The sequence below is a fragment of the Cibotium barometz genome, chromosome 17 (assembly GCF_041138505.1).
Source record: "Cibotium barometz isolate CiBa-2024 chromosome 17, ASM4113850v1, whole genome shotgun sequence".
NCBI lineage: Eukaryota > Viridiplantae > Streptophyta > Polypodiopsida > Cyatheales > Cibotiaceae > Cibotium > Cibotium barometz.
In genome coordinates this window covers 27,281,593-27,425,771 of record NC_141062.1, presented here as the reverse complement: position 1 = coordinate 27,425,771, position 144,179 = coordinate 27,281,593, and the positions used below count along the sequence as shown (strand labels likewise).

The window sequence follows — 144,179 nt, the reverse complement described above, 5'->3', positions numbered from 1 at the left end:
AAAAGATAAGATGAAGAAAGCGCTATACTTTTGTAAGGTAAGATGAAGAAAACACCTTATTTTTTAAGGACAAAATCATAGTGGTTATTAACACCTCCCATAAGGGTCCCAAATCACTTGCACTTGCTCATACCAAATGCCTTTAGTATTTCTCATGTTATATACTTCTATTGAGAAATGATGATGCAATCTGTAAAACCTCTATCATCCTGAAATAAAAATGCCTAAGGTTTGCCACTTGGTCTTGAATGACTCTATGCGTAATCACATACAAATTTTTTTGAAATATGACACCAAGTGCTTCTTTCCAAAATATGCTTATTTCTTTGACCAAAAAGGTATTTAACAATCATTTTCCCTTTAGCATACTCCTAGCCATTTCCACAATGGTGCACTTCTTTCATTCCACCACCACTCCATTTTGATGGGGAGTATAAGCACTGATCAATTGTCTTTTTGATCCTATGATCCTTACACAGGCATTGAATTCACACGATCTAAACTTTCCACCCTAGTCTACTTGAAATTTTTTAGCTTTATTCCTATCTTATTCTTGACCAACTTATGTCATACTTTAAACTCTCCAAATGCATCACCCTTATCCTGACCCACCACGTCTTCCTAGTGAATTAGGTGTCTAAACCTCCTTCAAGACCACATGGCTTAGGTGTCTAAAGATCTTGTTGTATTAATCCTTGCTAGTGCCCACATTGACCTAGCCTAACTTAGGTCGAAACTTCTCGTTGTGTTATAGCTTACTAGTGCCCACATTGACCACATAACATAGGTTTCTAAACCTCTTTCAAGAACATATAACTTAGGTGTCTAAACCTCCTTCAAGAACACATAACTTAGGTGTCTAAACCTCCTTCAAGAACACATAACTTAGGTGTCTAAACCTCCTTTAAGACCACATAACTTAGGTGCTAAACCTCTTGTCGTGTCATAGCCTCTATTAGTGCCCACATTGACCTAGGCACAGTAAAGGATGATAATTCATATAGATAATTGCACTAGTTTCTCTTCCCACCCATGACATTGCTTTTGGCATCCAAGGTGACTACACAACCTTAGGTAAAGCTTGATATGGTCGTACAATGGAGAGCAGATTCATCTTGAATAGAGGATATCTTAAAAACTTTGATTATCATTACTTGACATAAAAGAAATAATACTTATGCCTTTAGTTGGGCATTTTTTGATGGACTCCCCTATTGGCCATAGAGAGGTATACTAGTCCTTGTGACTTGTGTACTACTGGTGGATGCCCCCAATAGCTGTATGGAGGTATAGTCTTTTTGATTCATTATGCAGCGGATGATCCATAACCATCGAGGCTTGTAAAATTCTACGCCTTTTTCACATATCACCTTAATCACTATAAATTAATAAAGACCTCTATTTCCACTTCAACATTGTTACTTGAATCCTTTTTTAACGGCTTCAAAGTGCTCCTTTTCTCATTTGCTTACCCCATTGTATGCATTTTCTTGCATCTAATCAGGCTTGTCTCATAATAGAAGCATTATAATGTCTTTTTCTTCTTCCTTTGAAAAAGGGTTTATCAAAGTCCTTGCCTTACCTTTATTTGTGTTTCACCATTCTCGACTATGCAGTTTAAGGATGGACTCCCCTACTAGCTATAGAGAGGTGTACTAGTCATTCTGGCTTGTGCACTATTGGACTGCCCTATTGGCCGTCTCGTAGTAGGGAGGTATAGTCCTTATGAATAATATGTTAGGATGCTCCACTCTAAATGATCCATAAACCATCAAATCTTGTAGAATTCTCTATCTTTTGCACATATCACCTTAATCACTAAAAACTAATAAAGAGATCTAGTTTCACTTCTTCATTGTTACTTTAATCCTTCTTTGATAAATTCAAAGTGCCATTTTGCTCATCTACTTCCTGCTATCTACATTTTTTTTGCATGTGGTAGCATTGTAATGACCTTTTCTTCTTCTTCCTCCAGAAGAGGGTTTATCAAAGTCCTTGCCTTATCTTTATTTGTCCTTAGTGAGAAAACATAATCACCACCATTTCATTTTTCTACTGCAATAGTGGAGATTTCTACCTCGCATGTTTTATGATGTAGATTGGGTAGTAGGAGATTCTCAACCAAGGAAGAGAACAAGTGGCATGTGCTATATACTTGGAAATGGTTTTGTTTCTTGGTTTTCAAAGAAACAATCCAGTGTTGCTTTAAGCACCATATATAGAATAGCTATCCAAGCAACTTGTGAAGTCATTTGGATTAACAATTTACTTGGAGATATGGGATTGGATGCCAAAGCTAATTTCACTTTTATGTGATAACTTGAGTTCCATCATGCTAGCAAATAATCAATGTTCATCATGCACATGTAGAGAAACACTCTATTAACGAGAGAAAATGCAAATGATTATGATGATTTGGCTATCCATGTATATATATGCACCAATGTTAATGGTCAATTTGCTTTACTGTTGTCAGCCACATGGCACCTATGCCTGCCCAACAGGCCTATCTTTTGTGTACCATAGGTGAGGTGTGTCCCTTTTACCATTTTGTTTTTGCATGTGGTGCGGGTATTCTAAACAACCTAAAAGTTCTATTGCTATCATGCCCATTTTCGGGCATTTTGACCACCATCAAATACACATAACAACTTGTATGGCCTGTGTCTAGGGCATCTGTCATGGTTAACCTCCAGGAAGAGAGGATTAGTGATTTAGAAATCTTTGTTCCGAACCAAGAAAACCTAAGGTGTTTACAAGAACCTCCTAGAACCTTGGTTCTATTATCAATGCAAGATGTCCAACACAAGGGACAAGTGAGCAAAAGGAGATGATATTCAGTTTAATAATAGTTTTGCGGCACTAGGAGATGCAGAGGGAGATATGTATTTAGAATCCATTGAATACATAATAAATAGAGAAATTCTTGCCCTGTATGAGATAGCCTTCTCCTCATACAGTGGCTAGCTGAAGGAGAAGCATCTCTTTCCCCTCTTTTGATTACTCCCACCCTGTACATGAGGTGAGTTTGTATCTACCCCTTCGTGGGGCTATTTTTTTAGTAACTAATAGAAGGATATTTTTCCTAAAATTTTTAAAGAGAAATTCTTGATTTCAAAGAGCTACAAGAAGTGGATAAATGTAATCAAATCATGGACCTAGAGATAGAGGATGAATATATATCTTTGTGTGTGAGGAAGGTAAAGATATTGTATTCAATCCATAAACAAGTACTCCCATTGGGAAGATAATTAGAAAATTAAAATGAAGTGGGTGACATGGTACGTGAGAGGTTTAACAGACAAAGGTAAAGCTTGGATGCTCAAAGATTATTGATTGCATGTGTTAGCAAGAAATCAAAGCTTTGGGACCTAGACTTTTGCTCATCTCACAATACAAAAGAAATATAGAAGAGCTGAAAAGGAAATGAGAAACACCCATGTTTTTATGCTGTTAAATATTAATAGTGATGAATGTGGGAATTAACACATGCTAGGTGGTTGTGTAAACTGGCACCTAATAACTTAGTATGCTAGGATGTGTGTGAACAACCGCTAATGTTTGGGTTCTTTTGTGTGGGGAACCTCCTCTTAAGAGGATCTTATGTAAGAAATGATGTATGTAGGCGACACCTCTAAGGGACACTTGGCATCATGGTTTGACATGTGGCATATGTGGTGGCAGCATATGTATACACCTTGTAAAGGGGGGTCTCTCCTACAAAAGGACCATTATTGTAATGTTATGTGTATGCTGAAACTTTCAAGATTATCTCATGCCCTCTTGCTTAATCACTCTTGTTAAACCCTTATGATTAACCTGTAATCCCAACATCTGGTATCAGAGCTATCCTGCTAGTTCTCCTTCTCTAGGGATAAAGGCAAATGTTGCAAGTGTGGAAGCCTTATTGTACTGATCCACAGTCCTAAGGATGATTAAGAACATTAATGTTAATTAAACATGATTTAAGATAGAGGAGAGAGAAGAGAGAGAGATTGGGTGTTAGGGTTTTCTGTATTTTGATATGGTACAAAAAAGGTTATTGATGAATGTACATGGTTTGGGCCCTTGGTCAGCCCCCCCAAAGGGGTTCTGGCCCTATATATGTTTCTTCTGACTTATCAGCTTGATGAATGACAAGACTGTTGAATTGGTTGTTGGACTGAATTATGACTCTTTTGCTTGTATATATGCTAGGGATATAGGTCAACCAGTTGTGGCTTATGCTGTCGGCATGTTGTGTGGATAATAAGTCATATAACATGTTGTAAATGCTACACTTTTGCCTTGTTGCCTTGCCACACCTGCTACCCATGGTCTAAGCACCTAACCGCCTGTGCTGCTGTGTACAAGGATCTACTACCAATAGCCAATAGGCCCCCTATACCTTCCCATGATGCTACTGATGGTGATGCTACTAATGTGATGATAAAGATGATGCTGATTATACTAAGGATGTGCTAATAATTCTACTAATGATGGTAATGTTGCTAATGCCTGATGTTGACTTTAATTTATGATTAGTCAAGGATTAAGACTGTTCCTATAGAGGATTAGCCATGGTAATGCTGTTAATTCTTGATGCTGACTTTAATTGATGATTAGTCAAGGATTAAGATTGTTCCTACAGAGGCGGGCATGCACGTGACAATAAAGTGGACTTGTCTCAAGGTGACACTAAGAAGAAAGGAAAATTTCATTACCTCCACAAGCTTGGGTACTACATCAACAAGTGTTGTAAATGACTTGCCAAAAGATGAAGACTGAAAATGAATCGGCAAACTCTACTATGCCTACCTCTGACACGAGAAGAAGCGGCAAGAAGATGCAGGAAACCTAGTCTAGGATAACTTGGCTTTCTATCCACATTATCACTATATGGGGGGAAATGTTAAATATATCCAAGGGGGGGAGGGGGGATGTTAAATATTTATAGTGATAAATGTGGGTATAAACACATGCTAGGTGGTTGTGTAAACTCGCATCTAATTGTTAAGGCTCACCCTAACCCTCCTTGAAATACATCCAAAAAGAGATTACCTGGTGAACCGCAAAAACTATCTCGTGAGGATCTTTCCAATGGCCGAGCTCGTAACCCTTGAGGTCTCCAAGCTCTACAACTCCTTGAGAAGCAATTCCACCGCGTCTCCCCCATGAGCATTGTCACACCGCCGCGTTGCACTATGGGTCCTCGTCCCTTCTCTCACCTCACTTCACTCACACACACTCACTAGCATGCATTAGGGAGAGAGATTAGCAAGAGGATTAGCAAGAGCAAGCCTCAATTACACAATGGGAGAGTCCGTTGTATTATGAAAGAAATTCACTTATATACATGGCCACATAAGTGTTCACACTCAGGCACTTTAGGCTCATAAGAGGCCTATTGCTATTACAATGACTACTCTCATAATATATCCATGAAGTACATCACTTAGGACTTCATCCTAACTTGATACCACACGCTCTTGAAGCGAGAATTGCCATAAATACTTCGTCAAACCATTACTACAGGCTCCAAGTTGTAGCTTTGGACACTATTGCTTCATATCATGAATGTATGACCCTTTGGTGTATCTACCGTGACTCCTTGATGTAAGATAATGGAGGTAGCTCTTGTTAATCCTAGAATTGGATTAACATTCCCCCCCTTACTGAGATGACGATTGCATCCTCGTGATCGTATTGAAGACCTTTGTGTGGGAGAATGAACAAGCTTTGTCAATGGCTTTGATGTTGAATGACGTTCAATGGTCTTTGTTCCTCCGGAAGGAATAAGAAAAGATAGTTAATGAATGAAGAGGTTAGTGGTGTATTGGGAATTCCTAATGGGGTGGGGGGTTTTTGCGAATGATTGCATTTTATATTTGTGTGAGCTGTTTTTTTTCTTTTTTTGGCTCACTTTGTTTTTGGCAATCATCAGCAAGATTGTATGTGATTTTTGTTAGTGGGGACACTAAGAGATGTTAATAATGGGAGAGAAGAGAGAGAAGGATCCGGAGGAAGGTAGACTTAATGATCAGAACGAGATGGTGATTCTTAGTTCCTCATTTGATTCATTGAAGCGACATTCATCATTTGAAGTAATTGGCTTGTGATGATGTCCCTTTGTGTGGCAGGATTCTGGTCAAATGTTATTGAGCAGGATCTGATCCTGTCTTCTTCTACCCATGTGCTTTTTATGTTTTTATGTATATTTAAGTGCTCTTAGGAGCAGATTTTCATGAAGTACAAGAATTGAGTCATATAAACTCTTATTGAACTGCTCTGTGTGTGTTGAAGTAGCGACTTGTTGGGTGAGGATTAAAAGAATTACGTCGACTTGCGAGGCTAATATAGATATCTTCACTAGGGATTAAAGATCATTGATTTGTGAAGATGGTGACATCGTTTGGAGAGGTTTGTAATTTGAAGGAAAATTCCACGTGATGGGTTGTACCATTGACTAGGCTTTCGCCCACCATAGCCCCCCCATCCAGAGATGTACCTGGAAGTTGTTGATAGTAGTGAGGCATTGGTGCAAATGTTCTCCACTGCAGCATGAGTATGGATTCGTACTCATGGAGCAGCTGCTACATTAATTTAGCCAAAAGAATAGTAAGCAATAAGCTTAAGAAATATATAGTGGCTATTGTGTGATATGGCTTAATCCCTCCATGATGATGAGACTTAAATCATGAAAGTGCAAGTTCTTAAGCCTTGAGATGGAACTCCTTGAATTTGTAAATTTTGACCTCGATTTTTTTTTTCACGTGAACTGCTAAGACCTGAAACACTGAGGTGTGAAAGACCAGACGTGAAAGTTAGGATGTGAAGATCCAAGATGTGAAAGTCATGACATGAATCTGCAGACATGAAAGTCATGACGTGAAGATCCAAGTCGTGAAAGTCATGACGTGAATCTGCAGACATGAAAGTGCAGACGTGAAAGTCCCAGACGTGAATCTGCAGACATGAAAGTCCAAGACGTGAATCTGCAGGCAGGCAGCAGGGACTGCCATGGGCCATGACTTTACAACTGTGTTTGCACATGCTTAGGATGGATCATTTATCATTGCCAGAGGGGTGACAAGAGCATTGTTATTTTGTTCTTGATGTGCTCTTAAGTCTCCGTATTTGATCTTGAATTTGTTGTTGAAATGATAGAGGCAGTAGGGAAGATTGCTGATTGTTTGCTTGACAAGCTCTTGTGTTGGTGCTGGATGCACGAGAGTAGTTGAGGGATTTTCTTGCTATTTCTTGGGCCTCCATTCTTGTCGAACTATAGGTGAAGTTGTTGGGGTTGAAGTCGGTGGGGTTTTCTTCACATTTTTTGATTTTGGCAACCATATGATGGAATTACCATCATAGTATCCTTGTTGTTGAAGGACATGCACAGGTACCCATCTTTGAGACAAACACTGTAATTTATTTGCCAATGTGCTTAGTGTTGAGGCTTTCTTTATGCAAGCTTAGGGGACTTTGTGATGTGCTTGGGGACCCAAGCTTTGGTATTTCTTTGGTAGTACCCTTGTGCTTGCAGTTTGGTATCCACACTTGTTGCATTGGTGGAGTTCTTTAAGGAACTCGCATATGCTTTTGTGGATGTAGTCTGCCACCTTGTGAGGTCCATGATAATAGAAACACTGAAGTGTTCGATTAATTGCTTCCTGAGCAGTTTCTACTCTTTGGACAATTTTTCTTTGGTGCACGGAAGATGGAGGTTTTGAATCCATTATGGATGAAGTAAGACACTTTTTAGAATCATGGTCAAAGGTTTTACAATATATGCAGTATAGAAAAACAAGTGCCTTGTTTGCACAATGAGGATTGGGATGGTCGTAGTGATTGCATTCAACACAAGGCATTTCACTTGTCATTTTTAGAGACATTAAGTATGTTCGGTTTTAAAGGTTTACATCCTCTCTTATAGATGTTGGGTGTAAAGTTTTAAACAAGGCTGCATAAAATTTTGGGAATGTCAATTCCGAGATCGATCTTTCTTTTGCCATTGCTTCACTTGGTTTAGATTGAGGAACATCTCGTAGCATGATCATCTTCTAGCATGTTGTCATCTAAACGTATTGCTTCTTTACAACATTGATCGTCGAATGTTTTTGGATTGGTTACAACGATCAAGTTGTGTAAGCTGTTATTTTTTAAGCCCATCATGAAACATCTCCTCAGTTGAACATCGTTTAATTTTTCCCATGACTCACAACGCGAGTCCAAGAGTTTTATCTGAAGAAGGATAAAATCTCTAATGGATTCATTGGGTTGACGTTCAATTGAATAGAGTTCTATTGTTGCACTCCACCGATCACCTTGTCTGGAAAAGCCATGTATAAAGGTTGATTTCAAGGTTTTGAAGTTGGTCATAATCGCCGGCATCAATGCGATGAACCATCGACTAGCTTTTCTGACAACTCATGAGCATCTTCTCATTGAATGCTCATTAGCCTTAATGAGTTATGTACAAAAGTGATTAAGAATTAATCCAAGATTAATCCTTTCACTAATCTTTTCCTCTTTTACACTAATCAAAGACTCTAATTAACCACTAATCTCTAATTAATTAACACAATTGAGCACACCATTGGATAGAGCAAGGACAAACTAACCTTTGTGCATCAACAATTGTGTAAATTAATCTAAATTAGAAGATTAATTAGACTCCTAATTATAGTCTCCTCTTTAAGGTAAAATTAAGCAAAGAGAGTCAAATTTCTCCAATTGATCAAACAATTGATGTGATTAGGTGTTTTGATGCATCTAGATCCTTTCCAAACACTCAAAAACTCCAATTTCGACTACTCAAATGATCAATTTAGATCCCAATTAACACATTTTCTAAAATTTTAGCCTCTTGATCAAGATTAATCACCCTTAATGAGAAAAACCAGTCCATTAACAGAAATTAGTCAAATTCAAGGATTTTTTTGATGGTTTTAATTTTTTTTGAAAGATTCAACTACTCCTAATGCTTGCTAACACTCTAATCCAAACAATTTTAACAAAAAACACACAATTAAACTAAAATTAATGATCTTAAATCTATGTTTAAACTAAAGAGAGCTAACATTCACTAAAAAATGCATTCTCTTGCATTGTTTGATGCAATGGATGCAAATGAAGCCTAATACAAACTATGTGCAAGCCCTAAAAAGATGAAAAACCACAAAAACAACAACAAAAACAAATATCTAAAAATTAAGCAAAAAGCATTCTTTTCGAAAACAAAAAAGAGAGCTATTCTACATCAAATCTCACACAAATCACCATCAAATCCACATATTTTTCATGGTAAACCACTAATCAAGATAATAGGCAATGGGTTATGCATAGATTAGAGACAAAACAATAGAAAAATCCAAGGAATGGCTCCTCGTGTAGTAGAAGTGCCAAAAATGTTAAGGCTCACCCCCCTAATCCTCCCAAAAAGAGATTACCAGGTGAACCGCAACTGTCGTGAGAGGATCTTTCCAATTGCCGAGCTCGTAACCCTTGAGGTCTCCAAGCTCTACAACTCCTTATTGCGAAGCAATTCCACTGCGTCTCCCGTGAGCGTTGTCACACCACCGTGTTGCACTACGGGTCCTCGTCCCTCCTCTCACCTCACTTCACTCACACACACTCACTATGCATTAGGGAGAGATTAGCAAGAGCAAGACTCAATTGCACAGTGGGAGAGTCCGTTGTATTATGAGAGAAATTCACTCATATACATGGCCATAAGTGTTCACACTCACTTAAACTGTGGTTGGTCGGGCACTTTAGGCTCATAAGAGGCCTAATGCTATTACAATGACTACTCTCATAATATATCCATGAAGTACATCACTTAGGACTTCATTCTAACTTGCTACCACATGCTCTTGAAGCGGTAATTGCCATAAATACTCTGTCACACCATTACGGGCGCCCGTCCAAGTTGTAGCTTTGGACAATATTGCTTCATATCATGAATGTATGACCCTTTGGTGTATCTACCGTGACTCCTTGATGTAAGATAATGGCAGTAGCTCTTGTTAATCCTAGAATTGGATTAATACTAATAACTTAGTATGCTAGGCGGTTTTAGTGTGTGGATTCTTTTGTGTGTGGGAACAACCTCTTAAGAGGATCTTAATGTAAGCAATGTCTGAAGGTGACACCTCTTACATCATGGTTTGACATGTGGCATATATGGTGTATACACCTTGTAAAGTGGATATTATGTGTATGTGTAAACTTTCAAGATTATCTGATACCCTCTTACTTAATCACTCTTATTTAACCCTCGTGATTAACTCCTAATCCCAACATATGATATCAAAGCTATCCCGCTAGCTCATCTATGCCTCACTGCCCCACTCCGCCCAACCACAGGGGCGGCTATGCCCATCTTGCAAGCGGCACTAGTACCGAGGCAACCACTAGTTGTTTTGGCCGAAACCGTTGATGCTCACAGGAGTTAGAATCAACGGTCGGACTTTTGCCCTTTTGCCCTATCGGTCATTGGTATTAATAATTCTTCTGTGTGCACTATGTGGTTCGTACTCCTCGGGCAGCTCCACTTCGCAATTATCATAGTTACTAGGATCTTGTTCATCACTGGCAAAACTTTGAGGCATTGGGGATTTTGGTTTAGTTAGAGATATTTTTGGATTAGGCGAGCATGATAAGCAAGTTAGTTTTACCTGACTACATTGAAAAGCAAGCCATTTTCCTCTCCTGCAAACTCTAGGAGGGAGTGGACTTCGAGAAATCGTCGCTCGCGAAGCGCATTTCTCGGGTCATAGGCACTCTAGAATTCAATGCAAATCTAGGCACTCTTGCATCATTGCAAATAACTATTGGGCACATTGTTTAAGTGTACATCTTGTTTTTGGTATACCTTGGTGGCGATAGCATCTTCCATCCCGATGTGCCTTGTGTGCACAATCTAGTTCTTTTCCTATACTTTCTCACAAGCCTGTTAGTACACAAAAAGTTCCCAATCAAGAGGGCACTTTCTTGTTTTTTGAACATAATTCTGCTTTGGGAAATCTCTAATTGTGAGGATGGCACAAAGAGGATTAGATATCTTTAGGTAGATGGGTGTAATTACTTTTTGTGGAGCTCTATGTTGAAAAGTTTGTTAATAGCCATAGGCTTCTGGGGGATTCTCACTAGGGAGGAACCTCGTCCTCCTCTGGCAACAACAACTACACAAGATCAAACAATTTCTCAGGTGGTAGCTAGAGTCTCAGAGGTTACTACTCCTTTTGAAGAACAACCTAGGTGGGACTCCAAGGATGCCCAAGCCATGTCCATGATCGCTCTTTCTGTGAAGCCATATGTCATACCTCACATTCGATCTTCCAGCTTTGCTAGGGCTGCATGGCAGATTCTTAAGGCATGTTCCAAACCCACAATGAAGCTAGAGTCATGTACCCGTGTAAAAGCTGTACAACCTTGATATGCAAGAAGGAGATTCTGGTAGACCATTTAACCAAGCTAAAGGACCTCAAAGAATAGCGGTTGAACATCAACGAGATAGTAGGAGACAAAAAGTTGGGCATCACCACCCTCAATTTCTTACCTCCTTCCTATCAAAGCTTTCACACTTCTTTAAACCTTTCCATGAGAGGTGGAGGCAACCCTATTTCTTTTGAAGAAGAGCTAGTTGGGTTACTCCTTCAGAAAGAGCAGACAAGGAAGAACAGATCATGAGGAGATGCTAGTAGAGAAGATCAAGCCTACTTCTCCAAGGGTAAAGGCCAAGTGGACTCGTCTCAAGGTGACACCAAGAAGAAAGGAAAATGTCATTATTGCCACAAACCTGGGCACTACATCACCGAGTGTTGTAAACGACTTGCCAAGTTGTGCCAAGTTGAACACTAAAGATGAATCAGCAAACTCGGGCACCTCTACCTCTGATGAGAAGCAGCACCAAGAAGATGAATCAAACCTAGTCCCACGACGACAAGGCTGTCTAGCCACATTATCACTATGAGGGGAATGCTAAATATAGTAATAGTGATGCCTATGGGAATAAACAGGTGCTAGGTGGTTTTGTAAAATCGTGCATAATAACTTAGTTTTCTCAGTTTAAATAAAGCAGTTCTAGTGTGTGAACAGCCTGCTAGTGCATGAGTTCTTTTGTGCGTCGAAACCATCTCGTAAATGTAAGCAATGATATATGTAGGTGACACCTCATAGGGACACTTGGAATCATGTTTTGACATGTGGCATATGCAGTGGCAACACACCTTGTAAAGGGGGTCTCTTCTATAAAAGGACCATTATTGAAATGTTATGTGTATGCCTAATCTTTTAAGATTATCTCATGCCCCCTTGCTTATCACTCTTGTTAAACCCTTATTGATTAACCCCTAATCTAAACAGCAGATGATTATCCTGTGATCCCTCCTCAACTAGTACCAATCTTAGGGTAGAAAGAGGGTCTTTGTGATGGGAGCATGTCATGTAGCGAACGAACCTCCCGGATCTTTCTCTATGTGATGGAGGACCTTGTGCTCTGGGGTCAGGAGCGCCTAGCTCATAGACTTGTAGAGTGGATGAGATCTCTCACTAAGAACTCCTCTATGGTGCAACAGAGCTAGAGCGTAGTTACGGGTGGTGGGCTCTAAAGTCAAAGCAGCAGAGGCACTAGAATAGGAATGTGGATGCATGTATCACAATGAAAAGCGTGATGACTCTGTGGGAGAGGTGTCCTATCGAGGCTAGGCTTGTCTCTCAACATGCTGCCTCACCACTACATCCTCGTGTCATTAGAGCTCCATCAAGTACATGCCCATGCATCTCTAATCCTTATATTGTATCACCCACACAAGTGGTCCAAATCCCTCTGAGAAAAGGAAGTGGAATCTCCCCCGTATCTCAATAAAGACAACTAAACATATAATGAGCCTCATCCTCATCCTCTACTGCTCCCATGGTGCAATCTTTCGGCATATCCTCCCCTCCTGTGGGATATTCGGCCAGGGGAGGATACCCTAAACTGGGCCAATTGCAACACATAGCATGTGACGTGTGTATTTGTATACATACCGAGAGAGAGAGAGAGAGAGAGAGAGAGAGAGAGAGAGAGAGAGAGAGAGAGAGAGAGAGAGAGAGAGAGAGAGAGAGAGAGAGAGAGAGAGAGAGAGAGATTTCTATTAATGTCTACAAAAGACCAAAGGGTCTATTAGACCAAATGTGTTATAATATCCAAGTGACTAAATTATAGAAAAAAACATAAAAAGACCCTGAAGCTTTTGAGTGAAGCATCTCCCTGGACTAGTGGGTCTCAGGCATTTAGCTCGTTGCACCTTCTAGTTCATTCTGTCTAAAGAGACACCTAGGAGGAGGGGTGACACATGGGCTGCTAATGCATGCTACCTAGCCCGTCGGTAGGGGACATCTGGGTCGTCAGAGCTCACATCAACTCGTGATAGAGGGTTGTGAGGTATCTAGGGGTCTGCATTTGTGCCTTTGCATAGTTGATTTAATTGAGAGAGAGAGAGAGAGAGAGAGAGAGAGAGAGAGAGAGAGAGAGAGAGAGAGAGAGAGAGAGAGAGAGAGAGAGAGAGAGAGAGAGAGAGAGAGAGAGAGAGATGCTGTTTTCTGAGAGATTTGTTTCATTTTGATGTTTTTTGTTGAATTAGGGTTTTGTTTTGTTGTTTTCTATTGAATTAGGGTTTTGTTTTGTTTTGTTTTTTTCTCTATTTTAGGGTTTTGTTTTATCGATGTGTGTTTATTGTCCAAGAATTATCACATGTGTGGCATACTGTGTTTCAAGGTCAATGGGATATGTTTTGTGCTGTGGAGCATAAACAACATTCCATGGCTGGACAAGTGTATGATTACAAGGAATTTTGTGTGTTTTATAGTGGGCACCCCATGACACAATCAAGGGTCATGATTGCAGTGAAATCTCAGTTTAAGCCATCATTGGTTATGCAGGATTCATTGTTGTGTGGAAGTGGAGTTTATAGATGAAACATTATGTTGGGGGGCTGTATGCACCTAGTGGTGTTGCACAACGTCGTCAGTTATGTGACGATTTATTGAGTTTGTGCAACGGTAAGCTTGGCTTTAGTTGGAGTTGGGCGATTTTAATGTATGTGAATTGCCAGATCATGCTTCTACGCCTCACTCTATTATGGATGGCCCAGAGAGGCTCCGCTGGAATGTGTTTGCCAAATCAAGTACAAGATATGTGGTCATGGCTACACTTGCATGAGAGAGGATTTACATATGCCTCTCAACAGATCATTTTATCAGATCGTTTCCCTTTGGTATTGGAGATGCATAGCCATTTTGTGGATGCTTATAGGCCATTATCGGGAAAGGCTCCTCTTAAGGTGGTTAACCAGACTTTCTTGGAGCATACTGTTTTCCATCAGTTTATGTTGCAGGTGTTACAAAAATTTCGAGGCCATGTAATCTCTATTGGGGTGTCAGCTTGGGAGTGTTGTATGTTCAATATTCAAAAGCTTGCTCGCCAGTATGTGATTAATGCGTCATGTTTTAGGGAGAAGTTGCAGAACCTAGAATCATTGTTGGTTTATTTTGAACGAGGTGGTTCAAGAGGGTTCTTGCGCTGATATTGAGATAGCTATTGACTGGTTGTCCCATTAGGTTGAAACATTGCATAAGAATAAATATGTGAGATATAAGCTTATGGCTCGAATGGATACCCTAATGGATTCTAATTGTTTGTCACATACGTTCTTTGCTCGTTTGCAGCAAAAACATGCACATGAGAATATTTTCAGGATGCAAGAAAGGCAAGGAGTATTGGTTACTGATCCTACTTGTGTTCCAGATGTGTGTATGGACTTTTATCGTCATTTTTTGGGTCCGCACAGGAGGTCATATCTCCTGGTGTCATTGCAGCTAGAGAGTCTTTATTTCACTTGGTTCGTCTCACTAGGTATCAGATGTTTCTGCAAATGAATTGGAAAGAGATATTTCTGCGGATGAGGTGGAAGATGTGTTGAAGCATTTGCCTAAAGGGAAAAGTCAAGGGCTCCCAATGAGCTTTTCACGAAGTATGTTGATGAGTTGAAGGTCCCTCTTGCTTCTATTTTTCAGGAGGCGTGGAATACAAATATCATACCTGCAAGTTGGAAGATTGGGCTTGTACATTTATTCCCTAAATTTCCACCATCCCCAGTTAATCTACGTTAATGGAGACCAATCACATTGATGGGGGCCATGTATAAGATATTTGCAAAGGTCTTGGCCAATAGATTGCAATGATTTTTTCCTACTTTAATTCATCCAAGGCAAAATGGATTTATTAAAGGTCGGAATATTTAATATACTAAATGTATAAATTGGAATTGAATATGTAAGGGCTTCGAGGCAAGAGGTGATTATGATTCAACTGGATATTAAAAAGGCTTATGATCACGTTAATGGTATTTTCTAGCTTATGTAGGCCATGGGATTTGGCCCTTGCATGTCTTCTTTGATTTATACTATTAGCCAACATGCAGTGGGTGGCTAGGCTTATGATTAATGGTGGGGTGACTGAGCCCATTCATTTGATGAGATTAGTTAGGTAGGGATGCCCACTTAGCCCTCTCTTGTTTGCAATTGTTATGCATCCAATCTTATCTCGACTGGATAAGCTAGTGGAGGACGATGAAGTTGTAGGGCTTACTCTTCCAAGCGGAGAGAAGATGGTCGGCCAGGCATTGGCAGATGATTCTTTCATGTTCCTTAAGGCTCAAAGAGATAATGTTCATCACAGAAGGCTATGGTTGTTTGGGATACTTTTGGTCTTGCTTCAGGGTTATACATTAACATGCAAAAATCTACTCTAATAAGCTGTATCGAGAGCGATTTGCTTGGTTTGGGATGAAATGGATATGTTATACAAAGGGGATGCATCACACACCACTTGGGTTATCTGATTGGAGTTGATGTTGATTCACAGGCTTTGTTGACATGGATTTGATGTTATCCAAATGGGATGCATCACACACCACTTGGGTTATCTGATTGGAGTTGATGTTGTTTGGCATGGATTTCTACAAGGATAAATGATAAGTTTGTGTATTGGAAATCTCAAGGTTGGCCTATGCATGTTTGGCTCAAAGTGGCATAATCCATTATGATTAGCATGATATCTTTTTTCTTGCCTTTATTGTCATGGAAGGGCAAAGATTTGCATCATATACAATAGCCAATTAGATTTATGCTATGGAAAAGAGTAGAAAATAAGCCAGGGAAGACGTGGATTTCTTGGGAACATGTTACTACTCCGAAGAGGAGTGGAAGGGCATCCCTATTAGATGTCAAATTACATATGATCGCTAGGAGATGGCCTTTATTGCAAGATATGTGTGTATCTCAAGAGCCATGGGTGGTAATGGCTAAGGTCCTCATAGAGGAGGTCGCAGTTGTGCATGGAAATACTAGGATTGATGGTACATGGTGGGATGTAGTGAATCGTAGTGGCTTCACCTCTCCTTTCTCATTTGATGATCTCATGGAAGGAGGTGTTGGCACACACTAAATGGACCTTCAGATTAGCGGTTGCAGTTGAATTCTACGGTAGGTGAGGTGTTGGCTACTTCATGACTTTTGGAGTGGCTTGACAAACTTGTTGAGCGGCCAAAATTCAATAGAATGGCTCGATTGGGACTAGTGAGAATTATGGATACTTTGTTGCCACGTAGAGGCCGCTTATGTCTTTAAAAAAAATCCATCAATATTTTTGGGTTCCACGTGGATATGTACAGTTGTGGGAGAAGGTGAGGACATGAATTGCACCGTTTGGTGATGTTTCTCAGTTGGAGGATCAGTAACCTTGGCTAGATTGGGAATTTCAAAAGCCTCAAGAAATTTTGCAGCATACAACAAATCAAGTGTACCATATGATGGTGGAAGATAAGTGTTGGATCACTGAGAAAGCTAATAGGGTATAGAACATTAGGAAAAGTAGGACTTGGTGGAAGGAAGTAATCTTACAGGGCTAGTAGTCTAAGATTCCATATCAAGGGACGGTGTTCCTATGGCACATGCTAGTTGGCAGGCTACCATTGGGGGACCAGTTGTTGTTGCGAAAGCAATGGATTGCTTCTGGTAATTGTGTGTTTTGTACTACATGCTTGGAAACATGCCCACGTCTGTTTTTTTCATATTTGGTGGGAAAGAAGGTGTGGAATTTCCTTTCTCACATATGGATGTCGTTGATAGATAGGCCCGTAAAAGGTTAAAGACTGGATTTTTGGCAAGATTCTAGATGGGCTGGATAACCTAGAACATTCAGATTTCTTTCATTTTTTCAGGTGGACAGGTTTGTGGCATGTGTGGTTAACTAGGAATGCCTTCATATTTGATGCAAAAGTTGGTATTACAAGTCACATAGGTCATATAAAAGGGTCACTATTGTGGCAAGTCTCTTCCTTGTGGTCAACTCATTTGGTGGAGAATGATACGGCTATATATTGGATGAGGGTACTTTGAGCTACACCTGTGGTTCAAAGTACTTAGTGAGGGAAAGTTGGTACATCACCTGGCAGCAGCCATGGGGCCATTTGTAAAGTAATTTTGGTAATATATCTTCTATTATGAGAGAGAGAGAGAGAGAGAGAGAGAGAGAGAGAGAGAGAGAGAGAGAGAGAGAGAGAGAGATGGCTGGGGAGGCTGGTCTTGATATGGAGTTTTTAGAGAAAGAATTAGTGGCATCGGCTACTGTTGAGAAGGAGGTTTCTTCAAATTCTAAAAGTGCTGAAAGCTAGAAGTGTCAGCGCGAGAGTGGGTGAGGAAGAAGTAGATATGGGGGGTCTCTGATACTCCACGTCGCTCGTTCGTGAGACCATGCAAAATGATGTACAACATGAAGCCATGGAGCATATGCTTGTTGCTATTGGCAATTCACTCTTGCATGACTGCAATGGCAAGTAAGTTAGTTCAAGTGCCTCTGGAGGACATAGTGGAACTCAATTGGACACTTCTGATGTGTTGAAACAGCTTGTTGCCTTTCTAACATAGTAGTTGTGCTCTTCTTTACAAGGAAAATACCTATGATCAATCGTATACATGCTTAGCTAAACCACAGCTTGCAGGGAGATGTAGTTGAGGATATCTACGATGGACCCATGGGTTTCTATGAGAATTTGTTTCGCACTTCTCAAGCTCGGGCAATGCTTTTGTAACATGTTCCTTTGTTCTTGGATGGGCATTTGGTGCATGTGGTACCATTACATGAATACAAAGATGTTCTTAGACAAGCATGTCCCATCTGGGTTGAAGTGATTGATTTTCCTCCTATGTTCTGGCATATGCTTCCCTCCTTGTTGAGATCTATTGGAGAGGTGCTAGTTGAGCCTCGTTTGGGTTCTCGTAAATTGTAATTGAGTATGTATGTTGTGGGATACAACAAAACCTAGACCTCGACATGTGAGGTGTGTTGTGAAAGGGTTGGAATCCTTGGTTTTTGAGCTGAAATGGGGTGCATTTGCTAGCCATTGCTTTAAATGTGGGGAAATGGGTCACTTCATTTTTGGTTGTCCTTAGAATGTTTCAATGTTGTGAGATACTAAGGATCCCATTGTTCATGTTCAACATGAGGTTGTAGAGATGCAAAAGGATTTACATGAGAGCAACACAAGGAAACTCAAAATGTCTTGGTTGATAATGTTGTTACTCAGGTGGCTTCTAAGCCTGTAGAGGGTGGGAGCTTGGGTATAGGTGGTTAAAAAGGGATCTCGTTAGGGGAAAGGTCACCACCCAGTAGGATATACATCCTCGTGGTGTGGTTTTGAGAGGTAATTATTCATCAGCTCTTTGTACACACAATCAAAGACCAATGGAGTCGGTTGGTCAGTAGGGTAGGGCAGATGCTTCAAAGGGTAAGATTGTTTAGGGCCAAATGGCACATTCTGTTCAATCTCGTTGTCCTTTGAGATCTTAGGTGACGAGGGCTACACAACCCTTTCCTCTTGTGTTTAACTCTAAGGGAGGAATGGTGTCTCCTTGGGATGGGAAGTATCCTCTTCCTCGAGATCATCAGATTTTGGATCCCCCTTCCTCTCATTTGGGAAGAGGTACAAGATCATCTCCTTGGGAGGTTATTTTGAATGCTGTCTAGGATGACATGGATAGGAAAAACGGAGGGTCTCTTGTTGACCCATTGAAAGTTTGAGTTTTGTTGTTATGAAGGTAGTACAATGGAATGTTAAGGGGATTTTCTCCTATCAAAAGCAACACTTGATGTGGAGAAATGTATTTGTGGAGAAACGGGATGTGTTTTGTGTAGTGGAAAATAAACAACATAAGTTGGGGGCAGTCTTATGTTTATAAGGACTTTCATATCTTCTATAATGGTAACTTGTCTACTCAGTATGGTGTGATGTTTGCTGCTCGATCCAAATTTAAGCTTTCCTTGGTATGTAATGATGTGTGGAGATGCTTTGTTATTGTCGAGATCGTTTTTTAAGAAGAGCCATTGTGGCTCTTGGGTTTATATGCTCCAAAAGATGTAAGGGATAGACGCACTCCTTGGGAAGATCTCTCTCCTATGCGTTTCACTAAGCCTAGACTTGTTATGGGAGACTTCAATGTTTGCGTGCTTTCTTCTCATGCCACTACTCCTAAGTGAGTTATAGTCTCACCTAAGAAAGTAGTTTCAGATTACAAACATGATGCTCAAGCAGGATTTGTGGTCTTGGCTTCATCTAGTTGAAATTAGATTTATTTACAGGTCTCAACAATATGAAGGCACATGGGCTCAATTGGATCGTATGTATGTTTCGCAACATGACTTGTTCTTGCTTGAGATCGTTTCTATGTTTGTGGAGAGGCATCATGTGCTCTCTGATCATTTTCCTCTAGTTTTAGAGTTGTTGCATCACACTGTGGATGTGTACAAACAATTGCTACTTAAAGCTCCTCTTTGCTTTAATCAATCTTTTTTGGACCATCATGTGTTTAACCAGTATATGCTTCAAGTGGTACATCATTTTTGTAAGATTCCTCCCCCAACCCTTTTTTGATGTCTAGTATCTTCCCCTATAATCAATCTCTCTTCAGAAATATAAAGACCTTGTTTCTAACTGTTTTAGCCTAGAGAGAGAAAATTATTCTAGAGAGAGAATATTCAGATTATGAATATTTTTGGATAGAAAAATAACTCATCTTATTAAAATAAGTTCCCCTGAAACAGAAATTCAAAAAGGATTTTCCAATGTGCAATTGGAATTAATTGGAAATAGGTATAAAGAACCTTAGTCTAAGGGTCTAGATTTTCAGAAATTTTTGGATTATGGTCCAATTAAGGTTCCTATGGGCCAATAGCATCAATCCATGTGTAGGGAGGAGATAAATCCAAATTGTAAAAGAAGATACCCAAAAATGAGTAAATGCTCACATAAGATGAAGAGTTGAAAATGTACAAGGTTTATTAGTAAAAAACTATGAACAATAAAATTTTGACACATATGTAAGGAAGGAGAGTTCTTTAAAGAAGGTGCATATTTCACATAAGATGAAGAGTTGAAAATGTACAAGGTTTATTAGAAAAAAACTATGAGCAATAAAATTTTGACACATATGTAAGGAAGGAGAGTTCTTTAAAGAAGGTGCATATTTCACATAAGATGAAGAGTTGAAAATGTACAAGGTTTATTAGTAAAAAAACTATGAGCAATAAAATTTTGACACTTATGTAAGGAAGGAGAGTAATGTGATATTTTTATCTCTCATCGCTCTTGAACCAAACCAAATCAAAATGAAACCAAATCGAATCAAAAAGTAACCAAACTAGGTCCAAATCTAGTCCAAATTCAACCAAACTGACTTGGAAAACTCTAGAATCGATTTGTTTGGTTAGGAGCTCAATTTTTCCTATAAATAGAAGCCTTTCCTTGTTGAAAAAAATATAGTGTCTTATGCATTGTTACTCTACTCTACCTAAGCCAAGAACTGTGAATTCTTTAATAATTCACTAGTTTTTGATACTTCTCTCTTTCTTCAATCCCCATTGGTGGCTCCATCAACATACTAAACCAATTGATTGGTTGGGGGCCTCTACCGTGATCAAAGAATCAAGCAAATTATAAGATAAGTATAGTGAATTTTGATCTTTTCTATAATTTCTCAATGATTCTCTCTTCTCAACCCCTCTCAAGCTTGAGAAGCTTAATTGATATGGTTTTTGAAATGCTATTGAAGTTAATTAATTAATGATAGTAAAGAATTACATAAGATTCTATTTATATTTAATTCTAATGGTTTTTCTCTCTCTCACTTAAGAAATGGTCATACTCATGACCCTTTTCAATCCAAATGAAGCTTTTCATAAGGTTTTTCCTTAATCCAAGATTAAGCTATGCTTGAGGCCAAATTAATAGCTTTTTTCTATACTTTTAGTTTATGTTTATCGATGATTCAATCCATTATGGATTGATGATCCAATTAGAGACCATTTTAATTATTTCCTTAATGATAAACCTTATCCCTTAGAAAAAATTGAGACTTATCAGTCATAGTAGCGAAGCTATGGCAAAATTTTTATAGAAATTACGCATAAAATAATTTCATTCAAAGCATAAAAAGAGGACTTCCTACCATATTCTAGGAACTATCATCCTAGATTAATTAAAAGAATATTATTATGCATGGAGATATGGATGTTTGCATGTAGATGTAGAGGTATGGATGTGAGTGTGAATGTGGAGGTGGATGTATGCATGGAGATGTGGATGTATGCATGTAGAAATAGATGTGTAGATGAGGATGTAAATGGAGATGTGGATGGATGTATGTAGATGTAGATGTATAGATGTAGATGTGAATGGAGATGTGGATGTATACATGTAGATGTAGATGTATAGATGTAGATGTGGATGTGGAGGTGGATGGATGCATGTAGATGTAGATGTATAGATGTAGATGAGAATGGAGATATGGATGTATGCATGTAGATGTAGATGTATAGATGTAGATGTGAATGGAGATGTGGATGTATACATGTAGATGTAGATGTATAGATGCAGATGTGGATGTGGAGGTGGATGGATGCATGTAGATGTAGATGTATAGATGTAGATGGGAATGGAGATATGGATGTATGCATGTAGATGTAGATGTATAGATGTAGATGTGGATGTGGAGGTGAATGGATGCATGTAGATGTAGATGTATAGATATAGATGTGAATGGAGATGTGGATGTATGCATGTAGATGTAGGTGTATAGATGTAGATGTGGATGTAGAGGTGGATGTATGCATGTAGATGTAGATGTATAGATGTGGATGTGAATGTGGAGGTGGATGTATGCATATAGATGTAGATGTATGGAGGTGAATGTGAATGTGGATGTGGATGTATGCATAGAGATGTAGATGTATGCATGTAGATGTGAATGTACGCATATAGATGTGGATGTATGGATGTGAATATACGATATGTGATGTGAGGGAATCTGAAGTGATGAGATGGAAATGATGTGATGGGATGAGTATACATATAAATGGAATATGGAATAAGTAATGTAGATTGATGAGGGATAATGTGGAAAAATGAAAGTTAAAATAGAAATTGTATTGTAAACTGTTTGTAAATGCTGTTTGTAAATGATTGTTTTATGTCAAGAATGCTGGGGGGAGCATTTTGACCGTCTTGTGATTAAGGTCGTGATGGTAAAGTTGCAACTGCTGACGGGGAGTCAATGAAGGACGTCTCGCATAGCAAGGTCGGCTGAGGTCTTGACCAGCCTCGGTGCGATTAAAATGGTGAGCTTCCGGTACGGTGGATGAGGGGCCACGGAAGCGGCCTATGAGTGAAGCGCTAGGTCACCTGCGAAGGATCCTAGAGAGTGCTGACCATACGGTGCTCGGGCTCTGGGTCGCCTAGGATACCCACGCGTGCGTCAAGGAAGATATTGGAACAGAGTTGGAGTTGTTTTCTGAAATCGGGCATGGATCTGGTTGATTGACCTTGCTGGTCTTCAATGGATGAGTCCATCGCTCTTTATATGGATCTGTTGGTTGATCTTGCTGATCTTCAACGAGAGTCCATCTTGATAAGTGATTATATTGCCAAGTATTAAGGGCTAGGAACTATCGAAACGGCCCCTGAGCATTCTAGTTGCCAATGATGCCATAGATACTCTGATGAAGGAATGATAGGAAATTAAGAATCAATTGGATAAATTGGAAGATTGTGATCAGTGATACTATGGTTTTATTAAAGGATTGTTTTAAACTGGTTGAATCTGTGAAAAAGGCAATTTCATATTGGGTGTGTGAGTGGTGTGACTAGTTTTATTTTGCATGAACATCCGGCTAGGGGACCTTGGAACTCTTTTCCTTGGTACCCGGGACAAAACCTAACCAAATTCTTAATTGGATCCCATCACTACAGTGGTTGGGCGGTTGGCTAACCCATGGGATTGGATGGGGTTAGGCTGGACTGATGGATCCGTAAATCGAGACTCAAACTTTTGTTTTTACGATAGATAAAATAAATCCTAGACAGTAACTATTCTATGGATAGGAATCAACGGCTGTGCCTCTTGAATGGGAAAAAAAGCGTTGATCCCAATGATCCAAGTGCAAGTTTCTTCCTTAATCTGACCATGTATCTTATAGATGCAATTGGATCAGCTCGATCAGAAATGTTCTTGACTACGTTAGAGTAAAAAGTTATCCAGGTGGAATCGCCCGTGCTTTCCGGTAAAGGAAGTTTTTCCGAGTTCGGCTTTGGAACAACCGACGGATTAGTCTCTTATCCGGATATCCGTGGGTGAGGCCCCGAATGTGGGACCCCTGTCCCGCGCGAGAAGTGCTACTTCCGCTGCCAGTATCCTGAATCCGTTGCTCGGTGGGAACAGGGATCTTACAATTTTGGCAAGTGCACAGTGAGAGGGAGTGATGGCTTGGTTCATGTTTTGTAGCACTTCGCAAAAGTTGGCTCGCTAATATGGTGATCACAATGCTTCTCTTAAGACAAGGCAACTGCAACATTTGGAGTGTTTGTTGGGAAGCCTCCAGGATATTGTTCAAGAAGCTGGTGAGTCTACTCTTGATATTGACATAGCCATTGTTTGGTTGATTGAGCAGGTGTCTTTGATTTAGGATCATCAGTATGTTAAGTGTAAGGTTCTTATCCGCAATGCGACTTTCTTAGATAGTAATTGCCAGACACATGATTTCTATGCATGCTTACAACAAAAGCATGCTAGAGAGAATATTGTGCATCTCATGGATGAGCAAGGATCACTTGTGTTGGAGCTTGCCAGAGTAATAGGTTTATGTATGGATTTCTATAAAGCTTTTCTTGGTCTTGCTCAAGATCTTTCTTCTGAGGTTATGTTAGATAGTCTTTCTCTTTTTGACAAGGTTGGTCAAGTTTCTTAAGAGTGGGCTGCTTCTCTTGAAAATAACATTACGGAACAAGAGGTGGAGCATGTTCTCTGTAGTTGCCTCATGGGAAAAGCCTTGGATGGGATGGTTTAACGAATGAATTGTTCATTAAGTATGTTGAGGATTTGTAGGCACCATCAACTACAATTTGTCATGATGTATGGGAAACTCTGCATATGCCAGATGATTCGAAGATGGTTTGGTGAGGCTTTTGCCTAAGGTTCCTTCTCTTGTGGAATTGTGTCAATGGAGACCTATTTCCCTCATGCGGAGCAATGTATAAGATTTTTTCGAAGGTTTTCGCTAATCGTCCAGATTGGGATAGACCATGCTAAGGCTTCTCATCTCAGGAAGTTGATGGTTCAATTGGATATGGAAAAGGCTTATGACCATGTTAGTTGGTCCTTTTTATCACAACTTATGCAAGCGATGGGTTTTGGTACTCACATGTCTAAGCTTATATATACTATCAGCAATCAGAATTGGCAAGGATTATGCTTAATGGGGGAGTGACGGAAGCCATTGAGCTGACTATTATGGCTCACCCTAACCCTCCTTGAAACATATCCAAAAAGAGATTACTTGGTGAGAACCGTAACTGTTAAGGATCTTTCTAATGGCCGAGCTCGTAACCCTTGAGGTCTCCAAGCCCTACAACTCCTTGAGAAGCAATTCCACCACGCCTCCCGCGACTGTTGTCACACTGTCGCGTTGCACTATGGGTCCTCGTCTCCCCTCTCACCTCACTTCACTCACACACACTCACTAGCATGCATTGGGGAGAGAGATTAGCAAGAGGATTAGCAAGAGGATTAGCAAGAGCAAGACTCAATTGCACAATGGGAGAGTATATTGTATTATGAGAGAAATTCACTTATATACATGGCCATAAGTGTTCACTTATATACATGGCCATAAGTGTCCACACTCACTTAAACTGTGGCCAGCTGGGCACTTTAGGCTCATAAGAGACCTAATGCTATTACAATGACTACTCTCATAATATATCCATGAAGTATATCACTTAGGACTTCATCCTATCTTGCTGCCACATGCTCTTGAAGCAGGAATCGTCATAAATACTCTGTGACACCATTATGGGCGCCCGTCCAAGTTGTAGCTTTGGACACTATTGCTTCATATCTTGAATGTATGACCCTTTGGTGTATCTACCGTGACTCCTTGATGTAAGATAATGGTGCTAGCTCTTCTTAATCCTAGAATTGGATTAACATCCCCCCTTCCTGATTGCGATCGTGCGTCCGCGTGATCGTGTTGAAGACCTTTGTGTGGGGAGAATGAACAAGTGTGTCGATGGCTTTGATGTTGAGTGACGTTCAATGGTCTTTGTTCCTTTGGAAGAAATAAGAAAAGCTAGTTAATAAATGAAGAGGTTAGTGGTTTATTGGGAAGTCCTAACGGGGTGGGAGGTGGGGCTTTTTGCGAATGATTGCATTTTTATGTGTGTGAGCATGTTTTTTTGGGATATTTGCTCACTTTGTTTTTGGCAATCATAAGCAATGTTACATTTGATTTGTGTTTGTGGGGACACTAAGAGATGTTAATAATAGGAGAGAAGAGAGAGAAGGATCTGGAGGAACATAGACGTAGTCATCAGAACGAGATGATGATTCTCAGTTTCTCATTTGATTCATTGAAGCGACATTCATCATTTGAAAAAATCGGCCTTCGATGATGACCTTTTGTGTGGCAGGATTCTTGTCAAATATTGTTGAGTAGGACCTCTTTGTCTTTTTTGCCCATGTGCCTTTTATGTCTTTATGTATATTTAAGTGCTCTTATGAAGCAGATTTACATGAAGTACAAGAATTGAGTCATATAGACTCTTATATTGAACTTCTCTGTGTGTTGAAGTAGCCATTTGTTTGGTGAGGATTGAAAGAATTACGTCGACTTGCGAGGCTAATATATATATCTTCACTAAGGATTGAAGATCATTGATTTGTGAAAATGGTGGCGTTGTCTGGAGAGATTTGTAATTTGAAGAAAAATTCCAGGCGATGGGTTGTACCATTGACCATGATTTCGCCCACCATGGCTCCCCCATCTAGAGCAGTACTACCTAGAAGTTGTCGATGGAGGTGAGTCTTGGTGCAAATGTTCTCCAGTGTATGAGTATGGATATGTACTCACATGGAGCAGCTGCTACATTAATTTAGCCAAAAGAATAGTAAAGCAATAAGCTTAACAGATATATGATGGCTATTGAAGATTGTTGGGAAGGTGTTAATGCGTGACCAACATTCCTGTAGGTCATCTTAGAGACACAGAGAAAAATCCAAGCCAATAGAGAAAGGAGCCTTGTCTTCCTTGCATATGGCATATCAAAAACAACACACAAAGGGAAACTTGAGTTAGTGTTAATGAGGTTTTGCAAAGCAATCAAACCAAATTTTTATAAAGCCACAAAATTTTCTCCCTAAATGAAGCGGTGTCAATGCTACCTCCTTTCATGAGAGATCTTGCCTTCATGGAGTTTGCCATGCTATCATGTGCCTTCCAACCAGCCATGGCATCTCTACAAGCCAAGCCACAGATGGGGATATGCCTAGTAGCCTTGCCAATGAAGAAGAATTCTAGGAAGGGGTTCCGTGGGCAAGTGGTTACCCAGGCAGAGTACCAATCTCCAAGCACTTATAATATAATCATGATAATTGTTTAGGGTATGAAAGCATGTAGATGAGCATCAAGGCATCACTAGCATGATGATGGGCATCGAATTCATGAAGGTGAGGAAGAGAGGTGAGGAAGAGAGCATGCAAACCATGAAGATAAGGGGCATCAAGGAAAATTGTTTAAAAAGCCCTAGGAGATTTTTTTCAACTCATTAAGGACAATATAGGTAACAAGGCATGTATATGGGTTTAAATAAAATATCGGTATCAAGGCATGTATCTTCTTCACATACATCCCCAATAAATTTTAAAATGGCTTGAAAATAGGCCACGTTGATGCAACCTACTTTTCAGGCACTTGGGGGTATTCTCTAGGGAGTATGTGAAGCTCCTTATATACCCCCAAAAGCACTAAAGTGCCTTATAAATACGTTGAAATACACACATACACACAAACACACATACTACATATATATACACACACATACATACATACGTATACACACATACATACATACATATATATACATATACATATACATATACATATAAATATAAATATACATATACATATATATACATACATACATACACACACACACGCACACACACACACACACATACATATACATATATAGCAGCCTTGGGTGGGGGGAGGGGAAGGGTATGTGAAGCTTCCAAAAATCCCCAAGTGCCTTGAAAGAAGGCCACATCAACAACACGGTCTCTTTTCAGGCCATTTTTTTTGGCAAAATTTCAAAATGTTATAACTTTCTCATACTGTATCAGAATGTGGTAAAATTTGTACAAATAAAACAAAACAATCATTCCAAGCCCATTGGCATCATTACTTTTTTTAAAATATTTTTTATATTAAAATTAATATTTTTAATATATATTATTATTTTTACAACATAGTTGCAAGTTTCAAAACATACTATTTGAAGCTCTTTATATACCTCTCCCTTGCCTCTTCCTCTTCCCCCCCACACCCCCACAACATGTTTCCAAGTTTCAAGGAATTTAGGTATTTTTGGGAGTAATATTTAAAGCTCTTCACATACCTCTCCCTTGCCCCTTCCTCGGCCCCCACAAAAAAAAAAAACAAAGTACCATCCTTACTGATGCGCATGTTTACATTAGCATTAATTATTATTTTGAAACTCCCATAGGCTTTTATGTGTGCTTAATAAAGGATGAACATAGTACTTGGATTTGTTATGTTGATGGTATATCTCATCATTTTATTTTTTCATGAATTATTAGAAGTATGTCCTAATATAATGGTCATTAGATCCTCTACATTAGACTCACAAATAAACGCATTAATACTTGCTCCAGCCATGCTATTCAGTCTTCCATGGATAGTCATTAGACAATACCTTTATACATTGTATCTCCATTGAATTTAAGATAATGCCTTTAGACATTGTATCTCCATTGAATTTAAGATAATGCCTTTAGACATTGTATCTCCATTTAATTTCAAATCCATTTTTAAGCCGCGCACAAAGATCTAATATACATGAGTGGGATATGTAAATTACATTAATAAAGTTAAATTTTAATTATCTTAGAATGTCTCTTGTGGTGGCTTGGTTTTTTTTCTCGCTCAATGTTTTAACTGTAGGAGTTACAAGAGTAGTAGTGTGGTGGCAACATTTGGAGCCTTGCTTTGGAGGCTCCATAAGGGGGTGGCTAGGGGGGGAGGGCATTCGAATTTTCATCATCAACAATAGGAGTCCAAAGAGGAGGGGGAAAGAATGGCAAATAGATAGCTTTTGTGAGGGTTACATGCCAAGGTAATGCTAGAGCGTACACTCACGTAATGGTGGAGAAAGCATTTAGTGGCATCGCAGAGGCTGTCCCTAGGGAGTTCTTGACAAGAGCATCCACCTACTTCTCCACCACTACCTACACATCATGGGCGAGTTACCTTGGTAGGTCCAACATTGCCTCCCCTCGCCAATCCTCGGCATAGCTCCATTGAGTCATTGGCCACCTGTAAGCCCTCCCATACTGCTAGTACACATGCTATGATAGGATTCTCTCTAAATCCTTCTAGCTTGTAGAGAAGACACCACCTTTGTAGCCCACCAACTCGCTTCTAGCACTTCTTGCAAAGACACGACAAATCATTGCCTCAACCATGTCTTTGGTCCTCACACATGGCATCCAATATAAACTAAGACAACCTGTGAAATATCACACTCGCTTCCTTTAGCTTGCTAGCACAAGAGATAAGAGTAGCCATCTATTGTGGCATCTAGGACAAATCCAAGATAACTCCCAAAACATCACTCGCACTTTCTTCAGCTCACTAGAGAATGATTGAAGAGGTCATCCTTGCTAAAGAAGCCAAATAAAATCAGATTGCCAAGCAAGCTTAATATTTCTTTAACCTTTATTTATCTAAGTTCACAAGTATAATATATCTTTCTTAAGATGTTATTCATATGATTCTAATTTTCAAGTAATGTTCTCTTTGGAGGTATGGCGGCTTTCTTGAATCATTTCTCATCCTAATGATTATTAATTAGGTTAGAGTTTTAAGTGTATCCTCTTATCTTTCAAGTCGTTTATAACTTTTGCGATGATTATTTCATCGCGATGATTATTTCATCACCTTAAATTTTTTATTTCAATTAGAGTTTTATTTTTAATTGCATTTTAACAAGGCTAGTTAGCCTCTCACTAATTTTTTACTTTTCAGCTTAAGACATAATTTTGAGTGGTTAGTAAGCCCTAATCAAGGCTCAGTAAGCTTTTTTTATAAAAGGCTTATGTAAACCTTAATAACTAAGGTTTGTATGCCTTTTTAAGTGGTTAGTAAGCCTTAATCAAGGCTTATTAAGCCTTTTTTAAGGCTTATTTAACCTTTAACAACTAAGATTTATAAGCCTCAATAGTTTCAAAGTTTATAAAATACTTAGTTCCTAAGCCTAATAGACCTAAATGCTTTAAGGGCTATCACATGGCCTTTTGCCACCTAGGCACAACAAGGCCCCCTTCTAATAACTTCAAAAAGGTTCATTAAGCCTTTTTAAGTGGTTAGTAAGCCTTAATCAAGGGTCATTAAGCCTTTTTTAGGCTTACTTAAATCTTAACAACTAAGGTTTATAAGTCTTAGTAGTTTCAAAGTCTATAAATACTTAGTTCCTAAGCCTAATAGACCTAAATCTTAACAACTTAGATTTATAAGTCTTAGTAGCTTCAAAGTCTATAAATACTTAGTTCATAAGACTAATAGACCCAAAAGATTTAAGGGCTAGCACATGGCCTTTTACCACTTGGGCACAACAAGGGCCCCTTCTACTAAGGTTTATAAGCCTTAGTAGTTTCAAAGTATATTTAGTTCCTAAGCCTAATAGACATAAAAGCTTTTAGGGCTACAACACAGCCCTTCCAATAACTTCTTTTAACAAACTATGAATCTAAAGTAGGACAAGTCAAGTCATTGCTTAGTTTCCATTGCTTGCTCAGTGTTTCGACTACCTCCAAAAATTTCCTTCTTTTAACATACTATGAATCTACAGTAGAATAAGTTAAGTCATTGCTTAGTTTCCATCACTTGGTTTTAGGTTGCACTCAATTTTGATCGCTCGATGTTTTAACTACCTCCCTTAAATGAGAAATGAGTACCCACAATAAGTGAGTAGGATCCTAGGACACATAAAATCATTTCAAAAGATGGAAAACAAAATATTTTTTGACATGAAAAACCAATACATACTCACGGTAGCTGTGAGTATCTCGAGTTTCTCATGCCCAAAATAGTTGGACCAAAGGCAAAAGGAATTAGGTAGTAGGCGTGAGTATCTCAAGTTTTCTCATGCTCTAAAAAGTTGGACAAAAGGTAAATGAAATCAAGTAGGTGTTTCAAATTGACCTTAGAATTCAAGCTAATCTCATAATTAAAAAATCAAAATAGTTTTCAACATGAAAACTCACGATCGTTGATGAGTAGCTTGAGTTTTTCATGCCCAAAAAAGTGTATCAAAACGCTGATATGAGGTAACAAGATGATTCTAGAGGGTGTAGGAAAGCCCTACATTTGCTTAAAAGAAAAATAAAATGAAAATTTTAGGGCATAAAATCTCTTTTTTACGACCATGAAAAAACTAGATTTTCATGGTTGTGAAAAATGTTTTTTTGCATGTAAAAATGGCTAACCACTAACCAAATGACACCCCCATTTATGAGTTAGTCATCGGCCCATACTTATCACTCATTGCTAGTAATATAAAACTGCATCTCCTTTTTTAGTCCATCTTTTTCAAAATCTCTCTTCGCTTTCTTGTAGCTCACGCTTCACCATCTCTTGATGATTTCTACTAATTCTATAATCTCAAACTAACATGATTTCTACTAATTCTATAATGTCAAACACTGATTCATCTTAATGCATTTTCAATGACACACACTAACATCTTTAAGGCATGAATATCTTTGATATTCATCACGGCTATGACAAGCTAGACTAGTTTTTCACGTCACCAATAGTTTTCACAAATGGTTATCATGCATTCAATCCTTACCCTGCATTTACCTTTGAAAATTATTCTAATAAGATTTTACTAATAATGGCTACCATTTATTGGTGTGAATATCTCTAGATATTTACGAACGTGTGAAAAACCAGACTAGTTTTTCATGCCTAACCAAATCTAGTCTAGAGCAGCTCAAGGATTCGAGAAAGCTACACTAACATCTAGAAGCAACACTAATATAATAACATTCTAGAAAGTTATACTAACATCTATAGATAGCACTAACAGAATAACTTTCCCCCCCAAAAAAAAAACATGGCATACAAGGTAAGGAGGAGCCTCTACCAAGTAGTGGAGGCCTACCTCACATAATTGGTTTCCAATGTTATACGAGGATTATGACTATACATCCTAGGATCTAGAGGTTTCAGTAGGCACCAATGCTACACCAACAAAAAATAAAGGTTAGAAGAAGTTCTCTCTCAGGGCCTAGAAACTGACCCATCTTGGGCCGTACTTCTAGAATGTGGTCGTGACCATCATCAGCAAGGAGGTGCCCATGCCAAGGGAACAATTATAGGCTATTAGGCTAGACCAATATGCAAGATAGTTACTGCCAAGGATCATCAATGCCCCATTATGGGCAAAATTCATCAAATCTTATTGACCATTTAACACCATGCTGAAGGAGAAAGTATTCAATAACAATGGGGTAGAGTATGCAAACGTTAAGGAAAAAGTAGATGAACTAACTGGACGGGCAATGTCCATGATCATGTAGATCAAATGAGTAGACCAGTATAAACGAAGTGACCTCCAAAAACTCTTAAAGATTCATATGAATTTAAAAGATGATTGGGAATATTACTTACAAGGAGCTTTACACTTATCGACCCTAGCATCAGAACAAAGTGGTCAACCCACACCTCTTCACTAGGGTGTTAAGCCACATCATAGGTTCACAACTCCCAACAGAAGAGGAAGTCCTAGCGGAGCCAATCCAAGCTACCCAAGAAGATGTCTTGGGGGATCTAGAGGAGGCTCACATAGTCATTGCAACCACAAAAGTGGAAGTCCTAGAAGCTACCCAAGAAGATGTCTTGGGGGATCTGGAGGAGGCTCACATACTCAGTAGAAGAGGTGTCAGAACAAAGCAATACCCTAGCATTGGAACAAAATGGTCAACCCAGACCTCTTGACTAGGGTGTTAAGCCACGTCATAGGTTCACCACTCCTAGCAGAAGAGGAAGTCCTAGCGGAGCCAATCCAAGCTACCCAAGAATATGTCTTGGGGGATATGGAGGAGGCTCACATACTCATTGCAACCACAAAAGAGATTTTGGCAAGTATGGAGTAAGAGAAGAAGAAGAGGACCATAATGAAGAAGACCCCACTTAAGCCAGGCCCTCAAGAAACCAAGTCCAACCAAGAGGATGTAGGGGAAGACCCCACTTTAGCCAAGCCCTCAAGAAACCAAGTCAAGAGGATGTAGGGGAAGAACAAATGGATTTGCCTCCCTCCCCAATCACGGTCCCTAGAATAGAGCACATAATAGAAATTGAGTTGGTTACATTCACCGAGCCACAAGCCACACAATCTGAGCCATCACAATCTGTGCAGAAACAAGAACTACTCTTGTTTCATGCCGAATATGTGCATGTCGGTAGATGTGCTAGAGGATATTTAAGAGGAGTCGACAAGGGAGATTCAAGAGGAGTCGATAGGGGAGAGGAACAAATAGAATAGATTCAAGAGGAGTCAATAGGGGAGAGGAGCCGATAGAGGAGATTCAAGAGGTGCCAACGACGATAGAGGAGATTCAAGAGGTGCCAGAGGAGATTCAAGAGGTGTAAAGGAGATTTAAGAGGAGTCGACAGAGCCGAGGGAGCAAGTAGAGGAATAAGTACCTTCCCCACCACAAGAGCCATTTGTGGAAGTACAAGCACCAAAGAAAGAGAAGAAGAAAGCTGAAGCCCCATGGCCCCAACTATGTACAGATGAATTTGGCCCTTCTAGGAAGTATGACAGAACTAAAGATGAAGAGAAAATAAGACTGAGCAAGATGCAAAGATGGTTCCAGCTAAAGGATCCCACCTTGTAAATTCCTATCCCAGAGAGTTTAATAGGTGTACAGATGTTATCTCCACATCAAACAGAGACAAGCCTACTAAGATACATGTTTGCCTTAGAGCACTACTTGGGGAAAGGGTACAAGGATGTAGACTCATACAAAAGTAAGATATAGGAAGATAAAGACAGTAAGATATGTAGAATTTTACGTGCTAACCAATTACATCCTCACCTGCACACCCAGACGCACACCCAGACGCTACACAGACAAAGGTTAGTAGAATGTGAAAGGGAGATCCATAAAGCTAAAGAGGAATTTCATGAGGAAGTAACAAGGAGAGGAATGGAAAAACAAGAGCTTCGAGTGCAGAAATAGGTATATCAGACAACTTTAGAGGAGATCAATAGCCACCTCAATGCTATGAAGGTAGACTTTGATAAAAAGTTTTCAAAGTTTATGGCTCATGGAAAGGAAACTAAAAGGTTGCAAGTCCATGTTAGCAAGCACACATCAAAGAGCTACATGGCTAGAAGGAAGAATGTGAACAAAGACTGTAACAAGAGGTGGCAAGAGCACAATAATTTCAAGGCAAACTACAACAAGTACAAAGAGCCTATGAGGCAAGCAAGAAATTAGCAGAGGAAGAGTTCATTGAATCACACAAGGATAAGGAGGATACCTTGAGAAGGAAAGAGAAGAATTGAACAAGAAGCATGCACAAGCAATTAGAGTACACAATGCAGAGGTCAACGCAAGCAAAGAGCAACTAGAAATGGCCATTAAGACTCTCACTAAATACTTTAACATTGCTTGGTAAACTCGGGGGTGGATAGATGCCTATGATACCTACAAGTACCTAAGTCTTAAAATGAGAGAACCCTATACCACCCTTAGAGTATCTTAATGCTTTATCGTAAAACCTATAAGCATCTGGAACAAATTTTAATATCTGTGGTAATCTTGAACATATTGGATATCTTGCTATTTCACTCATGATGAAGAGCAATTAGAACTTAATACCTTCATAAATACAACTAAACCTCCTCAACCCCTAACTCATGTGATGATGATAAGGAGGAGGAAAATGCTTATGCTTATACATATCCACTCAATAGGCCTCTAAGCTCCAAGCTACTTTCTTATCATAGCAACCCCCTTAACCCACTAATAATGAGGCACCTACTAACTTAGAATCTTCTTCTTTACATAATGATTTTTACATTGACACACTAGCCCTCGAGGAGCCATCGGCCAACCGCAGCAAGCTACACAGAGGTAATCCCATAAACTGTACAAATACCTGTTGATTATTCTAATGAAGATGTCTTGGTGCGCATGTCTGTAACAAATTATGAGGACCTAAGAGTGGGGAATCCAATTCTACACTCAAATATATTTTTCAAAGTGTTTTTCAAAGTGCTCACGTAGGTCACACCTTTGAATCCATCAACACATGTCTTTCCAAAAGCCTATAGCACTATATCCCATCAGAGCACCTATGCCAGAGGGGGAAGAGTTGATGCTGGCAGGGAAGCCCACCCTTTAGGAAAATGTGTTAGTGTTGTCTACAAAGCTTGCAAACCCATAGAGGATTGCTCGAGATCCGTATAGCAACTTATATGATTGCATTATACTGCAAATGGAAAAAGGAAAATCTAGTGGAAACCCAGGGCAGGTATTCCAAGATAGATATAGATGAAGTAAAACCAAGAATTGAAGATTTTAGAATCCAGCCAGAATAGCAGAATGAATTCCTCACCATCCTCGAGTATGGTAGTATATACATGTGGTCCATATAGCAACACAGTGGGTGGACCCACTTTACATGCCGATCAAGAGGCGGTTCACCCTAGCCGTAGTGGAAGAAAATAAGAGACTCCCATGTCTACTTTAACTTTTCAACATTTGAGCCAGCAAGGTCTGATAGCATTGAGAGTCAAAGAATGGCGAATACTTGACCCAACCATAGTAGCTGCTTTGTTGCTTCTTGAAACTCGTTGTAGTCTTATTGGATCAAAAACAAGAAGCAATAGAAAAATTTGATAAAGAGGTGATGTGATTTGATATGAACAGGGGTTCCGAGGAGTAAGTCATTCTATATTATTATCATTGTCTACGATGTTTTGCTAGGTTACATGCATGTAACTTTTGAGGACATGATAGACACATGCTTTTGGACACCTCTTTCCCTATTTCAGGTACACTCTATGCAAGCTACAATATGCAAGCTACTCTATGCAAGCTACAATCATGAAGAAGCTACTACAGATTCAAGCTTGGAAATTGAGCTTTTCTACCTTAACATATTTCGATGGAACAAGAATTACATGGGGGGGGATGTTAACCCCATTTTGGGCTTAACAAAGGCACTCCCTACTACAAATGGGAGTAATCAAATACGTGTTTTTTTCTAGACTGGATTATATTAGAAAATAGAAGTAAAGAAAAAATACATAAATCTTTTTAATTAAATGAAGAAGCTTAACTTTAATATCTAGATAAACAAAAAGCACAAGGCTTCATTCTTTGTTGATACTCTCTGCATCCTTGGTTAGCTGGCAAATGTGTTTTGTAAGCTCTTCATCCCAAGCATCCAGATCAACAATAGCTTCTTTCTCTTTAGTGATCAAGAAGGAGGTAGCTTCCTCAATTTCTTCCTTGTACCATATGTAGGCCTGGTCTACTTCTAATGTATCAACAATTCCTTAACTCTCATGAGGGGGGGTTCCCATCCTTCCCCCTACTGCAAGTTCTCCCCCGCACGGGGCCGGGGAAAGCGGGGGTCCCCCCCTCTTGGCCCCATATTGGCCAAGCACATTTTCTTCTTCAGATCCAATAATCCTTTCATCTAATTTTTTCTAGGAATTTTCAGATTCGATCACATGTTAGAATTTTTATCTAAGAAAAGAAAGGCATTCCTATTTTTCCACATTGTCTAGAGAAATTCTACTATGATGATATTCCACATTTTAGTAGAAAGCCATTAGCTTCACCCAATAGGATTTCTTTCCAGTTGAGAGTAGTAGGATGGATTGGCTTGATGCACACATGGAGGAAATCCATGGAGGAAATCCAATACGATGGAGTTTCAATCACAATTAATGAAAAGGTGGGCTAATATTTCATCCTCTCTTTTGCATTTGGGAGAGAGGCCAGACCCTATACCAATCTTAGCAGCATGCTGGTTTGTCCAGATAGCTTTGTGGAGGATAAGCCATATAAGGCATGACTTTTTAGGAGCTATCCTTTTAGAATTTCCACTAACTTCCATGCCAACCAATGAACAATCTATCATTGAGTCTAACATAGAGAGGGGAGGGAGGAGGACAGGAAGGAATGAATAGCAAATTGGATTGAAGAGGCCAGCTAAGTGAACCAAGGAGAAGGGGACCTTTGACGTGGACGAGCTGGGGAGAGGAGAGGATCCCAAAAGTTCATTCTAATCTTGGATGAGGTCCAAATCTTGAGCATTTACCCAAAACGCTGCTAGGATTTTAAATCTAGCAAGCCATCTTTTGTGATCGAACTGCCAAATGTCAGCCCAAGTCCTGATGCGTTTCTTAGAAAGTGCACGAGCTCTTTTAAAGAGGTGAGGCTAGATAAAAAAAATTTAGAGCCAAACAATATCGTGTCAAGATGAAAGATTGAAGCTTTAAGTTTGAGAATTTCCGTCAAGCTGGGGTTTAAGGTTGTCCAAACAACTTTAGCAAGAGGGTTGCCATGAGCTTTAATTGGAATTGATCCATAATACAAGGGAAGGAAGGGGAGATCCCTCCATATCGAGAAATCCTTGATAGAGTTTAAATGGGTGCACCTATTTAATAGGATAGCCTTGTCCTCCTTGGGGAAGTAGAGGCTTCTATACGATCCATTTGGCTAAGAGTTTGTTTGCCAAGTCGAGGATGTTAGGCTGGCCTAGCCCTCCTTTATCCTTAGGGAGAGTAGAGTACAATATCTCTAGGCCACTTTGGGGATCTTATAATTGCTAGAGTCTTCAGCCCCCCATAGAAAGTTTCTGCACATGGCTACCAAAGTCTTGAGATCACTAGTATAGAGACTCCAGCAGCAAGAACAAAAGTAAATAGTGGAGGGGATAAGAATGTTCTTCAGGACTACTAGTTTGCCAGCTATATTTTGTTGATATCCTTTCCATCTGTCAAACCTTCTTAAGTGCCCATTGCCATCTTTGGTGAATTGAAACTCCAAATCCCATAGGGATTCCAAGAAGTCTAAAGATAGAGTGTTCGCGGATATATTATGCAACCCGATTCTAAAAGCCAAGTAGGGGGGGTTCTTTGAGAAGAGTTTGATATGAGTCTTACTGTGGTTGATGGAAGAACCTAAAGCAAGGTAACAGGTGGAGAGGCAACTCTAAAAAGAGGAAATGGATTGCTGATCATTGCGGACCATATTGTTGGTGGTGTCATTAGCAAATTGTAGAAGGTAAAGTTGGCTTGCATTTTTGGGGAGGTGGATACCTATGAGAGATCCTCACTTGATAGCATCATCCACTAGCCACCATGACATAGCATCTCCAGCTATGGCAAATAGGAGAGGAGAAAGAGGGCACCCTTATCCAATTAATCTCTTAAGGTAAAAGGCCTCCAATAGGTTACCATTAATGGCAACCCTAGCATAAAGAAGCATTGCCGACAAAGTTTTGACAAATCTAATGAACAGGTGCCCAAGACCCATGTTGTGGAGGGACTGAATAATAAAATCCCATTCCACTCTTTCATAGGCTTTATCGAAACAATTTTAACAAAGGTGAAGTCCTGATTAGATTTTTGAGCATGTCCAAATCCTTCCCACAGGGCTACGATGGCATCTAATATAAACCTGGCTTTAATAAATCCTTTTTGTTCCTTCCTGATCCATGAATCCATGTGAGTAGATAGTCTCCTAGCTAGGGATTTGGCATAAATCTTATACATATGTACATATGTACATATGTACACACACACACACACACACACACACACACACACACACACGTATATGTATGTGTGTGTGTGTGTGTGTGTATATATATATATATATATGTATATGTATGTATAAATATATATGTATGTTTAGATATATATATATATATATATATATGTATACATACATACATACATACATATCTACACACACACACACACACACACACACACACACTAGTGTGTGTGTGTGTGCATGCGCGCACGCGTGTGTGTGTATGTATGTGTATAAATATATATACATAGAATGTATATGTGTGTATGCGAATGTATATATATGTATATATACATGATCAGTGAATGCTAAACATGATTAAACATAATCACAATGCTTAAGAAAAATAGGTAAAATACTCAGTCCTGTAGCATACCCCCCTCTTAAAACAAAGCAATCGTCCTCGATTGTTCATTCAAAGGATCTGCCAACTGAAACAAAACCTAAGAGAGCAACGAGAAAGCTATGTCTTGCCAACTGAAACAAAACATCTGAATAACATAAATCAAGAGCATCCATCTCGTGAATAGTCATGTCCCCTTGGATGCTTTACCTGCTTGGCTCATGGCCATCCCACAGCACCCACGATCAGCAATACATCATGAACATGAGTAAACACTGATGCATATCAAATGAAAGTATAGAGTAGGTATCCCCATTCTCTCAAAAGATTCGTATATCCATGAATCAAACCACGTGACTAGTACACATATATCATAGAAATCCCATAGGCAAATATACTGCCAGTTCAATATCTCGGGTGTGCTGATAAGAACACCAAGAGACTTCCAGATCTCATCCAAGTGAACTCTGTGACAAGGGAGCGGAGTCACCCCCCTCTTGAGTAACAGTTAGTAGTACTCCAGAATCCACAGCTGAACCTGTTTTGAAGCACTTTCTAAGGTAAGGCTTCAAACCAAAATCCTCGAGGTAAAGTTGCAGTATCCTCGGTGAATTTGCCAAGTCACCCTTCTCCATCCACTTCGAATCCATAGGTGAATAGTTCACAAACTTCACCAGATATCGACGTGAAACTTCCCTCTGACTTTTCTTTCTTTATGTGCCAAAATCTATTCCAGTTGAAGAATCTCATCAAGTTCTTCTACTTCTGGTTGTGTCTCATCAACCTGATCTGTAGGCACCTCACCTCTGAAAGGTCGAAGAAGACTCACATGGAATGCATTATGAATCCTCCAATGATCCGGTAACTGAAGACGATTAGAAACATCACTTATCTTCTCAATCACCTGAAAAGGCCCATAGTACCGCATACTCAGTTTAGGATATAAGCTCTGTTTACCCTTATTTTCCTGAGTTTAGCCTTGTCAAATCTCAAAAGCACCCAATCACCCAAATCAAAAACCAATGATCAATAGTGTAGGTTTGTTGCTTTCCTCTGATTCTCTTGAGTCCTTTGAAGAGCCACCTTGACCTTCTTGTAAGCCTCAGCCATATTCTCCACAAAACGATCTACCTCGAAGATCTTATCTTTTGTATGCAGGATCAGAGGTATTTTCTTCCCGCCTTCCACAATCTCAAAAGGTGCCTTACTTGTCAAAGTGTGAATGGTGTTGTTGTAAGCAAACTCCACCAAAGGAAGATACTTTTCCCACTATTCCTTATGATCCAAAACATAACACTTTAGAAGATCCAATACAACTGAGTTGGTAATTTTCGATTACCCATCTGTTTGTGGATGAAAAGACGATGAGAACTTCAATGAGGTCTTCATGCTCTCAAACAATGCTCTCCAAAATAAACTCGTCATTCGAGGATCTCGATCACTGACAATAGATGTGGGCATCCCATGGTACTTGAAGATATTTGTCAAAAATATTTGCACCATTTGCTCAGCATTAATCTTCTTCCTGTGTGACTGGAATGAAATGAGCATGCTTGCTGAAATGATCCACGATAGTCCAGATGCCATCATTCCCACTCTTTGTCCTCCTAGGAAGATCAAAGATAAAATCCATAGCAATACTCTCCCACGGTCTATCTGGAATAGGCAAAGGATGAAGTAACCCAAGTGTCTTTTGATGGTCATACTTCACCTTCTGATGTGACAAATGATACAATCACGAACAAAAGCATTAGCATCCCTGCGCATAGTAGGCCAATAAAAGAATGCCTCCAAAGCTTTCACTATAGCATCAATACCACGATGGCCTACATAAGGTGCAGCATGGCATTCTGTTAAAACCTTCTGCCTCAACTGAGATGTGACACACAATTTGTCATGCATCATCAAAAATCCTTCCTTGAGAGAATAATGATCAACTTGCTCTCCTTTAGTCAAACGATCAAAAATTCGCTCAAAAATTGAGTCATGGGCATACCGTTCTCACATATCATCAAGTTTATGATGAAAGATAATAGAGACAACGGCCACATGTGGTTTCCTTACAAGGCATCCGCCACAACCACATTCTTTTCGCCATCCACATGAACAATTTGAAAGTGAAACATGGACAAAAAGTTTGCCCATCTCATATGCTTCTCTGAGAGCATCGTTTTGAGTAAGGAAGTATCGAAGAGTCTGATGATCACTCTGAGCAATGAAATCAGCCCCCCCCAAGAAGGTAATGCTTCCAAGTAGAAAGAGCATGAATAATCGCAAGAAGCTCCTTCTCATACACTTGTAGATTCCTTTCTGTTGGTGACAAAGTTCTACTCTCATAAGCAATAACATGTCCATCCTGCATAAGAATTGCTCTAATGCTATTCCCGCAATGCATCACACTGTACCATAAAAGGTCTATGTAGATTTGGTAAAACCAAAACTAGACCAGTGGTTAGCTTTTCCTTAAGCTTGTTGAAAGCTTCCACTTCCTTCTTTGTCCATCGAAATTTATATGTATGTATATGTTTATATATATATATATATATATATTCATACATACATACATATATACATGTATATGTATATACATATACATACATACATATGTATATATATGTTTGTTTGTATATATACATATATACGTATACATATATTAATATACTATATCACGCACGCACGCACACACACAGGTATGTATGTATGTACACGTGTGTGTGTGTGTGTATGTATGCATGTATACATATGTGTATATATATGTATGTATGTATGTAAATATGTATGTGTGTGTGTGTATAATTCATACATTGCCTACACTAATAGCTTAAACATATAGAAGCACTATGATGTGTTCTTATAAGATCCATACTTGCGTATTGCTATACTTTTTGTACATATGTTTTTGCACGTATGTTGTTATGTAGGCATGGAGAGAGAGAGAGAGAGAGAGAGAGAGAGAGAGAGAGAGAGAGAGATTTTCAAAATCATTATTTGTTGTTTATATTTTTAATTCTTCCACTTGAATAATGTTCTCTATATTAATTTAAAGCTACCTACATGCTACCCACCACCTCTAGTTGACCTCAATGGTGCTAAAGGTCTAGTTAGATAGGCCTCCTTGTGCTCAAACCTTGCAAATCACTAACTCATACAATGCTGGAGCCCTTGTGAACAGTCTCAATCATCAAAAGCTTCACAAAGCAATAGTAGTGTCTCATTTTACCTGGCCTCCTTAATGATAACTCTAAGGGTGAATATGTGGTCTAGTGTTGAGAAGAAGTTCTTGAATCCTACCTTCCCAGTGGCTCTTTGTCTTCGTCTCCTTTTAGTTAAGGAGCTTATCTCGGCCCAAAAATTGCACCATAAATTTGCCAATGTATGGCCAATCATGAGTCTTGTAGTTATTAGGGTCCATGGGATCTCTTGCATTATGGATGGGGACAATGTTGTTATTAGTCCAAGGAGGAAGGCCTTTGCACAATGCTATATTAAAGATCTAGGCTAGGAAAGGTGTCAAGATATGCATCCATGTGCAAAGTTCTTTGTGTAGAGGTTTTCATGATCCTTGGCTCTACATTTGTGTAGCTTTAATAGGGCTTTGGTGATGTTGGTGGCTATGGTGAAGAGGGTAGTGGATGAGGAGACTCTAGGTTTGGGGAGGGCTAATTAGGGATATTATCTCCCACATGTGAGGATGTGTGATAGACGACCACTTTTCCTCAAGGATATTCCAAGCATCCGAGTTGTTCGCACTCAAGAAGACAAAGATGTTCCTCTTTGCGCTTAGCTAGAAATTCTCATTTCTTCTTATGGGTAAGGCGACATAAGGATCTTTGCATAAATATGCCTGCAATCCTAGGCGCACTTGCATGGCTTTGTTTTGAGGTTGAGGAATCACGAAAAGAGAGAGACAGAGGGAATTTGATTTGAAGAGCCCAAGATCCAGGAATGTTTTTTTTGGCCTACAAATCACATTTCAAATCTTAATTAATTAGTGACGCCCTAAAAGGTCGTTAGGGCAACATTATACATATATTTGAAAGGCCTTTGACTTACTAATAAATAATATAAAAAGAGTTCCCCGGAAATTGGACAGATGCTGACCTGGCTCAAAAGAAATTGGTGACTCAGCATCTGCCACGTCATCGTCTGCAAAGGGAGTGTTAACGCTTCTGTATGAAACAGAACAGAACAAAATTCGCAAAGCTTAAAAAAAGACAGGAAAAGCTACACAGAGGCACATATTAGAGTCTCTGTGGCTTCTTAGCGGAGGTTCACGCGGAGCACTTGGGAAGGAATGGGCCGCTACCGTGCTCCTGCAGCAGCTGCAGAAGATAACAGGTTGGTGTACCTGAAATTTCTTCTAACCTTCATAATACAGAATCATTAAATTTCTTCTCTGATTATTTTTATATACATATACATAAACTTAATTTCCTCAGTAGGTTATTATTTTTTTTCCTGGGAGAGGGGAAGTATTTTTTCCGTTATAAATCTGCATGGAAATAAGAAAATGACTCTTGTTTGTGTCTGCCCATTTTGAGCAGGTGCTTTCAAAATCTCGCCATTCTTTTTAAAATGGAAGGAAATAAAGCTGCATATGTAATATATGTTATCAGCAAAAAGGTTGGGTCGAGTTGAAGTGTCTGCTGCATTGTGCACATGCTTTCTTTTTTTGTAATACTGCATTGTGCACATGCACACGCACATATTTTGGGGGTAAGTACCTACAAGCTGCTATTTTGCTATGAATGGCATTCAATAATTCAGCAAAAGAACTGATTTGTGGGTCAAGCTGAAGTGTCTGCTGCCTTGTGCAATTTTTGGTTGGAAAAAAATCCAGATTGAGGGTCATACATTGCAGATACGCATAACGCGGCATTTGTAACAGAGATAGAGGTTGTTTGTAATCTGATTGTCTTCTTTTTAGAAGCATAGACGACACTTTTGGTTTCCATCATGGAATGAATGGCAGAAGCTGAGAACTTTAGACCCCTGCCAGAGTGGATTTTAGTAAGCTCTGTAAAGCCCTTTCCAAGCTGATGTGTAACATGCTCATGAATGCTTATTTTGTCGTACTCCCAGACTGCAAAGGTATTGGTTGCTATCAGCTTACCTCAATGCCTTCATAGTCTGTCCGAAAGTGTGAGATTTTCAAACCCCAATGATGTGCTCATGGCAGCCCCTTGACATGCGACAGGAATGGGCTGCTTGGCTTTCAAGGCATTGGGGGTCAGCTGGAGTTGTGGCCAATTATGCCAGGGATGCTGTCTTATCCAACAGTCTGCTGCCATCAGGAAAGCATCTTTTTATGGATGCACACCCCCCCCCCCCCCCAATCCCCTTCCCCCCTTCATCCTCTTCTCAACAAAACCTTCCCATAGAGAGGATATTCTACAGGTTTTATGCCTTGCATGAAGATTTTGACTCCTCCCCAGGAGGCATTGGCTAAGGGATGCACCTCGAGTAGCACTCTTGCACCGTATGTGATTGTCATACTCGCCTTTTAAACCATAGATAAATTTCCCCAAGCTGGCAGCCATGCATATTGTTTCTTGGAATGCTTATGAATGTTCATGGGCTTTTTTAAAACCGGGAGGTGGCTGGAGGGTCCCAGAAGGAAGATGGTCATCCAGCAGAAGTTATTGAAGGTATTAGTTAGAGGCAAGGTGGCTACATAGAATGACCCCTACAGTACCGTTAGACACAGCTAGTGGGGAGGAGTCACATACTACTCCCCAGCCTTTGGTCATGAGGGTAACCGTGGTGGTGTTTGCATTTTGGTATGCACCTTCTTTTGGTTGCGGTATATTTTTTTGTCCAGATCATGGATAGAGCACATTGGATCATTCTTTAGGAGGGAAATGAGCACATACGTTGTATTTATCTATATGCTCCAAGGACCAAATATAACGGGAATGGGAAAACATCTAGATACATGTACAGCTGGATGCATGGTGCTTAGGCAGAGGCTTCAACACGATTGAGGCATGGAGGTCGGAGGGTCTGATGGGCACTGAGAGTGGACTTGCAATGTAGGGACAAGATGCTTTGCATTTGGAGGAGTTTTGACACCTCCTTTAGGGTCCGTCTTACTCCGTTGCGACCATCATGATCCCCATCCCGACCTTGTGAGGCTTGACAAATTGTTTGGCGTAGATGGAGAATCCTGTCACACAAAGTCTCACACCGTCTTCTTTATCCTAAGTTTCGCGAGTCTTTAGCAATCCACTTTATCACTTCACACTTTAAGAAATGAGAGAAGGAGAGATAGAGCTTTGTACACCTTATTGGGTCCCAAATTACCCACTGAAGGGCCCCCTCCTATTGCTAGGAGTATTTGCTTTATTACTTTGAAGAGAACGACTAACTTTGGAATGCAGATAAGCCAAACGCAAGACCTTCGGAAGACCAAGAGTCGGGCTGAACTGAACACGGCTATAGAAGCACCAATGATGTCCAATCTCAAGGCCAATGCACTCTGCCAAGGGGCTGTAGGAAGGCTGCAAATTGTGGCTAAGAGATGGGCTGTTTTGGGAGTGTTCTAGGCTGTGAATATGCAATATGAATGAATGTACATGTTGCGTTTACCTTCACCCGGGAGGATGGAGCAAACGATAAGTGTATGTGAAATCTGTTTTAGGGTTGAGAAATGCAAGGTTGCTGAAGCGATTCTTCCGTTTGCTGAAGATGCTGCATTTTGCTGAAGGCTGGCTGCCTATATGCTGCAAAACGATGATGCTAGATGTTGAATCGATGATGATCCAATTGGTGAATGCTGAGATGGAATGATGAGATGCAAATGATGCTATTTATATGGGCTTATGGTGCTGGTCGCATAGTCACATAAACGCGTTTCTGGGCTCCGAAACTCCGAAACCCTGAAACGTCCGAAACGCTTTCAGAAACGGGAATTTTTTTCCGTTTCTAAAAAAAAAGTCTTTAAAAAAAAAAATTGTCCAAGTGTTTTTTTTATAATGTTGGTCTCTCTTATGGCACTGGATGGAGTTAGACATAGATCTGCATAGCATGCTTGTACTACCCCTTCAGCATATAGAGATGCATCTTGCCTTAGCACTCCATCCACATCCCGACCCCCCCTTATATTGTTTGTATATGGGCTCCACCGATCCATGATGATTCACAGTTGTATCCAGACACATGCACACTTTTTCTTTTGTTTCTTTTCTTCCGATGACCGGAAGAACACAGTTGTATTATTTTTTTGTCTCATAGGCCGACTTTGGCCTCTCGTAGACATTAATATATCTTTCTTTCTTTCTTTCTTTCTCTCTCTCCGCGCACAACGTGCAGCCCAAACATCCTCTCTCTCTCTCTCTCTCTCTCTCTCTCTCTCTCTCTTGAACGCGATCTGCAGTCACCTCTTCTCCTCCTCCTCTCTCCCCCAATTTTTCACAAATTTCCCAATATTCCCAATTTCCTAAATTCTCAATTTTCCAATTTCTCATAAATCCCCAATTTCTCATAATTGCCCAATTTCTCACGAGTCACAATTCCACAACTCCCCAATTGCGTAAGCTTTTACCATATTTTAAGTGCCTAGCTAGCACTAGGCAGTCCTACAAATAATTCTTCAAACTATAAGTTCTAAACCATTTTATTGTATTTATAGAAAAAACTATAAGTTCTAAACCATTTTATTGTATTTATATAGAAAAAACTACGAAACCTCCGCGTTTCTTAGCCGAAAGACGAAACGTTTTGTCCTGAAATGTCAAAAACCCCGAAATGTCAAAAACCCTGAAACGTTTTTGGTGACTATGGCTGGTTGGCCAGCTACACAGCTGGCCGAATGTAGCATTAAATGCTACATGACTTGCTCATCAGATAAATGCTGAAATAATATGATAAAAATGCTAAAATAATGCTAGTAAATATGCTAAAAATGTTGAATAATGTTCTAGGGCTTTTGCAATGGTTTACATGCATATGGGGATGAATGCTATGCAAATGCAGACTATGATCTGATACAAACCCTAAGGCTTCTACGGACTCTACATTTATGAATGATTCTCTCCAAGTAGATTAAGAGACTTGACTGACTGATTGGCACTCTAAGGCTGAGGAATGACCTACGTAGCTCATGCTTGACATATCCTGGACTGAGGATTATAATGGGGCCCACGACATATGGTTTTAGCCAAGAAACATGGAAAACATCATGCATCATCCAACGATTAGGCAACTTCAACCTCATAGAGACATCACTTAGATTTTAAGTATAGGAAAAGGTCCAAAATTACGGAAAGAAAGCTTGGGACAACGTTTGCCCACTTGTTTTAATCTCTGTTTCATTATACGCAAATAGACCCAATCCCCTTCGTTGAAGTGGACATCTCATCTAGACTTATTTGCCTGTCTACTATAAGCTTCCTAGGCTTTGGTCAGGTCTTTACTAACTCAATGATTTTGGAGAATGCTTTCATTGTGTTGTTAGCCTCCAGAGATGGAGACACCATTCTCGCCAAAAGAGAAGAGAAACAGTGACCAAAGGTTGTCTCATACGGAACTGGATGAATGTTTATCATTTAAGATGGCTTGGATCAATGGAAGAAAATGTTTCCATTTGGATTGTTGGCCATGATAGTATGACTTGAGAACATCAAAGGCCAATTGTTATAGATTTATGTCTGGCCGTTTGTCTGTGGATGGAATGCACTAGACGACTGTAACTTGGTCCCAAAGTTCTCAAATAATGCCGTCCCTGTCTGATGTAATGGTGCTAGGCAAACCACAAATGGAGTACCAATGCTTGAGAAACAGGCGCGCTACGTCCTCAACTGTGGTCGTATGCTTGCATGGGATGAGTATGCAAAACTTCCTAAAGCAATCTACGATGGTAAAACACTGAGTGTTGCGAGATCCGGTGGATATTGGTAGAGGCCCTACAAAGTCCATAGAAATGTTGATGAAAGGTCCGTTGGGGATAGGCAAAGGTTGAAGTAAACCAACCTTTTTTGCATGTGGAATTTTGACAAATCTTACATGCTTGAACATGTGAATAAACATCACGCCTCATTTTTGGCCAATAAAAGGACCGTTCCAATTTCTCGAGGGTACTGTTGATACCTCTATGGCCTCCAACTAAGGAGTCATGTGGGCATCATGGAGAAGAGCTCCTCGCTTTACCCGAATGAAACAGAGACGGTTCTTGTAGAACAACCAACCGTTTTGCACTGAGTAATGGCCAAGCTCAGAATTGAGGGCCAAACTGTATTGAGTACCAAACTCAGGGGAATCGACATACTGATCTTTCATGCTATCCAAGTCTTTTCCAATGATTTCGAGAATGGTAGACTCTTACAAGGTCTGGATGCTTGTCTTTCCACTAAGAGCATCTGCTACTGGGTTGTGCTTGCCAGGGATGTACTCGATCATTCCTCCAAACTATTGGAAGATCTAACTCCATCTGGCTTGTGATCACTCCACTGGGCACTTGGCATGGTTTGAAGCCACTTAAGTGCTTGGTGGTTTGTTTTGACTTTGGAAACCTGTCCATAAAGGAAAGTCTTCCAATGTTTGAGCGTTGTGATCACACCCAAAAGCTCTTTGTCATAAACTGAATAATTCCTTTTGGCGACATCCAACTTTCTACTGTAGTAGGCCATGGGTCTATTGTCTTACTGAAGAACAGCTCCTATGGCTACATTGTTGGCATCGGTAATGACCTCGAAAGGTTCATCCCAAGATGCTAACTTCAGAACATGCGCTTCTGAGGCTGCTTTCTAGAGTGCATGGAATGCATCAAGCACCTTGCCCGTAACTGTGACTTTTTGTCTACGAGTTTTCACCCCCTTGAGCAAGTTGGTGAGAGGTGCTACAAGATTGGAAAACTGGTGAATATGCGTACTGTAGGCTTGGTAAAGACCTATGAATGAACGGATCTCTTGGGTGGTCTTAGGAATGTCCCAATCCAAGATCTCTTGAACCTTTGAGAGGTCCAATCGAATCCCGGAGGAACCGATGATATAGCCCAAGTATTGAACATCTGTAATGCCGAAGATGGACTTTTTGGCGTTTATGTAGAGCCCATTATCTCGTAAATGTTGCAAGACTTTCTCCACATGTTTCTCATGCTACTCTGTAGTGGTTGAGAATATAAGTATGTCATCAAGAAATATGAAAACACACTTACCAATGAGGATTGTGAAAATCGTAGACATCATTTTATTGAAGGTTGCTAGTGCATTGGTAAGCCCAACGGGCATGACTACGAATTTGTAGTGACCACGTTCTGTCCTAAAAGGTGTTTTTGGAATGTCAGCTTAAAAAATGCGGACCTGATGGTAACCACTCTTGAGATCGATCTTAATGTAAATTTTTGCACTGTCTAAACGCTCCAAAATGTACTCAATCCTTGGCATAGGATGTCCTGTAATCTACACAAAGGCGTGCAGACTTGTCCTTCTTTTGGACAAATAAGACGGGTGCAGCAAATGGTGAGGAAGATGGCCGAACGAATCCGGCTCAGAGGAGCTAAGATAATTGCTCTCTAAAGTCTTGGAAAGACGATAGGGAAACCTGCTAGGAGGTTCTTCTCCAGGGACCAAATCGATATGATGGTCCACAGGACGAGAGGGGGGGGACTGGGTGTGGGAGATCGTCCCTAAGCATAATGTCGTGGTGTCGAGACATGAGGTCTGCTAACTGTGGGACTGGAGATGAAGATGAGATAGCTGCTATCGATGAGGTAGAGGCTATCTGAGCATGCACATAAATCAATGCTCCATCCGCTCCCTTGCGGATTGCTCGTCGGGCGGCCTGGAGATGAGAAATCAAAGGGATGCTGAGAATGCTCCTATCCCCACGAATCATGATGGGCTCAAGAAAACCTTTATAGATAGTAAAAGTGTCTTGCCCCCAATCAGGAATAGGTTTATACTGGCGAAACCACTCGATTTCTAAAATCATGTCACACCCCAAAAGAGGTGAGACAATGAAATCTTGTTGGAATGAGGCCTTTTGAACTTGAAAGGAAAATTGTTGTGCCTTTTGAGAAATGTGGATGTGGAGACCAGTTGTAAACCCATCCACATCCAAATGATAGGACACTAATGTCCAGCTCATTTTGGTAGCGAACTCGGGAGAGATGGCGTCCTCAGAATTGCCCATGTTAAACAGGAATACAAACTGGCGGCCCTTGGCAAAGCCATAAGCTCAGATCAGGCTTTTCTGTGGAGCATCACTCTCACCCTCCTGCTTAGCATCACATACCATGGATGGCATAGGATGCATAGAAGGTAAAAGCTAAACTGCGTTGGTGGTAGTAGGCGGTGCCGGAGGAGCAGGAGATACTGTGGCAACTGTGGAAGAATGTGGCTTGGAGGCTTGCTCCGTTTGCCATTTCTGACAATCCTTCTTACTATGCCCAATGGTATGACAAAAAAAACATCGGTTTTCTGACTTGTATTTTCATGCGTCCAGTGATGCTTGCTTTAGTCTTTTCATCAGGGTTTTTCTTAGGTTTGAATTTCTTATCCTTCTTATCCCTAAACTAGAGCTAGAATTGCCGTCCTTCTTAGCGTCTTTAGAAGACGAATTACTTTTCCCTGGCTGCAAAGCAGATTGTTGCTAGTGGGGTTTGGTACTAGACTGCGGTTGTTTGGGCTTGCCTCCGTTCATCTTCATTTCTTCATTTTCAGCGAGAGTCAAAGCCCGGTCATATGTGCTGGGTTCAAAGTTACGAACTGTGAACCGGATGCTAGGATCTAATCCACGAATCAATTGATCCATCTTGACCTGCTTAGATAACCCTAACTGCTGTGCTAAAGTGATAACCTTACCGGAAAACTGAAGCACGAGTGACCCGTTCTGCTTAAGTCCATAGAACTCATCCGCCAGGTTGGTCAAATACTGGGGAGGGGAAATTCTGGTTTTTAGGTCATGGATCCCAGCGAAAAGTTGTGACACTTGTGATTTGGTCTGTATGTAAACTAGACCAATGCTGCCACCAAGTGACTGCCTCTGTCACATGCACCGTGGACTGGAGTGCTATGTGAGACATTAGCTCTACATTAGTGCAACATTCATCAGTAGGAATTACCTTTTTTAGGAATATTTTGTTGTATGCCGTGGCCCCATTGTGAGCCCTCTGTTGGGTTTTATGCTGTGTATGCACCCAGAGGAGTGCTAGTGATCATCAGTAGTTTACTGGGGCACTTTTTACTTCAGTTAGTGGAGGTTTTTTCCCCCAGTTTAGCTCAGTTTCACTTATATGCAGTTTATAAGTGTTTTGGTCCACCCGGCACATTTATGGCCGGACATGTGAACACTTATCTTTAGGGTCACTATCATGTGGCTATTGTACTTCATCTTTTTGATCATTGAAGCATACTGAAGTCGTGTTCTCTCTTCTCTTGGTTTCCACGCCTGTTTTTGTACCTTCTGTAAACCCTAACCCTAACACCCAATCCCTTCATTTGGTATCAGAGCATTGAAGCTCTGCATTGCCCTGCCCGTACACTTGTTGCTGCTGCCCGTACAGCATACGTACATCCAGTCAAGCGCCGGCTTCAGAATCTGCTGCCCGTACACACAGCTTGCGCCGCCTTCAGCTACACGTGTGCGCTAGCTGCCCGTACATTCAGTCTGCGCTGCCTGCGTCGCTTTCAGTTACTGTACCTGCCCGTACAGTCAAGCGCAGCCACCATCACCTGTGCGCCGTCAGGTAACCTCTACGCCTGCTGCCCGTACCTGGTCGCCTTCAGTCGGGTACTACAAGTCGTCGCCTACAACTACTGTACTGCGCCGCCTTCAGCCCGTACACCTGTGCGCCACCTGCAAAACGCCGTCTGCAGCCTGTCGAACCTGTTCGCTGTTGTCAGCATCAGAACCAGCTCTTGTCAACGCTGGTCGCCTTGAGTACTCAGTCGACTTGCTTCCGTACAGTCAGCGCCTGTACCTGATACGCACATCTGAACCTGTAGCTAACGTGTAACTGGTCGCCCTACTCCGTACAGTGCACAGTACAGCACACGACTGCAATAGTACAGTCAAGGTACCTGCACAGTACAGCCGACCAGATTCTGCTACATCAACATTCGACTGCAGTTTAGCCTACTGCTCAGCACAGAAGTGGTAAGCATTACATATTTTGAATATTGGGCAATTTTATTTTCTCTGTGAAAATATACAGGCACAACAGGCAGATTTTCTAGCAAGGAAATATACAGGTTTTTTGCACAGTTTGGGTGCAGCAAATTTGGGCATTTTTGGGGCATTTTGGCATTGTGTACGCCATTTGCTGCTCTACTCAGTCATTGGTGCATTGAGCTGCACATTCAGAGGATTGAGAGTGCAGGCAGATTTGGGTGAACTGTATTCAGTGGAGTACAGTTATTATCAGGGTTTCTGCTATTGGGTTTTTTGGTAAACAGGTACAACATTGTGCGTAAAGCATAATGGCAAATCAACAGCAAAGTGATGTATTCACATATTTGTCTAAGGAAGACAAATTGGATGGCACGAACTACTCCTTGTGGAGTTTTATGTTGAAAAATGTGCTTGTGGCAAAAGGTCTTTGGGATTTTGTTAGTGGTGATGAACCACGTCCAGGTCCATTGGCTCCAGAGACTCCTCCCCAAGGGGGTGCTCGTGGACGAGGACAACAGGTACAGGCTCCAGGACAGCCATTGCCTGTTCAGAGAACAAATGCTCAAAAGACATGGGATGCCAGGGATGCACAAGCTTTGTCACTCATTGCATTGTCAGTTCAGAGGTCCATTATACCTCATATTCGTTCAGCTGGCTCTTCACAGAATGCATGGGTGACTTTGGAGCAGATGTATGCTGCTCGTAAATGAGGCTAGGATCTCATTTTTGAAAAGAGAGCTGGAAAATCAGAAAATGAATGAAGGAGATGATATGTCTAGCCACTTAAACAAGCTGCAGGATTTGAGAGAGCAACTCATCAATGTGGATGAGATTATTCCTGAGACACAGCTTGTGTCCACCATCTTGCACTCTTTGCCAAGATCTTACTTGGCTTTTCATACCTCTTTGAACCTCAGCATGAGGAATGCTGTTGAACCCCTCAAGTATCAGGAACTTGTTGCTCTCTTACTACAAGAGGAGCAAATGAGGAAGAATATGAATATGAACACAAATGCTGAACAAGCATTTACTACAGGTCAAAAGGGGAAAGGAAAATCTCAGCCAAAGAGTGCAAATCAAAATTCAGGTGATGGTGGTTCTTCACAGGATACCAAGAAAAGTGATGTACAGCCCAAGAAGAAGGGCAAATGTCATTACTGTAAGAAGCCAGGTCACTACATCACTGAATGTAGGAAGAGGATTGCCAAAGAGAAGGCAAAGGAAGCTGGGATGTCTGTTAATGATGCTTCTAAAGCTCCTCCAGAGACTGCTTCTTTTGTTGAGGACAGGGATTACTGTTTTTATACATGCAGCTATGATGCCTCTTGGTCTTCACAGGCACTCAGTTTGATAGAGCATGCATGTACTTGGTATTTTGATAGTGGTGCCTCAAAGCATATCACATCTCGCAGGGATTTGTTTAGTCATGTTGGCCCTGCCCCTGTTGGCAAAACTGTTCAGTGTGCCAACAAAGCTTCATATCCAGTTCGGGGCATTGGGGAGATTCAGCTCACAGCCATTGATGGCTCCATTCTCCGCCTTACAGATGCCTTATATGTACCAGGGATAAAGAAGAATTTGTTGTCCATCTCTTCTTTAGCACATTGTGGTATGCAAGTCCACTTTGATGATGATAAATGCATGGTCAGAGACAAAGCTAATGCCTTGACCTTGATGCTTACTGGTACATTATGTCATGGACTTTATCAGTTGGATGCATTTCAGCCAGTGGATCAGTCTGCTTATAATGCATTCACTCTTACTCCAGCTATGGTTGATGCGGAGTTATGGCATGCTCGCATGGGGCATGTAAATTTTGGTAGTCTTATGCTTATGCAGCGACATAATATGTTTACAGATCTACCTCTCATGGAGAAGCCTCCAGATCACATTTGTGAAGGATGTATTTTGGGAAAAATGCACAGGTTTTCCTTCCCACCGAATCCCACGTGATCAGGCTCTAAGAGCAACTGCAAAGTTGCAACTTATACACGGTGATCTTTGTGGTCCCATGCAGACGAAGTCATTAGGTGGTTGCTTTTATTTTGCAACATTTATTGATGACTTCTCTCGTATATGCTGGGTCTATCCTTTGACACAGAAATCACAGGTATATGATGCATTTTTGGCCTTTGTAGCACTTGCTGAGACAGAGTCAGGATGCAAGGTGAAGACTCTCCGTTCTGACCGAGGGGGGGAATATATGTCACATATGCTGAATTCTTTTCTTGGGAGTAGAGGTATAAAACATCAGTATACTACTCCTTACACTCCACAGCAGAATGGGGTTGCAGAAAGGAAAAATCGGTCACTCATGGAGATGGCCAGATGTATGCTAAAGGCAAAAAGACTACCACATATCTTTTGGGTGGAAGCAGTAATGTGTGCTTGTCATATTTTGAATCGATGTCCCACAAAGGCATTGGTTTCTATTACTCCTTTTGAGGCTTGGCATGGCCGCAAGCCTTCTGTATCGCATTTTCGTATCTTTGGGTGTCTTGCATATGCACACATACCCAAAGAGTTGAGGAGGAAGCTGGATGATAAAGCCACAAAATGCATTTTTGTTGGGTATAGCCGTGAGAGCAAGGGCTACAGGTTATATGACCCACTATCCAGGAAGATATTCATCAGTCGGGATGTGATTTTTGATGAAAAATCAGAAATATCCATGGCTGGTTATGAGGCAAATCAGGCTGAAAATGATGTGTTTGAAGGTCTACTACCCATGGAGTTTCATTCCACAGTTGGTGATCCAACTCATGAGGGTACTGGACAGCCAGCAAATGATGTAGGTGGTGCAGAAATTCAGCAGCCAAATGAGCCAGAAGCTGAACCAAATATGGGACAGCAGGCACCACAGGTCAGACATATACCTAGATGGTATTTGAGGACATTACAGGACAGCCATTTAGAGGGTCCTCTTGCTGGTCGTACTCGTAGGGAAACAAGGACCAATGAGCATACACATATCATGGATTTGAATCTGGTTATGGCAGCCAGTTTACAGGATGATGATGAGCCTGATTCATTTGTGGATGCACGAGATAATGTGCATTGGAACAAAGCCATGCAGGATGAGCTTGATTCTATCAAAAAGAATCAAACATGGGATTTGGTTGATCTGCCCAAAGGCAAGAAAGCAATTGGTACTAAATGGGTCTATAAGTTGAAAAGACATGCAGATGGATCCATTGACAGGTACAAAGCCCGTCTAGTTGCAAAGGGCTATGCACAGAAGAAGGGCATTGATTATGAGGAGACATTTGCTCCTACATCCCGTATGTCGACACTTAGGTGTGTCATTGCATTGGCTGCACATCGTGGTTGGGTTGTTCACCAGTTGGACATAAAGACTGCATTCCTACATGGGGACCTCGAGGAGGAAGTTTATGTATTTCAGCCCATGGGATTTGCAGAACATGGTCATGAGGGGAAAGTATGCAGGCTGAAAAAGGCCTTGTATGGTTTGAAACAAGCTCCACGAGCTTGGTATGCAAAAATAGATGCTTTTCTACTCACTCAGGGATTTGTGAACAGTCCATCAGAGGCCACTCTGTATGTAAAGAAAGAAGAGACAGATCTGCTGGTCATCAGTCTTTATGTGGATGATCTCTTGCTCATGGGATCAAATGATGACAAAATTGCAGCTTTTAAGGAGATACTGCAACAGACATTTGACATGTCTGACTTGGGCCTTGTACATTACTATTTGGGCATACAGTTTGTGCAGGATAACAGAGGCATTGGGTTGTTGCAATCGCGCTATGTTGCTAAACTTTTGGAGAAGTTTAAATTTCAGGATTGCAAGCCTATTAGTACTCCTATGGAGCCTGGGATGAAACTGTCACTACAAGATGACAGTGTTTCCTTTGATGCCACTACATATGTTCAGGCTGTTGGGTGCCTCATTTACTTGTGTAATACAAGGCCAGATATTTAGTATGCAGTCTCTCAGTTGAGCAGATTCATGCACAGCCCACGGTTGTCACATTGGCAAGCTGTGAAGCGTGTATTCCGTTATTTGCAGGGTACCTCGTCTCTTGGGTTGCTTTATCCTGAGGGGGGTGACATGCAGTTACACGCTTACAGTGATTCAGATTGGGCTGGTGATTTTGATACCAGACATTCCACTAGTGGAAATTGTTTCTTTCTTGGCTCTTCATGCATTTCTTGGCTAAGCAAGAAACAGACCACAGTGGCCACTTCGTCTTGTGAGGCAGAGTACAGAGCAGCCTACACTACTACTGTTGAGTGTGTTTGGCTGCCTCGTCTCATGACTGATATGGATATTTCAGTGGAGGAGCCTACACCTATCTATACTGATAGTCAGAGTGCCATTGCTGTGGCCAGGAATCCTGTGTTTCATGCTCGCACGAAACACATTGAGATTCACTATCATTTTGTTCGGGAGAGACTCCAGGCAGGAGATATCAGTCTGATCTACTGTCCTACAGATCAGAATGTGGCAGACATCTTCACCAAGGCATTACCACGTCCGAAATTTGAAGCATTCCGCAATGCTTTGAATTTGTTTCCTTTTGGTGGATGATGTACAGTGATCACATATCACTCCAGGGGGGTTTGTTGGGTTTTATGCTGTGTATGCACCCATAGGAGTGCTAGTGATCATCAGTAGTTTACTGGGGCACTTTTTACTTCAGTTAGTGGAGGTTTTTTCCCCCAGTTTAGCTCAGTTTCACTTATATGCAGTTTATAAGTGTTTTGGTCCACCCGGCACATTTATGGCCGGACATGTGAACACTTATCTTTAGGGTCACTATCATGTGGCTATTGTACTTCATCTTTTTGATCATTGAAGCATACTGAAGTCGTGTTCTCTCTTCTCTTGGTTTCCACGCCTGTTTTTGTACCTTCTGTAAACCCTAACCCTAATACCCAATCCCTTCACCCTCAGTCCAGGGACAATTAGGCACGAGCTACGTAGGTCAATCTCTGAGCCTTAGAGATCAGTCAAGTGTCAGTCCTCTTAACCCACTTGGCGAATGTATTAGATAGTGCATATAGTGTCAGCCTTAGGATTAGGTTGCATTAGGAGCATATAGGTAGGCCTTGGGCCAAGCCATGGCATGACCAGCCCAATGGGGCAACTTCCAGGCCATAGGAGGGCCAGGGCAGCCAGTCGGCAGCCCACATAAAGCCCTTCTTGCAGTCGGGTAACATTTAATGCTACGAGGCTCTAGTCGGCCAGCATAATTGCCTTTAGGCAGCAGTTGGCCACCTTTATTCAGCTTTATTCACCATCCAGATCAGGTCGGGCAGCATTAGATCTAGCATTTAATATTAAGCGCAGCGTTTATTTAGCATTTAGTGCTAAATTTTGTCCAACAGCTATTGGCTGACAGAATCTGCTGGCTGACCAGCAGCCTAGGACCATATAAATAAAGGCGCTTCAGTTCCCACTCATTCATTCAGGTATTCAACATAAATCAGCAAGATCAGGATCAGTTCCAAGCATTGCCACCAAAGATTAATATAAGCAAATACTCCTGCTTGTTGCAGGGGGGGGCCTTCAATGGGTAAATTGGGCCCCAATATTGTGTCGACTCTTATCTGCTTTCTCTCTCTTCTACTTTCTCTCTCTAAGTGGAATTGCACAAACTCACGGATATAAAATAGGCTTTGTTGCGTGTTACGACGATCAACCTCTTGCATGCCACAGCCTCGCTCGTAAGGTGGGAAGCTGCTACGTGGACTTTATCTCGAGGATCTGTTAGCTTTGCCAAAGGAAAATATGCATTAAATTGATGAATAAATTGATTGACAGCTAAATGATTACACTTACCATCATACTGACTAAAATTTGGTTGAGTTCGGATGATGATCGTTGATGTTGCAGGAGTCTAGCTGGTGGCACCTATCGGTGGGGAAGTTGAAGAGAGGGTGTGCTGAAATTGTAGACGCACGGCCTCCTTTTCCCGCTTGTGTTCGAGTATCATTCGCTCTTGATCGAGCTCTCGTTGGTGCTCCCAAGCTACAAGTTCAACCTGACACCGGTCTTCTTCAAGCCTGCGTTGGGCTTTCTCAGTCCCTTATGTCTGCTTTTTCATGTTGTTTTCTTGCTTCTACTTCAGCTTTTTCTTCCAACCGTCTGGCCTCGTCCTCTCGTCTGTGTTGTTCCATCTGAAAGAAGAGGGAGATGAAGTCGGGGGTAGCTAGTGGAGTGGGTTTTTGCCACGGTTGCCTCCAAGAGTTAGAGACGCTCCATGAGAAGCTGGTTTTGTGCTTAGAGTAGAGCTATGGTATTTGTTGTTGGTGGAAGAGCATGGTCTCCTTCAAGGGAGACGTCTTCTGCTGATGTGTACTCTCCTCTGTAGACATGTTATTGAAGTCGGTGGTTGTGCCGGAGCAAAGTATGACCATCCAAGGATGCTCTCACACTAGGATGCGGTGCATAATCACAGGGGACGGAGGGGACGGACCCTTGGAACGGGGGGACGCCGTCCCGGGAACACTGTGGGACGGGGACGGACGGACGTCCCCAGCTGGGTATCCCTCACAAGGGACGGCGTTCCAGGGACGGATCTAGGAGGAGACGGTTGTGGGGGGCGGCTGCATGGGAACGCCGTAGGTTATTGTTTGGGCAATGGTGACATTTTTGACCTTTTCTTTTGGCCGTTTGGGAGGGGCTTTTCGTGGGCCTTTAGCCTTGGCCCATAGGCCTTGAGCCTTTTGAGGCTTTGGGCCTTGGCCTCTCTCTTGCCTCCCTCCCTATAAGAAGACACACACACACACACACTCCCTCTCACACACACACTCTCTCTCCCTCAAGCGGCAAGCCTCAAGGGCCAAGGTCTCAAGTTTCAAGCTCTCACACAAGCAAGCTGTAGCCTCTCAAGACACTCTCTCCCTCACACACACACTCTCTCAAGCTTCACACACACACACACACACACACACACCCACCCACCCTCACACTCAAGTTCTCCCTCAACTTTCAAGGCTCAAGCCTCACTCACTCTCTCTCTCCCTCTCAAGCTATCAATTTAAGTGCCGTTCCTACCCCCGTCCTCGTTCCCTACATATGGCCATCCCCCGTCCCGTTCCCGTCCCCGTCCCCCGTCCCCGTCCCCCGTTACCGTCCCCCGTCCCTTGTGACTATGATGCGGTGTGTGTGGACAAGCTGAATCTGATCCCAATGTAACATGCAGTGGAATTATACGTAGATGTAGAATCCTGTCACACAAAGTCTCACACCGCTTTCTTTATCTTGAGTTTTGCGAGTCTTTAGCAATCCACTTTATAACTTCACACCCTAAGAGATGAGAGGGAGAGATAGAGCTTTGTACACCTTATTGGGTCCCAAATTACCCACTGAAGGGCCCCCTCCTATTGCTAGGAGTATTTAATTTAGCCATTCTATGGAGCGTTCTTCTCGTGGGCTACTAGAGGATACTCAATGGTTTGCAGTGATTTTTCATGGATGGTTGGACAGACAGAAAGTGCTCGATTAGGTGGAAGTTGTTCATCTGTTGGTTTCTTTGCAGGTCTTTGTGTTGACACGGCGAGGATGGAATGCGAGTCTTCCCCGTGGATGCAAAGTGGTCTTAGTGTTCAAGATCTTGGGTATCTTGGATGAGCTTTGCTTGGATCTTTTCCTTTTATGGAAGGGCACTTTATATGGACATCGTGCAGTTGAGGACAGCTGCAATGCAAGTAGGGGAGAATGTGACACACCTATGAGTATGCAAGGCAGATCTAGATATTAGATAGTAGCCAACGCGCAGGGTGTCAGACAGTGCAAGTGACACATGGTAATGATGACATGGCATTGATGATGTGGCAGCTGGGTACAATTGGCAGACAACATTACTACTGGCCGACTAGGAGCATTGGTGCATATATATAGATGGGGTAGCCAAATTGTCATATTCATCTGCTTTCCTCAGCGTTGGACTTCATAGAGCGTTTCTCTGTAGCCGAACTGCTACAAAGAAGCTAGGAGTGTACAATAGGTCATAGGGTTGACGTCTTCATTCTCAGTCACATCTTGGACTTGAATTTCATTTGTATTACTTCTTTCTTGTACATAATATAGAGTAGTAGTTAGGACTCTTGTGCTGTATGTGTGGTTCCGCCACACTTGATTCCGCTGCACTCTTCTTTCTATCTCTGGAAAACCGTAGCACATAGGTGCAAGTGTTCTACAACCATGGATATCGCCTAGCCTTCATAGTACACTACGTGCACCAAACCCGATATCCCTACGGGCATTGCCCAGAGTCGTATGGGCACTGCACATAGATCCAAAATATCATGCCATGCCCTTGGACTCCATACGGGCACCACCCATATGATCCATACGCATGCCGCATGCACTAAACCCGATATCCATACGAGCATCGCTCGAAGCTACATATGAGAGGCCAGGGATTTTGGTGTGCGCCCATATCCAGTTACGGTATTCCGGTTGGCTTGGGGACGTAATATCTGTGCCCGGAATGACCGCCTGTTTACAAGCTAAATGAAAGGGAGATTGTCGAGTATATTCTTATGCATGGCATACTTGCATGGATGGAATTGTTTTCATGTGAAATGTTTTACTGCATGCAAGATCTATGTCTAGTTTACGAGCAGGGGATGCCCTCTCGTGAACCTGTTCACGTGAATTTGTATTATTTTGACCTTGCTTGTGGGCTGTAGATAAGTGGCGGGTGTGACTCTAAACTCTGTGTTTAAGCTTATTTGTGTTTTAGCTCACTTCAATGCGTTGCAGGTCCACACTTCATTAAAGTACGGCCGGACAACTTGTAAGTGAGTTTGGGCATTCACACTTCATTAAAGACTTGGTGGATAGGTTATAAGTGAGTTTGGACACTAATGGCCGCTGGCCAAACTCTCATAAATTAGGCACTCTTTTAAATAAAAGAGTGCGGACATCTTATTTGGCACCCTCTCCATTTTTTTTTTCTCGAGAAAAGATCCTTTCATTAGTTATATAAAAACGCCCGTAGGGCTACAAAAGATCGCTCCTGCTCCTAAGAAAGATAGAGCAGCGAATACATCATGGCAGCCCGGGAGACACTCCCTAGGTGCTGCAAAATACAAGCATCAGTATAAAGAACTGAGCGGCTAAATCATACAATGGGGGGGGGGAAGAGCCAAACAGGTGGCCTGTAGTGCCAACGGGGGGATCCCGTGTGTAAGGTGTAGAAAGGGCCACAGCGCCAAGTGGTGTGAAAGGCCTGGCGCCGTAAGATCGCCTCATCCGAGTCTCCCCGAATGCGGTCGTACTGTCCTCGCAGGGTGTGGATCAACTCCTGCCAAATCCCCCGTACAGTCTCTGCTGGTGGCTCCAATCTCCCCTCAAAGGCCGTAAAGCACCGGGCCCTCCAGGTGAACCAGATGGTGAGGCTGCTGAGGAGCTCCCATCGTAAATCCCTCTCCTGTGTCCAGCTGGCGGACGAGAAATCCGGTGCCGGAACCAGACGAGGCTGGCCCCTAATAAATCTGATGGCCTGACTGCCCTGCTCCATCTCATAGCCCATAGCAGGCCCTGACGAAGTCGACCAAGCAGCGGCACCCCACGTAAACATACCCTCTGGAGAGAGGGGGGCCAGAATACGCAGCATCCGTAGCCAAATCTGCTGTGCCTGAGGGCAGTCCCAAAGGCAATGTCTCTGTGTCTCCATAGGGTGGCCGCATCGGACGTAGGCCGCCGGAAGACCGCTGTACACAAGCCAAGTGCCAACTGCTGAGCCCCTGTGGGCGACCAGCCACTGAAAAACCGAGATCCTGCGGGCCTGCCGACTAGCCCAGAGCCGAGCCCAGAAATCCTCCAGGAACTCCTGTGAGAGTCCCTGTAGACGCCAATGCCCCGCTGTCGCTGGAGAAACCGTCCTCCTCGCCGTCAAAATATGCCGTCCCAGCCGAACAGTATACTGGAAAAAGGTGATCTCTGTGGCCTCAAGGGATGCATAAGGATCATGCCACTCGTACTCCCCGGGGTCCCACTGAAGCCGGGCCAAGGGGCGCGCTGCATATGCCCATATGCGCCAATCCGGGAGCACATCAGCAGGGTCGGGGCCAATATGCCACTTTCGAGAAGCGGCGGCCACTACCCGAATCCTCTGAAAGGTGCACTCTGCAACCAAAGGCGACTCCACCTCCACTCTCTGGAGTCTGCCCTCATCCTGAATCTCATAGTAGAGGCATCTGCCATCCTCAGTGCTAGCTCTGACAGCAATCAGGATCTCCAACTGTGTAAAGGCTCCCATCCACCGTGGGGCCACTGGCTCTAGAGGCGTGAACCACTCCTCTGTGAGTGCCTCCTGTATATCATCCCTCATAATCAACCCCCCTCTGAAGTGACTCAGCCTCTCCACCTGGATTTCCTCGGGTAGACTGCAGAAAGCCTGCCAGTCTCCAAAACTACGAGCTGGGCCTGCCGCTAAAGGTCCCCAGGCTAGACGAGGCCGAGAACCCAGCATATGACCCTGCTCCGTGCGAACCGCTGGGCTCCAGATGAGCGGCTGCCTGGCCCGCTCCTCAACACAAGAAGGAGGCCGCTGAGAGAGCCCCGGTCTCAGCAGCTCCCAAGCTCTCAGGATACTCAAAGCAAATCTGTCCTCCCATCCTCTACTGAGGCCTGTCCTCCTCATCTCTATGAAGATCCAGCGAATCTATGGTGCCCAAGTACCCCCTGCTGGGGGCACCCGAGCCTGCAGTCGCTGCAAGAGGAGCTCTTTCCAAGGCTCAGCGCCTGGAAGCAACCCCCGAACAATAAGCTTCCCCAATAAGGCTCTACTCTGATTGACTGGATTTATAATGCCCAAACCGCCCTGAGCCAGCGGAAGAGTAATAACTGCCCATGCAACCTTTGCCCGAGCTGGTTGACCGTCCCTCCCAGACCACAGAAAGTTCCTGATCAGCCTCTGTACCTGGCTGATGCAAGAGCTCGAGAAAATCCAGCAAGACGTAATGTACCACATGGTCGCTAATAGCACCTGATTTGCCACCACCACCCTCCCAGCCAAGGAGAGTCGAGCTGTACTCCAATACAATAGCTTCTTCCGAATGCTCGGAAGAAGCGGGGCAATCTGCTGCTCAGGTGACAAATCTAGGCCAATCTGGCATCCCAAATACCGCACTACTGTGCCTGGAGGAATCCATCTAAAACCGGGGTCCGGGCTCCATGCCGGAGTGGGAGCACTACTGATCCAAAAGGCCACTGTCTTGCGCCAATTGATCAATGCTCCCGAAGCTGCACTAAAAACCTGGAGCAACTGCTCAGCCCGAATAAGATTGGCCTCATGGCCATGCAAAAATAAGCCCGTGTCGTCTGCAAACTTAGCATCAAGCAGGTCCTCCCCCCGGACTGGGAGCTGCAGTCCTCTCAAACCAACCTCTTCTGCCGTCAAATACATACTCATAGCCTCCGCAAAGAAGAGAAAAAGGAAAGGGGCGAGAGGACACCCCTGACAGACTGATCTGGTCAGCTCAAAACTCGGCCCCCGTCCTCCTGCACCCTCTCCATTTATGGGAGAGGTGTGGCTCTTGTTGAGGTGGCCCAATGGCCACCCATTATTTGTATGAAGGCTTATCCTCTCCCTCCCTTCTAGGGAAATAGGTGCCTTTTTCATGAGGAGGTGAAGGAAGACAGTTTTCAGCATAACCAGTCCATACACATACTTTTTTGGCATCGTTTGTTGCTTCTCCAACTCTTGGATCAGCCGTCAAACGGGTGCCACACTGCTGTCCAGCCCTTGGGAGTCCTTTTCAATTGCTATGTCTTGGATATGTACAAGCTGAAAATGCTTTGGATCATTTCTATCGCCGACAATTTGATCAAAAGCTGATTTCTTGTCGCAAAATTCAGCAAATTCAGCGGTAAGAGCTTCTTCAAGTTCTCTTTGCCTACTCTACATCCCCGTGCTTGAATTAAGGTCTTCATTGACTCGGCCTGGCACACACATGCTTGTGTATGGAAGCCAGTGGCACATAGCTACTCGTGGCAAGACATGGGGATTGGGGAGTGAGGTTCTTCGCAACAAAAGTTGTGGAATAAACCCTGACTTCAACAAAACATGTTTTTTCAAAATGTTTTCATTGCATGGATGTCATTGGAAATCTGGCATGTGATGCCCATGAAGCTTGTATCTTGAGAAATCCTTGATAATACAATCACATTACAAGGGGGGTCGGCCCTTTCCAGCCCTATTGCATCATCACCATGATGGCATACAATACATTGCTTGTGTCTAGAATCTGAACCCCACAGGGTGCAGCATATAGCCTCCGACTTCTATAGGAACTTGCTTATGGCCGATCCCGATTCAGAGGCAAGATATAAGGCCCGGTAGCACCCTTAGCATTGTCATCTCATCACTCTTTTGATTGCTGCTTACAAATACGTGGCAAAGGCCTGAAGTCTTTGCCTGCAGCCTTCCTTTAAAATCTATTTCATCTTACTTGTATATGGTTTGTCTGGCATTGTAGTATCCCAAACATCTTCACTTTTTGGGAGGTGAAGGCTTGTGTAGAGCTTTTGGGCAGGAGCTTGTTGTCCTGCTCTTGGATTTCAAGAAGGCATATGACAGGATGTATTGGGCTTTGTTGGATGTACTATGCTGCAACTGGGCATCTCATCGGTCTTAGATTCATGGAGTGTCAGCCCTCTTTTCCTTGGCCTATATCAGAATGCTGATAGGGGAGAGTGGCTTTCCATCACCCACTGGGTCGTCAAGGCTGTCCATTACATTCATAGTTGTGGCAGAGGCCGTAATCTGTACCTTAGTGGCACAAGGTAACTTATTGACACATGGGCCTATCCAGTGGGCAAGGGAGGGTTCTGTTTCAATCTTGTTTTTGCTCTATAACAGATGCTTGATCTTTTTTAAGTAACATGTAGCTTTCTGATTGGTCTACTCAGGTCCAAAAGGCGAAGGCTTGCCTTGAGTGGAGACAACGCAGACTCTGGTGCAACAGGTCAGTTAGCTTCAGATATACATTGCAACCGCATTTTGCTGGCATACGTTTCTCTCAATATGATACAACCAAATATGGTCCACACTTGCAGGTAGCCAAGAGGCTAAAAAGGCTTTGTATCACTGTAATTACTGCAACAAGGATATCTCGGGTATCATTCGCATAAAATGCGCCAAGTGTCCTGATTTTGATCTATGCTTGGAGTGCTTCTCAGTTGGGGCGGAGGTTGCTCCTCACAAGTCCAATCATCCTTATAGAGTAATCGTAAGTTGATCTCACTCGCCACCAAGAGTGGGGTACAAACCTTGTCATTCCAGTTTTATATGACTGATGTTCTCATGGAGCAAACTGCTGTAATATGCATTGCTTGGTTTGGTACTTTTTCTTTATTTCTTATTGATGTATAAATAGTTTTTATGTCCAAAAATCCTTTTAGCCACCCCCCCCCCCCCCCCCCCCCCAAAAAAAAAAAGCCCCTTCTTGCCCAAAAACAAAGCGATATCCTCAAGGTGTTGCATGCCTGTCTTCAGTGGCAAGCTTGTATGCGCATGCACAAGCTCACTGTTCACATTGTGGCCATCTTTCCTCTTTTATAGTAAATACAGTGCTAACATCAGGGTGAAAAGGGCTCTTACTGTCCAGGTTCAACCTCAGCTAGAGAAGTTGGTTAATGGAGAAGCTGGAGAGGCATTTCTCGACCATATCAAAGGCATTTGTGAGAATTTTTGGCTGCTATTGAGAAAGAGCAGGTTTTAGAGCAACTAGCTTTGTGGCTCCTCAAGGTCTTGTCACCAAAGTATGACGGGCTTGTGACGGTGCTTACTTAGGACAAAGTTTGTCTAGGCGGTGGAGGGGCATTCAAAGAGTATAAGGTGGATGGAACTGGAGGTGCGATGGAGGGGCATTCAAAGAGTATAAGGTGGATGGAAGTGGAGGTGCGATGGAGGATGGCGTCGAAGGCTCGAAGGAGGAAGCAGGCGGGGTGCAAAGAGGGAGGCAGAGAGGAGGAGGAGGGCAGGGCATGAAGGAAGACCGGGGAGGTAAGAAGGTGGCGGGCTGATAAGAGGTGGGGAACTGAGGGAGAGCGGGGGAATGATTAGAGGTGAGGTCGGCACAAGGGCAGGGTGAGACAAGATACAAAGGGGCGACGATGAGGTGGGAAGCAAAGGCAAAAGTGGTAATGGGGTGAAGGTGGGAACAGAGGGGCATGAAGAAACAGGAGGGGAGGCACAAGAACATGTCGAGGGGGGGAGGGTATGACCGGCGTGCGCAGGGGGGGCTCCAGCTCCTGATCCAAACTCAAATCTAGACTAGCCTAATCCTCACTTAGGTGGATACTAGAACTTTAAGTTCATTTTACTTCAGTAACGCTTTAATTAGAAACTTACGAGTACTCAATTAGTACTAGGGTCCCATGATTGGGCTACTCATCAGTAGCATTAGTCTAACCTCGTCTGTGTTGCCAGCCTAGTTATGTCTTTTAGGGACAAAACATTGGCACATGAACCTCCATATAGTGGTACATCTCTCTAGCACCTCTAGGAGGTGACATCCAAGTAACTGTTTAGAGCTTAAGTGGACATTAGAGGAACTTTCTATGCTGCCCAGTGGACATTCAGAGGACCAAACACTCGTAGCTTATGCGTGAAGATATCTGGTCTTTAGCAGCTGTCAGTTTTGGTGTAAAAGCTGTTGTCATCTTCAAGTGTAGGTCAATCTGAGTGTGTTTGGATGCTTGCACTAGTGTTAAGTCTGTTGCTTGTGATAACATTTAAGATCTGATTGACCTTATTATATGATTAAAATGAAAGTCCACCATAGCACCTTCCTTCCCCAAACCTTTAAAAAAAGATAATCCATAAAGACCAGAGAGATATTATGTGTCACCAAAGGACACCACGACATCTGCCTGTATGGCCCTTCTAGTCCGTTGTCCCCATGAGCTGTTTTAAAATTTTAATTTCTCCAACATTTTTCTTGAATATGGCAGGATAATCTTTGCTTTCCTCTTATCCACCCAGATTGGAATGCAGATGAGGAAATATTGCTGCTGGAGGTTATTTTCCCCCCTTCATACATAATAGCATGGTCTGCATTTAATGCATACTAGTATGGGCATAAATCGTCTTCCAAGACTTGTGTGTTCACATTTGAAATGTTACCTTATTGGGATTTCTGTGGGTGCTTTTAGGGTGTAGAGATGTACGGTATAGGCAATTGGGCAGAAGTTGCCGAACACGTAGCTACAAAGACAAAAGCTCAATGCTATGATCACTACATGTCATCATACATGAACTCTCCATATTCACCACTTCCGGTAAAAAATCTACTGGAAAATGCCCTTTTCAAATAAAACTGCTGAATTATGATCATATACAAGCCTTTCATGGCCTTTTATTTGACTTTAATTTTCTATAAGTTGTTATTTATTTATTTATGTAGCTTATTTTTGGTGAAGGATATGGTGCATGTTCATGGGAAATCGAGGTTAGAGCTCTTAGCCATGACCAAGGCACAACCTGAGGGAAAGAAAGGTGAGGTGGCATGCTTATAGATCTGATGTTTGAGCTCAATTTGCCTAGTATCCATGCCTACGAGCCCTCAGTCACCAAAAATGTCTGCTTTTGATAACCTTGTTAGGTATCTTGGGAGATGGAGGAATGGGGTTGAAGCCCCCAAAGCAAGAGCCATCTATTTCACCTGCTAGGGTCAAGTAAGGGACCTTATCTATTTAATGCAAATACATCATGCATGTTTTTCTGCTATTTAATGTCTCTGTGTATTGATATTTTTCCATAATCATGGTGGCAAATTAGGATGTTGGTGTTAGCAGTCATCTCCTGTCTCCTGTCTGTACACTATGTCAGGCCTCTGTTGTGGGTGTGCCTGCCCAGTTCTGGTGTTTCCCCATTTTTCCTCACTTCCATGTATTTTTCCCATTTTTTGCTAGGTGTGGGAGGCTGTTTTATTCCTGTTGGCTGTATCAGATGCTGGCCGACTGGATTCTGGGTCCCGACTTGCTGTCCAGCCCTGGTCGACTGCCCTTCTACTGGCCGACTGGGTTTTTTGCTGGTCGTGGGCATCTGAGCTGCTGTCGGCTATTTTAGTGCTGGCCGACCAGCAGCCTAGGGCCATATAAAATGGCCCCTTGCCCCCCCCCACTTTTCATTGTGTATTCCGGGATTTATTGGTGTATATATAGCAGAGTTACACTAGCTTCTCTCTCTTGCATCTGTGTATTGCTCTCTATAGCAGTTGTCTTCATTTCCGCTGTGCATTCTGACATGGTATCAGAGTCCCACGTGGCTTGAAGCTTGGAGACAGTGGGACGTCGAGGGTTTGCTGATTTAGGTGCTGATTGGAGACTGTTTTGGGCTGTACGGGACTTGGAGATCGGGTAGAAGGCGGCCATCATCGTTGGACAGCCAAATTGCATTCTATTTGCAGCCTCTTCTTCTTCTTTTTTCCCAGCCACCCTCCCTTCACAAGACCTTGTGAACCCTTGAGATGGCAGATTTGCTTGAGATGGCTGAGAAGCACGTGAAGATCCCGACACTTTCCCACTTGACGGGATCGGTTTCATTGGTATCAGAGCACGGTTGTTTCCCTCTTCCTAGTGGGGAAACGAACCTGTGTACTGGACATCCCGCTTTTAGCAAACTTAAAACACAATGGACAGCCAAGGCAACCCTTTGGAAGTACCAAATTCGAGGGGTCCATCTAGTGCTTCTCGTGGGTCTGATGCCCTGCGTGGTAGGCACAAGCTCTTTGAAAGGGTTATGGATAGTGAATCCAAGGGTCAACTGTCTCCAGGAAAGACAGTTATGCTTGAACAAGAGCCTGATGCTATGAGGGCTGAAATGGAACATATGAGAAAACTTTTGCAGGCTCAAGAGCAAGAATTAAAGTTTCTGCATGAAGATCCACATCTGCAAAGTGCTATTGAAGCCAGGAAGGCTGATGCTATGGTTGATGTAACCTTTGAATCAATGGCTCGTGAAGTGGGCAAGAAACCAAGGGAGTTGGCACTTGCCTATCTCCTTCGCAAAGGGGATATCAAAGAGGGGGATGACGGAGAGCTGAAATTCAGAAATCCACCTCGTTTGAAGCATGGAGATCCCGCATCCCAGAGGCTGAAATCTTTTATGCAAAAGGAAGAGGTGACTGTCACCTCTCGACATGCATCCTCTCCACAAGGCACAAAGCCTGATAGATATATGTATGCCAGTGCTCATGGAGGGCACGAAAGTCACATGCATGCAAGATATGTATCTCATGGTGACAGGTCTACTTCCAGAAAAATTTTGCCTTCTGAGTTGTCTCATGGAGAGACCATGCCATATGCAGGTAAGTCACATGCATCTGAGCTTCGAGTTCGTGGAGCACATGCCACCGTGCCCCATGAAGCTTCTATGACGGCCCATGGAGCCCATGCACACAGGGCTACCCCGTTGGATAAGGGGAAAAGAAAAAGAGAAGACCATGAGCCTCATGCCAGGAAGCTCAAGGAATTCAAAGCAGGTGATAAATCTGTCAAATTTGATGTCTTTCATGGTGAACATGATGCCTCTAAGGTGTTAGCATTTGTGGCACAGTTCGACATTGCTTTTAGCGATGAGGATTTCACAGAAAAATCAAAGGTGCGCCATGCTAGCATGTTTTTGAAAGGGACTGCTGCCCATTGGTGGATCACTGAAAAGATCACCAAGGATCCCATCTCTACTTGGAAGGAATTCAAAGATAGATTTTATGCTCAGTTCTTGCCACCCAATGCGGAGCAAACTCTCACTCAAAAGTGGGACAGGATGGAACAAAAAGATAATGAGAGTGTGCAACAGTATGTTAACAAATTCTGGAAAGTGTTGCTGGAAGTGACTCCCTTCATGCTAATCACTGAGGACGAAAGAAAGAGGAAGTTTCGTTCTGGATTGCAACCAGCTTATAGATCGGGTATTGAATTGCACCCAAAACATACGTTGCAAGAACTCACAGCTTCTGCCCTTGCTACAGAGCAATTGGTGCTCAAGATCAAGCAGGATCAAGGAGGTTCCAAGGGGAAGGACAAGGCTGTCCCAAATCAGCAAAAGGGTGGACAGCCACCTAAAAAGAACTTCCGGGAGCCCTATAAGAGTGGTAAAGCTGAAAACAACACATCTAAAGAACAGGGCCCAAGGAAGAACAAATTTGGATTAACCCCGGACCAAAGAGAGCAATATGCTAAGGATGGAAAATGCTTTTCTTGTGGTAGCAAAGACCACATGTTTCGGCAATGCCCAGATCGCAAATCAAAGCACGAGGACAAGCACACCAAAGCTAATGTACATGCAGTTCCTGATGTGCAAGGTAATACAGGTCATGATGCAAAAGAGCGTATGGTTTGCAAGGCTTGGGGGCAAATCAAGGATCAGCCCGCACTCTTCATGTTTGATGACTGTGCAACTGACAATTTCATCTCTATGCAAATGGCAGCTGCATTGGGTATTGAGGTTGAAAACATGGGACCTCAGATTGAAGCCGAAGCTGCATTTATTGGTAAAGAGGTGCAGGTTACCCCTTTGATAGGGAAGTTGCGCATCCATATCCAGGGCTACCTTGATAATGAGCATTTCTTAGTTGCTCCTCTGAACGGATGTGATGTATTGTTGGGCAAGCCGTGGCACCATAGGCTTGAGTCCCGCAAAGACTACAAGTCCAATATGATTTCTTTTATGCATAAAGGCCGCATGCATTTTATTGATGCTGGCAAAGAAGGGGATTCTATCCCAGTTGTATCACACATCCAAATTAATAAAGCAATGAAAAAGAGTCTTTCAGCGTACTTGGTTTTTGTGCGTGATAGTCTTGTGCCAAATCATCAAAATGTGGATGCTATGTCTAATGATAAGCTGAATTTTCTTAATGCATTCAACGACTGTTTTGCTGACTCATTGCCAAGTGAATTACCTCCCCAAAGGCCCGAAGATCACCGTATAGATCTTGTGCCAGGTAGTTCTCCACCTAACAAACCCGCATACCGAGTGAGTGCTGCACAACAAGAAGAAATTATGAAGCAGGTAAACGAGCTTTTAGAGAAAGGTTTGGTTCAGCCCAGTTCCTCACCTTACTGCTCTCCTGTGCTTCTTGTTCAAAAGAAGGACGGATCATTCCGTATGTGTGTGGACTATAGAGCTTTGAACAAGCTTACCATCAAGAACAGATTTCCTATTCCACGTATTGATGATATCTTGGATAAGCTTGATGGCTCAGCTTGCTTTAGCAGACTTGATTTGAAGAGTGGTTATCACCAGATACGCGTGGTGCCACAAGATGTCCATAAGACTGCATTCAGGACAGCCTTCGGATTATATGAATTCTTGGTAATGCCTTTTGGTCTCACCAATGCTCCTGCTACTTTTAATCGAATGATGGATAGGATATTCCGACCCCATCGCAAGTTCACAGGAGTCTTCTTTGATGATATCTTGGTTTTCTCCAAGAATGAGCAGGAACACAGAACTCATTTGGTCATAGTGTTCGAAGAGTTGCGGAAGCATAAACTTTTCGTCAATGCCAAGAAAAGTGAGTTTTTCCTTTCAGAGATTCATTACCTGGGACATATTGTATCCAAAGATGGAGTTACAATGGATCCTGCAAAGATCGAGACTATTCGGAATTGGCCCGAATTGCAAAACGTACATCAAGTACGTAGTTTTCTGGGATTATGTTCGTACTACAGGCGTTTCATAAGGCATTTTGCTATGAGTGCCACTCCTCTACATGATCTCACGAAGAAGAAAACTGCTTTCAAATGGACTTCAAAGGAACAGGATGCTTTCTTGCAGCTCAAGCATGCGATCATATGTGGTCCAGTATTGATTGTTCCTGACTTGCACAAGTCATTCGTGGTTGAATGTGATGCTTGTGGAGATTGCATAGGAGCTGTCCTAAATCAAGAAGGGCATGCAGTTGCATACGAGAGCCGTCGTTTGCATGATGCTGAGCTTCATATGGATATCTATGAGAAAGAGCTCTTGGCTGTAATTCATGCCTTAAAGATTTGGAAACATTATCTTCTTGGGGCTGAATTTGTAGTCAAGACAGATCATCAAAGCTTGAGATACTTTCTATCTCAAACAAAGCTTTCAGAGAAGCAAATGAGAATGGCAAACTTTCTTTCCATGTTTCATTTTCAGATTGTGCATACTCCAGGAAAGAAAAATGTAGTGGCCGATGCACTATCTAGGAGACCTTATGTTGCTGCAGTCTCAGTGGCCTCTCATGGAGACCTATCTGCTATGAGAAATTTGTATCATTTGGATGCTGATTTTTGCCATATATGGACTGATTTGATGGCTGGTCATTCACATGCCTCTTATGTTATCAACGAGGGTTATCTCATGAAGGATAATTGCCTATGTGTGGTGAAGGATTTGCGTCCAAAGGTTATGGACGAATGTCACGCTCCACCTTATGCTGGTCATAGAGGTATTATGCCTACTACTCGCATGATTCAGAGGTACTTCTTTTGGCCAAGCATGCGTAAAGACATTGAGGCTTATGTGCGTGCATATATTACTTGCCAAAAGGTGAAATTTGACAGGCAAAAGCCTCCAGGTTTGCTTCAGCCTTTGCCTATTCCCTCGCAACCTTGGGAAAGTATCACGATGGATTTTATTATGGATTTGCCTAGATCCCATCATGGGAATGATGCTATTTGGACTATTGTGGACAGGTTTAGCAAGCAAGCTCACTTCTTGCCCGTCAAGAAAACCATTAAAGCTGATCATATGGTAAAGCTTTTTCTTGCTAATATCTTCAAGCATCATGGTATGCCTAAATCCATTGTTGGGGATAGAGATCCCAGAACTACAAGCCTATTTTGGAGGGCTTTGTTTGATAATATGGGTACTAAACTTCCCCAAACGGATGGCCAAAGTGAAGCTGCAAATTCAGCCGTGTTGGATTTGTTGAAATGTTATGTGGCAGATCAAAAGAGTGCATGGGAGAAGTATCTTCCACTTGTTGAGTTTGCCTACAACAATACGATCCATGCTTCCACAGGAAAGGCTCCGTTTGAGATTATTTATGGCAGAGTGGTCTTGCCACCCATCCTTCGTACAAAGGATGAGATATTTGCAGCTGATGAATATGTTCGTGACTTGGATGTTGCCTTTGGTCAGGTGCGAACTACAAGCCTATTTTGTGATGGGGAGGAACCTGTAATTAGGGTTTAGAGTTCATTCATGGGAGACATACACAGAGAAGCAAGGGAGAGAGAGTTGTGGGGATAAGTCAACTCATGAAAAGCATGAGTGTGTGACTCCCCTATCACACATGTATATTGCACTAGTACACATAGTGCACTTAGTACATTAAAAGTACTAAGTGTACTATGTACTATAACTTATGGGCTTGTACACACTATAAGGGTGGGCATAACGCCTTTACCCCAACAACCTCCCACTTAAAGGCAAAGTGCCCTTAAGTAAAGAAAAAGAAAAATCAGCATGTACATGATAATATACAAGGCCATATCAAGGCTGAAACTGGCCTCATCCAATGCCCATCAAGTGTCTGCAATGAGCAAACCGCTCCGGAGGCAAACTCTTCGTCAACAGATCAGCCGGGTTGTCATCCGTGTGAATCTTAACAAGCTGAATTTGCTTGTTCTCTATCACCTCTCTGATGAAGTGATACTTCACATCCACATGCTTCGTCTTTGCATGAAAGACAGGGTTCTTTGCCAACTGGATGGCACTCTGACTGTCACAATGCAACAATGGAATATCCCCTGTATATCCCAAATCAACCACTAACCGAGATAGCCATAATGCCTCCTTGCAAGCCTCTGTGGCTGCAATATACTCGGCCTCTGTAGTAGATAAGGCAGTGCACTTCTGCATCCTGGATATCCATGACACAGCACCTCCTGTGAATGTAAAGACATAACCGGTAGTAGACTTCCGGTTATCTGGATGACCGGCATAATCCGAATCCGTGTAACCATGCACTAATGCATCCTGTTTGCCAAAGCAAATGCACAAATCCTGTGTGCCCTTCAGGTATCTCATGACACTTTTCACTGCTTCCCAATGCTTCTTGCCAGGGTTGGCCATGTATCTAGAAACCACTCCCACTGCAAATGCAATGTCCGGCCTAGTAGCAACCATGGCATACATGAGACTGCCACAAGCTGAAGCATACGGAATTTTGGCCATATCAGCCCTGTCTCTATCTGACTGTGGGCTGTCCATAGCACTGAGTTTCACATATGGAGGCAAAGGAGTACTAGCTTTCTTCCCCCCGTCCATATTGAACCTCTGCAAGACTTTGCCAATGTATTCCTTCTGAGACAAATACAACACATGCTGATTTCTGTCCCGAAGTATCCGCATACCCAAGATGTGATTTGCATCACCCAAATCCTTCATATCAAAGGTTTCATGCAGCCTCTTCTTCAAAGCATCCATCTCTTTACGAGATTTCCCGGCAATCAACATATCATCAACATACAAAATGAGAATCAATACACTGCCATCCAAAGCTTTCTTGGTGTACAAGCAGTGATCTATGTCACTTCTCCTGAATTTCTGGGATTTCATGAATGTATCAAATTTGTGATACCATTCTCTTGGTGCCTGTTTGAGCCCATAAAGACTCTTTTTCAGCTTGCATACAAGCTTCTCCTTTCCACTCACTGCATAACCCTCTGGCTGCTGCATATATATCTCCTCATGGAGATCACCGTGAAGAAAAGCAGTCTTCACATCCATCTGAATCAAGTCCAGATCATTATGCGCAACCAAAGCCAACACAGCTCTAAGTGTGGTCATTTTGACCACTGGAGAGAAGATCTCCTCAAAGTCCACACCATATTCCTGCTTGAAGCCCTTAGCCACTAACCTGGCTTTGTATCTTGGCTTTGCATCTGGTGCAACTTTGAGCCTGTATACCCACTTGCATGGCAAAACCTTCTTGCCTGCAGGCAAAGGCACTAACTTCCATGTTTCATTTTTATGCAGAGAATCCATCTCTGACTTCATGGCACGCTCCCATAGAGCTTTGTCTGCCCTCTGTAAAGCCTCTTTGTAACATGAGGGCTCTCCACAGTCAGTAAGCATCAAATAGTCAACCCCTGGAACAAACCTGTCAGGGACTCTGGAGGGTCTAGTGGACCTCCGTACCCAATGACCATCATTTGCAGGTTGCTGTCCAGCCTGCATATCACCCATTGGTGGCTGCTGTTCCATGCCATAAGGCTGAAAAATCATGCCCGGTATATCCTCCAACTGTGGTATATCCATAGGGATATCTTCTGCCATCTCTGGCTGTCCATTTGGACCATTTTCAGCACCATTTAAGGGCTGGTTTTCCTGCTGTAATGGCTGATTTACAGCCCTTTGTTGTTGTCCATGATGTCCATCATCATCAAAGATGACTCTGCCAGGCTCCTGTTGCCTTGCAGGCTCCTTATACATGCATGTTTCATCAAAAATGACATCATTGCTGCGTATGATCTTTCTATTTATGGGATCCCAAAGTCTATACCCCATTTCACCTCTGTCACCATATCCTAGGAATATGCATTTGTGAGACTTGGGATCAAGTTTGGTGCGCATTTCCCTGCGTATGTGCACGTACGCAACGCAACCAAACACTCTCAAGTGCTTGTATGACGGAGGCTTCCCTGTCCATACTTCTTCTGGCACTTTCCCACCAAGCCTCGTATTAGGTGACCTGTTTATAAGGTGAACGGCTGTCATAACAGCTTCAGCCCAAAAACCATGAGGTAATGCAGCATGTGACAACATAGAACGGACCTTCTCCTGTATGGTCCTGTTCATCCTCTCTGCTGTCCCGTTTTGTGGAGGATCATAAGGAGTAGAGAGCTCCCTCTTGATGCCTTTAGCATCACAAAAGTCCTGAAACTGTTTGGACGTATACTCTCCACCATTGTCGGAACGCAAAGCCTTCAGTGTTTTGCCAGTTTGATTCTCAACATGAGCAACAAACTTCTGAAACACTGCGAATGTATCACTCTTCAAACGAAGAGGATAGACCCACACCTTGCGTGTGGCATCATCAATAAAAGACACAAAATATTTTGCCCCTCCCAAAGAAAGCTGAGGCATCTCACATACATCTGTATGCACAAGCTCTAACTGAGCATCTTTCTGTCCAAGAGCTTTCTTGTGGGGGCACTGTAGTTGCCTACCATATATACAATGCTCACAAAATTGAAAACTTGAAAACTTTAGAGAAGGCAAGTAACCCAAACGAGACAATTGCTCCATTCCTTTGACACTCATGTGTCCCAACCGGCTATGCCACATAGAAATTTCCGGCAGCTCGGTTGCATTTACATTAGCATGGTGACAAACACCTGCATGCATAAAGTAAAGAGTGTCCACCTTAGAGCCTCTGGCAACAACCAGTGAGCCCTTACTAATCTTCCACTTTCCACTACCAAATGTGGTAACATAATCAGCATCATCAAGCTGTCCAGTAGAAAGCAGATTCTTCTTGATCTCAGGCACATGCCTGACATCATGGAGCATAAGCTGTGAGCCATCTGAAAATACAAGCCTCACATCACCTCTGCCAAGTATCTTGCATGCATGGTTATCACCCAAATAAACCACTCCTTCATTGCCAGCAGTATACCTGACAAACAAGTCTCTGCAACCTGTGACATGAAAGGAGGCACCTGAATCAATGATCCATGAGTGCATACCATGACCACCTGTAAGAAGTGAATGGGCATCAAGTGAAGACGTAAAGAGGACCTCATCCTCACTGCCACCTGCATGTGACACATTGATTTCTTCGATCTTGACTCCACTTTTGCCCTTTGGCTTTACATCTTTGGCTTCATCCTTCTCTTTGTCTTTGCCTTTTCCTTTTTCTTTTTGATCATTTTTCCATTTGTAGCATTGTTTTTTGATGTGTCCCTTCTTGCCACAATAATGGCATTCCAAATCCTTTTTGGAGCGAGACTTGCTCCTTCCCCTTTCTTGGCTTTTCCCCCTTTGCTGGGATCTCCCACGTGCATTCATTGCATTGGACTTTCCAACAGAGTTGTTCTTCCTGTTCATCTCTTCTTGAAGAAGAGCACCCTCAACATCTGCATATGACAGCATAGCATGCGAATTGCTAGTGGCTGTCCTGAATGTGTCCCAACTCTCTGGCAAAGTGCATAACAAAAAAGTGGCTTTGAACTCATCGTCCATTGCCAACTTTTGATTTATAACCTGGCTGACAATACCATTAAACTCATTGAGATGGGCTGTCATAGAAGCCCCTTCCTTCATCTGAAGACCTATGAGTTTCTTCAACCAATACACTTTGCTTGAGGCACTTTGTTGGGCATACAAGTCCTGCAATCTCTGCCACATTCCCCAAGCTGTCTTCTCTTCACGAATGCTGAAAAGTAATGAGTCTGACACAGACAACATGATAGTAGATCTTGCCAGCTCATCCATATCTTCCCACTCTTCAGCTGTAAGAGAAGCGGGCATCACACCCCTTTCTTTGATAGGCTTGTGCTGCTTTTTCTGGAGCAACACATTGTAGCACTGGGTTTGCCAAATATCATAATTATGCGAGCCTTCAAGCTTCTTGATGTGAAGCAATGAAGAGCTCTCACCTGTGGTTGCCATAGCAAAATACAACCTGTAATGCCTGACTCCCTGCAAATGTGCAAACACTGCACCCAAGATGTGCAAACACTGCACCCAAAGCACACAAAGTGCTCACAAATGTTCTCCCAAGCTTTATCTCCCACTGCGGAAGCAAGAATGCAACTTTTCTCCCACTTTTTGTGATGAAAACACCAAAATCTGGTTGCTGCAGATTTTGGACAGCACCTTAAATGTGCTCTTTTGCCCTTCCAAAGTACTGTACAGCAGTACCAAGTGCTCACCAATGATGTACCAAACCTGTACCGGCAATTTCAGCAGCTGAATTTGAACCTTTTGATCACTCAAAACAATGTACAGCCATGCCAAAACATGCACAAAGCTGTGCCAAATCTGTACCAGCAGGTACAGTAGCAATAAATGCTCTCCTGGCTGTCCAAATGAGTGAAAATCAGATTTTTACAGTCTCGAACACTGCATAAAACAGTTCCGAACAGAAATTGGGCAAAAGCCCCTTGACTGCAAGCTGATTTCTGAGGATTCAAGGCATAAATGTCTTGCCTGCTGCTTTGCCAAGCTCAACAAGCATACAAACTTGAAAAGCCCCTTGATTTGAGATCAATTTCTGATCATACATGGTACATTGACGCACGTAAAGGCATCCAGAGTGTTCACGATGCTTCCCCCTGGCCACATATACATCAAATACATGAAAGCCCCTTGATTTACAGGCACATTGAGTGCTTGTAAGGCATCAGCACATTAACCACAGCATCAAATGCGATTGCCTGCATGCAAATCAACCAAATCGGCACAAAAGCCCCTTGATTTGCACTGCAATTTGCTGCAATTTGCTGCAATTTTGCCCAAATGTGCAATTTTTTCACATCATACAGCATGTATGAGTGCTTAATTGCACAATTACATCAAAAGCCCCAAATTTCGACATCCAATTTCCTGCAAATTGATCCTGATTGTGACCAATGTCACCCAATTTTGCCAATTTTGCTCAAAAAATTGAGCAATTGGGCACCTGTATCTGCTCAATTGATTACTGTACTTGCTCAATTGCAAATCCCAAAAAAAAATTGAAGCAGAATACCTTGTATTTTTTTTGATTTACTCTGATTTGCAGGCGGGTTGTTGAATTTGGTGCTGCTGCAGAAAGATATTGATGCTGCTTCACTGCCTGCCAAGACAGTGCTCACAAATGGCCACCAACATTGGATTGAAAGTGAGCTCCTCTGCGAGAGCTTGCAATTCTGCCAGCAAATGAGCTACCTTTTCTTCTTCCAAGCCTTTTGTGTCCTTAAGCTCCAACACAGGTGGCTCACGTGGATGGGGAAGAACGTTGAATCACGGTGCAGTCACCTCCAAGAGCACGTTGTTGTTTCGTAGGAGTCGCAGCCTTCTCTTGTTTCGCCTAGCGCCTGCTGCCTACCGTGTAGCGCTATAGTAGCCAACGCCGCCTTCGCTTAGTGCTCGCTGACGTATTCGCTGTCTCCGCCTACTGCTGACGCCCGCCTGTGGTGCTGCCTTCGCTACACTCGCCTAGCGCCTATACGCCCAGCGCTAATGCGCTTTGCTCACACGCTTCCGCTGCTGGGCAGTTGGGGCAGCCCACGCTGATAGCTGGGCAGCAGTGGAGCCAGCCCACGCCTACTGGCTGGGCAGAGACCAGAAAAGATACAGCAGGCGAACTAGCATAAATTCAGCAGGCGACCAGCATCAATACGACCAGAACAGAATGAGAACCAGCAAAAGGGCAAACAATTCTTGATGAGAGGGAGGGGAATCGGTGACCAAGGCTCTGATACCAGTTGATGGGGAGGAACCTGTAATTAGGGTTTAGAGTTCATTCATGGGAGACATACACAGAGAAGCAAGGGAGAGAGAGTTGTGGGGATAAGTCAACTCATGAAAAGCATGAGTGTGTGACTCCCCTATCACACATGTATATTGCACTAGTACACATAGTGCACTTAGTACATTAAAAGTACTAAGTGTACTATGTACTATAACTTATGGGCTTGTACACACTATAAGGGTGGGCATAACGCCTTTACCCCAACATTTTGGAGGGCTTTGTTTGATAATATGGGTACTAAACTTGAGTTTTCATCAGCTTATCATCCCCAAACGGATGGCCAAAGTGAAGCTGCAAATTCAGCCGTGTTGGATTTGTTGAAATGTTATGTGGCAGATCAAAAGAGTGCATGGGAGAAGTATCTTCCACTTGTTGAGTTTGCCTACAACAATACGATCCATGCTTCCACAGGAAAGGCTCCGTTTGAGATTATTTATGGCAGAGTGGTCTTGCCACCCATCCTTCGTACAAAGGATGAGATATTTGCAGCTGATGAATATGTTCGTGACTTGGATGTTGCCTTTGGTCAGGTGCGAACTACAAGCCTATTTTGGAGGGCTTTGTTTGATAATATGGGTACTAAACTTGAGTTTTCATCAGCTTATCATCCCCAAACGGATGGCCAAAGTGAAGCTGCAAATTCAGCCGTGTTGGATTTGTTGAAATGTTATGTGGCAGATCAAAAGAGTGCATGGGAGAAGTATCTTCCACTTGTTGAGTTTGCCTACAACAATACGATCCATGCTTCCACAGGAAAGGCTCCGTTTGAGATTATTTATGGCAGAGTGGTCTTGCCACCCATCCTTCGTACAAAGGATGAGATATTTGCAGCTGATGAATATGTTCGTGACTTGGATGTTGCCTTTGGTCAGGTGCAGACAGCCATTGCAAGATCTCAGGATAAGCATAAAATGGCTGCTGACAAGCATAGAAGGGACATGGAAGTCAAAGAAGGTGATTGGGTATTGCTGAAATTTGAGAAGGCTAGGCTTCGGAAGAGGCCAGGACGAGAAGGATCATATCCTAAGCTTTCTCCTCGCTATTATGGACCCTTCAAGGTGATTCAGAAGATCAATGAAGTGTCCTACAGACTTGCTTTACCTAGTCATTGGAAGATTCACAATGCTTTTCATGTGAGTCTATTTCGGAAATATGTGGGGCCAGATCTTGATGAGCCTGTCACAGAAGATCCGCCAGAAATTGAAGAGCTTGAGGAGATCCTCCAGCCAGAATAGATTGTTTTTCACAAGGAGAGAAAGCTACCTGCAGGAAAGCTTTCCAGGAGATACCTTGTGAAGTTTAAGAATTATTTGCCTATTGATGCCAAATGGGTAAATGAGGATTATTTTGCAGATTATCCGCAATTGTTGCAGGCATATCTTGAGGCTTTTCAGTTGAGGTCAACTCTTTAGAAGCCCGGGGGATGTCACCAATTGGCCGAACATTTGGTCCATTCCTAGTTTTTGCGTCTCGTTCACTTGAGGCCAGGCCGGTGTCTCATGTGAAGAGGCCAGTATTTTGCTGACATGGACGGGAGCCAGACTGGTGCCACCCGTGTGTTAGCAGGATGGTGTCGTATGGACGGGAGCTAGATCAGTGCCACCGGTGTATGACCTGGACTGTGTTCGATCCATGGGACTGTCACGCCATGGAAGAGCCAGTATTCGTGCCGTGTTTTACCTATGGGACTGTCACACCATAGGGAAACTCGTGCCTGGAACTGTGTCTTACCTATTGGGACTGTCACTCCATAGGAAGACCAGTTTTTATGTTTTTTATGTCGTGCCAGTTTTGTGCCGACATATATTTTGTACTTGTTCCATGAACGGGAGATATGTCCATGTTACTATTTGCACATGCACACATATTTTGCATGTTTGAAACTGTTTTCGCATGACATGTATTTGTGTGTCTGCCTGACGTGTTACTTACTGAGCAGGGACGCCTGCCAGTGAGTCGTGAAGTCTGCCTTGTATTCTGACGAGTTTCAGTGCATGTGAACAGGTGGTAAGTATATGGTACATGTTGTTTTAATGTTTTATAATCTAACCTTTTATTTTATAAGGTTAGGTGTTCACATTTTATTAAAAAATGGGCACCCACTTAGGGGCCAAGGTGGGGAGCCCCACTTTGAGTGAGTGTGGGAGTGGGCATGGTCACCTACCCAAACTCCCCACCCACATGCAAGCGTGGAGATCTCTAGTTGCAACTCCACCTTAATTTTATTAAAAGAAATCTCTCTCTCAAGCGTGGGCATCCATCGCTTCTATCTGGCGTTTGTTCATCACCCGATTCTCCTTCCACGTGAAGACCAAGAAATCGTCACCTACGCTTCTGCTCCTACAGCAACCAGGCGCATGCTTTTCCCCATCTCTGCTGGCGACTGAACTTGCAGCAGGCGGCTGCCATCTTCCCCCTGTACTGCTGCGCATACTGTCTTCCAGGCGGCTGTCACCTCCAATAGCCACTGTGTACACTGCTTCTGCTGGTTGCGCCTGCTTTACTACAGGCGGCTGTATTGCCAGCCCAGCACTGACTGCAGGCGGCTACTACCCCCCACACGACAGTACACCAGCAGGTGGCGCTGCCCTCTCTTCTGCGTGAGCTTTCCTGCAGGCTGCACAACTTCACCAGCAAACTACCCCTTTTCATCTCCCTTCCTACAGGCAGTTACTCCCTCTGGCGACAGTACCTGCAGGTTGTCTCTTCTCTTCTGGCTGCATCTCTCCAAGCTGCGCATGCCCCTACAGGCGGCTATGGCTATGCAATTGTGTTCCGGCCAGTAGAACACTACGCTCAGGCAACTCTGTTTGGGCTCCTCCACACTGCGGCCAGGCATCTCCTTTCTTGCAAGTGGATGCTTCTTCTCTCACAGCAGGCGGCTGTACCCTTCGTGGTGGTGCTTGTCTTGATAGTTCTACTCGAGGCAACTCTTTCTTCGACAAGGGTGGCTTCATATTTTACACAAACACCACAAGTATTGGTTTTCTATCAACCATCTACAAGTAAGTGATTTTTCAGATTTGAGTAAAGCATTTTATGTTTAAATCTGATAAAAGATTCATCCCGCTCGGCCAACACCCGTTCGGTGCCGGGTTGTCCAAGCTATTTTGGCGAACCTCGGTCCAAAGGTGCTGAGATCAGGAGAGCCAGGCGTTAGTACGAGAGCGCCTGTTTGTGCGTGGTCTCGGAACACCAGTGAGGCGCTCTCCGCGGAGTCCAGTGAAAGCACAGGACCGTAGCGATTGGACCACACTAGTGGTCGTTCTGCTTCGAGCTTCTACATCGAAATTCGAGCCTACTTGTTTGGTACTGTTTTCATATGTACATGGACATTATTTGGTTCTTGGAACCCATGGAGCATTGTATTTATTAAATACTCCCAATAAATATATCATATATTGAGGGGGGGGCGGCCCGTTCCGGCCCCAGTGCTGGTGTCCATCTTTCCATTTCATTTCATTTAAATTTCAAGTCGTTTTAAGTTGTCCATTTCATATTTGTGGTTTTAAAGTTGTGCTATTAAGCGTGTGGGTGTCCAACGGAGTCTTTCCCACTTGACGGGATCGGTTTCAGGAGGGGATTCTCATACCACATCTTCATGATTGTTTGGGATGAACCAATACTTATGAGGAGTCTTGTTTGGGATGAATAAATACGACAGTAGGGGATTCTCATACCCCCTCTTCATTGTTGCTTCAGAACACGTTGATGTGTTCGAAAGAACCTGCCTTTATAGTCCCATCCGAAGCTCACCGCCATGAGGAGGAAACTGTCACTAGCACCACAACCCAGCAGAAACACCAGTATAGGGCATCGACACACCCAGTTGACGTCCCCTACTCCTTAGCTGCCCCAATTGAATACATCAGTACCCTCCCAACCTCCCTATTCAGTCCAGCTGCTTACTCAAATTATCCTCTTAGGTCAGCTCTCATCTCCAGCACCTTTGATCCACCAACTAAGAGCCCCTCCTGAAACCTGCTAACTCCCAGCTAACCAAGATGGCTTCCAGGTTCCTTAGAACTGGCTGAAACCTGCCTCCATAGTTATTTACTTGTCCCTAGTCAGAAATCTATTCTCCAAGCTTACAAAATGTCCTCCTATGTTAGCTAACCTCAAAACCTTTTCTCAGAACCTCTCAGAACCAGACAGCTACCCTCAGCTGACCACTGGTTGACACTAAACTCTCTCAACTGCCACAGACAAATCAGAAACTAACTGTCTACCTGCATCCGAATTCTGATGGCTTACCTCAGTCCAAAATGGGTCCTCCAGTACCCTCTACGATTCTCCAACGACAGTGGACCTTATAGCTACAATCCATAGACCTTCTTGGATAACCTGTCGATCCTCATCTGACCTTTCCGTCATCTTCCTCCTGTGGAGTTCTGCCTCAGAAATCTGCCACAGAACCGTTTGCCTCCGAAGTTTACATAAATCAGAATCTTCCCCAAATGTCCTCTAACAACCACAAACCCTCAAAAATCTCTCAACTTGAAGGGAAATCACACTACTAACTCTTTGCTGACTCTACAGCTGGCACCCAGTTGCCTCCGAAGTGACTGTTCCCAACCAACTAGCCAAACTAATCTAGTAGATGTAGGTATCCTCTTCTCTCTGTCAGCTAGCACTTCTAGAGCCTCAAAAGACTTAAACCAAGCCAAAACCCAACCTTACCTCTGATCCACCAACTACGAGCTTCTCCTGACCCCAGCTAACTCCCAGCTAACCAAGATGGCTTCCAGCTGCCACCACAGAACTGGCTGAAACCTGCCTCCGAAGTTATCTACTTGTCCCTAGTCAGAAATCTATTCTCCAAGCTTCCAAAATGTCCTCCTATGTTAGCTAACCGCAAAACCTTTTCTCAGAACCTCTCAGAACCAAACAGCTACCCTCAGCTGACCACTGGCTGACACTAAACTCTCTCAACTGCCACAGACAAATCAAAAACTAACTGTCTACCTGCATCCGAATTCTGATGGCTTACCTCCGTCCAAAGTGGGTCCTCCAGTACCCTCTACGATTTTCCAACGACAGCGGACCTTATAGCTACAATCCATAGACCTTCCTGGATAACCTGTCGATCCTCATCCGACCTTTCCGTCATCTTTCTCCTTTAGAGTTCTGCCTCAGAAATCTGCCACATAACCGTTTGCCTCCGAAGTTTACATAAGAATCTTCCCCAAATGTCCTCTAACAACCACAAACCCTCAGAAATCTCTCAACTTGAAGGAGAATCACACTACTAACTCTTTGCTGACTCTACAGCTGGCACCCAGGTTCCTCCGAAGTGACTGTTCCCAACCTAGCCAAACTAATCTAGTAGATGTAGATGTCCTCTTCTCTGTGTCAGCTAGCACCTCTAGAGCCTCAAAAGACTTAAACCAAGCCAAAACCCAACCTTAGAATCACTCAGCTGATAAGAAGTGTCTCCTTGTTGCCACAGAAACCCTGTCAGAACACTAAGTCTTCTGATTGCTTGGCAGCTGTCCTTTGACAGACCTATAACCGTCAACTGAGCCTCAGAACTACTTCCTCTTAACTCAAACAAGTCGAATGAGGGTCCTTACACCTCATACTCACTATTCTGATGTACAACTGACTATGGTTGACCTCTACACAGGTTAACCAACCCAGCACAGACTTAACCAAGGTCAGCTCTTCACTTACAGCCTTATCTTCAATAGAACTCCACCCAAACAACACTGATTGAACCAAAGACAAACAAAGAACTCTTCAATTCCACACTACTTGATTCTCTGTGTTTAAAAAAAAAAAACGTGCAACCCACAACACATCTTGAGAATTGAGCAAATGAGAGATAACAACATGTGAAAAAAAAAAATCTTACACAAATAGCCTCAACAAAAACTAGAATTGTATTCTCAATCCTTTCAAGATTAGTAATAACAAAGATCTGCAGCAACAGCTTGCAGGCTTCAACTATCCACTACAACTGGGAATTGTTTCTGAGCAATCCTTGATCTAATCCAAGTTCCAACAATGATGCACCCTGAGAGTTTTTGGGACACAACTCTCCACACAGAACCCTCTTTAACACCTTTGCAATCCCTGCTCTGGACAGGTCTAAGTCTCCTCTAAGAGGCCCACGTCACCTGCTTCACAAAACTAGCCCATTGATAGCCAACACGTTTCACAACAAACTTCACAACCAAAACCAACACTCTTGCCACTCTCTTCTTCAACACACAGTGCTCTCTCAATGCTCTCTCCACCCCTTCTCATGCTCTCTTCTTTGACTCTCCCCTTCGATTCTTCCTAATCTCCAATACCCCTATCTCCCACATTGCACCTCGCAGCTATTGCCTATTTTTTTCAACCACTCCCGCCATCTGCACATGCAGCAGTCCCACACTTCACTACACTGCAGCTGGCAACAGTTGTACACCTGAGGTTGGCGGCCATGGAGCATCCCTTCTTCCTAAAGTTTCATACATACTTCACAAGCCTTATTATTTTCGAGGGGTGTGGGCAGGCACCTCCATTGGGCTTATCCCTTGGGCCACAAAAAATCCTACCAACGTTTCTACCCTCTCACGGCCTTTAGAAGGTCGCTTTCTGAGCACCACATTCCACACAATTCAAACTATGTCCACTTCATGTGCGAGACTTCTGAAACGAGACCCAAGCAGGGGTCACCCCTTCCTGGACTCACCTCTCCAGTTAGCACTCTATTATACACTCTTAAAAGACAATAGCACAAGACAAAATAGCAAAAAGTAATTAACAACTCTGAGCATAGATAGATGACACCACACTGAGGCCGGAACGGCCGGCCCCCCCCCAAGGAAATGATATTATTACTTGGGAGAATTTGTTACAAGTACACGGGCCCAAGGCCAGATTTCCAATAAGCAATGCACAATGAAAACAAAGTATCAAACCCAAACATGTTTGTTGATGCCGAGTCTGAAGTCACCAAGGGCTGCCCCGTCCATAGCACCTTCCAGAGTCACACTTCGCGTGCAATCCACCCGTCCCTGGCACTACGGATCACGCCGTGCCAGTCCTAGCGATGGGGCACCCTCACGGAGTTGACTCGGTGAATGGAAGAGGAGTCCAGACATAGGAGAGCAGGAGAATTCCTCATTCTTCGCGATGAAAATCTTCTGGAGCCACCGTACCTGCTGTTGTACCTGCTGTACGACCAGAATCAGCAATTAATGAAGGTATTGTACCTGCTGTACCTGCTGCTGTACCTGCTGTACGACCAGAATCAGCAATTAATGAAGGTACTGTACCTGCTGTACCTGCTGTACCTGCTGGTGTACCTGCTGTACCTGCTGTACAACCAGAATCAGCAACTAATGATGGTACTGTACCTGCTGTACCTGCTGCTGTACCTGCTGTACCTGCTGCTGTACCTGCTGTACCTGCTGCTGTACCTGCTGTACAACCAGAATCAGCAACTAATGATGGTACTGTACCTGCTGTACCTGCTGCTGTACCTGCTGTACCTGCTGTACAACCAGAATCAGCAATTAATGATGTGCTCCAGCCTGTTTTCTCTAAATCCCAGCCAACAGTTGTGTTTTCTTCCTCCAAAATGCAAGGGAGAGGGCTGGAAGTGAGGCGCCTTCCTCCCATGCACATAATTGGGTGTGGTAGGTGGGGTAGGTGGCCAACCCCCACCCCACATGCTATAAAAGGGTGCCCAGGCCAAAAGAAGGTGCCCACACTTATAAAGTGTCCACCTACTTTTAATGAAGTATGAAACCTGTAAGTTATAAGACTTATAACTTAAAACTCTTATTAAAATAAGGATTTCCCACCTGTTCACACGCCACAAAACCTGTCAGAAGACAAGGCATTCCACGGCTCACGGGAGGGCGTCCCCGACCCCTGAGCTAGACACACATGTCAGGCATGCAAACAAAACCAGTTCACGCGAAAACATTTCAAAGGCAGGCAAACATGAGTGCACAATGCAACATTGTTAAAGGATAATCTCCGTTCATGTACTTGCACAATACTTGACATTTCTGGGCACAAACAGGCCCACCGGAAAGTCAATTCCAGGTACACACACAGTGTACAATCCACCCGTCCCTGGCACTACGAATCACGCCGTGCCAGTCCTAGCGGTGGTAATCCAGAAACATACACCGTGTGCAATCCACCCGTCCCTGGCACTACGAATCACGCCGTGCCAGTCCTAGCGATGGAGCACCACTACGGAGTATGCTCATCCAGAGCCCAAAGCTCACACAAGAAGATAAGAGGACCATTAGATAGCTCAATGGTGACATCTCCCCGTCTTCTAAACAGTTGTCCGCAACTGAAAAGCTTCCAAATAGTCATGGAGAAGCTGCGGATAATCTTTGAAGTAGTCCTCATCAACCCACTTAGCATCAATGGGGAGATAATTCTTGAACTTCACCAAATAGCGTCTTACAAGCTTGCCTGCAGATAGCTTACGCTCTTTATGAAACACAATCTGCTCTGGTTGCAAAATCTCTTCCAACTCATCCACTTCTGGTGGATCCTCAATGATAGGAAGACTTGGTTCCGGACCCACATACTTTCGTAAGAGGCTAACATGGAAAGCATTATGTATCTTCCAATGAGATGGCAATGCTAAACGAAAAGCAACTTCATTGATCTGCACAATGACCTTGAAAGGCCCATAATACCTGGATGAGAGCTTGGGAAACATCCCCTCCTTACCAGATCTCTTACGGAGTCTAGCTTTTTCGAATTTCAGCAATACCCAATCATTTACCTTGACATCCAAATGCTTTCTATGCTTGTCTGCAGCCTTCTTATGCTTCTCTTGAGAACGGGCTATGGCTGTCCGTACCTGTGCAAAGGCAATATCCAAGTCCCTGACAAAGTCATCAGCAGCAAAAATCTCATCCTTAGTACGTAGGATGGGAGGCAATACCACTTTGCCATAAACTATCTCAAAGGGAGCCTTCCCAGTAGAAGCATGCACCGTGTTATTGTATGCAAACTCCACAAGTGGCAAATACTTTTCCCACAAAGTCTTTTGATCAGCTACATAGCATTTGAGAAGGTCCAATACGGCTGAATTTGCTGCTTCACTTTGACCATCGGTTTGAGGATGAAAAGCGGATGAAAAATTCAGCTTTGTGCCCATATTGTCAAAAAGTGCTCTCCAAAAGAGATTGGTAGTTCGAGGATCACGGTCACCCACAATAGATTTAGGCATACCATGATGCTTGAATACCTGTGATAAGAAAACTTTTGCCATATGATCTGCCTTGATCGTTTTCTTGACCGGCAAGAAATGAGCTTGCTTGCTAAACCGGTCAACGATAGTCCATATAGCATCATTACCTTGCTGAGTGCGAGGCAAATCCATGATGAAATCCATAGCTATACTCTCCCATGGCTGTGAGGGAATAGGTAATGGTAGAAGCAATCCAGGAGACTTCTGACGATCAAACTTGACCTTTTGGCAAGTAAGGCAAGCACGTACATAAGCCTCAATGTCCTTCCTCATCCCTGGCCAAAAGAAGTAGCGTTCAACCATATGAGTAGTAGGTAGAATACCTCTATGTCCTGCATACGGTGGAGCATGGCATTCTTCCAACACTTTTTGCCTCAAATGTGTGAGCACACAAAGGCAATTATCTTTAAGGAGATACCCATCTTTGATCACATATGATGCATGAGTATGACCAGCCACCAAATCAGCCCATAAATCTGAAAAATCAGCATCTATATGGTACTTATTTTGCATAGACGACAAGTCTCCATGAGAGGCAATTGAGATAGAGGCTACATACGGCCTTCGAGACAATGCATCGGCCACCACATTCTTCTTTCCCGGTGTATGCACAATCTGAAAATGAAACATAGAGAGGAAATTTGCCATCCGCATATGCTTCTCTGAGAGCTTAGTTTGTGTGAGAAAATACCGTAAGCTTTGGTTGTCGGTCTTCACCATAAACTCTGCACCGAGAAGATAGTGCTTCCAAATGGTCAATGCATGAATCACTGCCAATAGCTCCTTCTCATAGATCCCCAAAGAAAGCTCCGTATCACGCAAACGGCGGCTCTCAAATGCCACGGGGTGTCCTTCCTGGTTTAGGACAGCACCTAAACAATCTCCACATGCATCACATTCCACAAAGAATGGCTTGTGCAAGTCAGGAATGATCAACACGGGCCCAGATATGATTGCATCCTTTAGTGAATAGAAAGCTTTGCTTTCCAATGAAGTCCACTGAAAGGAGACTTTCTTCTTTGTCAACTGATGAAGAGGGGCAGCAATCAAAGCAAAATGCCATATGAACCGTCTATAGTATGAGCATAACCCAAGAAAACTACGAACCTCATGCACTGACTTGAGTTCAGGCCAATTCTTGATAGCCTCAATCTTGGCAGGATCCATTCGTATGCCATCTTGAGAAACAATGTGCCCAAGATAATGAATTTCGGAGAGGAAGAACTCACTCTTCTTAGCATTGATGTGAAGTCTATGCTTTCGGAGTTCTTCAAAGACTATGGCCAAATGCTTTCTGTGCTCTTCTTCACTCTTGGAATAAACCAAGATGTCATCGAAGAAAACTCCAGTGAAAGATCGATGATCTCTAAAAATCCTGTCCATCATACGGTTAAAAGTGGCAGGAGCATTTGTAAGACCGAAAGGCATAACAAGATACTCATACAAACCAAATGCTGTCCTGAAAGCGGTCTTATGCACATCCTCTGGTACTACCCGTACTTGATGATATCCACTCTTCAAATCAATCCGGCTGAAATATGCCGAGCCATCCAATCTATCCAAAATATCATCAATGCGAGGAATAGGAAACCTATTCTTGATGGTTAGCTTATTTAGAGCCCGATAATCCACACACATACGATAAGAGAGATCCTTCTTCTGCACTAGAAGTACGGGAGAGCAATACGGTGAAGAGCTAGGGCGGATCAAACCTTTTTGCATGAGCTCATTGACTTGCTTCATGATCTCCTCCTGCTGTGATGCACTCACACGGTATGCCGGCCTATTTGGTGGAGAACTGCCAGGCACAAGGTCTATACGATGATCCTCCGGCCGTGGTGGTGGTAGCTCCCCTGGAAGTGAATCTGTAAAGCAATCTTCATATTGTTTCAAAAATTCCAGCCTATCACATGTGAGAGAATCAAGAGAATGATCAACATGGTCTACTCTATCACGAACAAAAATCATGTACGAGCAAAGACCCTTTCTCATGGCTTTATTTATTTGTATGTGGGATACAATAGGGATAGAATTCCCTTCCACACCGGCATCAATAACATGCTCTTTGCCCCTATGCATAAATGTGATCCGGTTGGTCTTGTAAGCCTTGCGAGGATCAAGACGGGAGTGCCAAGGCTTTCCAAGCAATACATCACACCCATTTAATGGTGCAATGAGGAAGTTCTCATGGTCTAAATATCCTTGAATATGCATGCGAAGCTTGCCAATAAGGGGTGTGACCTTGACTTGCTTGCCAACAAATGCACTTCCGGCCTCAATCTCCGGTCCCATGTCATCCACACTAATGCCCAATGCTGTAGCCATTTCCAATGATATGAAGTTGTCCGTGGCACAATCATCAAACATAAATAATGCGGGTTGATCTTTGAGCTGTCCCCATGCCTTGCATACCATCCTATCCAAAGCATCATGGGCTGTCCCCCCTTGTACATCGGGCACCATATGCACATTAACCTTGGTTTCCTTTGCATCCTCTTTGCCTGCTTTCTTTGGGCATTGCCGGACCATGTGATCTTTACTACCACAAGAAAAGCACTTACCGTCACGTATATATTGCACCCTTTGTTCCGGAGTAAGTCCATAGTTAGGCCTTTTGTTGGGACGCTTCTTCTCTGAGGTACTTTCAGCTTTTGGAGCTCCCTTAACTTCATTGGAGTCCCTTTTTGGTGGCTGTCCACCCTTTTGCAGATTTGGGACAGCCTTGTCCTTCCCCTTTTGAGCATGTCCATCTCTATAATTTTGCTTCAGCTTTTGCTCCAATTGTTCGGTGGCCAAAGCAGCTGAAATGAGCTGTTGTAGAGTGTGGTTTGGGTACAACTCCAAGCCCGATTGATAAACCGGTTGGAGTCCCGATTCAAACTTTCTCTTGCGTTCCTCATCATTTACCTGCATAATAGGGGAAACTTCCAAGAGTGTTTTCCAAAACTTGGATACATAAGCATGAACTGACTCACCTTCATTCTGCTTAACCCAATCCCACTTCTTGCGGATGTTCTTCTTGGCATTAGGGGGTAAGAATTGGACATAGAATCTAGTTTTAAATTCAGCCCAAGTGTCCACGGGAGTGCCTGAGAGCTTTTCTGCAAGCCACCAATGAGCGGCCGTGCCCTTCAAGAACATGCTGGCATGCCTCACCTTGGACTTTTCTGAAAAATCCTCATCACTAAAAGCAATGTCAAATTGGGAAACAAATGACATAACCTTGGAAGCATCAAACTCACCATGATATGTCTCGAACTTGACGGATTTGTCCCCGGCTTTGAATTCCTTTTGCTTATGAACATGATGCTCATAATCCCCATGCGTCCTCTTGATTCCACGTTCATGTGGATCAGCCCTGGCATCCATAGATGCTCCTGCATACTTAGGTGGCATACGTGGACGTGAAGCATGTGCTGTACCTGCATGCATGTGTGTAGCCCCACCACTATCTCTTGCAGCATAAGCATAATCCGGAGAGGATGTGGAGATGGGAGCATGAAGAAATGGCTCTTCATGGGAGAGTTCAACAGGTAAAGTAGTAGTACGGGGATGTCGGTGCTCTCTAAGCCCATGAGAAACCTGCAATGATGAAGAATGAGGCTTGTAACGATCATCTCTAGAAGTAATATTACCTTCATAGGCATGGCTATGCCTCCCATGTAAGGTAGAATCACGTCGGGATGTAATGGAAGGCTCCTCTTTGTGGACAGCAGATTTCAGCTTTGGAGAGGCTATCCCAGGCATGTCCACCAATGGAGATCTCTTTATAACAAGCTCCCCATCCTGGCCCTGCAATACATCACCCTTATCCACTAAGAATGAAAGAGCTAGCTCACGAGGTTTCAGCCCTGATCCACGAGCCAAAGCTTCAAAGTCTTGAAAGACGGTTGCCTCCTTTTTCTTTGCATCTAGCACTTGTTGAATGTGTGGGTCCTCACGTAGGCTGGCCAATTCCATCTCCCTGGCATGGAGAAGCTCTCGCATACGCTGAATTTCTGCATTCATGGCACTTGGCTCTTGCTCTTGCTCCTGCATTTTCTCCTTGCCACGGGACGGCTGTCCCAACCATACATGATCACGGGCATAAGGCATCCGTCCACTTGCTTGTGTTCCACTGGAGTGCCCCTTTGAATTTGGCACTTCCCTGCTACTTGCTTGGCTAGCCATAATAAGAGTAAAGTCACTAATGGAGAGTGGTCAGGAAGCCTTTGGATCGTCTCCCAATGTAGAAAAAGGAAGATCCGTGCTCTGATACCACTGAAACGAGACCCAAGCAGGGGTCACCCCTTCCTGGACTCACCTCTCCAGTTAGCACTCTATTATACACTCTTAAAAGACAATAGCACAAGACAAAATAGCAAAAAGTAATTAACAACTCTGAGCATAGATAGATGACACCACACTGAGGCCGGAACGGCCGGCCCCCCCCCAAGGAAATGATATTATTACTTGGGAGAATTTGTTACAAGTACACGGGCCCAAGGCCAGATTTCCAATAAGCAATGCACAATGAAAACAAAGTATCAAACCCAAACATGTTTGTTGATGCCGAGTCTGAAGTCACCAAGGGCTGCCCCGTCCATAGCACCTTCCAGAGTCACACTTCGCGTGCAATCCACCCGTCCCTGGCACTACGGATCACGCCGTGCCAGTCCTAGCGATGGGGCACCCTCACGGAGTTGACTCGGTGAATGGAAGAGGAGTCCAGACATAGGAGAGCAGGAGAATTCCTCATTCTTCGCGATGAAAATCTTCTGGAGCCACCGTACCTGCTGTTGTACCTGCTGTACGACCAGAATCAGCAATTAATGAAGGTATTGTACCTGCTGTACCTGCTGCTGTACCTGCTGTACGACCAGAATCAGCAATTAATGAAGGTACTGTACCTGCTGTACCTGCTGGTGTACCTGCTGTACCTGCTGTACAACCAGAATCAGCAACTAATGATGGTACTGTACCTGCTGTACCTGCTGCTGTACCTACTGTACCTGCTGTACCTGCTGCTATACCTGCTGTACAACCAGAATCAGCAACTAATGATGGTACTGTACCTGCTGTACCTGCTGCTGTACCTGCTGTACCTGCTGTACAACCAGAATCAGCAATTAATGATGTGCTCCAGCCTGTTTTCTCTAAATCCCAGCCAACAGTTGTGTTTTCTTCCTCCAAAATGCAAGGGAGAGGGCTGGAAGTGAGGCGCCTTCCTCCCATGCACATAATTGGGTGTGGTAGGTGGGGTAGGTGGCCAACCCCCACCCCACATGCTATAAAAGGGTGCCCAGGCCAAAAGAAGGTGCCCACACTTATAAAGTGTCCACCTACTTTTAATGAAGTATGAAACCTGTAAGTTATAAGACTTATAACTTAAAACTCTTATTAAAATAAGGATTTCCCACCTGTTCACACGCCACAAAACCTGTCAGAAGACAAGGCATTCCACGGCTCACGGGAGGGCGTCCCCGACCCCTGAGCTAGACACACATGTCAGGCATGCAAACAAAACCAGTTCACGCGAAAACATTTCAAAGGCAGGCAAACATGAGTGCACAATGCAACATTGTTAAAGGATAATCTCCGTTCATGTACTTGCACAATACTTGACATTTCTGGGCACAAACAGGCCCACCGGAAAGTCAATTCCAGGTACACACACAGTGTACAATCCACCCGTCCCTGGCACTACGAATCACGCCGTGCCAGTCCTAGCGGTGGTAATCCAGAAACATACACCGTGTGCAATCCACCCGTCCCTGGCACTACGAATCACGCCGTGCCAGTCCTAGCGATGGAGCACCACTACGGAGTATGCTCATCCAGAGCCCAAAGCTCACACAAGAAGATAAGAGGACCATTAGATAGCTCAATGGTGACAACTTCCCCCTTTGAGGTCTGTAAATTTCGCCTTTTGATGTTTCTGAGAGCCCCCCTTCTAAAGTTTTTTACACCTAGAAGGATTCCCGAGCAACCCTCTCCCGACCAAATTGTCCTACCATTTTAGTGTACTGTGTCAAGACTTTCTTTATTGGTGTTCTACCATCAGCAGAAATTCTCTAGACTTTCACCTCTTGGTACGGCCATACACACTGAAATGACTTCATTAATTATGCCACAGAAAATTAGTCCTCTTGGTTGTTTAAAAAAACATGCAACTAGCTCTTCTACTTATGAGTTATGTTTGGGATGAACAAATACAACAGGAGGGGATTCTCATACCACATCTTCATGATTGTTTGGGATGAACAAATACTTATGAGGAGTCTTGTTTGGGATGAATAAATACGACAGTAGGGGATTCTCATACCCCCTCTTCATTGTTGCTTCAGAACACGTTGATGTGTTCGAAAGAACCTGCCTTTATAGTCCCATCCGAAGCTCACCGCCATGAGGAGGAAACTGTCACTAGCACCAGAACCCAGCAAAAACACCAGTATAGGGCATCAACACACCCAGTTGACGTCCCCTACTCCTTAGCTGCTCCAATTGAATACTTCAGTACCCTCCCAACCTCCCTATTCAGTCCAGCTGCTTACTCAAATTATCCTCTTAGGTCAGCTCTCATCTCCAGCACCTCTGATCCACCAACTAAGAGCCCCTCCTGACCCCAGCTAACTCCCAGCTAACCAAGATGGCTTCCAGCTGCCACAGAACTGGCTGAAACCTCCCTCCGAAGTTATCTACTTGTCCCTAGTCAGAAATCTATTCTCCAAGCTTCCAAAATGTCCTCCTATGTTAGCTAACCTCAAAACCTTGTCTCAGAACCTCTCAGAACCAGACAGCTACCCTCAGCTGACCACTGGCTGACACTAAACTCTCTCAACTACCACAGACAAATCAGAAACTAACTGTCTACATGTTTCCGAAATCTGATGGCTTACCTCAGTCCAAAATGGGTCCTCCAGTACCCTCTACGATCCTCCAACGACAGCGGACCTTATAGCTACAATCCATAGACCTTCCTGGATAACCTATCGATCCTCATCCGACCTTTCCGTGATCTTCCTCCTGTAGAGTTTTGCCTCAGAAATCTGCCACAGAACCGTCTGCCTCTGAAGTTTACATAAATCAGAATCTTCCCCAAATGTCCTCTAACAACCACAAACCCTCAGAAATCTCTCAACTTGAAGGAAAATCACACTACTAACTCTTTGCTGACTCTACGGCTGGCACCCAGTTGCCTCCGAAGTGACTGTTCCCAACCAACTAGCCAAACTAATCTAGTAGATGTAGGTATCCTCTTCTCTGTGTCAGCTAGCACCTCTAGAGCTTCAAAAGACTTAAACCAAGCCAAAACCCAACCTTAGAATCACTCAGCTGATAAGAAGTGTCTCCTTGCTACCACAGAAACCCTGTCAGAACACTAAGTCTTCTGATTGTTTGACAGCTGTCCTTCTATAACCGTCAACTGAGCCTCAGAACCGCTTCCTCTTAACTCAAACAAGTCAAATGAGGGTCCTTACACCTCATACTCACTATTCCGATGTACAACTGACTATGGTTGACCCCTACACAGGTTAACCAACCTAGCAGGTCTGTAAATTTCTCCTTTTAATGTGTCTGATACCCCCCCCCCCCCCCCCCCTTCTAAAGTTTTTAACACCTGTAAGGGCTCCCGAGCAATCCTCTGCCACCTAAATTTGTTAACCCCAACCGCTCTGTGGGGGGGGGCCGGGGTGGTGGGGGGGGGGGGGGGGGGCGGGGGCGGATGGGGTGTAAGTTTTTTTTCAATAAAGGCTGCTGCTGTGTACGTGGCTGTTTTTGGAAAGTGGTCATGGGGTGGCCATGGTTACATGGAAAGGCTTAAAAGCTTGAAGGTCACTACTGTGTAAGTGGATGTTTTTGGAAAGTGACGGGGGTGGGCTGGATTACAATGGGCCGAGCTTGGTGTCTGGACGCGGGTTGGTTTTGTCCCCCGATGGCTGGTTTTTATCTGCTGGTACAGATCGTGTGTATTCTTGAAGGTTTTGGCTGAATGGAATTTATTTTGGACTCAGTTTGTTGACTGTTTCCTCAATCGTTCACCCTTGTTACCGCACTGACCCTTATTCTATTTTTTAGTTTGACAGTGGCTCCTTAGCAACGTAAACTAGGGAATTATCCCACGTGTTGTCAATGAAAAAAAAAGACCTTTCGGTATGCTTGGAAATCAACCATTGAAGCCTTCCAATTGCAAGTCTTGGGATGATTGAATCCCAAGATTAGGCGAGCTCTTTCATGAAGAGTCTGAAATGCTTGGTAGACCACCCTATACAAACTTCAATAAACTTTATCTAAACGTTTTTGAACACTAAAATCCTCTGGTAAACTTTCGACCAGAAAAAGCTGAAATGTGTGTCATACCTTTGGAGCCCTGAAAATGACCCAAAAAACCTGTGTTTTGGCTGGTTCACATAATCATGCATTGGAAACAAGTTAACGCTGAGTCATATTTCTGGTATGATCCTTAGCTTTTATCGTTTGTCTGGTTTGCAGAGTAGAAGAGAGGGATCTTTCACGAGACGGAAGGTCTCCATCCAGTGTTACAGTGGGTATGGTTATGCTTGCTTGCTTTCTGTTTTATTTCTTTGCATTTACCACGATGCAGTGATTATGACATAAACTAGACAGAAGCACATTTTGCTCTTTTCCCTTATGGGTTTTGTTTGTCCCCTTTATGAAGTGCTCATGGGAATTTGACTTTGTCTTTAAAGGGTCCTTGCCCTTACACATCATCCCCTGCCCATCAGAGGGGAGGCCCTTTTTTTTTTTGGGGGGGGGGGGGGGGGATCCCCTGCTCAAGAAACATGGTGTTCATAATTCTCTTTTTTTCATGGCGGGGGTGTGATTTGTAAACAACATGAGTGCCTAACCTATTTCTAGTAGAAGTTACGGAATAATGCATTTCAGGTTCTGGAACAGACGGAGAGAAGGGGGAAGGAAGAGGATTTGGAGGCAAATCCTTGACTGCAACAATCATTGTAGCAGGAACAGACAAAAAGCCTAGTGTGACTGGACCAGACAAAGAAGCCTCTCAGTCTGCTGCCACAGGAGCCGAAGGTGAGACTCCACTATGAGTTCTGATGGGAATATTTTATTTGTATAATCAATTATTTTGCAAGGTTTACCTACTTGTGGAGACGGTTTGGTTTACAGACGGAGGGCACAGTAACCGTAGCATCGGTGGGAAAAAGCCTAAACCATTACTCGAAGAAAATAAGGGCGGAATGACATATTTAGACCAAAGTGGCTACAATCCAAAAAGGCGCGAGTTTGATCCTGAATACGATAATGATGCGGAGCTTCCTTTAGCGGAGATGGAATTCAAAGAAATCGATACAGAGACAGATCGCGAGCTCAAACTACGGATGCTACATATATATCTGTCTAGGTCAATCTTATAAGTTTTTAAATGTGGCCTTGTCTTGATTTTTTGCTCTGCCTTAGTAAAAGGTGGGTCTTAGCTTCATGTCATATTTGCTTAGCAAAAAACCCAAAACAGTTATATTGGCATTCTCTCTCTCTCTCTCTCTCTCTCTCTCTCTCTCTCTCTCTCATAGACCCTTGGGGTCTTTTGTAGACGTTAATATTACTTTCTTTCTTTCTCTCTCTCTCCCCATTCTTGGACCTCTCATGGCAGGAGATCAACCAAATCGTCCGGTTGGACTTACTGCAGCTTTACAGACATCAGCAGACATGGGTGTCTCCTTCCTCCGAGCTTGGCATGAAAACGCAGTTCTATAGGGGCCACTTCTTGAGTCTTCGAGGATGGTTTCATTGTGATCCTGAGAAACGATCGATGTCACATGCCATGCATATCGTGATTGGCCAGCACAGGGTGTCTTCTTACCCCTTGGAGTCGAGAGTGGTACAGCGATGATACCCCACATGAGGATCATATATGCAGAGTATGCACCACAGGACAGGTGGAAAAGATGAGGCGCACTACTATGAGATATGGGGGAGATTCCACTGCCTCTTCCATGAGGGCTTTGGTCCACTCACACAGGTGATGCAGTTTGATGATCAGAGATGCCTGGGCATGCACTCAATGGAGCTCAGATGTCATAGGGATGCATTACTGAGACAGCATACCGAGAGGCAAACCTGACATGATACTTCCCAGAGGATCATTACAGATTTCTTCAGTGGTCATGCATCCACATCAGAGCCCACCGCCACACTAGCTCAGTGATATAGCTCGATCTATTTTGTGGGCCAGACGTCCCTGACCCAGAGCTCACAGCCCTCCACCGGCCAGATGCGGATCCAGGAGGTTCTTCGACGCCATGACATGCCTCCATCACAAAGGCCAGATATTCTCTCAGACATGAGATCCGTATTGGCTGAAGAGGGCATCATTATTAGTTGATCATGGCTAGTTTGTCCTGTATAGGGTCACATCCTGATATCACATCTGTATACACTAGTAATAGTCGTTTGTCCTTTTCTCTCAGTTATTTTTTCCATGGTTCAGTATATCCATGGTACCATTATATCACTTATGGTCTCGTAGACCCTTGGGGTCTTTGTAGACGTTAATATTACTTTCTTTCTTTCTTTCTTTTTCTCTCAGTTTCAACCTCCCATTGGGTTTGCCGTCTCTACCCCTTGGGCACGCCCTGATGGGAAGGGGGGAATGTTGGTCAGCCTTGAACTTTAGGGCACACAGGACAGATCCAAGCATTTCTCTGTTCCGCCAGCTTGTGCCATCGACCAGTCCCTTCTTTGGCATTTCTCCCTGTTTGTCCGAATTCCAGCTCTACCTCATGCCATTGACCAGACTCTTCTTTCCCTCCAACCAGTCAATGAATAGCAGCTCGATCCTTCACCTAGACAATGGGGAGCAGCCAGGTTGACAAGAGAAATACAACAGTGATATGAGGAAGGGGTTCATCCAGGCGAATGAGGCGCGCTACATGAGTGCTGCTGCTGTGCAACAAGCAACGCGCCCTGCTACAGAGCAAGTGAGTAAAATAAATTTATCTTAAGGTTTTCTGCCTTTATTATTTAATAGACTGTTCATATGGGCAAGAAGTCAAAAGGAAGCTGAGTTTTGCAGTGGTTCTAATGACACCAAGAAAGCCTCCTGCCAGTCATTCAAACAAGCTAACCATGTACCTTCTGGATCAAGTCACATGGCTGAGAGAATGGGTTTGCGAACTTGAAGATTGAGTGGCAACCTTGGAGAACAAACTGAGTCCGGCACCCTAGACCCAAGAAATCATCACCAAGGGGAAAGAAAAGATTTACAAGAGACGGTTAGTAGCATCATAATATGGTCAAGGAAGATTTGGAAGAACAAATCAAGTCAGAAGTCAGAGCCAAAGGAACTGAGGCAGTCAAAGGCCCTTCAAATCCGTGTGGGCAGGTTACGTGAAGCATGGTACAAAGATGGAGACGAGGATACTTAGATGACCAATAATGTGAAGCTGTGCGAATATCAAATGGATTTAGTAGTGGCCCACGTTTCACAACAAGTTAATCATGCAGTAATCACTTACCACAGCAATTCCAATAAGATTCAGGGTCTAAAACAGTCAAACAAACTTAAAGGCACAGGAATTGAGAAGAAAGATTTGGTTTGCTCTTGATTGGCCTTGAGAAGAGTGCTGAGATGGTCGCGATTAAAAAAAAGAAGGGGAGAAAGCTATCTGCGTTAGTGATCAAGGCACTTGCTGAAGATATGCAAGGGGGAGATAAGATTCGATCTGAAGCAGGGCTATCCAGTGATGAAGATCTCGACATCTTATGCAGCCATGAAGAAGAAAATCGGCATGTCTTGATCATGACGCTATTTGCAGATGAGATGGAGGAAGCTCACACAGTCGAGAGAGGGAAAGTTTGCCTGGTCATGAGCTGATTAGGTCACACAGTCAAGAAGAGGTAAGTTCGCCTGGTCATGAAGTGATTAGGTCACACAGTCATGAAGGGGGGAAATCGCCTGTACCTCTACCGGCAAGCGTGCAGCGCGATCTGACAGAAGTGGGAAAGTTTCCTGTCATGACAGGCCTAATGCCATCTCCAGTAATTGGTGAAGATATGCAGATGAAGGAATGGGCTGATGTTCGGGATGAGATGCCTCTGTTGGGGGTCAAATAGGCTATTAATAAGGTGAATGGAGGTAATAAAACTTTTATGGATTCTCTTGGACTTGATGCCATGGCTTGTCAAAGTATTGAGTGGGCTAAGAAGAGAATGTATCAATTTCTACAAGAAAAAGGCATGTTAGAAGTTCAACACGTAGAGGGAAATAGAGGAGAATCTTCTGCAAACTCAGTAGAAGTCTCAGTTTCTTCTGAATTCGTGGACAGACAAGTAGCACTCTTTGCCTCATGTGGGTTAATGCCATACTGTACAGGGAAGGTTCTTTCCAGACATGAGATTAAGGGCTGGCTGGAAAAGGAGATTCTACAAGCACCTGTGGTTAGAGAGATCTTCTATCTAAAAAAAGGGTACTACAATGTCCTTCTAGCTGATCCCACTTGGGTTCCCAAGGTGCTTGCCAAGGCCCCGTTGTTTTTTATGAAAAGCTTTATCCATGTTTTACCATGGGACCCATGCTTCAATGTGGATAATGGGCTCATCAATGCATGTCCGGTCTGGGTGGAATTTGTGGACCTACCACCTTGGCTATGGCCCTCTATTGGAGATTTTGAGAAGGCACTTGAAAGACCCCTGTTTGTTCCCTCTAATCCATCCCTTGGAAAGGGCTCAAACAAGGTTTGCATTACTTGGGATACAGAGGTTCCCACCCCCTCAAAAATGAATATAAACCTGGGTCGATATGGTAAGCTAAAAATTAGCTTACATTTTGGTTCATTTGCAAGGGCTTGTTTCTATTGTGGGAAATTTGGTCATTTTGCCAGGGACTGCATGAAAGCAAAAGAACAATTACAGGCTGGGCAAAGTAAGCACTTAACTCCAGAGCAAGGACAAATGAAGTTTGAACAAGGGAAGGAAAAATTCTGAACAACATAAGACAACACAATCTCCGGCCTTAGTGCAGGTGTACTACTAGAGAAAAAAGACCTCTTTGCTTAATTCTGAGGTTCCATCATCGAGTAGGGATATTGGCAAGATAGGAGAACAGAAAGGCAAAGCAAAGATGTTGGATACTTCTCAGCCCCACTTAGAGAAAATGGTCCAGGAGAGTCAAGAAGATAGATGGCACGAGATCTTCAACAGGGGAATTAAAAAAAACAGAACCGTTTCAGCCCCCCCTATCTATGTGAGGAATGCATTTGAAATCCTTGGTCAGGAGGAGGTTGATATGCAGGACATGCCCTTAAAACGTGATGTACAGATGTCAGGAAAGGTACTTCATAGCACGGAGGTCCTGAGAGATTCTGAAGACGGAGATGAGAGAGTATTGGACTCTCAACCACAATAAAGTGCATGGGACTATCAGGATGCTCTTAGAATGTTAAAGGATTGAATGCTAGACATAAGCGGGATGCATTTTGGGATCACACAAATGAATGGGGGCTGGATGCTTGTATGTTGCAGGAGCATATGCCATAAACTCTATGGTAAGAAAGCTAAGAGGAAGCAGAGATTCAAGAGAATGAAGATTTTTTACAGGGGGTTGGAGCATGGTTATAGTGGGGTGATGACAATAGTACATAACTCATGGAAGCCCACAATGATAGCTAACCATCCCTCGGGCAGAATCTTGGTTTTGAAGTGTCCAAGGGAGAAGAACAATTCTGGCTAATTAATGTGTACGGAGCACACTCATCTAAAGAAAGAAAGGAGATGTGGGAATGGATTCGTGGTCTTGACAATCAGAAAGCATGGATCATGGCTGGGGACTTTAACATGGTGGTCAAACAGAGGGATCGGTTAGGTTCCAACAATGTAGTTATGGGTTCAGAGAAAACCAAATGGGAAGAGCTTATTATGCAAAAGAGGCTGGTGGATGCTTGGGACCTTGGGGACTGGAGTTCTTCATCGGGACATACATATTTCAGCTTGCAGTATATATCTAGCTCTTCCAGGATTGACTGAGTTTATTTCAACAAGGATGCAGAATGGATCCCTCACACCTTTAAGGCATGGGTTGACCACGCAACCACCTCTTCTGATCACTTTCCCCTGAGGTGGGTTTGGGAGAGCAATAATTGTTGGGCTGAGGATAGATTGCCTTTTCATAAGAGGAAACTCATTGTTAATAATTCTCTCATCAGGGAAGATGCCTTTGTGGATGGAACTAGAGCTGCAATTACAAGGTTGAAATTAAGGGCTTATCATGATGCCTAGGCATGGGATAAATTTGTGGGAGAGATGCAATGCTTAATCAGAAAAGTGGGAAAGGAAATGGCAGCAATGAGGAGAAAAGAACAAGAGCCACTGCAGGAGGAATGGGATGCTTTGATTTTGACTAGACAGTCCAGACCCCTGTCACTCACAAGCAGAGTTGAGAGATTTTATCAAATGTAAAAAAATGTGGGAGGAGATTAGAAAACAGGAGAGCTCAAAAAGGGAGATTATTGTCAAGAAAGCTGTACTTTGGTCAAGCTCAAACCCCCTCGAAATTCTTCTTCAAAGCTCTCAAAGAGAAGAGGGATAGAGAATACATATCCAAGGCCAGGGATAGCAATGATAAAATGATCTGAGACCCGAAGGAATTGGCTGCTGCCTGGACCACATTCCTTGGGGATACTCTAAGCCTGAAGGAGGATGAGTCCACGGAAAGATTCTTTGCTGAAAATTGGCTTCTGGACATTATCCCTCAGGCAATGGAGATGGACCAAGTCAAATGGATTGAGAGGAATATCCAGGAAGATGAATGCTTGGATGCTTTGAAAGTCCCTTGGCTGGGATGGCCTTACTATGGAGTTTTTCCTTGAGTTTTGGTCATATCTCAAGGTTCCAGTCACCTACATAGTGAATAAGGCCTTCAAGCATCAACAATTGGAGAAAAGTGTGAAGGAAGGGCTAATCAAACTGATTCCTAATCAGGTGGCCTGCGAATGTTTTTCACATTGGAGGCCAATCACCATGCTTACAGTCTTGTATAAAATCATAGCTAAAGTTGTGGCAATGAGAATGACTCCTTTATTGCAAAAGGTGATTTCCCCCAGACAACATGGCTTTATTAAGGGGAGATCCATAATGGACAACATATATGCAGCCCTATTAGGGAAAGAGCTGGCAGAGAAGAAGAAGCAAAAATGCATCATGCTGCAACTGGACCTAGAGAAAGCCTATGACAGAGTCCATTGGTCATTTCTTAGCAGAGTGCTTGCCAAGTTGGGTTTTGGACCCTTAATCTCAAACATTATTTATGTGCTCAGCTTTGGTGCTAAGTCAAGTCTTATACTCAATGGCTTTGTGGTTGGCTCATTCAACCTTAAAAGATCGGTTAGACAGGGCTGCCCACTTGCTCCATTGTTATTTGCTGTAATTTCTCATTCTTTGATTCTAGCTCTTGAGTTGGCAGCTGCTGAAAATCAAATAAAAGGTCTACAAGTGAATGATGAACTGCAGATGGTGATTCAATGTTTTGTTGATGACTCACTTCTCTTCTTGGATGCATCCAATGAAAATGTTAGAAAGGCTTTGGCAATTGTATAAGTCTTTGCAGATGCATGTGGCTCCAAATGTAACATTCACAAGTCAAGGTTAATTAGTTTAACCGAGAATGAATCCTTTGATGTAACCAGATGGGGTTGCCAAGTTGTGAACAAAGGCCAGATCTTTAGACATTTGGGATGCCCCATGGGAGTGGATGTCTCAGGTAAAGACATAGCGGACTGGCTTATGGACAAATTCATAGCCAAATTTAGAGCTTGGGATAATGTATATCTTCCCTTTCATTCAACGGTAGTAATAGTAAACATGGTGTTGTTGGCATGCTTTCACTTCTTTACTCCTTGTATAGATTTTACAGCTTGCCTCTAGAAGAGAGCTCTAAGCTATGCTAAAGCTTTTCTATGGAAGAATAAGCAGGGCAAGAGACCATGTTCCTTCCTGCATGGCAGAAAGTGTGTAAACCCAAGAAGGATGGGGGAATTGGCATCCTAGACATGGAAACACATGCAATGGCGAGAATGCCAAAAATGTTGACTTCCTTTCTACAGCAGAGTCAACCTTGGACTAGGATGCTTAAAGAGCTTTCTCTGTATATGACTGTGAGTTGGCAAGGCAAATGGAGGGGACTCTCTTGGATTGATAAGATTTTTTCCCATGCTCCACTTGTCCTTAAAAATATGCCCTTTGCTGAATTTCTGATTAAGAAATGGAAGAGGTTCATTCCCCTCATTCAATGGCAAGGATCTCCCAAAATCACGGGAAATTCACTATGCATGTATATTGTTTGGTGGTTGAGGATTTCTGGGATGGTCCTCTTCTGGGGTGGAGAGATGATGAACAGCTATCTGTCATGTATGGTCTCTCAAGATTTGATAAGAATCATCTGCAGGTAATTATTGGTAAGCTCAAGACACTAACTATCAATACTTCTCAGCTCACGGAGTGGATTAAAGATTGGGGGTGGACAGATGGACTTCCCCTTGGTCGGGAATCAACTGCCAAGTTTTATCAGATGTTAATGCAAGAGAAGAGAGATTTTAAACATTGCAATAAAATATGGAAAGTAGCTTGGTCGTACAAATGCAGAACAATTTGGGGATCCAAACTGCCAACACATGCTCAGACTTTTTTGTGGAGAATCATGGTTGGGGCTCTTCCGTTAGGCTGTAAGCTGATGATCAGAAAGATGGCCTCAGGGATATGCCCAAGATGCAAAGCACCAAGATGCAAAGCAGCCATTGAGGATTTCAAGCATGCCTTTTGGGATTGCCCGGCATTAAGATCCTTTTGAACACAGCTCTCTAAATGGAGGGGGGGCGGGGGGGACATTTTTGGGCTGCAATGTACATGGTCCCATTGGGTTTATGTTTAGTGAAACCTAACATTGCTAGTCTGGTGAGTGTAAACAGATGGGAGTCAGATACAATGAAACTACTCACTAAGAGGATATTGGATTGAGCAGTTTCTGTGGGTAGTTCTTCTCTTGATTGTTTGAGAAGACTAACCCACAGTTTATATGTACTCTTTTCATATTATTAATATAAATAATACATCTTCACTATATAAAAAAAAAGGCACAGGAATTGAATTGACCCCAATGCAACTCAAGGAGAAGTATTCAGGAATGCAACACAAGCAAGTTTATTGCAAGGGTCCCTTATTTGGGGATTTCCACCAAAACACAAATCAAACCCCAAAATAAAACCAGGTTGTTTTTATTTGAGGTGAATGTATCAGATGCTTGGCATTGTAGCTCTACTAGTTGATCAGTAGGATTTTCTTTCTTTCTTTGGTGTTTTCTTTTACTGAATCACAAATTGGCTCTTGACCCTCATGGTCTTCATGTTATGTCATTGGTCTCATAAGTCATTTTGGCCTTCACAAAATAGGTAGTCAGATAAAAGTTTCTTTTTCAGTTTTTCTTCAATGACTCAGCATTTCTCATGGAGATATCGTGCTACTTTTTTGGTCCCATAGATGCTTTGGGTCTTTTGTAGACGTTAATCTCTCTCTCTCTCTCTCATGTTCCATGTTCCTGGTATTCCATGATGAGATTCCATGGATAGTTTTGTATCACCCTAGTGAGATAGCTATGTTTTGTTGCTATTTTATTTTCCATTTCATGATGAGATATGCCATGGACATGATTGTATCACTTTGATCTCATAGGCCCATTGGGTCTTTAGTAGGCGCTTAATCTATCTTTCTTTCTTTCTTTCTTAATTTACTTGATCCACAGCCTAAAGAAATTCTCATTAAAGAAGTAATATCACAGATTAATGAAGAGAACGAGCAGCAATGGATTGCAAAAGAAATTAGGGTGGGTGGTTTGTCAGAGGGTTGGGAACAGGTGGAGGTATTGGAGGACGAGGAGATTGCGAATGATACTTATGTCCCGGAATGCGAGATTCTACAAAGAAAGCTGTGCAGAGCTATCCCTTTCATCGACATTGGAGATCCCTTAGTGGCAATCAAAGGAAAACATGTGGTTTTGAGGTACGCAGATATGAAAGACAAAATTAAAGTCATGAAGCAAACAAGGTCACTTAAGGGAACGAAGGTGTGGATGGCGGATGAACTCACAGCCACACAACTAAAAAACAGGAAACAAGAACTCATTAAAGTATACGAAGCAAGGAAACAAGGAAAATGGGCAGTCTACCGTAGAGGTAGAGCTGTTATTGCACATTTCAGGACAACCAAAGTAATGAAGAGTAGCTGCTAGAGAAATCCTTCATGTTATCTAGGATTCTCCTACGGTCATGTAGGGAATTTGAACTATTTCTAGTTTTATCTCTATTTTCATTTTGTTGCCCCCGAAGTGGAATGTAATCACATGGATGTATTTGATTAGTCCTATAGGTCAGATGTGGCCTCTAAAGGACGTTAATATAGTTTTCTTTCTTCTTTCTTTCTTTCTCTTGAGCCGCACCCTCTGCTCACGCACTGGCGCCCTACCCTGTCCGCACCACCCTAGCTGCACAGTTCCTCTTTCCGCTTCCGCCCGCACTGTGTGCATCCCGCTGGGCCTTGTGGTGGCTGTGCCGCGACCTTAAACCCTCTGCATCTCGTTTCCGCCCTTTGCCGTCGCCCCCTGCTGTACTGTGTGCCAACCCTGGGACTACTGGCTGAACTATCAACCAGAAGCCACTCCCACCCTTACTTCATCGCGCATTGGGCCGGCTCCTGTCTTCACCCACCTTCTTGAGCCTAACTTGAGAAAGGCAAGAAGTAGCCCAAGCCAAAAATGACCAGATCGAGCAGGTGGGATGGATTGCAAGGGGAAAGTGCTCGACAAGATTGATCCCCAGGTCAATGCAATTATAGAACTAAATGGACGCAGTGTGCTTACCAAAGATTGTCTATGGCTGCTTAAGACCAGGAAGATCACCGTGAAAGGGAGATGGTAGAAATATGAGAGGAGATGGCCAAGATGACAGAACAACATGCTAGACAAATAGATGGAATGACGAAAGAGATTGCCAAACTAAATGGAGAAATATAGGACTAAAGAAGGAAGAAGGAGAAATCAGTCCCTCCATCCTCTCTGAAGTTGCAGACCTCAAGGTGAAGCTTCAAGAGGACATTGTGGAGACCATAAGGGAGATCGAATGAGGGTGGGCTGCAATAGTGAAGAAAGAAGTTGAGGAGTGGATAGAGGTCACCAAGAGACAAAGGACACCACATGCGGCCACTATTATTCATTACATGATAGAGGAGAATAAAAAAAGGGAGATTCAGGCATTACATGTGCGTGGTTGGGCCGCAAGAAGGGAGTCTGCCAAGGCAGACACCACCATACTATGTCGGAAAATGGGCATAGAACGCACACCATATATGGATGCATGGAGAGCAAGTAAGGACACCACACATGCCCGCCCACTACTCAAATTCAAAGACATCACCAACCGGCAAGCATTCTTGAATCATCGAGCAGCCCTCAAAGGTGAGAAAATTTATCTTGGTGATGACGTCACTCCCACACAGGTGGAGCATAGAAAAATGAGCGTGCCGCAGGTGCTTGAAGTCCGTAAGGCAGGAAAGTGGGTAGTTTATAGAGATGGCAAGGTCATTATCACAGACAGACATCCCAAATAGGGACACAGGGTCTATGGGACCACACATCTGAGGATGGTAGCCTGGAACTGCAATGGGACTTTGTGGTTAGACATTGGGGGATTCAGGGAGACTTTCACGGGATGGGACATTATCTTCTACCGAGAGACACACCAAAGCCATGAGAGGTTACTATCACATGTATCTGGATACCACTACGAGTCAGAGTTGAAATTTGCATGATTTAATCAAGAGATATGTGAGCATTGCAAACAAGAGCTATGGTGGGTAGAAGATGAAAGGCATTGCTAGAGACAAGATTAATGCTAATCATTGTGATTAAGGTGTAAATTAGTACTAATCAAGAACTCATGACAAGATTAATGCTAATCAATGTGATTAAGGTGTAAATTAGTACTAATCAAGAACTCATGACTTGCATTGATGAAATGAGCTTGCAAACAACCATTTTTAGTCACTTGCTAGCTATCCTCCACTTGCCCTCTTACGTCATCCCTTACATCATCAAGATTCTCCCTTTCAACCAAGTTCTGGACTCTTCTTTACCGTTTACATTTCACACATCTTCCTAAGATTTGCTCCATCATTCTCCTAAGGTACATACACTCCCCATACATGAATAACATAACCTTGACATGACAACATGGTTGGCACCACATTTTTAACACCCCCCCTTGGTTCTCATCCCAAGATAAGGATGTAACATACATAATATAACATCAGACGGCATCTTTACCTCTCCTTCATGGAGACACATATACATCACTTAGCCTACATCATCGGTGGCTAGAGATGATTACATCAACATGACATGAGACATAACATGAACATAGAACATAATCATAGACATCACGTTTAGAAAAGATGTTCTTTTGGAGCATCATGAAGAGTTGCTTCCACCAATACAATTGATTGTTGCTTCTCCTTTGACCAACAATTCTTCTCAAGGTGGCCTACGTTGCCACATGCATCACATACAAGCTTGGGCTTGTTCCGATGATGACATTGGGTCATTATATGTCCCATCCTTCCACAATGGTTACATTTGACATTGGACTTGTTAATAAAGAAAGTAGTCTCCTTGCTGTTTGTTGAGCTTTGTTGTGCACCTTTTAGCTTCTTATCCTCTTCAAACAAAGAGGATTCAATACCTTCAAGAGTAAGATTTGGAAGATTAGTAAGAGTTGTTACCACCGAAGAAAACTCTTGAGGTATACTTTTGATTAAGACCACTATTGCATCATTGGGTTAAGCCTTGGGGATAATATCATTCAACACATTAGTAACAAAGAGCATGCCAAAGAAGCTTGGGATGAGCTAGAGAAAGTGTTTGGGGCTAGGGCTAAAAATTTAGAAATAAATCTAAAAATTCAGTTCTATGGCTTTTCTATTCTTATTTGTCCATGCTTTGACTTCAACATCACTCCCTTCCATTGGTTCATCGACTCCTTTTGCATCAACATGTACATGGTCTTTGTTTGCCATGTGTGGAACCCTTCCCCACAAAATCTTTCCACTAAAGTTTGACTTGTCATGGCTAATAGGAGAGTCTTATAGGTGTTCCTTGGCAGGGTCTACTTGCTTACAAAGACTGAAGAGAAGGTTTGGCTCACTGGAGTGCTAAGCATGATTAAGATTGCTAATTACTCACTATCCTCAAGAAAAAATGTAGGTAGCTTTTGGGTCAGCAATTTAGATTGACGCACTCACAATTGAGGCAAGTGATTTAAGGAGGTGAAATAGCAACAAATGATAGAGAGTTTAGCTCACTAATGACAATCATTAACCCTTTTAATCCAGGATTAGTAAAACTTGAATGAAAGCTCATGAAAAGAAGGCTCACAGTCCATAGACTCATTCTTTCTCAAATCTGGCTTCATAGGGTTGTAGAGCATGTCTCAAAACGTTGATTTCTCCTTGTTGGCGTTGATTCTGCCTAATTCATCTATCCAAAGATGTGCTTGGAGTGCCCTAGGTGCCCCAAAGAGCTTGGGCCAAATGGTTGGGAGAATGGGGAATGTCAAGTGATTCAAGGCTGGCCATAGTTTTTTGCAAGGATAAGGTTGCCTATAAATGATTAAGAGCTTAATTATGCATAATGAAACCACTAATTGGTACTACTGCTGAATGCTAAGGATGAAATGATGATCTTGGTTGTGATACCAAGTTGAAATTTGCATGATTTGATCAAGAGATATGTGAGCTTTGCAAACAAGAGCTATGGTGGGTAGCAGATGAAGAAAGGGATTGCTACCGACAAGATTAATTCTAATCATTAAGGTGTAAATCAGTACTAATCAAGAACTCACAACTTGCATTGATGAAATGAGCTTGCATACAACCATTTGTAGCCACTTGCTAGCTATCCTCCACTTGCACTCTTACATCATCCCTTACATCATCAAGATTCTCCCTTTTTGACCAAGTTCTAGACTCTTCTTCACCTTTTACATTTCACACATCTTCCTAACCTTTGCTCCATCATTCTCCTAAGGTACATACACTCCCCATACATGGATAACATAACCTTGACATGACAACATGGCTGGCACCACGTTTTCAATAGTAAGCTTACTTGGGGGGGGGGGGGGGGGGGGGGGGGGGGGGGACCCGAACAATAGGAGGGGTGAGGGGATCAAGAGGAGTAGCGGTTTTATTTAGAACATACTTACAACCCATGGTTAGCATAGTCAGGAGGGATGAGAAGGCCCACTACATGTGGGTTTGGTTACAGATTACAACCTCGAGATGCATCTATGTGGCAATATGCTATTTCGTCTTGGATTCTTCACATGATATGCCCCATAGGAGCGGAGGGAGTCTCATACACAGTTCTCTCTGAGGATATCACTAGCTTCTTGGGACTAGGCAAGGTCCTCTTACTTAGGAAGTTCAATGCTAGGACCAAGAGTGAGTAGATACAGATGTATGATTTTGAGGACCCTATCATGTTGGAGGTGATAGACCAAGATGGCATAGGGCTACAACGGATCTCACAGGACCATGGAGCCATCAGTTTTTATGGGAGATGCCTCCTAGATCTTGGCTCATGGCACAGCCTTGCTATCTATAATGGGATGGCACGGTGGCCTACACGAGGAGGGCTTACTAGTTTTCCGTACAAGGGGGGCACCAACACGGTCGATTTTCTTATGGGATCGCTAGAACGCCTCTCTGATGCTTGACTTTACCATCCCACCATGTTCGCTTGGTGCCGACCACAGCTACCTTGCCTCTTGTAAGCTCAGCTGGGCGTGCTGTGACAGATTCCTCCACGTATCCAAGAGATAGAAATATAGAGAGAGGGAGAGAGAGAAGGGTTTAGGGAACTTTGCACAGGACACACACTGAGCGGGGAACAGGCCCCGCCCCCTTTCAAGACTTTATTTATAGGAACAATCTGGGGGCTCGCAAGCCAAGATCAATACGTCAATGAATACAAAAGCAAATAAATATGCTGATGTAGAAACCCAAGTTGAAGTCGATGTCAAGGCACGACATCTTGATACCGAGCACACCACGGGGATGACCCACAAGAATCTCTCACCGGGCTAGTACCAAATCCAAATCCAAATGTTGTAAAACAAGGTACGTAGGAGATACTTGTAGATGACAAAGCTTATGATGTTTAGTTGTAAGCTTGTTGCCCAAACCGGAGTAGAAAACAATTCAAAAGAAGCCACACAAGGGATTATGAACCGGAGCAGTTGCACGTGGCAGAATGGCAATTGTACGGTAAAGATCAGTCGCAACAGGTGGCAGCAATTCAGTTCAGCAGGCGGCAGTACTGAACAAGTGGCACACGGCAGTACGGTGGCGGTGGTGGCACACAGGAGGAGGCCAGGCAGGCATCGCTGGTGGCAACAGCTCCTTCAGTCAGCACACAACAGCAGGTGTGGCGACGGCGGTTGGCACAGATAGGCGGCAGTGGCAGCGGTTCAGGTGGCGCAACCAGGCGGCACAGTCCAACAGTACGGCAGCGGCGCTGTCAGCAGTATAGCAGCGGCGCTGTCAAATCAGCAATAGTCCAGTCGGCAACAGGCGTACGGCGGCTAGGCGCAGGCAGCCAATCATATGGCAGTGGGCAACGACAACAGCAGTATGTCCGTACGGTGCAGGCAGTCGTGATATGGCGCAGTACAGTCAAGTTGGTGGCTATGAAGACTCGCGCTTTGTTTATGATGAGCTCCACGCTTTGATCATGATGCTCAAGAGAGGTTCATGCTTCTTTTATACCTTTAGGAAGGGTCCTGTTTTTGGCCAAAAACTATCCATGCTTTTGCTTTACCTTTTTCACTTTGCTTTCCTCTTTTTACTCTTTTACAATAAAATTCTTTTCAAGTAAAGCCAATCTTTTACCAAGCACTTCGTCACTAGTGCTTTGCTGTTCCAACTTCAAGGCCTTGCTTTTTGGTCCTAGAGCTACTTTTTGAAAAAGAAGCTTTTTGCTTTTTGGTCTTGCTCAATCCCCTCTTGTTGCCAGTGATGCTCCTGGCTCGTGGTCAACTTAGTTTGACTTTTTACTTTCTCTGCTTTTTGACCAAAATAGTGCTTTTCCGTGTGCACAACACCTTGTGGTCCTTGTCCCCAAGCCTTGTTCTACCTATCCAATGTCCGAGCAAGGGTTCCATCATGTGAATAGAGCCTTGGCACCCTCCTAGCCCACTTGTTTAATAGGGCCCTCTCAGAGGACTTATACCACAACTCTTTCTGAATAGGAATTCTAATGAGGCTTGGCGTAGGATCTAGGAATGCCGCTTACCCACTCCCATCACAGATCCACACATCTTGCACTCATATGCACACGCATTATACCACATACCCCACCAACCTCCCCTCCCCCCCTCCCACATCCACCTCACGCACGTCCCACCACATCCACCTTCTTCAGAGGAGACATGGTGGTGAAGGCTATATGTAGGCTTCAAAACGGCCGATCATAGGATCACGAGGGGCTCATGGACTGAGCACCTCTCTTATGCAAGCGATACCCTGGCACCCCTCCTAGCCCATATGTTTAATAGGGCCTTCTCTGAGGGCTTTCCCTGCACCTGGTCATCACACATTATTGCGCCTATCCATAAGGCTGGAGACCCGACCATATCTTGGCAAAGTTCTATGGGCCTATACTTGAGTCTGAGCTCAACACATTGGCACAGAGAGAGGGATACAATCCACCAGGGCACGCAGGATTTAGGACCTTCTCCATGCTGGATCACATATCACGCTTCAGGCTATCATCGAGCAGGCCAAGGCAAATGGCTGCCGACTATACTACTGCTTTGTGGACTTCTGCAAAGCTTTTGATAAAATGCGTTAGGGCCGTCTCCCACAGCGCTTACAGCATCTTGGGGTCATGTTTGACATGATTTGGGCTATCATTGTCTTATATGAGTCAGTTATTGGCAAGGTGAGATGCCCGGGAGGACTATTTGAGGTCTGTAGTACCATCGGAGTGAAACAAGGATGCCCACTATCTTCGACCCTCTTTGGACTTTACATAGATGAGATCTCAGACTCGGAGGTGGAGGAGCTTTTCTAGGAGGTATTCTTGTTTCTATCCTTTTTTATGCTGATGATATTGTATGCATTGTAGATTTTGAGGAGGGGCTACAGAAGCACATGGATACTTTACAGGATCTTTGTACATAGAGGGGGCTCTCATCAACCTTGGGAAAACCAAGGTTATGGTATTCCACACCTCCTGCCTAGTTGCAGGCCGTACAGAAATCACTTACATGGGTAGCAGGGTTGAGGTGGTGCACTCATATGTCTATCTCAGAGCTACCTTCTCTAGTCCACGCTTCTCTATGAGGTAGGCAATAGAGGATAGACTCACTACAGGATATGTAGCTCTAGCCTTATTGGAGAGTGAGTGTTTCTAGGCGCATTTTTAGGAGCCGAGGACAAAGGGTTGGCTTTTTGACACCCTAGTCACTCTGGCACATATGTATGCGGCTCCCTTTTGGGCACGAGATTTATCCCCTGCAGATTGGCAGTGCATAGAGCGTCCTCAGGTCATGATGCTATCACGGATGATACGTAACAAGCCATCTGTTCCCCACCATATCATCCAGGCAGAGTTTGGTGCAGCTCCTATGTTGCTGGAGTTTCTGTTCCAGACAGTTTCTTATTATATACAAAGGGTGAGGGAGATGGATCCACGTTGACTCCCCCAACTTGCACTACAGTCATCACAGCGGATAGCGGCTGGAGGAGAGCATTCATCTTGGCACACAATACTCAAGCACATGGGTCACAAATGGACCGTCTCCCTCCATTTCAGTATGACCCAGATTTCCCATATATTAGGCTTACACATGAGGACAGGAACCGAGCGATCAAATAGGATTTGCTGGGGCTATACACATGTAACACATGGATCACACCAGTAGAGGCGCTTTGTTGAGAAGGATGTGAAGGTCACTCCTTTGATTGAAAAGCTGCAAATTCACATTAGGGCTAACTTGACCATGTGAACTTTCTTATTGTGCCTCTCAATGGATGTGATGTGTTTCTTGGCAAACTGTGGCATGTTCGCCTTGAGCTTCGCAAGAACTACAAGACAAACAAACTCTCTTTCTATGTACGAAGGCATAGAACATTTTATAGATGCAGGCGTTTCGGGTGATACTATCCCTATTGTATCTCGTGTACAAATCAATAAAGCAATGAAAAAGAGTGTTTCTTCGTACTTGGTTTTTGTATGTGATGATGTGGAACATAGCAATTTGCATGTAGATTCTCTTACTCGTGATAGGCTGAATTTTCTAAGTGAACATAGAGATGCTTTGCAGATGCATTGCCTAGTGAAATGCCTCCCCCACAACCAGAGGATCACCGTATTGATTTGGTGCCAGGTAATTCACCTTCTAATAGGGCAAATCATGTGAGTGCTTGCCAACAAGAGGAGATTATGAAATAGGTTGGTGAAATCTTAGAGAAGGGTTTAGTGCAACCAAGCTCTTCGCCATTTTGTTCACCCACCATCCTTGTTGTGGGACATGAAATGAATATGTGGTAAAAATTGTTGATCTGATTATTGCACCTGGCACGTATCCTTTAATAAATTCCTAGATCTTTTGCCCTTCGACCATTCCACAAGGCTTTGTGGAGAATGAGCCACATCGGGCAACTTTTTTCCTCTTGGATAATGTGAATCCAAATCCTTTGTTGGAACTTTCTCATACCATTGCTTAGGATCGAGTAAAAGGCCCCACTTGTTGTTTTGGACGAATGTCATGCTCCTCCCTAAGCAAGACATAGAGGAATGTCATGCTCCTCCCTAAGCAAGACATAAGATGAATATTGCCTACCACTCAAATGATTGAGAGGTATTTCTTTTGGCCAGGCATGAGAAGAGAAAGAGGCTTATGTACGTGCGTGTATCATGTGAAATTTGACAGGCAAAAAAGGCTTCTGGTTTGCTTCGGCATTTGCTAGCTCCAAACCAGCCATAGGAAAGCATTGCCATGGATTTTAGCATGGATTTGCGTCATACACAGAATGGCAATGATGCAATATGGACCATTGTGGACAAGTCTAGCAAGGTCTAGCAAGCAAGCTCACTTCTTGCATGTTAGAAAGACTAAAAAAGCTGAGCACATGGTCAGAGTTTTTATGTCACAAGTGTTTAAGCATCATGGAATGCCCAAATCGGTTGTGAGGGACATAGATCCCAGGTCAACAAGTCTCTTTTGAGGAGATCTTTTTGACAATATGGGTACTGAGGTGAACTTTTCATCAGCTTATCATCCTGAAACGGATGGGCAAAGTGAAGCTTTGTTGGATTTGCTTAAATGCTATGTTGCCGGTCAGAAAACTTCTTGGGAGAAGTATTTGCCACTTGTGGAATTTGCATACAACAACACTATCATAAATTAGTTAAAATACTACGTATTCTATTGATTAAATTAATTAGTCTCTTTATTGATACAAATAAAAGAGAAACCTAATGAAATGCTAACTAACTGCATCATTGATCAGTCTATGCTAACTCATAAATAATTTTTAATGTATATTTATATTGCTAAATTAATATAAATCTTATATGTTCCTATGGAGCTTTATTTCAATCGTTATTATTTTTGTTAACATAAATTTCATTAATAAGTAAAATATTATTCTTATTGAGTTATACTTTTTAGACATCTTCCAAAATTGAAGGCTGTTCTAATAAAAACATGTTATTCAATGCTTCTTTTAATAGATACAAAAAAGCGCATGCCACTCATTCCTAAAGGGTGTATGATACAGATTAGATGAAAGAAAACGCCGCAAAGAATTTATTCTTGAAAGAGGGTTACTTGATGCCAAGCGACAGCAGGAGTTAGACAACAAGAGGTCTAAAGAAGAGCGGGAGCTTTATCAACAAGCAAGGGTTTTCTTGCGGTATCATTCTACGGAGGAGCATGAGGCTTTACTCGCAGGGTTGAACGCAGAGCGAAAGATCAGACAACACATCTCAGATTTGCAGGTAAGAAAGCACATTTATCTCCTAAGTATGCTTTGCGTCTTTTTTAAACTCCTACAGAAGTGCTCTGTTTAAGTTGTTCTTGTTTTGAAAATTAAAATCAACTAACCCTAGTCCCTAGCAGTCTAGCCTGACCAATAAGCTGCCTGCTTGGTCTTTATAGTCAAATATATGGATAAAGCATATGAAAAATTCCTTGCCTAATACTAGACTTTCTCGAACAGTGGTTCCCATAAGCTATTACAGCCATGAAGGAGTGGCCCTCTAAGGACAGTAGACTGTATGCACAATAGTGGGTTTGTTCTTTTGGTGATCTACAACATCCTTGACCAAACCAAGGCACTGCTAATCATCACACTGCTTTGATCAGCTGTCCTCACATGGAGCTTTGAAGTTCGATTATGTGTAGCCCTATCTAAGTGGATGATGATGCTTGCAATGCTGGTAAATGAGCATGTCCTTGCTATCACTTGATGATTATGGAACTGCATGATTTAGGAATGCCAATCAGCGGGATGCCGCACACTAGCAGAAGCCGAACAGTATAAATTAGAAAAGAAGAAGCGGGAGGAGGCAGGTTTGCGGAAAGCTAAGGAGATTCCAGCCCAACTTGCAGGTGTTAAGGGTATGCAATGCTCCTCTAAAAACCCAACCAAAGACGAAACTGGCAGTGAACTTAACCTTTTAAACAACCATGCAGACAGCAGCCAAAAAGTCAAAGGGGTAGCATCAGGTGCTACTGGCAGCTGTAGTAAGGACTCAAACAGATCCAACACTTTTGATATTACAGAACTGCCTGGAACTAGTTTGTTATCTTCAACAGTAAGATTCTACTCTCTCCCTCTCTCTCATGTGTGACATTTGTTCCACTACCAGATGTATTGGCCTCTAGGCCAACTGCACACACTTTTTGATGCACGTCACTTTAATTTTTTATTCTTATTCCAAGATGTCTTGCCTTTTGGTCCCATAGGCCATATCCGGCCTTTCTGGATGTTAATACAATCATCATCATGACTTTGTATTTCTCGTGAAGATATTGTGCGACTGTTTGGTCTCATGGACCCTTTGGGTGATGTTAACTAACTCTCTCTCTCTCTCCCCCACCCCCCCCACACACACACACACACACACACACGCACGCACGCACGTTACACAGGCATGCACACACATGCACATCCAAAGTGTATACGTGTGTGCACACATGTGCACAATTGCAATCAAATTCGATAAGTAGTGTCTATAGTTTTTGATTTCATAATGTAGTTTGCTGCTCCAGACTGTCATTTAGTGACCTAAACTCTTCTGCTTTGATTTAGTCACTTATTATTACAGTAGTATTTTTCATGTTGATTACAAAACTACATGTTTTCTGCTATGTACTAACTGGATGTGCTCTCTCTTATAATGCAATCCTTGTTCTGATTCATTGTAGGAACAACGGCTGTGTTGTCATCACAGAATCTTTCCTGCGAGCTACCTCAGAATGAAGGAGATTCTGATGTTGGAGAGCTTTAAAAGTGGTCAGGTCAAGCGGTCAGATGCTCAACATCTGCTCAAGGCAACTCCAAGTAAAGTAGATAGTGTCTTTGACCTCCTACTTAAAATGGGTTGGATTCAAAGTGATGACAAACCGACCTCCAGTGACAAATTTTAATGTTTGCTTGCCCGATTGGACCGTCTGTGTTGATTTGAGAAAATTCAAAAGCCCTAACAGCTGTCCCTTCCCAGGGAGGGGGGGAAGGGAGTGTTGCACATTCGTACCTAAGGTGCCCTTTCTTGCTGGGTGATCCAACAGTCAGCCCAAGCTAAGTAAAAGCCCTTCTTATTACTCTTTACAAGGATCAGGAGTGTTGTTGCCAATGTAACATGTTGTAGAGACAAGTGTCATAATTCTGCATATTATGCTAAGAAGTGTTTTGGTTGAGGAGCATATTTTCAAGTTATAACCTAGCTTGTACTCATGAACATATTGAAGTACACCCAATTCTCACTTATATATCATATGCTTTTAAAGCATCCTTTTGAATGTGTACTTGTATGCATGCACATGATTGCACACACAATTGTGTAAATTTTGTTCCCAAGGATTGCAGGTGGTCAGGAGCAGGCATAGAAGTGAACCATTATCAGCATCTCTTTTTTTTTTCATAATGAGGAGTTGTATTAAAGAAACAATGTACGAAGGCCAGTGGCCTACATAAAGGTCAAGTAAGAAAGTGTGGCCTTAAGGCCAACATGCTAGAGTGAAGAAGTGCCCTCAACCACTATAAAACAGATAGAGTCGTCATGCAAATCAGCCTCATCCATGGAAGGGCTGAATTCTCTGTAATGACTTGTGCCAATACCTTAGAGACATTTGCCACATCAAAATCCCGTGCACTTGTCAAATATGTCCTCGAATCCCAGACTAAGAGTCAAAGAGAAAGGCATTCTTGGTCATCCAAATATGCCAAAGACCTAACCATCTGAAAATATGATATAAATTCAGCTGATCCTCCTCAAGTGAAACATTAGATGCAACCAAAGATCCATTGACGTCAAGTAACACGAGAGCCTTTAATGGCCAGCCATATTCAAGAAATGAAGTCCCAAATTTGTCTCGTAATTGGGCAATACAAAAACAAGTGTTGACAAGTTTCAAGATTTGTAGTACAAAAAACACAATGATCAGAAGCTTTCTTGTGACGTTGAAGCCGGTCCCCCAGAGGAAGCCTACCCACCAAGACTCTCCAAATGAAAACCTTTCTTGATATGGAATCTTGGAATGCCAACCCCTCATCAATGCATCTATCCACCAGCTTGTACTGCGATGTAGTTTCCAAACTTTGTTAGCTTTCATTCAAACCCAACTCTTACCTTTCACCAACATATGATAAATCGCATTCACTGAATGGGCGGTGAGATCCTGTGGTTTCATTACCATCCAGTCTCCTCGGATACAAGGCATTTAAATCCGGAATGCTACCAAAAGAACTTTCTTTCTCATGAATCAATGCACATAATCCACCATACCCTCTAGGCACTCGAAACAAATATTGAAAACGTCGAAAAGAAGAAAGGCGACTCTGATTGTGCAACACGACATCCCAAACCTGCACTACACCCAATCTAGCTGAGTTTTAGACGAGAAGACTCCTTATGTGGCCATTGTATAACCCGTGAAGTCACCAACACTTCTCCTTTAAATGAATTTGCTAAAGTTCCATTGAGAGGGAGATGCCATTGAGTATGAGCCAGGACTTCTTGGTCAAGATGCAATAAGGTCAAAAAACATCCACCTATGTGTAGCTAAGAAGGGTTAATTTGTGCATATTAAAACACAACCTTGAAGTGACAGCGCAAATAACTTCCAGGCTTTCATATTTTTATCAATATTTGATTTTTCGCCCGAAGAAACATGAACGTGTCATCTAAGAAACATGAACGTGTCATCTGCAAAAGCTTGACCAACAAACTACTCTTTGCTAAGCAATCGCAAACCAACAATCTCTCGTTTAGCACAACGGCCAAGTTGTCAAGATAAAAAAGCATAGGGTGAGTGAAAATAGCAAACAAAAGTGGACTAAGCGGGCAACCTTTGCGTAATGATCAAGTCAGTGTTAATCCAATTCTAGGATTAACAAGAGCTACCACCATTATCTTACATCAAGAAGTCACAGTAGATACACCAAAGGGTCATACATTCAAGATATGAAGCAATAGTGTCCAAAGCTACAACTTGGATGTGCATCCATAATGGTGTCACGGAGTATTTATGGCGATTCTCGCTTTAAGAGCGTGTGGCAGCAAGATAGGATGAAGTCCTAAGTGATATACTTCATGGATATATTATCACAGTATTCATTGTAATAGCATTAGGTCTCTTATGAGCCTAAAGTGTCCGATCGGCCACAGTTTAAGTGAGTGTGAATACTTATGGCCATGTATATAAGTGAATTTCTCTCATAATACAATATACTCTCTCATTGTGCAATTGAGTCTTGCTCTTGCTAATCTTCTTGCTAATGCATGCTAGTGAGTGTGTGTGAGTGAAGTGAGATGAGAGGGGGGACGAGAACCCGTAGTGCAACATGGCGGTGTGACAACGCTCGCGAGAGGCATGGTGGAATTACTTCTCAAGGAGTTGTAGGGCTTGGAGACCTCAAGGGTTATGAGCTTGGCCATTGGAAAGATCCTCACGAGACAATTGCGGTTCACCAAGTAATCTTTTTTTGGATGTGTTTCAAGGAGGGTTGGCGCCATTGTCGGGGAGCCATCCCTTGGCTTTTTCCATCGTTTTGCCTCTAATCTATGTATAATCCATTACCCATTATCTTGATTAATGGTTTCCCATGAAAAAGATGTGGATTTGATGGCGATTTGTGTGAGATTTGGTGTAGAATAGCTCTCTGAAAAGAATGTTTTTTGCTTAATTTTTAAATTAATTTATTATTTTTGTTGTCGCTTTTGTGGTTTTTCATATTCATAGGACTAGCACATAGTTTGTATTAGGCTTAGTTTGCATCCATTGCATCAAACAATGCAAGAGAATACATTTTTTAGTGAATGTTAGCTCTCTTTAGTGTTAAACATAGAATTAAGATCATTAATTTTAGTTTAATTGTGTGTTTGTTGTTGAAATTGTTTGGATTAGAGTGTTAGAGAAAGCATTAGGAGTAGCTTAATCTTTTAAAAATTTTCTTAAAACCATCAAAAAATCTTTGAATTTGACTCATTTCTCTTAATGGACTGGTTTTTATCATTAAGGGTGATTAATCTTGTTTAAAAGATTAAAAATTAAAAAATGTGTTAATTGGGGTCTAAATTGATCATATGAGTAGTCGAAATTGATTTTTGTTGAGTGTTTTGAGAGCATCTAAATGCATCAAAATACTTAATCACATCAATTGAAAAAATTAGACTCTCTTTGCTTAATTTTGTCTTAAGAGGAGATCATAATTAAGAGTCTAATTAATCTCTTATTTTAGATTAATTTACACAATTGTTGATGCACAAAGATTAGCATTCTCTTGCTTTATCCAATGATGTACTTAATTGTGTGAATTAATTAGAGAATAGTGATTAATTAGAGTCTTTGATTAGTGTAAAAGAGAGATTAGTGAAAGAATTAATCTTAAATTAATTTTTAATCACTTTTTTACATAACTCATTAAGGCTAATGAGCATTCAATGAGTAGATGCGCATGAGTATTCAAATTATCTATTTTGCGAGTCATTTATGAAGGGTATAAAGGGTGTCATTAAAAGGTTGACTTTTTTGATTCCCACTTACCTTTTTGAAAAATATCCATATCCATTTCATTTTACATTTAAAAAATATTCCTCTAAAAAGAAAAATTCGTATTTCCCACTAGACCACTAGACTTTAAAAAAAAAATCGCTGACTGAACCATTTTCACGCCCAAAAGTTTCACGGCGCGAAAATTTTTCCATGCCCAAAAGAATCACAACAACGTGAACCATTTTTTCACGTCTAAAATTTTCACAGCATGGAACTAGAGTTCACGCGCAAAAAAATCAAAATTTATAAAACTCGTGAAGTCCGTCGACGAGAGGAGAACCGTCGACCAAAAAATAAATAATAAAATAAAATTTATAATTTATAAAACTCATGAAGTCCGATGAAGGCACTCTAGGGCTCATCGGAGAGCTGACATCGAGCTCTTCGACTTTGGACTTGGTCTCCAAAGTCAAAATCGATCATTTTGGCCTCTAACCAGCAGCCTCAAAATTCAACTCGAAAATCGAGGAAAAAAACAACCCAAAAACCATGAATAATCACAAAAGATAGCGCGAAAATGATGACGAGCCATATTTGGGCTACTTTTTGAAGGTCTAAATGAAAAAATCACGGATGACTCAGGAATACAAAGTTATAGTACTCCAAAAATACTACAACTCTCTCATACAGAGTTTTTCAAAATTTCTTTTGAAATACCCTCAAAAACGTGTTGCGAAACAGAAAAAAAAATCTCGAAAAAAGTTTTCGTCTTGAGATAGTGATGGAAAATAAGTTTTAGGACCTCCTCTTCTATCTAGAAAGTTCCTAGCATACGCTTTTTTAGAAAAAAATATCTCTAAGAGGTTCACATGTGCGTACAACGCCTAAGCTAATTAGGGCGAACGGACACCCGTTTGATCCAACAAAGAGAACGCCTATCCTAAGGCTGTAACGGGCTGTGGGAGAATATTTCAAAAAAAAAACTGTGTTGGCACTCTGACATGGCTACGATAGAGGGATTGCCACACACCAAGGATCACACAAGGACTGAACCCAATGGCTGACATCTTCGAGACATTGGCCATGCCTATAATAAGCGTGTCATCGGGTTTTACCTCCCTATCACTTCCATCCCACCAGGCTTTGGTCCCTTACTTAATATTCCTGCAAATCTTATAAGTACCAACCCTTTCCTGGATACCCACACCCTAGACATACTGGCTAGTCTAGAAAGGGGGGTAGCCCAAGGGCTCAATGAGTCTCTTCCAACAAGAGCACTCATACGTCCTCACAGACTCATACAGAAATATGACCGTACAAATTTCTAAAATTATGGGCAAATATGACAAAACAACAGACCTTGTTCAATTCATTCCAATGTTTGAACAAAGATGTGAAGCCTTTGGAAATCCCAAATGCCCCACTTAGGTACATGTGTTGAGCTTATGCTTAGAGGGCAAAGCTAGTCGATGCCAGTGATCAAGACTAACTTCAAAACATTGAAATCAGCCTTTATACATGGCTTTTTCAAACAAGGTGATTAGTGGAGTGCAGTAACAGAACTCTATTCAATTGAACGTCAACTAAATGAATCCATTAGAGATTTTACCCTTAGAATAAAACTCTTGGACTCACATTGTGAGTCATGGAAAAAATTAAACAATGTTCAATTGAAGAGATGTTTCATGATGGGCTTGAAGAATAACAGCTTACACAACTTGATCATTGTATACAATCCGGCAACTTGATCATTGTATACAATCCGGCAACATTTGATCAATGTTACAAAGAAGCAAGCAATACGTTTAGATGACAACATGCTAGAAGATGATCATGCTATGAAGTGTTTTCTCATCTAAACCAAGTGAAGCAATGACAAAAGAAAGATCGATCTCGGAATTGACATTCCCAGAATTTTATGCAGCCTTGCTTAAAACCCTACAGCCAACATCTCTAAGAGAGGATGAAAATCTTCAAAACCAGACATCCTTAATGCCTCTAAAAGTGAGGAACGAAAAGCCTTGTGTTGAGTGCAATTACTAACGACCATCCCAATCCTCATTACGCATACAAGACACTTATTCTTCTATATTGCATATATTATAAAACCTTTGACCATAATACTAAAAAGTGTCCCGCTTCAAGTTTTGTCATATCTACTATAGACGGGTATGTAGATACACCAAAAAGCATCTACGGGCTTCACTTCAGCAGTGACATCAATCTCTACATCTTACAAGTAAAATTTCTACTCACTATACTCCACATTTCTTTCATACACCTTGCCAGCCTCCATTGTCAATGACCTTATTAGTAGCCACCTTGGTTGCATCAAAGAGAACTCAGCACTTTGTAGGTTGCATGATTACTTGCTTGAGTATTATCAGAATAGCAGACAATGATGTATTTTAGCTGAGGGTAAGCTTGACAGGACCAACTACCCATTATGGTCCTATATGATGCAGCAAGTATTGGTAGCCAAAGGGCTGTGGAATGTTTTGGTCGGCACTGAGAAGTGTCCTGGGTTCTTTTAATGAACATGATGCAAAAGACACATATATAGAAATAGACTCAATTTCACATGGTGCATTACCACCACAATATAGCATACCTTCTACACAGGAACAAACAAAGTGGGATGGAAGAGATGCGCAAGCACATGCGTTGCTTGCTTTGTCAGTAAGAGGAGTATCATTCCTCAAATTTAGTCATACAGGACTGCTAAACATGCTTAGGATGCACTTGCGTCATTGTACCAAGTACGTAATGAAGCACGTGTTGCCTATATATGCAAAGCAATTATAGTCAGAGCATATGGATGAGGGAGACTCCATGGATAGTTTCCTTACAAAAATCAAGGATTTTAAGAAGCAGTTGGCCAGTGTTTATGAAATATATCCTGATAGTTCATTGGTTCCTACTATCTTGAATACATTGCCGAACTCGTATCAAAGTTTTGATTCTACCATCAGACTCATGAAAGGCAATCCAAGTGTGAGTTCTAGGGCTTGGAGACCTCAAGGGTTACGAGCTCGGCCATTGGTGGAAAGATCCTCGGTCGCGAGATAGTTGCGGTTCACCAAGTAATCTCTTTTTGGATGTGTTTCAAGGATGTGTTTCAACAAGGAGGTTTAGGGTGAGCCATAACATTTTTTGGCGCCATTGCCGGGGAGCCATCCCTTGGCTTTTTCCATCTTTTTTCCTCTAATCTATGCATAACCCATTGCCCATTATCTTGATTAATGGGTTCCCATGAAAAAGATGTGGATTTGATGGTGATTTGTGTGAGATTTGGTATAGAATAGCTCTCTTTTTTGTTTTTTTGAAAAGAATGCTTTTTGCTTAATTTTTAGATTAATTTGTTGCTTTTGTGGTTTTTTATGTTCTTAGGACGTGCACATAGTTTGTATTAGGCTTAGTTTGCATCCATTGCATCAAACAATGCAATAGAATGCAAATTTTAGTGAATGTTAGCTCTCTTTTTAGTGTTAAAAACATAGAACGAAGATCATTAATTTTAGTTTAATTAAGTGTTTGTTGTTGAAATTGTTTGGATTAGAGTGTTAGCAAGCATTAAGTGTAGCTTAATCTTTCAAAAAAATTCTTAAAACCATAAAAAAACCCTTGAATTTGACTAATTTCTCCTAATGGACTGGGTTTTGTCATTAAGGGTGATTAATCTTGCTCAAGAGGCAAAAAAATTTAGAAAATGTGTTAATTTCTCTTAATGGATTGGTTTTTATAAAAAAATCCATGAATTTAATTAATTTCTCTTAATGGATTGATTTTTATCATTAAGGGTGATTAATCTTGCTCAAGAGGTAAAAAAATTTTAGTAAATGTGTTTTCCTAAATTGATCATATGAGAAGTCAAAATTAGTGTTTTTGAGTGTTTTGAGAGCATCTAAATGCATCAAAACACCTAATCACATCAATTTTTTCATAAATTGTGTGAGGTCCCTATCCCCACTGCGCAACGAAGTTAGGGGTGTTAGCAGCGGAAGTAGCACTTCTTGCACAGGGCAAGGTCCCACACTCGGGGCCTTGCCCACGGATATCCGAACAAGAGACTAATCCATCGGTTCTTCCAAAACCGACGAACCCGGAAAAACTTCCCTTGCCCGGAAAGCACAGGCGATTCCTCTAGGATAACTTTTTTCCTAATGTAGTCAAAAGCCTTAACTAACTGAATTGATCTGATCGAACCCGTAAGTCCCATAGTCAGATCAGGGAAAAGATTGTACTTGGATCATAGAGACCAACGCTTTTTTTCTCATTGAGAGGCACAGCCGTTGATTCTTTTCCATAGAACAATTTTTGTCCAGGATTTACTTCATCTATTGAACCAGAATAGAATTGAGTCTTAGTTTAGGGATCCATCAGTCCAGCCTAACCCCATCCAGTCCCATGGGTTAGCCAACTGCTCACCAACCACTGTAGTGATGGGATCCAATTATAAATTTGGTTAGTAGGTTGTCCCGGGTATCAGGGAAAAGAGCTCTAGGCCCTCTAGCCGGATATTCATGCAAACTTATAGTAACCAGCAAGTATTCACTTTAACAAAAATGGAGTCTCCGTTGAAGATCAGCAAGATCAACCAACAGATCCATATAAAAGAGCCATGGACTCATTCGTTGAGGACCAACAAGGTCAATCAACCAGATCCATGCTTGAATTCAGAAAACAACTCTTACTCCTTGTTCCAAATATCTTCCCCGACGTACGTGTGGGTATCTTCGGTGACCTAGAGCCCGAGCACCGTATGGTCAGCACCCTCTAGGATCCTTCGCAGGTCACCTAGCGCTTCACTCATAGGCCGCTTCCTTGGTCCCTCATCCACTGTACCGGAAGCTTACCATTTAAATCAAACCGAGGCTGGTCAAGACCTCGACCGACCTTGCTACGCGAGACGTCCTCCGTTGACTCTCCGTCTCAGCACAGTTGCAACTTTAACAGATAGGTCTCCACGACCTCATTCACAAGACGGTCAAAATGCTTCCCTAGCATTCTTGACATAAAGCTGTCATTTAAAAACAGATTTCACATACAAATACAGTTCCAACAATATTTCCATCTTTTCTCATCACTCCACATCCTTTCACATTAGTCCCCATCTTTTCTCATCTTCCCACAATTTTTTTTTCTTCATCGATCCCTATCTCACAACACATCATTCCCACATCAAATCACATCCAATTGCATCATCCACACATCAATCCACATCATCCACACATCCATACATCCATCCACATCATCCACATCATCCATATATCCATCCACATCAATCCACATTATCCACACATCCATCCACATCTTCCATACATCCATCCACATCAATCCACACATCAATCCACATCATCCATACATCTATCCACATCAATCCACATTATCCACACATCAATCCACATCATCCATACATCCATTCACATCAATCCGCATTATCCACACATCAACCCACATCATCCATACATCCATTCACTTCAATCCACATTACCCACACATCAATCCACATCATCCATACATCCATCCACGCCAATCCACATTACCCACACATCAATCCACATCATCCATGCATCCATCCACATCAATCCACATTATCCACTCATCCATCCACATCAATCCACATTACCCACACATCAATCCACATTCATTTCATAAGTATTCCCATTCTCTTCTAATCACATCTTTTTCTATCTCATCACTTATTTTCTTATTTATCCTCATCAGATCTCATCCACTTGTATCTACCCATACATCTCATCACTTCACATACATTAATATCTATCCAGTTTACATCGCATCTTATCACATCCATTTCACATCACATCTCATTCATTCACATCCCGATTCACATGCTAACACATTCATTCACGTTCCTTATCGTTCATTCACATCCCGATTCACATCACATCACATCCATTCACATCCCTTATCATTCATTCACATCTCGATTCACATGCTATCACATTCATTCACATCCCGATTCACATGCTAACACATTCATTCACATCTCGATTCACATGCTAACACATTTATTCATATCCTATATCATTTATTCACATCCTATATCATTTATTCACATCCTATATCATTCATTCATATCCCGATTCACATGCTAACACATTTATTCACATCCTATATCATTCATTTACATCCTGATTCACATGACATCACATCTCATCTATTCATTCACATTTATCTGATTCACATCACATCTATTTACCTCTCATTCTCATCACTTCTATTCTCATCACATCCATCCATTTATTATTTCCCATCTATCTGATTCGCATCCTATCTCATCACATCTATTTACCTCTCATTCTCATCACATTCATCCATCCATTCATTCCCATCTATCTGATTCGCATTACATCTCATCACATCTATCATTCACCTCACATTCTCGTCACTCCTATTCTCATCGCATCCATCCATCCATTCATTCCCATCTATCTGATTCGCATCCATCCATCCATCCATCTATCTGATTCGCATCCATCCATCCATTCATTCCCATCTATCTGATTTGCATCAAATATCATCACATCTATTTACCTCTCATTCTCATCACATCTATTTACCTCCATTCTCATCACATCTGTTCTCATCACATCCATCCATCCATTCATTCCCATCTATCTGATTCGCATTACATCTCATCACATCTATTCACCTCACATTCTCGTCACTCCTATTCTCATCGCATCCATCCATCCATTCATTCCCATCTATGTGATTCACATAACATCATCACGTCCATTTACCTCTCATTCTCATCACATCTATTCTCATAATATCCATCCATCCATTCATTCATTCCCATCTATCTAATTCGCATTACATATCATCACATCTATTTATGGAATGTAAGAGAATTCTTATTTTTGATATAAAGATTCTTTACGTATCTATTTATGCATAAGAACAACTTCAGTGGGAAATAACACTTTTATGAAAATCCATTTATGCATAAATTTAATTTTAAGGAGAATAACACTTGCGAAATAAAAATAAATCTTAATGAGAATAACACTTTTGAAATAAAAATAAATTCAATTTTAATGAGAATAACTCTTTTGAAATAAAAATAAATTTCTTTATGCATCAAAATTGATGAGAATAACTCTTTTGAAATTAAAAATAAATTTCTTTATGTAAATTTCTATGCATAAAATCAAAATTGAGATGAGAATAACTCTTTTGAAATAAAAATAAATTTCTTTATGCATCTTTCTATGCATAAAATCAAAATTTGATGAAAGTAACGCTTTTATAATTAAAAAATTTCTTTTATGCATAAATTCAATTTTAAGGAGAATAACACTTTGAACATCCATCCACCCATTCATTCCCATCTATTTGATTCGCATCACATATCATCACATCTATTTACCTCTCATTCTCATCACATCTATTCTCATCACATCCATCCATCCATTCATTCCCATCTATCTGATTCACATTATATATCATCACATCTATTTATGGAATGTAAGAGAACTCTTATTTTTTATATAAAGATTCTTTACGCATCTATTTATGCATAAGAACAACTTCAGTGGAAAAGCAAATATCAAGAGAGTAACGAAAAAATAATTTGGAGAAGCCTAGCATGTGTACCGTCAAGGAGTGGAGACATGCACGTAGTTTTGTGAGAAAGCACCCAGGTGCTTTCTCACAAAAGCACCCAGGTGCTTTTCAACAACAAGCGGCGGTGAGTACTTCCCGACTACAAAAGCGAGAGGCTTCGTACTTCGGCTCCAGCAAGAAATCCTCCTTTCTTGCTCGTTTCGTAAGTATCATTTCTTCTCTCCTTTCATTTCATTTTGTACTATATTGTTTTCTTGAAATAATTATATATTTTCTTAATTGTTTTTTGTAGAGGGAGGTTGTTGGGTGTGACCCAACAAAGGAGGAATATCACTATGGGTATAGAGGCCCCCATCCTCAATTGTGGGCGCGGATGCATACGCGAGGTGTACGCTTGGATAAGTCCATTTTGGGCACTCAAGTTGATGAGGTAATGTATTGCCTAAACCATTCTCTTTTCTACGTCTAATTGTATTTCCATGCTTTCCTTGCCTTACACTTGATGGCATGTATGTAGGATGAAGGGGAAGAAGAAGAGGAGGATCCATATTATTAGCGTGAAGCAAGTGAAGAGGACGAGGAATCGGATGACGAAGATCACTCGGAATCCGATGAGGACTCCAGTTAGACACCCACCTCTTCATACCTCTTTTGTAAAAACTTCATGTATATATGGTCAAAGGCCCAACAATTTCTAAAATAGGGTGGTTGCAAGATGAGGTTATCTAGTTTCGTTTAGTGGGTGCCCTTGGGTTTAGCTTGAAAACAGGCATTTTTTCAAGAATAGCCAATCTCTCCTAGTTAGCCAAGGAGTTTCACTTCAAGGTTTTCTAATGAAACATCATATGCAAATTTGGGCACCTAAAACTATAATCTGATCGAATATCCAATAATTGTAAATCCCCTTTTCTTTGGGAACCAAAATTGTATATACAGACCCTGTCGAAGGTTTGGACAAGTACACTGAATGTGAGTAAATTGCCTATAACTACTCATATGATGTTCCCACTTTGCATATCACAAATTCAAATAACATAGAGCTTAACTTGATTTATCGAGTAATTTTTGATGTGTTCTACTATTTTCTATATTATTTTAAAGGCATTAGAATTGTTAAAAAACTATACCATTTTGTCCTCCCACCACATCTACCATTGAAAATGCTCAATTTGTATGGATCTTGTGATGATTAGATTGAGAAAGATTAGTAGAATGTGGGTCTAAGGTAAAATTATAAATCTAACGGTTGGATTTTTATAGATTTACTTTGGAAAATCTGTTATGATTGTGAGAGGCCCATTAAATCAATTGTAATTTAATTCTAGAAAATCAAATATTGAATCTTTCATTCTAAAAACTCTAGGGATCAATATATTTATTGCCATGAATTTATGAAAAAAAATTGGCTTAATTTAAGTATGGGAAGGTCCATTTTCAATCCTCCCACAGTGAAAATTCCCATAGTGTGTCCACTCTCCCCTTTTCAAGTCTAAAACCAATCCTAGTTAGGTTTGGAAATCTAGGCTTGGTAAACTTCAAAGCCTAGATATCATGCCATGTGTGAGGCTTGGGTAGACACAAATCTTATATATGCATGCCACTTTATGTCCACATCAACTTTCGAGAGGATCCACATAAGCACCTTGCCACCTCCACCCTCCATGTCAACATGGTCAACCTAGTTGACTCCCCAGCTCATCATCCTAGCCATCATTAATGCCACATCTTATTGCCACCTTTGCATGCCACCTCGCACTTGCTGACATGGTATGCCACATCATGGAATTGCCACATCAGCCATAATAGTGCCACGTGTCAAGAAAATGCCACGTGTCATGCATGCATGTGACACGTGGCACCTCCTTCTCACCTTTCCATTTTTTTCAAAAACATATTTTTAAAAAAAGTTGATTTAGTATATTTTTAGTATTTTTTAAGAAAAGAGAAATAAAACATAAAATTTTAAATAATAAAATATATATAACTTATTAATATAAAAGAATTTAAAATCACTAATTTTAAAGGATTATATTTTAAAATTAGATAAATAATATTATTTTTAAAGTTAATGTTATTTAATTTTAAAAAATAATTTTTTTAATTTAATATTTCTTGAAAATATTTTATGTGTAGGATAAACCTTTGAATAAAATTTTAAAAAAAATACATTATAAAAGAAAATACAGTTATATAATTATAAAATAAAAGATATATTTAAAGATATATTTATATATCTAGTAATGATAAATATTTAGACTTGTAAATTGATTTTTAAGTGGATAATAGTTTATCTTTAATTATCTTTATGTTTATCTTAATTATCCAATCAATCTTAGATAGGAGGTCACAGCCACATTTAGGGAGCAGATCTACCCCTATATACGGCACAATCATTGTGCCAAGTGGCGGGATTGTCAGTTTTGAGCATGCTTGGCAGAGTTTCCTATTGGTGTGGTTGTCTCTGTGGTTGATTTTGTAGAGAACTACACCTTCACACCTTTTCAGGAGATACAATCTAAGTATTACTTCTCAGAGTAGGTAATGGTTATATTCCATAATATTTGTTTCGTGTTTGAGCTATATTACTTATTTGATTTTTTGTGTCCTAATCGTCTCTCTTGCTTACCTCACCAGGTTGCTAATATGGTCCACATTAGCTATCGACATGCAAAGGCCCATGTAGATGGGATAACAAGTACTCCCAATGCTCGTGTGATTATTCGAGAGTATCATTTCTATATCAGTGATGAACGTTCACATGATGCACATTTTGTGCAACAATGTTTTTGTCTCCATGATGATTTTTTACGAGATTGTGGGATCACATATGGCCAGCGAGCGATGGGTTTGGTCGGATGGCTGTGGCGCACAATTCAAGTCATCACACGACAGTTCTATTGGCTCTACAGGTAGTACTTATGGTTCTCTTATATTCGTAATTAAACTAAATTCATTAGAACATCTTAGAGAAAACAATAAATAAGACTTTGTTTTATGGGTTCATAGGTGGCATGTGCAGTCTAGTATCCCAGTGATTTGGTCATTCTTTGAGACTGGTCATGGGAAGGGAGAGCATGATGGTGCGGGCGCATATCTGAAATGTGCCCTGAGACATCATCAACTCTGCACAGCAGGATGCTGAGCGGTTCAGAGATGCGGGCCACGTGGTCGAGTGGTGCTCCCAACATTTGTGTGGGAGTGCAGCATCATTGTATCCCAAACGTGTTGCTCGGATTGTCAGGAGATTTTTTTGGCATGTGGATGGTGGTATGATTGACCGTAGAGCCTCCCATGATTGTGACACAGTACCTAGCACCTTGGGCTTACATTCCATCAAGAGCACGTGCATGGCGGCCCCCACGATTTACACACGACGATTTGCATGCGTCTGTGGAGAATGTATGGATGGCTATTGGTCACATTGTGCCTCGAGAGGATGGACAAATGCATGGATATAGACAGTCCTCTCCCCCAAGCATCCTTCACATCCAGTGTTGTCTGATAAGCACACAGGTCATGTGTTCATGGCTAGCTATGATGACCTGATAGATTTGCTATAGAAGAGTGATGTATCTGCTGTTATTGCAGGTGAGGGCAATAGCGAGGGAGTAGATTACTATTTGATGAGTTGCACTAGGCCAAAGTGCATCCTTGACCAGGATACAGTGGATGATAATGGGTTTTCTTTTGACGCCCATAGCATGACTGTGGTGGCAGGCCGGTTCTACTAGCAGATTTGACTTCATTGAGGGAGTATTGAGTTCCAGCAGTGGAAGTGGGAGTTAGAGACATTTCAGTTCTCTCATCTAGTGGTTGCTACAAGGCTCACTCTTAATCGAGTACAGAGCCGAAAACAGAGTTCTCGCCTTCGTTTCCGGCTTCGAGTGGATGACTATGAGAGCATTCTAGAGCATTTGAGAGCTAGAGAGGGTGTTGCTGACTAGATCTCTATCTTGATAATAATGACTAAACTCAAACTAGCTGGGTTAGCTCACTTACATTGTACTTAGATTTATTGGCAGTGACTAACCTGAGAATAGCTGGGGTAGCTCATTTTCATTATGCCTTGATCTTTTAAGTTAGTGGCTAAACCCAGAGTGGTTGGGTTGGCTCACATTCTGATGTACTTAGTTGATAATTTTATCTTTATGAATTTTTCCACTATTGAGAATCATTGCATTTTAGTTGATGTTCATGGTTTTTTTATTTTTTTAACACGTTTGTTGAAAATCCCCATGCCATCATACCCAAACATTCTCCATTGGGAAGTAAACTTTGCAAGCATGTGGGGGGGACCCACCCCCACATGCTCGTAAAGTTTGGTCCCCACCATCAGAGCATGTTTGGGTACGATGGCATGGGGAAGAGTAGGATTTTCCATGGCCTCTTAAGCACCAAGAGATGTGAAAAATCCGCACTGGGTGCTAATTGCGTACCCAAACATGCTCCGATGGTGACCAAACTTTGCAAGCATGTGGGGGTGGGTCCCCCACGCATGCTTGGAAAGTTTGGTCCCCATACGATGGTATGGGGAAGAGCAGGATTTTCCATGGCCTCTTAGCACCGAGACTTGAAAAATCCACATTGGGTACTAATTACTAACCCAAACATGCTCCGATGGTGACCAAACTTTGGAAGCATGTGGGGGTGGGTCCCCCCCACATTCTTGTAAATTTTGGTCCCCACATCATCGGAGCATATTTGGGTACAATGGTATGGGGAGGAGCGAGACTTTCCATGGCCAAACATGCTCCGATGATGGTGACCAAATTTTGCAAGCATGTGGGGGTGACCAAATTTTGCAAGCATGTGGGGGTGGGTCCCCCCCGGGCCCCTCGCATGCTTGCAAAGTTTGGTCCCCGTCGGAGCATGTTTGGGTTAGTAATTAGCACCCAGTGCAGATTTTTTAAGTCTCTTGGTGCTTAAGAGGCCATGGAAAATCCCGCTCTTCCCCATACCATCGTACCCAAACATGCTCCGATGGGGACCAAACTTTGCAAGCATGTTTAGGTACGATGGTATGGGGAAGAGCAAGATTTTCCATGGCCTCTTAATGTTGAGATATGTGGTGCCAAACGAGCACAAGGAAAGTATGGAGTGAGTGTAGTAGGCACATCACCAAGTGAGAATTATCCCACATGTAAGAGAAAAGCCAAGTTGTACTCTCCTCATATAAAAGGAGGACATTTCAAGCAATGGAATACAAGCACAACATCTCAAGTCTTTTTATGAGTATAAGTTTTTATCTTATAACCTAATTGAACTTGAGTCTAAACTTAATTAGCACACACTTGTCACAATGAGTCTCTTTCATTCACCTTAGATTAGCAATGTCATTAGAGTAGATTAGTATTGTGATTAATGTAGGATTAGTTTATCATTAGGTAGATGTTGTGTCTTTAGTAGGAGAGCTTGATCCATGATTGTTAACATGGTATCAGAGCTAGTGTGAGACTCTCCACTAGCTAGATTAACATCGATTTTAGGGAGTGCTTAGCATGTGATTAAAAAGTTATTAGAATCTTGATTAGGTCTTTCCTTTAGTCTTTAACTTCTTTCCTTCACAGAGTTCTAAGAATGGAAGAAGCAAGCACTAATCACTTGTAAGCAGATCAGGCAGGGAGAAGAAGTTAAGTAGCACACAAGAGAATAAGTTTATTAGTTGTTGCTGAAGGAGGCCAAGATGAAGGAATGTGGCTGCCAAAAGACATAGCAACAAGTGCACACACATCTCTGTGAAGCCGTGAGTAGCAGAGTGAACAGTTCGTAGCAGTGCAGCCCTGATTTTGTCAACATAGCACAGTAAAGGGGAGTACTTGGGGAGCAAGCTGAAGAACCCAGCAAATCCTTGCTAACAAAAGCTGTAGGCATGGCAATCTGGAGAAAGCTGGCGAAGGTTATTATGGCCACACAACACACGTCCTCGATGGTTGGCCACACAACAAAGCATAACGAGGGTCACCAATGTGGAGGAGAGAGAAGTTGCTACCTGTGAATAGTCGTTGGACGACTGGCCGTGCCTATGAGAAAGGAGAGCATAGAATCAACAGCATCTGACTTGCAGCAAAGCCGATAAGATAAGGTTAATAAAATAAATAATATTTATTAAAAAAACCTTCAACAAGGGGTGTTCACATGGGCCTTAAGATGCCTTGTTTTTAATGTGTACAAATGACCTTATCAAAGCAAATCAATCACATATGCTCATCATGGCAAACATCATTAACAAAATTTTCATCAAAGCAAGGCGGTATCAGCAAAAGCCTCTACAATGACAAGATTATTCATCAACAAGAACTTCATTGACAAAACATATCTTCATTAAAAAAATATGTAACTTTTGTAAGCCACCCATATGAGTGGACGTATGTGAGTGACCAAGAATCAAAAATGTTTGTAATCAGTGGCCAAATGAGCATGCGAGAGTGAGTTTAAAAATGAAGAGCAAATTTCTTGTAAAAATCTCGCAACCAAATGAGTATGAGAGTGCATGTGTCGATAAACAAAGAAAGAGTGCATTTACATCAAATGTAAACATGATCAAGCATCAATGAAGCAACAAAGAAGCTACCAAGCAACCACTATCCATTTTTTAAACAAGAAATTTCGTGTAGAGAAAATCCTACTTCCTACAAAAAGTGCTTGTAACTAGCCTCTGGGACCAATGATGTACCCAAGCTAGAAATTCATCCCTCACCTAAGAGCCAAAGTAGCATTAAGGGAGGAAAGTGCCAAAGTAGCACATGGGCCAAAGTTTCTTATAGCACATAGGGGAATGTAGAAAGGAAAAATTCAAACAACAATATGTAACCAACATCCAACTACCTTGAGTATCCCAAAGATTTGGCACCAAGGGGGGTGTTGAGATATGTGGTGCCAAAGAGCACAAGGAAAGTATGGAGTGAGTGTGAGTAGGCACATCACCAAGTGAGAATTATTCCACATCACCAAGAGAAAAGCCAATTTATACTCTCCTCATATAAAAGGAGGTTATTTTAAGTAATGGAATACAAGCACAACATCTCAAGTCTTTTTATGAGTACAAGTTTCTATCTTGTAACCTAACTGAACTTGAGTCTAAACTTAATTAGCACACACTCATCACAATGAGTCTCTTTTATTTTTATCCACCTTAGATTAGCAATGTCATTAGAGTAGATTAGTTTTGTGAGATTAGTGTAGAATTAGTTTATCATTAGGTAGATGTATCTTTAGGAGAGCTTGATCCATGATTGTTAACACTTAAGCACCAAGAGACTTGGAAAATTCGCATATTGGGCGCTAATTACTAACCCAAACATGCTCCCATGGTGACCAAACTTTGCAAGAATGTGGGGGTGGGTCCCTCCCTAGCTTTGCAAAGTTTGGTCCCCAATCTCGCAGCATGCTTGGGTACGATGGTATGAAGAAGAATAGGATTTTCCACGGCCTCTTAAGCACCAAGAGACATGGAAAATCAGCACTGGGAGCTAATTACTAACCTAAACATGCTCCGATGGTGGCCAAACTTTGCAAGCATGTGGGGGTGGGTCCTCCCCACATGCTTGCAAAGTCTGGTCACCATCGGAGCATGTTTGGGTACGATGGTATGGGAAAGAGCATGATTTTTTATGGTCTCTTAAAAATTCACACTGGGCGCTAATTACTAACCCAAACATGCTCCAATAGTGACCAAACTTTGCAAGCATGTGGGGGTGGTCCCCCCCCCAATGCTTGGAAAGTATGGTCCCCATCAGAGCATGTTTGGGTATGATGATATGGGGAAGAGCAGGTTTTTCCATGGCCTCTTAAGCACCGAGACTTGGAAAATCCACACTGGGCGCTAATTACTAACCCAAACAGGCTCCGATGGTGACCAAACTTTGCAAGCATGCAGGGGGGACCCACCCCCACATGCTTGCAAAGCTTGGTCCTCATCAAAGCATGTTTGGGTACGATGATATGGGAAAGAGTAGGATTTTCCATGGCCTCTCAAGCACCAAGAGACTTGAAAAATCCGCACTGGGCGCTAATTGCTAACCTAAACATGCTCCGTTTGGTGACCAAACTTTGCAAGCATGTGGGGGTAGGTCCCCCTTGTATGCTTGCAAAGTTTAGTCCCCATCAAAGCATGTTTGGGTACGATGGTATGAGGAAGAGCAGGATTTTCCATGGCCTCTTAAGCACCAAGAGACTTGAAAAATCTACATTGGGCACTAATTACTAACCCAAACATGCTCCGATGTGACCAAACTTTGGAAGCATGTGGGGGTGGGTCACCCCCACATTCTTATAAATTTTGGTCCCCACATCATTGGAGCATGTTTGGGTACAATGGTATGGGGAGGAGCGAGACTTTCCATGGCCTCTTAAGCACCAAGAGACTTGAAAAATCCGTACTCGGCGCTAATTACTAACCCAAACATGCTCCAATGGTGTGACTAAACTTTGCAAGTATGTGGGGGCGGGTCCCCCCTGCATGCTTGCAAAGTTTGGTCCCATTCGGAGCATGTTTGGGTACAATGGTATGGGGAAGAGCAGGATTTTCCATGGCCTCTTAAGCACCAAGAGACTTAGAAAATCTGCACTGGGGCACTAATTACTAACCCAAACATGCTCTAATGGTGACAAAACTTTGCAAGCATGCGGGGGGGACCCACCTCCACATGCTTGCAAAGTTTGGTCCCCATCGGAGCATGTTTGGAAACGATGGTATGGGGAAGAGCGGGATTTTCCATGGCCTCTCCAGCACCAAGAGACTCGAAAAATTTTCACTCGGCACTAATTGCTAACCCAAACATGCTCTGTTAGTGACCAAACTTTGCAAGCATGTGGGGGTGGTCTCCCCCCCGCATGCTTGCAAAGTTTGGTCCCCATCGGAGCATGTTTGGGTACAATGGTATAGGGAAAAGCAGGATTTTCCATGGCCTCTTAAGAACCAAAAGACTTAAAATATCCACAGCACTGGGCACTAATTACTAACCCAAACATGCTTTGATGTTGACCAAACTTTGCAAGCATGTGGGACTGGTCCTCCTCCCCACATGCTTACAAAGTTTGGTCCCTATCGGAGCATGTTTGGGTATGATGGTATAGGGAAGAGCGGGATTTTCCATGGCCTCTCAAGCACCAAGAGACTTGAAAAATCCGCATTGGACGCTGATTGCTAACCGAAACATGTTCCAATTGTGACCAAACTTTGCAAGCATGCAGGGGTGGGTCCCCCTCGCATGCTTGCAAAGTTTAGTCCCCATCGAAGCATGTTTGGGTACGATGGTATGGGGAAGAGCGGGATTATCTATGGTCTCTTAAGCACCAAGAGACTTGAAAAATCTACACTGGGCGCTAATTACTAACCCAAGCATGCTCCGATGGTGGTGACCAAACTTTGCAAGCATGTGGGGGTGGGTCCCCCCCACATGCTTGCAAAGTTTAGTCCCCATCGAAGCATGTTTGGGTATTTTGGCATGGGGATTCTCAACAAACAATATGATCACCAAAGTGTTTAAAAAAATCAAAAAACCATGAACATCAACTAAAATGTAATGATCCTTAATAATGAAAAAACTCATAATAATGATATAAACATCAACTAAGTACATCAGAATGTGAGCTAACCCAGCTACTCTTGGTTTAGCCACTAACTCAAAAGTTCAAGGCATAATGAAAATAAGCTACCCCAGTTAGTCTGAGGTTAGTCACTGCCAATAAATCTAAGTACAATGTAAGTGAGCTAACCCAGCTAGTCTGAGTTTAGTCACTATCAACGGAAACCCAATCAATATCATCATCTCTGACTGGTGGTCGACGTGCGCGTTGAGGCTGCTATGCACATCGAGGAGGCTCTATCGGGGCGGGGGTCGTCGAATATCACTACGAGGAGGTCTGCCTACTATTAAAAGGTAGAATCATAAGTTGGTGCTGGTGTACTCGTCAGGAGCTCACAAGTCCCATAAGATGCTATAGCCCTCTCCCTCTCTCTACGTCGTGCTACTACAAGACGTCTCTATCTGTAAACCCAAAATCTATAATCAACAATGGTACATGCCTGCCACTCTGCGCATGTACGCTCCTCTGTTGTTGTAAAAGGACACGCTGCTCATGAGAAGCAGCACTACTGCCAACACCATCACCCGAGGTGCCACTGGGACCAGCACCACCCACACGCTCGTGTGCTCTGAGCTGGTTCTCGTGAAGGACTCTCTGGTATGCATCAAACTCATGTGCACTCCACTCAATCTCTCGAGGCACCTCATGCTCCTAATCTCTGTGATCGGCGCGGCGGCGAGTCCTAAGTCAATAGCTAAGGTAAAATGAAGCCTACCAGTCCTAGCCTCTACTCGAGTGAAGCTTGGGTGAAGATCATCAATGCCCAAAAGTTTGTATGTTGCTAGGTCGATACGTGCGTGGCAAGAGAGACATGTTGAGAAGCGTACTAGCTCCTGGGTGATGGAAGACAAATGGAAAAAATGTCCACATCCTAGAGCATATCCACCAGTACTGTCAATGTCCTTGAGACATAGAGCGCAGCAGGCATCACGGAGGAATAGTGGTGCATCTTGAGGGAGAGGTCGCCAAAAAAACTCTATAAAACAGGCCGTGGATATAGAGGCAAGTAAGGCACTGTCATGTCTGAAGATCTATGGAACTCCTGATGAACATGCAGCATCAACTGCTATACCATATGCTGTGCAATCCGCTCCATAATCATGTGCTGCTTCACCTCCGCTCTAGAACTCTCTACCTCAGTCCGAGTCTACTCAAAAAGTAAAGCATACAAATAATTGATTAGTCTCATTTATAACTTTAGACCTTAATTATAACTCTTTTACGTACAAGAGAAACCTACCTACTGAATGTCAGACTCTCTCGCATGGCGTGCCTCTGCAGTAGCTGCCTTTGTCATCTGCAATGCAGCTCTAAGAAGGTGGCCAATCTCCGCTCTCGTCTCTAACTATCAACTCCTGAGCGAGCCTCTCACTGGTAGGTGTGGGACCGCCGTCTACGTGACATAATCAACCATGCTGCTCATTGTTTGTAAAAATATACAAAAGTACATATAAACATGTAAACAAATGACTATGAAAAAACTTAAGAAGTAATAAATGTGTAAATACCTCGACATCTGTCGTCGGTATCGATCGTGAGAACAAGCACACCACATGCTGGATTCTCTTTGTGGTACTCCGTACGTCGATGCCCACCTGGGTGCCAAGAGCCTCGACTTTCGACAAAGGCACAAACGTAGGATCTATAGTAGCTACATGAAGGGCTGGTGGAGGCCGCCTACCCTAGTCCTAGAGACGGCCTCGGCCAGCACCATCACCAGGCCGATGGTTAGTGTAATCCACCTCCTCCCCTAAGAAAACCTTCACATATAATTGCTAAATGAGGTGTCACCCATTCATATGTATGTGCCTTTGGAAGCACAACCACATACAGGAAGCTGTGGTATTCTCAGCAATCTGTGTGTTAATCTTGGAATTAAAAAAGAAAAGATCTTAATTTAATTGGAATAAAATCAAGCTTACAATTGAACCAAATAAAAAGCAATTGGATTCTTCTCTCCAATTGGTGAAGGTCAAGCTAACAATTGAGCCAAATAAAAAGCAATTGGATTCTTCTCTCCAATTGGTGAAGGGCGGCAGTGCAATTTGTTTTTTTTTTTTTCCCCTTTTTCACAGTTGCACAGCGCGGCCGGAGAGAGAAAAACGTTTGCTTCTAAAAGCTTAATAAGCTTTGCATAATAAGCTTTTAAAAAAAAGCTTTAAAATCGCTCCACAGTGGCAAGCAACGCAAGAGTCCTGAAAATTCTCTCTCTTCCTTCTCCACGGACTGCATCGGGCGACGACGGCGGCGTCCCTCCTTCTCTACTGTTTGGTTTCCACCATCGTTTCGTTTTTAAAAGCCTATTAAGCTCTACAAAGCTTAATACTATAAGCTTTACTCAAAAAAAAAAAGAAGAAGAGCAAAGCTTTTATATATTATAAGCTTTACTAAAAAAAAAGAAGAAAAGCAAAGCTTTTATATATTATAAGCTTATAGGAAGCTTACAAAAGCTGCTTATAAAGTTTACCTTCAAAGCATTTAAAGAACGTCAAGGAAAAAGAAGAGTCTTCTTAAAAGAAAAATTTAGTCTCTCCATAAAATTTTAGAAAGACCCTCTTCTATTTTTTGAAAATCAAAAGCCTCATGCAATAAAATTTTTGGCATCAAAAGAGCATTAAAGAAATACCGACATCGGTAAATTCTTGGAGGACGGTATCTAAGCCAACCATTGGACGACAAATTCAACGATTCAGGAGCTAAGTTTTTCGTTTTCATTTATTTATTTGCATTATTAAATTGCATTGCTTTTATCTATTTAATTGCAATGCCCACTTTGCCTGCACAATCCACTATGCAAGAGTAAATCTTAGCACTTCAAAAGCAAATTGCTAGTGAGCAAGAACTCCGACGTAAATTAGAGCGTCAAGTGAAGCATTCCAAATGCAAACGTGACTCTTCCGACTCTGGCAAGAAGGAAAGTGATCATGTTAGCCCTAAACGCACTATTAAAGCTACCTTACGTGCTCAGAATTCTCGCAAAAACTCACGAATTAGTCGAAAGGCATTCACTTTCCAAAATTATGATGGCAAGAAGGATGCACGAATTCTTATTGCATGGATTAGCCAACTAGATGACTATTTCTTTGGCAAAAAGTTCTCAAAAAAAGATAAAATAAAATGTGCTTCTAATCACTTGGTAGACAATGCAGCATTATGGTGAAATGTCATTAGAACCAACAAGCACAAATCAAAATCTTGGAAGAGATTTCAGAAACTCATCAAGAAAGATTTCCTACCTTCACAATATAAAGTTAAAGCTCGACAACGATGGTCTATATTCATACAGCTTGATAAAGAGAATATATCAGTTTGTGTGGATAAGTTTTGGCAAACTTTATTACAAATATAGGTAATCGAGAAGATTCACACCAAGGACCAAAGAAGAAAGTTCATAACAGGTTTAAAACCTACAATTCGATCAGAGGTAAATATGTTTTGTTCGCATTCTCTTAGCTTAGCTATTTCATTAGCCTTAAATTGTGAAAAGAAAAATGGTTTTCCTAAGAAACCAATGGCACACCAAACCACATCAACATTTTTGAAGCCTAAACCCTCTCCGAAATCAATTGATACATCCCTTAATGACCATAACACATTTATTGATACTAAGATAAATAAGTCACAAAAACCTAATAAACATGATTCAAAGAAGTGTTACAGTGTAACGAGATTAGACATATCGCATCAAATTGTCCATGAAAGTCAAAGTTTAATTCATTTGGACTCAATATGATCAATGATGAAGAAGAAGAAGAATACCACAACGACTACTCTGACTCTTGAGGTAATATATTTATTTCATTTAATTATTTAACACTTTAAAAAAATTCAAGGAAAGTTTTTATGCATCAAAAGTAGAACTTCTTGAAGGAACTGGCCCTTCCATCTTGAACTATACTTTATGGATTTTTCACTATGTTTTAGTCTTTTGCTATGGGACACGAGATTAATCCTCTGTGAAGGATTCTACTGCATACTTATCTCTAGATTTGTGTGGGATAATTTCAGGTCGTATGAAACACTAGAATTTATTACACATAGAAGTCCTTGATGCAATGTCTTTTGTTTTAATTAGAAAAGATACTTGAATTTATATAGTATACGATAATTAATCTCCTTCACTCGCAATAAGCAAACACGCATCTGAGGTCAGTTACTTATCCAAGAGCAAGAGGGATGTTACATAATGTCCACCCTTTAGTTGTACACGGGGACACCTGGACGCTAGTGTACCATCCTAGTGAATTGGTATCGTGGGTAACTCCACATTAAATACTGGTCAACTAGTGGTATTTACATAGCTTGAGACTATGCTTGACAAGTGTATGTTGTTGAGGTGTAACAAGTAGTGCCATGCTTGACAACTATATTATGGTCAAAGTGAAACAAGTCGACTATGCTAGATAACTGCACACAGTCGAAGTGAAACAAGTGGTTTATGCAACTAATGTGCCATGCTCATTGGAGTGTAACAAGTGGTAACTCACACCATGCTAAACGATGTGTATAATGATACTCTCATCATAATAAAACAAGTGGTGAATATATGTTGTGTTTGTGCTTATCAACGTTTCATACTGGGATTAATTGTAGAGAAGGATGATTAATTAGGATATGTTTACAAAAATAAGTGAGGAGTAGTGCATATGTCGTACATAAGGAATCTTGTTTATATCATATTAATTTGTATTATTATTTGTGATTTGATGATGAGTGTGAGGATCACCCATTTAGGTATCGCACGAGTTTTATTGCTGTAGCATTTTTCTTCTACACAACTGAGAACAGTTGCTTTCTTAAACAGGAGAACCGTTACAGGTATATATTTTATCATATTTTTGATGCATAATGATCGTAAATAAAATATGTTTGATTTAATGTGTACAAAAATCAACTTAATGGAATGTGCAAATGTGCACAAGATTATATACGAATAAGCACAAGATTATTTTATAAGTTATTTTTGTTAGCCACATACCAAATGTTTGTACAAATTATTTATGCACGCTTGTGCATGGTGTTACTATATTCCTAGCACATTTGTTAGAAGAGCTTTGATTATTTACACTTAGTGTGTGAACAAGCTCTAATGCTTGAACTATTT

The 144,179-nt window shown here is 42.3% G+C and overlaps 1 protein-coding gene across 5 annotated transcripts; it reads left to right on the top strand.

Annotated features, from left to right (window-relative positions):
- Window positions 1–43,030: 43,030 nt before the first annotated feature.
- Window positions 43,031–118,760, top strand: LOC147629844 (transcriptional adapter ADA2-like). Of its 5 annotated transcripts, none has more exons than XM_086811376.1 (14): window positions 43,031–43,186; window positions 64,851–64,906; window positions 64,998–65,170; window positions 66,897–66,962; window positions 67,098–67,223; window positions 67,365–67,440; window positions 67,547–67,619; window positions 97,080–97,135; window positions 97,506–97,643; window positions 97,740–97,974; window positions 116,454–116,673; window positions 117,169–117,295; window positions 117,371–117,492; window positions 118,106–118,472. In XM_086811376.1, exons 1-14 carry the CDS (start codon window positions 43,143–43,145, stop codon window positions 118,325–118,327), a joined length of 1,734 nt encoding a protein of 577 aa, XP_086667502.1. In that variant the 5' UTR covers window positions 43,031–43,142; the 3' UTR covers window positions 118,328–118,472. The 5 variants fall into 5 exon arrangements, with proteins under 5 accessions (XP_086667502.1, XP_086667503.1, XP_086667504.1 ...); XM_086811377.1 differs by having other exon boundaries at window positions 97,494–97,643; window positions 118,132–118,329; XM_086811375.1 differs by having other exon boundaries at window positions 43,032–43,186; window positions 97,494–97,643; window positions 118,106–118,760.
- The last annotated feature ends 25,419 nt before the right edge of the window (window positions 118,761–144,179 follow it).

Bases quoted from the DNA above. Each gene is read 5' to 3' on its own strand.
- LOC147629844 (XM_086811375.1), top strand. From the start codon at position 43,143: ATGGGCCGCTACCGTGCTCCTGCAGCAGCTGCAGAAGATAACAG. The intron at 64,907-64,997 runs GTCAGTTAGCTT...CCACACTTGCAG, and splicing joins CGCAGACTCTGGTGCAACAG to GTAGCCAAGAGGCTAAAAAG. The intron at 97,136-97,493 runs GTATGGTTATGC...AATGCATTTCAG, and splicing joins TCCATCCAGTGTTACAGTGG to GTTCTGGAACAGACGGAGAG.